A 140,032-nucleotide genomic window follows, 5' to 3' on the forward strand; every position below is an offset into this window, starting at 1 on the left:
CACCGTAAATATAGAACGCCGAGGGAATAAAAAACATTTTCACAACAACATAAGCTATGACCATTGCATTGCACTGTGACCATAAGCATTGCCAAAAGTCCGACTGGTGACGGAGCGCCTTTTCCCGGCAGCGCTCAGTTTGATCTCGCTCGCCTCGCTGTCAGTGTCCACCGCCGGTGCCATTGTCGCTCCCTGACCGAGCCATCGCTGTCAGGCCGCTCGTCGCTCTGCCGTTCCGCTAACGATAACAGCATCATACGATGGGCGTCAGAGGCTCAGTGAGGCTGGCACCGACCCTGCCACAGACTGACGACGGCGCAGGCCGGCTCAATGAAGACAAGTTAGGGTGAACGGGCCACTGTGCCCGATCATAAGGTCGGCAAGTTGAGGCGCTGTCGGCAGAAGAGCACTTGGAGCCGGCCGGGAGCGGACACCACCGCACATTTGGAATCTCTGGACGGGAAGCACGGAAAGTTCAAGATTCCTATGAAGGTCATGAGCGCGTTTCATTTTAACTTAGATGTGCGAGTGTCTAGTGCAGAAATGCGGCCGCGGAAAAGAAAAGTGCATTCTAGCAAGACCATTTATGGTGGTGAGATTGATTTAGCAGATAAATGTCATGTTCAGCTCTGCAAAGACCGCACACCCACACGTAGGCATGTCGACTTTCGTCAGTCATTTCGGCCATTCGTATTTGTTGCATGGTCGTTACTCGTATGTTCGAGAGAAGTTCGTGCATCCGTGTAACGTTCATCCACTCCAGACGTTTTTCTTGTCCACATCTTGTCCCCAGCTCGTATCGGTATACGTCCCACATCGGTCTTCGATCTTGGCTGAGTCGTGTGAACACACTGATGTAGTTCACGAGGAGGGACTCGTCTCAGTACAAAGCACCTCTGTCTCCGCGCCCACAGCTGTTGGGCTCATGCCTGACGCCTCCGTGATCTAGACACTCTGTTGGCTGAGTAAAGGCCGATCGCCCACTGGTGGCAGTTCCTGCTCCTGGAACCACCCGCCACAGTGGGGTCACGACAGGAAGAAAAAACAAAGAAGAACAAAAAAAAAATTGTTGAGACCATGACCGATGGTCCGTCCCCTTCGCTGGCTCGTCTCTGACTGTCCTATATCCCGCGCTCCCCTCGTGCCTCCCGCCCCAGCCCGCCCGCTCCGCTTATCTCTCTCCCTCCCACCGTCCCTCCCTCTCCCTCGCTCTCTCCGGCATCTGTCTGCCCTCGCCCAACGCCTCTTAGCCGGGGGACCGCTAAGTTGCCATTGGGCTCATGCCTGACGCCTCCGTGATCTAGACACTCTGTTGGCTGAGTAAAGGCCGATCGCCCACTGGTGGCAGTTCCTGCTCCTGGAACCACCCGCCAAACCCCGCCAAACGGAGCGACCACGCAATAGGCCACGTAGCTAATTGTAAGCTCCTAAGAGCTTCCACAGCCACTCGTAGTGTTCCCTAGAGATCGGGACCGGAACCATCCGGAGCGGTCTGCCCCCAAGGGCAGGAACCCGAGAGCTGGTCCAGCCCACTGTAAGCTCCCAAGAGCTCACAGCCACTCGCCATGCTCCCTTGAGCTCGCGACAGGAAAACCCCCGTAGCAGTCTGACCCCGGGGCAAGGAACTCCCAAAAGTTTTACAAGCCAACTGCAAGTTCCCAATTGAGCCCCCACGGCCACTTATCATACTCCCTTGAGCTGCGCCAGGCAACGCCCGTAGTGGTCTGCCCCGAGGGCATTAAGCTCTCAAGAGCTCGCGCAGTCAAGTGGAGAGCTCCCGAGAGCTGCCACGGCCACCCGTCATGTTCCCTAGAGCTCGCGCAGGGGAAAACACCCGAAGCGGCCTGTCCTTAAAGGCAGGAAGCTCCCGAGAGCTTGTTTAGCCAACTTTAAGCTCCTAAGAGCTCTCGCAAATCGCAGCCATCCGTGATGCTCTCTTGCGCTCCCTAGAGCTCGTGGCATTAAACATACGTAGCGGTCTGCCCCCTAGGGCAAGATGCTCTCAAGAGCTCGGAGCTCGCATAGCCAACTGTAAGCTCCCAAGAGCTCTCGTCAGCAACCTTAGAGCAATAAGCTCCCGAGAGCTCGCACGGTTACCCGTCATGCTCAATAGAGCTCCCGCTGTGAACACTCTTAGCGGTCTGCCCCCAACGGCAAGAGGCTCCTAAGAGCTCGCACAACCAACTGTAAGCTCCCAGGAGCTCTCGACACGAACCCCATAGAGGCTTCCCCCGAGGGCAATAAGCTCCCAAGAGCTCGCACGGCCATCCGTCGGCTCCCAAGAGCTCGCGACAGTAACACCCGTATCCGTTTGCTCCCAAGGACAATAGGCTCCCGCCGGCTCGAGCAGTCGCTTGTGCTCCTAAAGCTTCCAACAGTAGCGCCTATGCGGTCTGCCCCCCAAGAGCAATAGCTCTGGAGAGTTTGCGCAGCCACCCGTCCGGCTCCAACGAGCTCTAGACATTGGCACCCATAGCGGTGCTCGCGCAGCCATCCTTCAGGCTCCCACTAGCTCTCTACAGTAGCACCCATAGCGGTCTGCCCCCAAGGGCAATGAGCTCCCGAAAGCTCGCACAGTAACCCGTCATGCTTCCTGGAGGTCGCGACATAAAACTATCGTAGCTGCTAGCCCCCAGGGCAAGAAGCTCCAAATAGCTCGCCCGGCCACCGGTCAGGCTCCCAAGAACTCTCGACAACAGTGGCCTTGGCGGTCTGCACCAAGGGCAGTAGTACCCAATAGCTCGCGCAGCTCCCTTCGTCAGGCTCCCGGGAGCTCTCGATATCAGCGCCCAAAACGGTATGTCCCAGGGCAAGAGCACCCAAAAGCTCGCACAGCCACCTGACATGCCCCCAGAGCTCTCGACAGTAAAGTCACTAACGGTGTGCCCCCAAGGGCTATAAGCTCCCAAGAGCTCGCACCGCCAACTATGATCTCCCAAGAGCTCGCACGGCCACCCGTCATGCTCCCAAGAGCTCTGGACAGTAGCGCACATGCAGCCTGCCCTCGCACCGTCAACTATGATCTTCCAAGAGCTCGCAAGCCCCCGTCATGTTCCCCCAGGCTCCCGACAGTAGCATCCACGCGGTCTGCCCCCAAGGGCAATAAGCTCTCCAGAGCTTGCACAGCCCCACGTTGCAGTACAGCCCCAACGCCCGCACCGGTCAGATGACCGTGTAGGTCGCCGGCAGATACAGATAGTCGGACGGGTCGCTCTGGCGCGTCCACACATCCGGAGCTCACACCCGCCGCGGCCCGCGGCCCGGTTGTGAAACGAAAGAATTGCTGGCACGCAGCCCGCCGAAAAAGGCAGCGCGTTACGCCCTCCTCGTCGATCCAGTGCCGGTCCCCGCACCGCCGCGACACGTGCGAACCGTCGCACACTGCCCGCAGATGGCCGAGCCGTTCGCGCCTACCTGCCCCCCCTGCGAGTGACGAGGGAGGGGGTGGCGAGCGCCCCTGTGTGTGCCGCCGCGCCACTCGAGCCGGCCAAGCGCCCGCCCTGTCACCGCGCCCTCCCCCTCCCCCACCAGGGATGGGGGCGCGCAGCTGGGTGGACGCCGCCCCGCGGCGCATCCTCCAATCCAGTAATTAGACCGGGACCCGCGCGTTGGCCGCGCGGTGGACCTTCGGCCCATATCGCGTGCCCCTCCCCGCGCCGGGCGGTCGCGGCGCAGCGGGCGCGGACACGCGGCGGACAGAGAGAACAGGGCGAACAGCAAACATCGGGTAAGATAACCGGACCTCTTACTCCCGCCCAAGGCGAAAAGCACACAGATCTGGGAAGAGAACCGGGCCGCTCCCGGCTACCAAGTACGGCCTTGGGTGTCGCTCCTTGAGGGTCAGGCGCGGCGGCGTCCGGCGAGCGCCAGGGGGCTCCCGACAGTGCCGCACCCAGTAGCTGCGCCTAAGGGCAATAAGCTTCCAAGAGCTCGTAGGGCTGCCGTCGGTCCCACAGGCAAAGCTCCCAAGAGCTCGTACAGCTTCGGTCGCCCCAAGGGCAATAAGCTCCCAAAAGCTCGTACAGCTACCGTCGCCCAAAGGGGAGCAAGCTCGCCCCAAGGGCAATAAGCTCCCAAGAGCTCATACAGCCGTCGCCGCCACTAGGTGCAATAAGCTCCCAAGAGCTCGTACCGCCTCAGTCGCCCCCAAGGGCAATAGGGCTACCATCACCCCCAAGGGCAGCAAGCGCTAAGCTACCAAGAACACGTACAGCTACCGTCGCCCCCAAGGGCAGAAGCTCTCCCCCAAGGGCAATAGCTCCCAAGAGCTCGTACAGCCATCGTCGCCCCAAGGCCAAAGTTCCCAAAAGCTTGCGCGGCCATCGTCACCCCAAGGGCAAAGCTCACATGAGCTCGTACAGCGACCGTCGCCCCCAAGGGCAGCAAGCTCGCTCCCAGGGCAATAAGCTCCCAAGAGCTCGAACGGCCGTCGTCGCCCTCAAAGGCAAGCTTCAAGAGCTCAGACGTGTGCTGAAGCCTTCGAGGGCAGGCATCAAGCTCGCCCCCAAGGGCAATAAGCTACCAAGAGCTCATACAGTCATCCATCGTCGCCCCCAAGGGCACTGAGCTCCTAAGAGCTCATACGGCTACTGTAGCCTTCGAGGGCAGCAAGCTCGCCAGTAAGAGCAAAAAGCTCCTAACAGCCCGTACAGCCAACGTCGCCCCCAAGGGCAAGAAGCTTCCAAGAGCTACCGTCGCCCCAGGGGCAGCAAGCTCGCCCCCAAGGGCGAGGAGCTCCCAAGCGCTCGTGCAGCCATCGTCACCCCAAGGACAATAAGCTCCCAAGAGCTCGTACATCTACTGTCGCCTCAAGGGCAGAAAGCCCGCCTCCAAGGAAAAATAAGCTCCCAAGAGCTCGTACAGCCATCGTCGCTCCCAAGGGCAATAAGCACCCGAAGGCTCGTACGGTTACCGTCGCCCCCAAGGGCAATAAGCTCCCAAGAGCTTGTACAACCATCGTCGCCCCCAAGGGCAAAGCTCCCAAGAGCTTGTGTAGCCTCAGTCGCCCCCAAGGGCAATAAGCTCCCAAGAGCTTGTACAGCCATCGTCGCCCCCAAGGGCAATAAGCTCCCAAGAGCTCGTACGGCTACCGTCGCCCCCAGGGCAGCAAGCTCGTCGCCCCCAAGGGCATTAAGCACCCAAAGGTTTGTACGGTTACCGTCCCCCAAGGGCAATAAGCTCCCAAGAGCTTGTACAGCCTCAGTCGCCCCCAAGGGCAATAAGCTCCCAAGAGCTTGTACAGCCATCGTCGCCCCCAAGGGCAATAAGCTCCCAAGAGCTCGGACGGCTACCGTCGCCCCCAAGGGCAGCAAGCTCGCCCCAAGAGCAATAAGCTCCCAAGTCGCCCCCAAGGGCAATAAGCTCCCAAGAGCTTGTACAGCCATCGTCGCCCCCAAGGGCAATAAGCTCCCAAGAGCTCGTACGGCTACCGTCGCCCCCAAGGGCAGCAAGCTCGCATCCAAGAGGAAGAAGCTCCCAAGAGCTCGTACAACCATCGTCGCCCCCATGGGCAAAGCTCCCAAGAGCCCGTGCAGCCTCAGTCGCCCCCACGAGCAAAGCTCCCGAGAGCTCGTACAGCCTCAGTCGCCCCCAAGGACAATAAGCTCCCAGGAGCTTGTACGGCCGTCGTCGCCCCAAGGGCAATAAGCTCCCAAGAGCTCGTACAACCATCGTCGCCCCCAAGGGCAAAGCTCCCAAGAGCCCGTGCAGCCACAGTCGCCCCCAAGGGCAATAAGCTCCCCAAGAGCTTGTACAGCCATCGTCGCCCCCACGGGCAATAAGCTCCCAAGAGCCCGTGCAGCCTCAGTCGCCCCCAAGGGCAATAAGCTCCTCAAGAGCTTGTACAGCCATCGTCGCCCCAAAGACAATTAACTCCCAAGGGCTGTAACAGCTACCTTCGCCCCCCCCAAGGGGCAGCAAGCTCGCCCCCAAGGGCAATAAGCTCGAGAGCTAGGACAGCTACTGTCGCCTTCAAGGGCAGGAAACTCCCAAGAGCTCCCACGGCCGCCCGTCAGACCCGCGATAGTGGCGCCCGTAGCGGTCTGCCACCCTCCCCCCACCCCCCCCCCCCCCCCCGGTCATCCCGCGGCGCTTGCCCGGTCGCCACCGGCGCTCTGCTCCTTCAGCGCACCCTGCCGAACCTTGTCTAAGCTCGTTCTTATCAACCAGGAAGCAGGGATAGAAGAAATAGCGTTTCTCGTCCCCCGAGCAAGTGATTGTTCAAGCTGTCCAAGCCAGTGTAACCTTTGTTCAACCATCTCCCGAAATGAACATTAGACAAAACGGAATTCCGAAGGTCCAATCCCAGATGACACCACTAATCGGTCCGCGGCGTCGCATTGTATTCTGCCAACAACCAGCGGCCCGCACCACTCGGTCAAACTGACCCTCGACCGCTCACGCGGCTGCTCCTCGCCCGGCAAAGGCGGTCAAGCCACGCAAAGACGCGGGCACGTCAGAGCCCGCGTGGTCCGGAACAGCGACAGCCGATAGGTATCCGTGGTGTGCCTGCGAACCGACGGCGCGCCGCTGCGCGCGCTTTAGGTCTGTAAAAAAACTCAATAAGACATCATCTGGGACCACCACGATCACCCCGTTCCGGAAGGGTCACTGCCCCCTCGACTCTCCCTCAAATCGACATTAGGGCCCCCTAATGAAGTTTAGTGGCTCGACGAGGCGCGAATTGAAGACTCCGCGAGCCGCCTGGTCCGAGGCAGGGTCGGGAGAACACTCTGTGGGGAGGGGGCGAGGACGGGGAGGGAGGGGGAAACGGGACGGAGGGGACAGCCGTCAGTCTGCGGCAGAGGCCGGCGGGGAGCGGAGATGGACCGCGGACAGCGCGTCCCTGTGTGATAGAGCGTGTGCTTTACGTCCTGTGAGTCGGGCTCGTGAGAAGTGTGGGTACGGCGCCTAGAGCACCATCGAGGACGACTCAGTGGAGAAACGGGGCATGGACACCGCTTATCACTACGACCGCGACAGTCACGGCATGGCAGGTGGGTCCGGTACGCCGGCACCAGCGTCCTCCACATGGGTCATGTGTGATATGGCTGGCTGTGTTGACGAGTTACCGGGTACCTGTTATGAGTCGTGTTGTGCGTGTGTTTGTTACACCGGCAGCGGAGGGTGCCGGGCCGTTCCAGGCTGACAACGTCGAGATTGGGCCGGTACACGGCCGACGCCGGGCGAGGGGCGTGCAGGCCGACAGCGCCGACACAGGGCCATGGCGGCCGACAGACCGGGTGCCGGGCCGTTTCAGGCCGACAGCGCCGACACAGGGCCATGGCGGCCGACAGACCGGGTGCCGGGCCGTTTCAGGCCGACAGCGCCGACACAGGGCCAAGGCGGCCGACAGACCGGGTGCCGGGCCGTTTCAGGCCGACAGCGCCGACACAGGGCCATGGCGGCCGACAGACCGGGTGCCGGGCCGTTTCAGGCCGACAGCGCCGACACAGGGCCATGGCGGCCGACAGACCGGGTGCCGGGCCGTTTCAGGCCGACAGCGCCGACACAGGGCCCATTGCGGCCGACCGACCGGGTGCCGGGCCGTTTTCAGGCCGACAGCGCCGACACAGGGCCATGGCGGCCGACAGACCGGGTGCCGGGCCGTTTCAGGCCGACAGCGCCGACACTGGGCCACAGTGGCCGACAGACCGGGTGCCGGGCCTGTTTCAGGCCGACGACGTCGAGATTGGGCCGGTAACGGCCGACGCCGGGCGCCGGGCCGTGCAGGCCGACAGCGCCGACACAGGGCCACCGCGGCCGACAGACCAGGTGCCGGGCCGTTTCAGGCCGACAGCGCCGACACAGGGCCAGGGCGGCCGACAGACCGGGTGCCGGGCCGTTTCAGGCCGACAGCGCCGACACAGGGCCACAGCGGCCGACAGACCGGGTGCCGGGCCGTTTCAGGCCGACAGCGCCGACACAGGGCCCATTGCGGCCGACAGACCGGGTGCCGGGCCGTTTCAGGCCAACAGCGCCGACACTGGGCCGGCTAGCGGCCAACAGCACGGGTGCAAGGCCGTCAGACTGTCAGCGCCGACACGGGTGGTGGTCGACGGGTGCCGGGCCGCCCGCGCGCAGCGGGGCTCGGTGGCGGCGGCGCGGCGGCGCCCGTGCCGGGCCGGCTGCGGTCGAACCGGAGGAGCCGGGATACAGATGGTTTACGACCCTGGGTGGCCGAGGGTGCCGGGCCGCCCGCGCGGCGGGGCTCAGTGACGGCGGCGCGGCGGCGTCCGTGCCGGGCCCGTGCGCGGCGGCGTCCGTGCCGGGCCGGCTGCGGTCGAACCGGCGGAGCCGGGCCACAGATGGTTTACGACCCTGGACCCCTCCCCCTCCCCGTTATGGCAGGCCCGCCCCAGACGGCGGGACACGAATCGAGTATCACTGGTCCGTTGGGAGTATCACGTGTCTGGGGGGAGTATCACTCTTCTGTCTGGTGGGAGTATCACTTATCTCCTGCGCAGTGAGAGGGGACGACGGTGACAAAGAGGCGGGCCGCGAGTGGCGCGTCTGGTGGCGTGATTGCGCGTGTGTGGTAGGATAGCGTGCGTGTGCTGGCATCACGCGGCCTCTATCGTGCACGGTACGGTGGTGAGAGCCAGAGCGGGACGCGGACCATGGACTCCGCGCAACACTACGGACCCGGCACCGTTGGAATGGCAGGTGGGTCCGGTCCGCCGGTATCTGCATCGTAACCACGTGCTGTGTGCAGTGTCGTTGGCTGTGTGTATCGTGTTCGGCGACTGACCTGGGAATGTTAGGTCAGTTCGGTACGAGGCCTGGCAGAGGCCGGTTCGGACAGAGGCCGGTTCGGTGAGGCCGGTGCGGACAGAGGCCGGTTCGTGAGGCCGGTGCGGACAGAGGCCGGTTCGTGAGGCCGGTGCGGACAGAGGCCGGTTCGTGAGGCCGGTGCGGACAGAGGCCGGTTCGTGAGGCCGGTGCGGACAGAGGCCGGTTCGTGAGGCCGGTGCGGACAGAGGCCGGTTCGGTGAGGCCGGTGCGGGCAGAGGCCGGTTCGGTGAGGCCGGTGCAGACAGAGGCCGGTTCGGCGAGGCCGGTTTGGCGACTGACCTGGGAATGTTAGGTCAGTCCGGTGCGAGGCCTGGCAGAGGCGGGTGCGGACAGAGGCCGGTTCGGTGAGGCCGGTGCAGACAGAGGCCGGTTCGGCGAGGCGGTTCGGTGACTGACCTGGGAATGTTAGGTCAGTTCGGTATGAGGCCTGGCAGAGGCCGGTTCGGACTGCGGCCGGTTCGGTGAGGTCGGTGCGGACAGAGGCCGGTTCGGCGACTGACCTGGTAATGTTAGGTCAGTGCGGTACAGGCCTGGCAGAGGCCGGATCGGCGACGGACCTGGGAATGCGAGGTTCGCACGGCGGGCGCCACGACGGGGTCTGAGTGACATGGCTTGGATACGTTAGGTCAGTTCGGTGCGTGACCGGGCAGCGGCCGATTCCGCCCTGACCTGGGAACTTGGGTCGGGCCGGTGGGCGAACGTCATAGGTGACCGCGGGGGTGAGCGGATAATGCCCCGGCTTTGCTTGGTAATGGATCGGTTTGAGGTTGGCCTGGTATAACGTATAGTGGTCTGCCCGGCGAGTGGGTTTGGCGGCATTCTCCCACGACACGGCCAGAGCGGCTCGGCGTCGGACGCTGGTTGCGGCGCCAACGGGCGTCGGTCAACGGGCGCGGCACGCCGCAGACGGCCTGTCACCGTCTCGGGATCCGCTGGTTTATGTCCACAGCTGGTTTATGAGCGCAGGTGTCCTTTTATGGCAAACCGTATCCAGCGCCGTCCTGGGCCGTCGCGAGGCGTGTTATATAACCGTTAATTGGGGGACCGCCGCGCCGGGCCGGCCGATGCGGGGCGGCGGCTAGGCGGGGTCGCCGCCCTCGTTGGGCTCGGACGGTCGGCTAGGAGGAGGAGGGGGTCCCGAGGGGGAGGGGAAGGCGAGACGAGTATGACAGTCCTGAGACACAGGGACCGTCGTGATGGCGAGCGAGTAGCCCGGGTTTCCCTGCCGTGGGTTATATGACCGTTGGGGACCGCCGCGCCGGGCCGGCCGCGGCGCGGCGGCTCGACGGGGTCGCCGCCCTCGTTGGGCTTGGACGGTCGGCCGGGAGGAGGACCCCCCCCCCGCCCCGGGGAGAGAAGGGGAAGGCGGGACGAGTATGACATTGGCGTGCCGGCTTCCGATGACACGCTCACTTACTTCGTGGGACTTGAGACGTGCGGGACTAGCAGTGGCCAGCGCGCGGCAGTATCTGGCAGCAGTGAGACGCTTTCATCTACAGTGGGGGCGGCCAATGGCGGTCGGGATACCCCCCTAATCCAGCGGCTGCGTTCCGGGGCTACGAGCACCGGGGCGGTGGGGCGGAGCCCCGCCGGCAGGCGCTCGACATATCCGCTCTTCGACGGCTGTAAACGCGTTTGGGGTCGTTATTTTCATCGGTCTTGGACCAGCGGTGCGTGTGGGTTGCATGCATGTTAGCGTTTTACAACGGCCTGCGGAGCAACGAATTCCTTTTTCACCGACCCCGCGCGTCAGGCCATGGCCATGCGGCCGAGAGATTTCATGACGCATGATGATCTGGACCGGTACGCGGCGCCCGCGGCCCCAGCGCGGAATGGTGGGAACCCAGGCCCCGGGGGAGGGTTTCGTAATGGCCGAGTGACATGTGTGCGTCATGTTCAACGGAACGCGTGCCGTTTCCCGTGCCCCGAGAACAGGTATCACCCGCCGTGTACCGAGTGTGGTTCTCAGGTCCACCCTACAGGTTACCACGGAGCACCAATCGGCGGTGGCGGTTTTGGCCCGGCATTGGGCCGCGGCCGGGGACCGGTGAGCCGCGGCGGTGTTTTTCCCTAGTGCCCAGGTGAGTGCTACACCTGCCGCGGCGCAAGACGCGTGCCCGCCTACACCGGTATAGGCGTCGAGAGACTTGACCAAGTGTTCCGGGGCTGTCCCAATGTTAACCTAGAAACGCGGAGGTCGTCTTGTACCGCTTTCGCGTCAGCGCTCAGCGGATAGGGTTCAGAGGGGGCCGCCGGTGGAGATTCACCGCGACAACCGCTCCGCCGTGCGGCGCAGCAGGGCCGTGTGTGCTGCGATTACTCGGAAAATCAATAACGGATTCCCTAGGGGGCCTGTTCAGACGCCCGGCTCTTTTAGACCTGTCCCACCCGATGGGAGCTTTGTGGTGTCGGTCGGGGTGACACGGACGACGCGGTCGCCGTCTACGATCACATTCAGGCGATATGTCGCTATATATCGAACTTTTGGGGGTCATAATAGACACCGTCGCCACTGTCCGGTTATCGACTCTGAGTGTGCCAATACACTACAATTGCCTAGCGGTTCCAGTTGGGGCATTTGGTGGTAGATGAGGAGCGCAACCAAAAAGTGGGTGAGTACGGCCAATAACAGCCAAATGGGAATGGGAGCACGGGACAATGGCGATAGAGGAGGAAACACTAATCGACATTAGGGCCCCCTAATGAAGTTTAGTGGCTCGACGAGGCGCGAATTGAAGACTCCGCGAGCCGCCTGGTCCGAGGCAGGGTCGGGAGAACACTCTGTGGGGAGGGGGCGAGGACGGGGAGGGAGGGGGAAACGGGACGGAGGGGACAGCCGTCAGTCTGCGGCAGAGGCCGGCGGGGAGCGGAGATGGACCGCGGACAGCGCGTCCCCCGCCCACCATCCCCACACAGCGGCCCCTCTTCCTTTCTTTTTCTCTCCTTCTCTCGTTTTTTTTTTAACTCCACTCCTGCTTCGTTGTCTTTGTTAGTTGTCCCAGTAATAGGTACCGTCGTCTCACCCAAGGTTGTGGTAGATGAGGAGCGCAACCAAAAAGTGGGTGAGTACGGCCAATAACAGCCAAATGGGAATGGGAGCACGGGACAATGGCGATAGAGGAGGAAACACTAACACCATGTTCCTTTCTCCTTGGCCCTGTCCCACTGCCCGTCCCATGACTCCAGCGGACATTCACCCATGCCCCAGCTGTGAGCCAGGCGGCCGGGCGCCGCCATACGACACCGTGACCGATAAGGCCGGGCTGTTTACTTTATTGGGTCTCCGCTGCCCGGTCCGCCGCGCCGCGGCGCCGGCGGCCCCGTGGACCGCGCGGACAAAGGGAGGGCCATTCCCGTTTTTGAGCGGTATTTCACTCGATGCTGCTACCACGCTGCTATCGCATTTTGCGAGCTGAAGTCACACATGTGACGACATTTTGGCAGGGTTCGAGATACGGATGTACGGATGTCATGGAAACCCAATTAGCACGTGTGATAGCGCACGCTGGCAGCGGCCGTAGACAGGGCCCTGGCCCGGCGCCTAGATCTGGCTGCGTGCGGCGTGCTTCGATGACGTCACCCACCCGGCTCCGCTCGCTCAGCCGGAGCGCAGGGGTTAAGCGCCGCTGCACCGTTGCAGCGCGCAGCGATACCAGGGTGCAGGTGGTTACGGGCCAAACCTGATATCAGCCCTGAAAATGTCACCCGAGGTCACCAAGTCACTGACCGCGTTCGCCCCCAAGGGTACCGCACCGCACCCACCAGCCCCCAAAGGCTTCAAAGACCAACCAGCAGGCCCCTCAGCCGCTGCCACCCTCCATATGCACAGGGACGTCTGACCCCGTCCCGCTCCCCCGCCGCAGTCGGCAGTCGCGCTGGCAACCAGTCACCGAACTGTGACAACAGGAGACCAGGCAAGCGCTAACCCACAGTCTGGGTCCTCACGGAGCGCTCCCACGACCACAGCTGCCGCGGTGGCGCGCTTCAAGCGTCCAAAGCTCTTGACGAAGCAACGAAAAAAAAACGTCCACGACCGTCTCTCCCAAGCCGATATTGCCAGCCTATTCGATTTGTAGCACGAGATGTCGGACAACACCATCCAGATTAGACAGCGCGTGACTCCGCAATGACGCAAGTCGCGCGAATTCTGTCTACACGCTGATTATACATCGACAGCTGACAGCCATGACAATAAGCTCCCAAGAGCTGGAAAGTGGCGCCTTCGCGGTCTGCCCACAAAAGCATCCCTGCTCTCGAGAGCGCAGGTCATTGCGCCCATCAAGCTGTGGCAGCACCCGGCCAGTTACACAACAGCAAACTCGGCCCTTCGCTTACCTGTAGTCAGTGGCATCTACTGACAAACCTCGCGTCATGAGTCGTCACAGGCGGTTGGTTCTCTGCCTCCCAGCTCCTGCGCTGCGCTGAATCGCAAGGCACCGCCCTTCTGAGTACCATGCCACCACTCCCTCTTTCGCCGTCACTATTCATAGCCTCTCTGTCACTCCGAGTGTCACACAACGAGAGAAGCCAAAAAATTGTTGAGACCATGACCGATGGTCCGTCCCCTTCGCTGGCTCGTCTCTGACTGTCCTATATCCCGCGCTCCCCTCGTGCCTCCCGCCCCAGCCCGCCCGCTCCGCTTATCTCTCTCCCTCCCACCGTCCCTCCCTCTCCCTCGCTCTCTCCGGCATCTGTCTGCCCTCGCCCAACGCCTCTTAGCCGGGGGACCGCTAAGTTGCCATTCCACAGTCGGCCCACTGTTTCAGACCAGTTCCGGGACGATAACAACAGTGCCGGAGGACCCTCGGTCCAGTGGTCACGTGACAAATCTGGACCACCAGCAGCGTGACGTGAAGGAATGGTCGAATGAGACAGTAGCATCAATTTCAGTCGAAAAGTATCAACGACTTCTATGGAGTGACGAGTGTATATTATTACATAGACAAAGATAACAGTCGCACTGATGAAACATTGCATGATGACGCTAAGACAGTAGCACAGTGATTCCCACTTGCTCTCTCGGTGTGTGTCACTGTCTGACATCCAGTTCCGGCTGTCCGTTTCTCATTTCAGCTCACATATCAGCCGTCGCTCTGTCGTTGCGCCACGGTCGGCGGAGAGCGCCGGGTCTGTCTGCAGCTGACGGTCCGGCCGGCAGATCTGCCGACGTTCCATATGAATGGGCCGACCACAGCGGCGCTGACGGCCGCCGAAAGACGATGACGGATCGGCGCGACGGTTCGGCCAAACAATGATCCGGCCGCACCGGGCGGCTCGGGGGATGGCGGGCCGAGCGCTCGACCCGGTCGGAAACGCAGAGACGACCGCCGAGCGTCCGACCGGCGTGTGTGCACGTGCGCGCGGCATCAAGGCTGAGGGTTTTTGTCGGCGCTGCTATAGCCCAAGACGAGGGACAAGTTTCGCTGATTCGGCCTGCGTTGATCATAAATCACGGCTATTCTAGTTACGAGGATCGCCACCGCAGCGGAGATATGTGATCGTTTGTATCGTGTGCGGCGGAGATCTGTGATCGGTTGGATCGTCCGACTGCGTGACTCGATCCCTCGGGAAGTTGCGTGTAACGGGCGACCATAAACAGGCTCATTATTCATACTCAGGGGAGATGAATCTGCGGTATTCGGTATTCAGTACGCAAAGTGGGGGGATTTGGAGTCCATCCTTTGCTCCACAACAGAAGCAGTAGTAGACACTTTACACGTAAACAAGGCGTTCTTTAGGGAGTTCCGGCGGGGGTCCCTGAGCAGGGAGAACTATTGGCAGGTGCAGCAACTATTCCGGGTGGAACTGACCTTCGAGCTAGTGACACACTTCCTCCTTCCGCAAAAAGATGTAGCGCAACGTTGCCGAGAAGGAAGTCATGTGTGAATCCTGAACACGAAAACCGTGTGACTTGAATATTAAACACTTGGGTAGACATGTGTGACGTAGGTATGTGCCTAACACTATGCCTTGATTTTGATTCTTGCGTACACTTGCACAGTGACCACAGGTGAGGAGCATTTTTGAACACAGTGTAACATTTATGCAAGACATTCGCACTATATCTCAGCCTCAGCGCTCATTTTTGAAAGTACTTTGTCTGGTACCTTATCACCTTTTACATTTACGATAAATACTGAGCTTCACAAGCACCTCTCCATTTGTGGCTGACAGTGAGCCCCGGCACTGAGTCTCGGCACTGCACACTCAGTTCCACCTCCCGCGCCGTTCGTCCTTTGGTTCCGCTCCGTCTCAGGAATTGGTCGGGACGCCGCCGAGATGCCCCGGAAAGCTGACTGATGGCGGGCGGGCCGCGATCGGACCGATAAACGAGCCACGCGACAAAACACGCCTCCGATCCGTCATCCGTCCGCAAACACGACGATCCTCCGCCCTCCCTCTCTCTCTCTCTCTCTCTCTCTCTCTCTCTCTCTCTCTCTCTCTCTCTCTCTCTCTCTCTCTCTCTCTCTCTCTCTTTCTCTATCCCTTCTCTCTTACCTCAACTTCCTCCCACTGTCTCTCCTAGTTTCACTCCCGCCCACTCTCCTCCGCCTATCTCTATCTCCCTCTCCCGCTCTCTCCCTGTCACGACTCCCCGGCTAACGTGACGTTCAGAACACGGAGCCCAGTCAGTCACGTGACAAGTGATGCGCTGAACGCGGCCAGTCACGTGACAGGTGATTGGCTGCACCGCCGAAACGCTGATGCATTGGCTAATTCATCCGACGTACAGTTGCGTTGGGCTGCGGGGAATGCGTCGCGCTGACGGGGCGCACGTGTGTTTGCGGTGTCCGTAAACTGGCTATCGGACTGGAGACAGGTCTTGTAAGGATAAGCACGAGTACAACACTGAGCATACGGTAAAGCAACGGCACAGCAGGGTAAAATTGCGAAGAAAGCTTAAAGCCCTGCAAGCTATAGAATGCAAATGGAACATCAGTCCTGGGTAAATAGAGTGAATAACCTTATGCTCATGTTATATGTTGCAAATTGATATAATTGAAACTAAATTGATATATTTCGATATTGCACCGTCATCAGAATAAGAATGCAACATATAACATTTGCAACATATAACATGAGCATAAGGTTATTCACTCTATTTACATTATTAATCATGCTCAGAAATACCATAGCTTACCTCCAAGAAATCAGTCCTGGGACCGAGATTCGTCATGCGAGCGATTTGCTGGTTGGAGATCGCGTGGAACAATTTCTACTGGCCATAGAGCGAATTTGATCGACACGATACCGGTGAGCTTGTTTAGATAGGCACTTTGATAAATGAAATCGGGAACAGAGGATAAATACGCTGGAATTGAAACGGGCGTTCAGCAATATTTTGAATAGCTCAATTTAAACCAAAGGAGATATTCAGCAATTTTGCATTCCTTCACATCACTGAGATCATAGGCGGCGGAACGGGGAGGACACCGGGGCACCGTGCCCCCTTTTGATTTTGGCATTTTAACATTAGCCCTATGGGCGTTGCATGGAAAGAATGGGACCAAAAGTCGGCAGTGCCCCCCCCCCCCCCCTTAATGGAAAGTGTTCCGCCGCTACTGACTGAGATTGCCAACCACGTCAGAAAGATTACCTACTGTTTTGAAAACTGCGTTTTAATGTAGTCCAAGAAAAAAATATATAATTATACCAAGCACATTTTGTAACCGATTTCCCTTCGACGAAGCTCTGAGCAGAATTATTACCATTATCACATCTGCCCACATTGTCACTTGTCCTGAGACGTCCCATACTGTCAGCTGTTTACCAAACAAACAAAAAATCAAACAAGCAAACAAACATCGGGGGGACTGGCGCGGCAGACGACCAGGCGGGCCATTGTCAATTAGTGCCGTCATGCCTCCAGTGTGCTGCTCTGTAACCACCTCCCCATCCCCTCCCGGGGCCTGGTGTCCGTTTTTGCCCAATTAGCTTCCCGGTACCAGCAGCGACCGTTACGACGGTCATCTAGAAAACGTCGCCACACATTGCCGGCGACACGGAGAGCGCCATGATGGGTGATGGTCGGCGGCTGGGGCGGCTGGCCTGCCTCTCCCGGGATACGGGAACGGGCGAGGACGGGAACGGTACGGGCGGGGAACGGGTACAGGGACCCGCAGTTGCTACTGTACACATATATTACCAATTTAGAATTGCGCTACTATTTGCTAAGTGCTGGCCATTGGAGAAAGGAAATGTAGCGCAAAGTATGGAGGAATAACACATGTTTGCTCCTAGCACGTATGTTTTGTATAATTTCTCTTACTGCAACAGATATTCTTCCAAAACTACAATCGTGCATTTTTCCGCGCCGGTTGCCTCCCCAGAGCCCGTCCTTGGTATCGCCTATAGCTTCCGTTCCCGCTACGTGAATGAAAGTCACGTGACTACTACAGGTTTGCGCTCAGTACTAACACACCTAGCCCGAGGGCCGGTCCGTAGCGGGGAGGGGTAGAACGCCTGAGCTCCAGCGCAGTGGAGGTGGTGGTGGCCCGTATCATAAAGAGGCATCCGTAAGCAGAACTACAATTGCCGCAGTATAAGATTATGATCAAGTTTTCTTTAAATGTATTGATTGACAAGAAAGTGCAATGTTTATCCGATATAATAAAACGGTGTGCAAGGCCTTGGAAGAACTATAAGACATATTCAGCAACGTATAAATTTCTGATACAGGCCATGACCTTTCACCTTGCCTCCGGGGAGGACCGCTCAGGAAGCCACATACCGAACGAATCGAGGCCTCGCAGCGCGGCGGCAGAGGAGGTGGATAAACCATCGCCAGATCTTTCGATTACTAATGTTTCCAGAAGAAGGGGGGGGTGGAGGGGGGGGGCTATTTTCAAACCACTCACCAATCCTTTCCTTATTAACTTATAGCTTACCGAAAAATGCAACACAATGGTGGCCGTCACGAGATGTAGCGAAGAGTGCCTCAGCCACACCGGTTTTGAGTAAACTTTAAGCATTCGAATTCAGGCCAGCGATCCTGAAGCATTATTTTATTTTTGTCGTGCATAAGCTGGGATGACGTGGTCCCAAGTTAATTGCGAAGAAACGGTTTTAGTTTCAGAACATTTATGAGGCTAGTCGCGCCAAATAGTATACGTTTGTTGTAAAATGTCAAATAGAATGTTGACGTGCTATCCAGATGATGGAATTTATTTGACACAAGAAGTAAAAAAGTGGCATCGTTAGTCATCCTGCATACCTATAAATCGATTCGTCACCTTGGTTCGAGCTTAATAGTTCTTTTCGCGGATGATCGGTTTCGTTTTCTTTTATTTGGGGGGGGGGGCAGTTTATGAGCCAGTAACCACCCTTCCCAGCCCCCAAACAACCATTGTTGACAAATACTGTGATGGCCTAAAAAATGCCTTCAATTGTGTAACGTAGGGAAGAATGAGGTAAGTTGAGCCGCTTTTGTTTTTCGTAAGCTACAGGCTAACTTACTGATCATTTTTTCTGCGTTTACGAGTTGGACGGACAGGGTGGTCATTGCGCATGCAATGGTGGCCAGAAATGTTTCATACCGCTTATTTTTGTACTGAAAGGCTACGTCAAAAATCATCTTGCACGTTGCTCATCTTACCCCATGGGCGGGGTAAGTTGAGACACGTCGTGGGGAAAGTTGAGCATTGATGGAAAAAGCGAACCTCTTCTTTTCCCGGGCGCGGCGAAGAGTGGGCTCTTTTATTTACTCCATGGCATACATACTTATGGCAAAGTTTTTTTTCCTCCATCAAAAAGTGACTGTTTTAACCCGCGCACCGACGGGGGTCTGCGCCAACTTAGTACCGACGGGGGGGGGGGGCGGATGACCGCCCCCCCCTGAGATCTCGAGAACGAAGCAAGATAGCGACAAGCGGTAAACGGCATCGGATACGCACGGTCAAGATCTACAATTTTTACTAAGGTCATTTTCAGGTCAGGTCAAAGATGACGTCACAGGGGTCGAAAAAGTCAAAATGGCGGTGCTAAATATGGAGAGAGTTTTTCTCGAATAACTTTCGAATTAGTCAAGATAGGAACAAACTAAGGGCATCATCGTGATCCTCTCGTCAATCCGCATCGAATGATATATATGTTGACCTCGAAAGGTCAAGGTCAAAGGTTGACCTCAGGTCACGTGACCTCGAGGTCATCATGTATATCATTCGATGCGTCTTGACGAGCTGAACACAATGAGACCATCCACGCGTCTGTATCTTGTTCCTGTACGGAGTTATTGGCCAAAAACCGCTGGTGACCTTTGATGACGTCACATGACCTCACAGCTGCCCAACAGCAAAACAGACCTCAAGGTAGTGAAGGTTGATCGTATATGAAGTCATGTATGGTATATGGGGCCATTCCGACCCGTTTTAGTGGTAAAAACAGGGAGTTGATTTTTCCCCCATTGACTTATAATGGGGAGGTCGCGAAATTGACCTGACCTTAGGTCACCGATATCAAAATTCCGAGATATACAAATTGTAACTACTAATGACCTAATAACATCCTGCGACTTTCAAAGGCCTCCGACATCTACTGTAGCTCTGGCACGGTGACAAAGTTGCAAAAAAGTGACTTGAGGTTGGGTCATTCAAAGTGACCTGGTGACCTGACCTTGAAAGGTAGGAGGTTCAAACTTGCACACCATGTGTAAAATTGATAAGGGAATAGTCATACCAAATTTCGCGGCGCTACGCGCCGCGGTTTTCCCGCTATTCGCGAAAAACCTCAGGGGGGGGCGGATATCCGCCCCCCCCCCGTCGGTGCGCGGGTTAAGCCTTCCAATAACTCGTCAAGTTTTCTATCACGAAAGAAATCATTTTATCCTTCAGATAATCTGCAAATCACTTACAACTTGTGTAATCAACAAAGAAAAACAATTTCCTACCATTTTTATTAAGCAGATACAAGCGCAGCGCAGTTTGGTTTTCGACAGCGGAGACAACAATGGCTTATCCGGCTCATCTTCCCCCAGGTGAAAATGGCTCATCTTGCCCCACCCGTGGCCATTTTCGATTAATGACACCAGCTAAGGAAAATAACCATGCACCGCAGATAACAACCATCTCATTTTAAAGGCAAAACATGTCTTAGTTATCAGGGGCGATACCACATGTTACCGGGTGCTGAGCGTGAGAGCGTTGCCGTCTCACGTGAAAGACTGCAGCATCGTAAGCGAACGGCACATGGAAGCTCAAGTCAATCAGCGCCATAGGAGCTGAGAAACATGGGGTGAATAAACTTGCCCCTTGGCTCATCTATACCTCACTCTCCCCTATTTGGGGCTCGCAACCTTGATTCGTTAAAGTTATTTGTCTGTTCATTATAAAAGCTGTCAAATTTGCCGTATCATTAAACTTTTATTATGTTTGTATTTCACACTTATCTAAAATGAACAATTTTGTCACTGGCTTCTTTTATGAATGGAATTGGATGGTCGCATGAATGAACGAATGAATAGCTCCATTTGAGCATCAGCTGAAATCAATCCTAAAATTTAATCTACCAGTCTGCAACGAAAAGGTTTAAAAACCAGTGCAAGTTAGGTGCAGTTTCTAATCTATGCCGTTTTTTTATTAAGTGTCTCATAGTTCCTTAATCTTGAGCCGCTTCTCTCACGATTCATTTTATGTGTTGCTTACATTGTTCAAGAAGTTATATTATTCGAGCTCGTTGGTCTTAAAAACTGCTATCGAAGTAAATTAAAGTGTTTCGGGCTTCGGCACTTAAAAAGCAATCGATATTTAACCCTCACCTATTTAGGTATTTCTTTTCAGCGTCTTACATGTAGCGGAGGGGCGTAGAAACCCTCAGCCATTCGGCCCTTGATAAAAAGAGCCAGAGCTTCGCTGAAAAATAAAAAAGAGCGTGCTGCTCGTGACGAGCGAAATCCGATGATTTGAGGGTCCTGGTCATCGCTGACGAGAAAAAGCCAATTATTGGTATGTCCTGGTCAATGCTGAGATCCTAGGTCACTAGTTGACCTCCCAGATCAGGTTAATAACCCAAAAGCACGGAAAATTGGGTCCTGCTAGAATTTCTACAAGTGAAATTTGCTGGGACTTGGCTTGCTTCTGACTCCGAATTTGCACTTGCTTTGATCAAAGATGATGTATCAAAGCATTTGGTGTAGGACGGGTCACGCCAGATCACCCATTAGGCGTTCTGCCGGCTATATAGAATGTTAACCAGCACTTACAGCTTTGCAACATATTGCATAGGCACTATAACTGATACCTAAGTATGCCTAGTTTTCAAATGCTAAAATGGGTGCTAAATTTCAAACCAACACTTCCTAAAAACCACAGTAAAAAGGTGTAAGTTTAAGGAAGTTAACCGAGATCATTTCAAGTAAATGACCTTAACCTGAGTTTCACGTGACCTTGGCACCCACAACAATTAATGAGACAAACATTAGATAGTATATTTCACATGTTGTCACGTTGCTAATCACGAAACGACTATGGAAACACACAGAAGATGTGCGCTGACTTTCAATTGCTATTCTGGCCTGACATGATCTTGAGAAAAATAATCACAGGTTAAAGGTAATTTGGTTCAGGGATTTAAAAGTCTCAGACAAGATGCAAAAATGATAAGGGCTATTTAATTTTCCGGGAAGTTGTAAAATTGATTAACTCCAGGGCACCAAGGAATCGTCGCAATCCTTCGCTTTGCCGCGATTTATTGGTGTAAAACAGCGGGCGCGGTCTACTTACCTCTACTTATATGTGTGGTGAGGGCTAATATTCATTTTATCTGTGTTGATGAATGTGCAACAATTTCTATATGAACTGAGACCAGTCCATATGAGTATGTTTTTCTCACGGACAATGACAATATAAAAACAATGCGAATAAAACCAAACGTTTCGGACAACAACGTGTCTTCGTCAGTGGAGAAAAATAAGTGTATAGGTTTAACATCGATGAGAACTAAATGCGACACCGTCTCGGTCTGGCCAGCCGGGTTGCCGATAAAATACACAAATGTTTATAAGCTTCCATGATGTGCTTAAAAAACTGCTGAAAATATATCTTTAAAAATAAAGATAACTACTTCATCGATGTCATCGAAAGAAAACATGTATGCCTAATTACTCATTTCTTGCCACTGACGGAGGCACTTTTTTGTGCGAAACGTCTGGTTTTATTCGTATTGTTATATTGTTATTGTATTGTCATTCCCTGTGAGAAAAAAGGATAACTCTTCAGTTAGTAACCATACCAGCGAAACGGCTTATTGTAACACAATTCACTGTGTATACGAAAACTATAAGTCCCTAAAATAATTCTATTTAGAACTTTTTAAAAGATACAGCTTATACATGGGCATACAATTTTTTCTGCATTAGATACGCTTGGCAGTTTTTGCTGCCACAGGACAAAATAGCGCCGCATTCCTAAACGTTGCGGTGAACTTTCAAAGTTCTCACCCGAACGGAAGACCAAAACAATGCACGTCATGTGCGCTCCGAATTATTGATCGAGAAAGCGAATGTGCTGAGAAATAAACAATTTATCGCGGGGGTGCAAGGGGCGCGCGATGGCGGCCGTGCGGCGGACACCAAAGAAGTCAGTTGCGAAGGTCGTGTGAATAAATGTTACCTTTTTATTATTGATTATTGTAAAGAAATGTGTGATGATCAATGGGAAGAGCTTAGGTGCGACATGAATTTCTCTAAGTATCGCCAATCGTGCGTTTTATTTAAGTGGCAGCAAAAGCTGCCAACCGTATCTTACGTAGTCAAAAATGGAGCAGTTACGTCCTTTTTGCTATGTTATTCGTAAGTGAGCAATAATGTCTGGCTTTATGGCTCATAGTGTAATGCCCCAGTTCTTTGCCTTTCCAAAAATGGTCATTACCGGGGTTTCTGCTATTTATTTTTGTCTGCAGAGCATTGCACACCAACACACTACCAGGCGTGTAATGTATTCCGCCATTGCTGAAGCAGGGACGTTGAACGGAGTGGTGCGGACAAACTGTCATCAGAGGCGCCATCCCTCAAGGGGCGCGCCGTCGCCTAAGGGAAGGTGGTGCCGTGGCTCTATAGATAAACGGAAAGAGGGGCGCCTGCTAGGCCTGTTGGGGCGCCTTTGAGGCCTAACTATGGGGTCGCCCCCGCCCCCCGCCCCCCATGCAAAAGAGGGGCGCCTACGAAGGTCATGGCCATAATGGCGCATCTGCACGAAAGAGAGGCGCCTGCATGCCGAAGGCCCAATGGGGTGCCTCTACGAGAAAGAGGGACACCTGTAAAGTCTATAGGGGTGCATGTAATGTCCATAGGGCACCTTTATGCGAAAGAGGGGCGCATTGCATATGAAAAAGATGCGCATTGCACAAGAAAGAGGGGCGCCTCTGTGACCTATAGGGGCGCCTTTGATGACCAAATGGGCGCTTACATGGGAAAGAGGGGTGCCTATAAAGCTTAAAGGGACGTCCTCCATGTGAAAAAGGGGCGCCTGGGACTTGAGCGCCCTTCCGAACTGTCCGAGGTCGCCGGAAAGTTTGTATATGTCCAGCTCCTGCTGCACTATCCTCCAAAATAATTCGATTGGATTTAGGCCATGACTGTTCCCTAGCCAAGTGTCCTTCCCCCAGATATCGGACAGATGGTCCTGGCACCGCCTAGTTCCGGAAGATCGATGAGATGGAGTACCGCCCAGCATGAAAATGCTGTCCGACCTGCGGGACACCATGCGCCGTTGGAGCACGGGGTAGTGGTCTGTTAATGCCAAATGCACGCTTTTTCAGTATGTTTTCTAGGTGGTAGTCGGGATCGACTTCGTCTTTTGCTAGATCACGTCCAGCTGGTTCAGCTCAGGCCCTGCTAGGACAACGTGATCGTTCGACATACCATTGCGGCGAGAATTTTTCGCAGAAGTCTGTCGGAACTTGGGCCGCGTTTTCAGCCCATGCTCGTTTTGGGGGTCCGTGTGGTGAAACCATTGAAACGGAGACTCGTCGCCGAACTAGACCCCCATCTACATACCTACTCCGTTTCCACTCTTCTACCGGCCAGATTCTCCGTTTCGTGCAAATCTGAGGGCTCTGGGCTTGCTGATTTTCGTTATTTTGGCCGCACCAATAGTCAAGCGCCTTCAGTCCAAGGGCGTTCCTCCCTTATCAATGGACAACATTATCCGAGTGATCATTATGAATAAGACTTCAGATTCTCCGCAGAATGGTCAGACTTCCCAGGTGCTTTCTTCATGACGATCTTGGCGACGGTTGAACTTGAGACGCAGGAGGACCATGCTGATTGGGGCTTATGCGTGACACTACTTGTCCCTAAACTTCTTCCACCAGCGCTTGTTGGTGAAAACGGGGGCTTAGAAGTGTGAGGCAGCGTCCTTCCATGTGTTGCCACTTGCCAGCTTGGAGCATGCCAACAGCGCAACTACGAACCTCTAAACTGTAAAGCTAAACCTTCATGCTTAGACGTTCAGTAAATGCGCCGTTCAATGGTTAAACAATTAGGCCCATGCCAGTGACCCCCATTGGTAAAGGTCAGCTTTTCAGATATTCTCCGCTTCAGAGAAAGACTCAGGGACACAATTCGTTGAAAGGAACGCGATATTTGGGAGCACATTGGAAACACGCCAAGTTGCTTTGAATAAACGGTCGACGGAAGTCATCCAAACCTTCGTCGCATCATATATAAGATTTTGTGGGGAGGGGAAGCGCGTGTGAGCTGAAATAATGAGAGAAAGAACATGATCTCTCAGAACGAGCTGAACTGTTAGCTGAGGTCTGGATTTTGAGTTCATTATTCTTGAGAATTATTGGCTACGGTCGTTATTTGCAGGCTACGGTCGAATGGAAATCCGAACAATTACACATATTCAAGATCATATCTGGTACGTAAATAAAATAGTTCGTGAAAATTGTACATGCGCCAACAGGAGACACTCTGTGGCAAAGGTTGTTGGTATCGAAAGATCATTTCCTCGCAGTTTTGATATGTTTGTGCTTTGAAATGTGACAAACCACTCCATTTTTGACTATGTAAGATACGCTTGGCAGCAAAAGCTGCCAGACCGGAAACGTACACTTCCGGTTTCGTGTTCTGGCTAAAAATGCACATGTATTCTCCTAAAGGGTGCCTGACAAACATATTTTAAAATCGCAGTGAAAGTCGACAAAAAAAGTTTTCGGCTCTAATGGGTTAAGATAATATTAATTTATCTCCACAGAATACGGTAAATTAGTGCTGCTGAAGTTCGCTTTCGAAGCGTCTCCTCCAGACATTCCACAGCTCTCGTGCCATTTTGGATCACGGAACATGGCTGGGCGCAGGACACGTCAGGTGCGAGCTTGGACGGACCACGTGACCACCTCCTCCACTCCCCTCACTCCCGTCCCCTTCCCCAGCAGGGCGTCCGATCTAACCGCGCCCCAGGCAGTCGGCTCGGTCCGACCCTCCCCATGGTCGAGCCACGGCCCGGTGCCGCCTGAGTTTGTGCCGGGTGCAAAACTGGAGCAGTAACTAGCGCCGGAACTAGTAGTCAGCACGACCATCGTCAGATGGCAGGAGTAAATGGAATAAGCGGTTCCAGGTTTCAGAAGGAATGGGGCAGGAAAAAGCGCTGAAAACAATGTTTTGCTGATATAGCCATAAAAAGTTCACTGAATTAGGAGAGCAGCACATCAGTTTAAAGCCCTTCAGATGGTGGTTTTAATAAGCACACAATCATTTCCCAATTCGCCTCCATCGGTGTCACAGGCAAAGAATACGCTGAAATACTAGTGTGTACAGAAGCAACTGCGGGTCCCTGTACGGTAGGAAAGAGAGGATTATGCACCGCCGGCTGATACGGAGATGACAGATAGACGATTTATGATTGGCTATGAATATACAATGTGTTCCAGTGATTGATGTGCAGCTTATCGAAAAACTGTTCCACAGATAACTTACTACCAAGTTGCGTTTGTTCAGATGCTTCATGTGATGTTATCACACGGAGGAGATTGAATGCATGAATCATGCATTTTTAATCTTGCCTATTCAAAATGGGTCAGTTCAGTACTCTTTGTAAGGTCAAAAAAAATTGCAGATTTTTTTTCGTGCCAGACACTTGCCAGACACTAGAAAGTATAATGCCCTCCTAATACGATGTGCAGGTGTTCAAAAACCGCCACTACTGTTAACGCCAGACCCCTTAAGACCCTAATTTTTCGCGATTATTTTTTAATGCGTGGAATAATTTCAACCAAACTCAGGACATGGCCGTTTCAAGACCTGCCGAAACTTTTACAATTTAGATATTTTGTCGCAATTCCAATATTTCAGGCACTTCTCATTGACTCGTAATGTTAAATTTCGAGCAAGATTTTCACCCGGTGTGTAGAGGCTATCACCAGTCAGTCTGTGATACGTTATGACGTCACAGCTAAGCCCCGCCTCTGTGGTCTTGGCCTGCGGCGGTTTCGGGCCGGCGCGCGGTCACTCGCGCTGTGGCGGGAAGCGGGGACGGTCGAGCGGTGCCGAAAGCCGGCGGAGTTGTGCGTAACGTCTTGTCTGACAGTGCCCAAAGAGCGACATGATGACTGAGGAGCCATAAATGCTCATTGCGCATTGCTTGTACAATGCTGATATGTTCGCTGACGTCTGATATTTGTTTTATTTTTCATAAGCTGCAACTGACGGGCAGATGGCATATACCTGACACAAGGCTAGGAAATATTCACCTGTATTTAAAGCCTATGGCGTTGCAGATAATGTGATAATGGGATGTCGGATGTCATCAAGTAGTTGCTGATTTGTACATCGCTATGCAACAATCGAACAACGCAATAATTAATTAATTGCCTTCGCTTCACATCATAAGGCTCGCTCGTATTTCAAACATACCTATATCCTACATCGAAAATCGTATTTGTTAGGAATCTTTAACGTTTGTTCGAAGTATGTGTGAGTAGTAGGTTGAGGAGTGATGGTCCTCTTGGTCCTATATACGAGAGTCAACAAGAGCCTAACATTTACTTGACCGTCTGCTGCAATTGACACATAGCACGTGAAGCGTCAGCGAAATTCATAGTCTTTTACAGATGGCAGGGGTGTCGTTTGTACAGAGGTCGCTGATGGGCACGGGTCAATGCCGCAGTCGTGGGCGGAGCCTAATGTCATATGACGTATGAAAGCCTCTATCCAGGATGGAAAAGCAGTTAACATTACGAGTCAATGACAAGTGCCACAAATATTTAAGTGACAACAAAACGTATTTGAAGAAAAAGTTTCGGCAGGTCTTGAAACAGCTATTTCCTAAATATGGTTGAAATTCTTCCACGCATTAAAAAATAATCGCAAAAAAATAGGGTCTCAAGGGGTCTGGCGTTAACAGTAGCATTTTCAAATCTCTTCCATGATACTCAAACTTGCGCATCTCCTCACGAGTGCACCGTACCGGCGCCTCGTTCGCCGGGCTAAATCGGTCGCGTCACCCCAGTTTCCTCCCTGTGCTGTTCGTCCATGTGTCCGTCACCGCCCGCCAGCTGGATGACGTCACTGTTCACCCCTCCCTCTCTCCTCTCCCTCCCCTCTCTCCCGGGTGAGTGACGTTTTTAACAGCTCGACTTGGTCAGGTGCGCTCCCAAGTGACGGATAAAAACACCCCCTCGCGCGCGACCCGCCCCGCCGTGCGCCCAATTAATCTGAACAAGATGTAACCAGATGCGGCCATGTCGGTCTGATTTTGTGACATGAGGGGCGCGTGGCGTACGGGGTAGAACACGACTGGAGTCATTCCCTGAGCCCCCTCCGCAGCCAGCGGAGCTGAGACCGGAACTCACTGATCACTTCTCCAGACAAATCGGCAGGTTTCCAAGGATGAGAGGAAGTACTCGAAATCGGGGATATTGTTTAATGTTTAACCGGGCTATTGTTGGGCGATAGTCGAACAAACATCCTGGCTCAATATCGTCCAATATCGATTGTCTTCCCATCAAATCATCGCTGAATAATGACTGTGTCCGCCCGCATGGATGTTGGATAGACTACTGATTGCTAAACTGAGCGTACTAATCTGTCCCAAAATAAACAGGAGAGCACAAGCTCTAATAAAAAATTGATGTATTCCATTCAGGAGAGGCCTCTTGCACCAAAGTAGCTAGGCTAGGTAGAATTGAAAACCGATTTCATAATTACCTAGCCTGCGGTGGTAAATTCTTTTGCTCCAGCTCATAACGTAAACCTACAGGTGCTTGGTGGAGTTTATAGGTAAAATATCACGGTAGGTTCTTGAAGTGGGTGTCCAGTGCAACAGCAACCCAGCATTGATGCAAGAGATTTTGGTGCGACAGGCCTCGGTCACAATGCGGTGCCCAATCTCGCTGACATGTTCTCAGCTTAGCGACCCCTCGTTCCCTGTTCGCCGTGCTCCATGAGACCGTGAGTTCCGCGTCGGAGGCGTCACCGCCTGCGTCGGATCCGATGTCGGCCCTGTTTATTGGTTCATGGTGACGCTTGGCCACGTCCGCCTCTTGCGCACCGCGTTCGTCTCTGTCGTGTCTAAGCTGTCTCAGCCACGCCACAGCCGTCTCAGCTGAGTCACCACCGTCTCAGCACCGTCTCAGTCGCGTCTCAGCTGATTCACCGTCGTCTCAGCTGCGTCACCTCCGTCTTAAAGGGACCCTCCCACCTTCAAAAAAGTTTATGAATTGGCATGAAAGTGATGTCGCTCGGTTCAGAAAGAGCGAAAACGAATATCTACCAAATTTCACCGAAAAATATTCACCGGTTTTCAAGATATTAGACTTTTACTTTTGTTTACTTTTTTGGGATCTCCGCTGTTTCTAGCGACTTTATTTTAGGAGTGCGGCGTTTGCGGCAGATGTTGCGCGCAAATAGCATATACCACCGCGTGCTACAAAACGTTTTAGTCAAACATTTAAAAATCGTTAGATATTTGCGCTGACGTCACACATTCAGAGGGGTATTCCTAAGCATTAGCCCCTCTGAATCAAAATGCTGCAATTTTGAAATTCAATATTTCCGATTTAAGGCATTTCTCGATGTTGTGAGTGCCGAAACCGGTAATTGTGAGCCAGGGACCCCATTTTGGCTATCTCAACTCAAATCTAATGTTAAGGTGGGAGGGTCCGCGTCGCCGCCGTCTATACTGCGTCACCACCGTCTCAGCTGCGTCACCACTGTCTCAGCTGCGCCGTAACCACAGGGACGTGCTCGGTGCAATACGGCGCCACGGCGGGGCACTGTGACCGCAGTTGGAGGACCCGGCTGACCAAGAATGGCCCAGCTGCCTCGTAAAGCCGTTAGGTGTAATGCCGCGCGAAGGCGGAGGGAGATGGTCCAGACAGAGGCAGACGGCTGAGACACAGGAGCGGCTGGCTCATCCGTCCGGCGTTCCACCGGCGACACAGTGCGGGACGTGGTCACGGAGAATTAGATGATGGGCGGCACTGAATCAACTTCCAACGAGCTCCCAGCTGTACCGCGAAGTGGCGGGCAGAGTTATGGCTCAGTTAATGGTTTTCAAGGAATGCCAGTCTGATTTAAGCGATTCTGTAAACAACTGGTGGCATGGTATGTTTAACATGCATATTAGCTATTGAGATGTTAATGGAACATTTGATCATCACGGAATCAGATTAAACGTTGAATTGAGAAGGATCAGTTGAAGGCCAAAAAGTCTGAGAAAGCACTAATTCCTGGAAAAGTCTGAAGAACTTCAGACAATTCACATTCAATCAAGCGGAAGTTAAGTTTGTAACTGAACATAGCAAACATCACACTGATGGAAGTGGATTTCGGACTATTTCACTTCCATTGCCAAAGTTGATCGGCGAGTCCCAGTGAAATACTGTTCTGTGACTCTTACCGAGCTAATTGGCATTAAAATGGCTCCGACACTGGAAAAGGGAGAAAATAGACCCATCGAAATTCACATACCTAGCCGATGTATTTAGTTACAAACGAAATCAGCTACTTTTAAACATAATGCTTAGTTTGATGTAATTACGATTATTTAAAATTTTGTCATTCGGGAATACACCCAAGTATTGAAAGCAGCGACTATTCTGCACAGCTTTAAGGACGGATCCTTCTAAAAGTCCAGTCCTATGCTGGAGCTCATAATTCATTCACAGCCACCGTGCGGCGCTTGCTGCGCAAGGTGCCAAGTGGCTGGCGCTCCGCCCGACTAATTTAGGATAGACTGTGCCGCATCACACGGGCTCCGTGCGGCACAGTCTAACGGCCAGAGGCGTCGAGGCGCCGCGGCTCGCTGCAGGACTTTAGAGAGGAGCTATGGTTGCCGGCAAGAAATAGTTGATGTGTTGTTTTTAATGCGACCAGATTGCAATGATCACCATTTGTAGACACCAAAACGTGAAGGGAAATTGAAGCAGAATAGAAGAGCCGAAGACAGAGAGGGAAGGAGTGCAGGAGACGAGTCAGGGCCGACAGCCGGCTCGGAGCCGGCTGGCCGTGATTCGGCAGCCGGTGACAGGCGGCCGGCCGGGCGGACGGCTCGGCCCATTTGTTCGTCTGAGGACGGGCGGCCGATCGCTGCCGCGGCGCATTGTCGCATCCTCTCGGTATTCTCCGTACGGCAGCGGCCGCAGAGCGGCGGGATCCGCGGCGGCCGCGGACGCAGCTGATTCGGCCGGCTTAAAGTCGTGCGGCGCGCCCGCCGGATCGACCGGAGTCGTTGAGATTCCGCGGCCGTCGGCGCCTGGTCAGTGGTTTTTGTGTCGTCCATCACCGGAGACGTCGAAAGGACATCGGACAACCGACAGGACCGGGTCAGCACGGCATCAGAGAGAGAGAGAGAGCTGACAGCCGACCTCTTGGGGTGACAAACCCTCTCCCGGTCCGACGCATCACGATTGGCTGAGTGGTGTGAGCTTTGAGCACTCAAGGTTTCCTGAGAGGATATGAGAGGTCATCTCTGCTCACTGCTTGTAAAGAGGCATAGACATTTGTAGACCCTATTCAGAGACAGAGGCCTATAGAAAAGCTGAACACCGCGCCGGCTCGTTGCAAGGAAGCGTCTCCGCCCTCCGGTGCTATATTCGCACGCCAACTGCGCCCTCCCCTTTCTTGCCGGCGGTAATTGTACTAGCAGTGCTCCCAAACACGGTAACCGATATGGGTAATATTTATACCCGCAGGCGTCACCGCGTGACGGGGGCGTGACGGGTGCGCCACCCGCCGCGCCGGCGCAGAGACAAAAACGACGCGGAATGGCAGAGCCAACACCGCCGACTGGGTGAGGTTTGCCGTGTAACAGGGGTCGTGACCTGACCTCAGAGGTCGAACGGCGGCTCGTGGTGAACGGTGAACGGGTTTCGTAATGTGTGTGCCGAAAAGAAAAGGGAAAGTGTAAACGGTGCTCGTCATTAAAATGCATGTGACGTTTAGACTTGTTTAGTGGACATCACGAAATGCTTTTAGCTGGGTGTTTCCATGGAAGCTTGGGCACATTCCGAAACTCTCGCACCAGGCCCTGCACCGCACATTATGCACACCCAGCAGGGTGGCAAAAACAGTTTCAACGAGATTACGGTGAAATTTTAAAGGACATAATGTTAGACTTCAACCACCCACATCAGCCTTAAATACACTGCACTTCATTTTCTCTCTTGAGCCAATTCAATCGCCCACAAAATTCGCGCTTCACCACGGCACAGATACCCCACTTCTGTCCTAACTAGCAGCTCATCATTTCAATCATCCCCGATGATCGCCCTCAGACCAGTCTGGCTTTGGTTCGGTGTCTGCCTAAGATAACGACACTAATCCATCCATCATATGCACATCGGCTGCGTTTAACTGGTAAACTGGCGCGACATTTTTCACATTAAGCCGTCCCGTTTAGCACTGAGAGTCACGTAACCATTCATCAAGTTGCGGTCATTAATTTCTTAGTGTAGGGAGGACCGCAAACGGTCTTAATCTGTCTCAACGCATCAACTACCGCACTGATTAGCTCTGAAGTTACGGGGTTACACCGCTATCTATTTGTGTAATGGGGTCAGACGTTTGTTATCAAGTCAAAAGTCATATGACTGAGCAAAATTAATCGTACTATTTTTTTTTTTTTTTTTTGAAGACATAACATGTAAGGGATTTCCACATGTTACTTTTAGGTAACTACTAACTAATAATAGGGTTTGTAGAAGTAATGTCAACCACATATGGTTTGAAGTTACTCAAATGCAATTTACAACATCATACGTGCTAATCAACAATTACATTTATGTAGATAACAAGGCATTGTATAAATTAATGCAACGCCATGCTAATTATTTCAATGGCATTGGAAACAGGGATCCTTGAGGTTTTCTTTAAGCTTCCACAAGCGTCTTCTCTTTTGACGAAAAAGTTTGTCCAAGCTACTTGTTTCATGAATATATGATTGACAGGTGCTTGACATATGAGAACATAAATCACCCGCTACCCAAAAATCTACCGAACTGACGACTACCTTCGTGTCAACAAGGCAACAATATCGCCAACATATCCTCATGTTTCCATTTTCCAGCGAGCGGAGGTCCGTTGCTGTGGCTTTGCCCGCGGTCGGCTGCCGCTGTGCCGCTGAAATCAGAGCCCCTCTGGCAGTGGGCCACTGCGCGGCGCAGCGTTTTTCTCCGATCCCGGGTAGCAGAGCCCCAAGGGAGCAGCGGCCCCGCTCCAGACATGACCACCAGCCCGGCATGTTAGTCCAGGTCCAAACAGCGTGAAATTAGCCCAGCCGTGCAGGCCGAGTGCAGAAACAGCGATAACGAGAGATAATTCGACCCAGTCTGGAAATGAATCGGCCGGACTCGGCGTCCAGAAATATAAATTTTCAATTTCTTACAAGTTAACGAAGCATGTCATCAGGATTAAGTGGCAATTAAGAATAAAATATTTTATTCTATTGCACTCAAAATCTTTAAGTTAAAAAATGATCTTCGACAACTTTTCTAGAATTAGCGCAGCGAAGCCTTCAACCGTTCAACGTAAATGTATATAGTGAATAAAGGGCTGCAATCATATGTGTTGCTTGCATAATAATTGTGTAAGAATTACGGGCAATTATAGTTCGTAATTGCAATTGCTCGTGTAGTAACAATGAAATGAGAAAAATAACAAATAAGGTATGGGGTTAGGTACAATAATGGTCTGTTTACACAAAAAAAAAATACATGAGGATACAATAGTCAAGGCATCTTTGGGCAATATCAATAGAAACAACAAATAATTCACAATCGAAAAATGGGCTCGGTGTCACTCACCTTCGTGATCGTCGCCGAGTCCCCTCTGCACGGCCATGGCTGCGGTCCGCCGGTCCTCTATCGCCGCTCCCGTCACTGCCGAGTCCCGCCCGTAATCAGTCCGACACACCTCATTCCGTATATCACAGCCAGTCCCGGTCGGGCGCGCGCGTCCGGTGCCTCGCGCGCCGCGCCTGCCGCCGCACTCTCAGCGACCCCCACTGCCGCGAACACCCCGCTGGAGCCGCGCATGCGCCCTGCACCGTCCGCGCGGCTGCACATCTGGTTCCTCGCGCGCGGCGCCAAGAGCACGCACCGCTGCCGGCGGCCAGCGCCTGCCGCCGGCAGTGTCCGAATGTGAGGGCGGTTTTCAGAATTTGGTCGAGCGGTAGAGGGTGTCGTCGTTTGGCGAGCGGGGCACCTGGTAGTGCCCGACGTCGAGCTCGCGCGGCTGGCCAGCCGAGAAGGAGCGCGGAAAGGTCATGATGCGCTGCTGCTCGGGCTCCAGGTAGTCGGCGTGCTTGTAGGGCGGCGGTGCGCCCGACTGCTCGATGAACAGCTGTCGTTCGTTGTCAGTGGCAGTCGAGATGGAACTGTTACCCACAGAGTCGGCGAACGAGACTGAGGGAAGCGAGATAAACGGTCACGGAAATGTGTCACTTATATGTGTCATCGTCATAACAAGTTGGGACAGTTGGAGTGCTTTCATATTTGCATTCGTCGATGGTTTGGATGGCCACGAAATTGCCCGTTATGGTAATATCATTGATAGCGACAGAACTTCGTGATTTACGAGTTAAGATGAAATTCATGATTCATAGGCTGACAAACGAAGCAGAGCGGAGCGGGGAGACCTGCAATCTTATGAATGTTTGAAGCAAAATGATCGGCGCCTGCACTACAAAACCGACCACCGTCATTCCACTCCTGAGTCTTCCCCCGCGCCACTGACCTCTGTTGCAGCGGTCTGAGGTGAAGCTGCGTGGCACCGTGCTGATGGTGCTGACCCGACAGGGGTGCGTCACGGCCACCTCATCCACCTCCTGCAGCACGTCCTCGTCGTCCGTCAGCATGCCGCCGCGGCTGTCCAGCCTCCCCAGAGAGCCCGTCGAGTAGCTGTACATGTTGGCCACGCCGCTGCCCGTCGATGACGAGTGCATCCGGTACATAGGTCCTGCGGCGCGCCGGCGGGAGGGGGACACGTCAGGGAAGGCGAGGAGAGGCCCTGTTGCGTGTGTGGTTTCATTTGTGTTTTATGGTTACGATTCCCATTTCATTCATGCGAAATTGGAGAGTGGTATTTGGAACGTCGTAGCCACCAGGGAGTGGTTTCAGTTGACAAGTCAGAGGTGCATTTCAGTTCATAATTCATTGGCGCAGTTTACGTAAAAAGCGGTGCATTTGACGTTGCAGCTCGTTTTCTAGTTTTACTAACCTCCATCGGCTCTCCGTTTCTTGTAGGAGCGGCAGGACTTCCAGAAGATGCAGATGGCCGTGATGACGAGGATGACGGTGATGATGGTGCCGAACACGACGCCCATCACCAACGGCATACTGCTGGTGACCAATGACGTCATTGGAGTCACAGTCAGCATCACAGTCCAACGGGAGGACATCGTCTCGACACTCCTTTGAGGTCATTAGATGAATACAGAATCCGCAAAACAATATCATGTTCACGAAGTGAAGTCAGGTCAAAAAGGACGACAAATATTGCACACTACCGCAGAAGTAAAAAAAAAAATGAAATACTCTGATTTAGATTCTTTTAAATCACTCCTCATCTCTGCATTGCATAACCATGATCAATTAGAACGAGTCCTCATCTCGTCTCTCTGAGCACCGAGTTATCGAGGTCCAGCGACCGTGGCCAGTGCGGGGACCCGGCCTTCTTGGGAAGACGTGTCTGAGGACGCAGCCAGCTCTAACGAGCGGACCGTTCGACCGCAGCTAACAAGCCGGTCGCCGGGCCCGCCGGCACGCGGCTCCAGCGAGGGAAGCACCTCTTCAGTGGAGTGGTCCGTCTGCATTGGAAGGAACCGGCGAAAAACCTCCTCGGAGCTTGACAGAAGTTCGGCTCCATTAAAGGTGAGGGTGTGGTTCCCAGAAGGATGTCGAGCTAACACGGCGGGAATAAATGAGATGTGGCATGAATAAGTGTTGTCTGAGTGCTGTAGAGATAAGGGAGTGGGTATACATATGATTTTAAGGCACGCAGTTTAAGGAAGAGCAAAGGGTTGCTGAGTCCTTTTTCTGCGTCGTCTACCAATGCTTAATCTCAGGCAGCTTTTGCCAAATTGTCAGGGAACTCAGATTTGTTTTTCAATAGAAAACACAATTCTAAAGAATAGTGTTTTAACTATTGACAACAAACCTTCGGTTATCCCAGTTTACATAGTAATATTGCTGTGCGTTCCTGCATGACACGTTTACGTAAGAAAACAGCTCTAAGAAGAGTGGGTCACCACAACCGTAAATCAGCTTACATCAGGGGCTACATCACAACTCCTCTCCGCCACATAAAGAGCTTGCCGTACATTCGCACCGAGTCACAACAGTGGCCGACGTCATGTCACAACACTGAGCTCATATCCGCAGTATTTCAGAGGCCTTACGTCAGGGCATGTCCTCTCTTAAATGAATGCAGTGTGAATTTTCAAAAGTTGATGTCAGTCTATATGGAACTCGGAAGGTTTCGGCTCACCAGAAAATAAATCATTGACCTTTTGAGCTTAAAGATAACCTATTTGCACGAAAAATCAGCCTACACTATACAGTGAACAGTTAGCAACACAGCCATTTTTAACACTTTGGTCTGTGCAGAAATATACGTCGCTGGTATGAAAAGCCATACAGCAACTGCTGAAGCTTACGAGACGAGGTCATAACGCTCACTCAACCGCAATTCATATGGACGTTGGCTCGATATGTTCATCTGTAGTGTGATTCAGGCCAGCCCATAACCTCTTTTCTTGGTGGTGTCATAACTGAGGAGGCGTAATAAATTTTGTCATTCATGCATTTATATCCTTACATCTTCACTGATGGTGTCTGGTTGAATGATAACAAACGCCCATATCGTTTCATTCACTGTTCAAGGCAAGATCATGATGTGATGAGTGGTTGCAGTGTGTGACTTGATCAATGCTCGTCCGGCAAACGAAAGAATCTTGCCAGCGTTATTTGCTCCAGGCCAAAGTATCGCTCTTAAAAGCCACCGCTGCTGTTGGAAGTTGGAGCAATTGTTTTAAAAGAGATCAGTAAAACCAGAGCTTTGAGGAGCTGTGAAGTGCCTAAATCCCAGCTGAGTTGAAAGCGGTGTCTGGATTTTAATCACAGCTGTACTTCATAGAAGAGTGTCGGTTCTTAGTGCTGGAAGCCACCGTGACCCTGCACCATTACGGAGGAATCGTCCCTGTTTCTACGACTTGCTCCGCCGGCCGGGGCGATTTGGCAGTGGCTGCGCTCTCTGTCACTCCCGCGAGAGAAAGAGGAAAAGAACAGGAAACGATGGGAGCGCTCGGCGTCCCGCCAGCTCCCGTCTCTCACTCGGCGCTCTCTGTCCGCCCTGCGGCGCCCCTCTCTCCCCCTCTCCCCGTCTGCTGAACATTGCCCCGCGCCGCACAGAAATACCCACACACACACGCGCGCGCTGCGAATGAATTACAACTGCGAGCGAGCTGGTCTGGAACGGTGCCCGATGTGTTGGGTTGTGGAGAGTTTGTGTGATTTCTCTGCCGAGGATGGGACAGGACGCACTTTGCACAGCTTGTGCTGGCCGGTGACGCTGTATTTGTAGAGGTGATGGATGGGTAAAACATGGGATTATAAGTTAGCTATGTGTGTGCAACACGGCTTATGCTTGATGGGACAAACTGCTCACTGATGAGAGATCGAAAAAGGAAGAGAAAGAGAAAGAGGGAGTGAGAGAGAGAGAGAAAGAGAGAGAGAGAGAAAGAGAGAGAAGGGGGAGTGAGAGAGAGAGAGAAAGAGAGAGAGAGGGAGGGAGAGAGAGAGAGGGAGAGAGAGAGAGAGAGAGAGAGAGAGAGAGAGAGAGAGAGAGAGAGAGAGAGAGAGAGAGAGAGAGAGAGAGAGAGAGAGAGAGAGAGAGAGAGACTCCTGGTCCTATGTGAGTACACCCGAAGTTCACCAATCGGAACCGCATCCACCGTCCTATTTCCAGACTCTCTCTCTCTCTCTCTCTCTCTCTCTCTCTCTCTCTCTCTCTCTCTCTCTCTCTCTCTCTCTCTCTCTCTCTCTCTCTCTCTCTCTCTCTCTCTCTCTCTCTCTCTCTCTCTCTCTCTCTCTCCATAACGATCATCCCAACCCCGTTCATCTCTCCGTCTTTGCTTCCATCTTTCATGGCTTGACGCTCGTTTCCGAGCGCTTTTTTCGCCATTTGTATGTCTCTCCCGCGGCAATTTGGGCGCGCTGTTTGCGCGCGCTCGGTCGCTAAATCGGCCCGGAAGGACGCCCGCTCCCGCGTTGACGGCTCGTCTATTCCATCGATCCGTCTGTCCGTCTGGCACTCATCGTCTTCGGTTACGTCTATTCGCACATTTCGTGTGGTTGTGCCTGGCTCCGGCACATGTCAGACTCAAATGGGAAGTCACGCCAGTAGCAACAGTTTGTTATCCCTGTTTGGTTAAGGCAAATGGAACTGTGTCATTATTACTGATGGCATACCTTATGGTGATTTCTAGCTGCAGAGACACGCCCATTCCGGGACTAAATTTATTAAAAAAGAAATCGGATTCATGCTGAATTTGTCAGGGTAGATGCATCCTTGAAACAAGCTGAAAAATAAACATAAAAATTAAATAAACAAACTTGGAAATAAACGTTCGCTTTGGTAGGTACTTACCTACTAAAAACAAAGATAACAGATCTGTTACCTTTGCTGCACACAGTGCTGCCGAGGTTTTAATATCAACATCAATAAGGTGTCTAACAGACTCTGATAGCAAATCATGTCATTCATTCATTCATCTATGTATAGCTTTGTTCAGAACAAGTGATTCAGATGCTCCCCGGTGTCCGGTTGTTACAGTGTGCCGTATCGTTCGACTCACTTGTCGCTGTAGGTGGAGGGGTCGGCCTCGTCCCTGGTGGTGCAGCAGTAGCGGTACGTGGACGTGCCGCAACAGAACACGGCGTCCTCCTCCAGCTTCGGGCACGGGAAGCCGTTGTTCCATTTGCCGAAGCTGTCCACGTAGCCCGAGCAGAAGGCGTCCCGACTCAGAACTGCAGACACAGGAACACCGAGCCGTATGAAATTAAACTGCGACTCTCGCAATAAGCTCGGCAATATCATTCTTGTTTGGATATTGCAGCACAGTTATCTAACGTGGGCTGCTGTGTTTCCTACAGCGATGCTTTGTTTTCTATTTGCTTGAAAAATGAAATCAGGAGACGTTATTCAAGTCGGGAAAGTGCGTGTCGGTCGCGAATCGCGATATACAGTTGTTCATTTTGAGCTTGGCTATTTGCTGTGACCATAGACACCTACACAAGTGTGTTTTGGTGCTTCGATAAAGATGCTCAAGAGCAACGATTTATTTTCTCTGAACTTTGCAGTCGATCAACCTCAGAAGATCACAGACAAAGCCAGTAGCCCCAGAAGCCAGAAGTGCTACACACCATATCAACAGCAGTAACCCCGGGCATCATAGCCGTCATATCTCATCGCTCCCGCCCACCTATATCTCCATACTCGCCGAGTGGCGCCCCGGCAACTACATCTCTCTCGCAGCTGAGCCGCACAATAAACATCATTTATACCGGCGAGACGCCGCCGGTGACGATAATCCGCCCCCATTGGCCGCTATTGAGTGCGCCGTGAGGACGGCCGGCCGGCTCGGCCCGTCTTTATCGGCCGGCTCCGGCTCCCCCGCCGGAGCCGTCCGCCTGCTGATGACTGAGAGGGGAGCCGCCGACGGAAGCCCCGCTCCCCGGCAGGTGAAGAATGACTCCGTTCAGGGCGGCTGTATGACGACAATTTGTCATCGTCGACCCTGATACGATCAATGATGAGGGCGAGACGGCCGGCCAGCGCTGTGGCAGCCTCGACCGCAGCGTCAGATGAAGGGCCGACATCTCATAGTTCTGTCAGAGGCGCCGCTACGCGTCACCATTACTGAGAGTGCCTGCCGGGTAGACTGTTCCGCATGACACCTGCGCCCGGAACAACGCGTCGGTATGGTAAAGGCAGAGCAGTTGCCTTGTAATAGAAAGGTCTAGAGATTTGAGGTGAAGGGCCTGACACTAATTGGGTATGGTTTGATGATTTTCTAACAAATGGTTCTCGGAGGATTATGGGAGCCATTGCGACCATTATTATATCATGGCAGGACATCGATCACCCGAAATAGCAACAGCTGAACCTGACAGAAATGGCCGGCTATTCTGGGCTTCAAACAAAAGTTTGACAGAAATACCTCTCGTAAATGCTGTTTGAGATGCTCGTCCAAATCCAGATCTCCTCTCGTTGCAGTAATCCATCAGCACCACGCCGGCATATGCTATAGAGTCAAAGTCATCTGTTTCCACCCCCATTATCATACAGCACTGATGACATAAAGGCGTTTGCGACGACAAGAAATATAGACGTCAATCGGGCAAAGTCTCATCTCAAAATGAAAATCAGTAAGGATGAAATGGATAGGTATCATTTAAAAATTTTGACAAAACGGTTTGCGATTACATCACTATCTTTGACAGCTGAATTCATCAGGCGAAAATACAGTCACCTCAGTCAAAGGCATCAATTCCAAGAGATGCAATATTCAGCAACAATAACACAGAGAGCATTTTCACCATTCCACCTACCCCTGATCTGATACCATTCACCAACGCTTATTCGCGGCAGGCGGCACTCGGGCAGTTCGAATCGAATTCCTGACCCCGGCCAGCAGACTGACTATAAACATATCCGGTTCGCTAGCCGCAGCGCCGTGACAGAATGATCGATCTGCTCCCCTCTCCCCGCCGCCCCGCCCCGGGCGTCCGTCACTGTCACGCGCTTCTGGCTGGCACCGGCTCAGCAGCCGACCGACGGACGGCGCGCATACTTAATTCACGAGCTGACGGTGCGTGACGATTGACGTCACGTCGTCGCCACGACGCAGCGTCACAAATCGTCACAGACAGGCGAGCGAACCGTGACCTGATGACCCGACCCACGCCGGGTCGATCATCGGCTGACCGTCAACTGGAGTCATGATATGCTGGAGTCATGAAACACAACTGTATGATTGTGCATGACTATTATATTACAGAAGTACCCCCACGTTTGTATGCTTTGGTGTGGTTGGATGCTGCTTCGTATCACCCGGAGACAACAGGCCGAGAGTGGTTCTCGATTCAGTCCCTAGAATCTAGATGGCAGCATAGGTTAGCGCCTGAAGGTAGGCTGTGCCGCAAAGCTCAATAACAGCCATGAGAGTCGGGAGCGAGACACCGAGTAGCATCTTCGGAGAAAGAAGCTCCTTCGGAAAGGAAGAAGAATGACAAGAAAATTCCACACTTTCATAGACACAAACTGTGTGGTGGGCGAGAAAAATAGTTGATCCTGTGTTTATCATCCTGCATAAAACCTCGAGCTAAAGGAATTCTAAAAAAAAAAACAACGTGGCAACGCATGCGGCAATGAATATGATTCTTAATGATACATGCCACCATAAAAATTCAACCTAACTTTAGTTTGTGAAATAACAAGTAGGTGAACAATCTCGTCTAACGACTACATGCATCACACCAAAATTCATCCATATTGCTTTCTGAGGGCAATACATATACTCAACTCAAAGTCATGTGGCGTTAATACGGATTCATAACATTACCACGTAAAGCTGAGTGCTAGCCCAAATCCAGCACCCTCCCCCGCCTCCCCAAAGCTCCCGCCGTCCCGGAAGGTAGCTCGTTACGCCGCCAGCGCCGCCACATAATCTGCGGCCAATTAAGATTTCGCGCCACGATTGGCGCCGTTCACAAATTAGGCGCGCATCGCGCTGCCGAGTTAACGAGACGAAGGCACGGCGGGTGGAGGGGGCGGGGATGGGGATGGGTGGGTGGGGGCGTCAGCCAGCGCGGCCGACTGGCTCGTTGCAAGCGAGTTATGCGGATGCGTGGCCAAACCGCGAAGCTGTTATCAGTCACGGCAACATCATCGCATGGTATCTTATCAAAGGTATGTGATAAATATTTCGACGGATGACAAATCACAGCTAGACGTTTGAGTGACCAAATATGGAGATATCTGAGAGAAAATGTCGCATACATAAGGCAAATTTCAAAAGTTGCTGGTGGTTCTTCGATAGTGGCTGACGAAGCAGCGCCGGTCAGCAAAATGTCGTATCAACCACCCATCATCAAAGCCGTGTTTTGTCCACGAAGCAGTACAGATAGATAGGGAGATTTATCAGCGAGATAAAATGATTCCGTGGAAATATTGCCAGCCTGAAACTCAAAGTAAAAATACGGACGTCAACAGGCTAGCTGCCTTTCAAGCACAACATGTCAGCTAACCGTCAACAGTTTTCAGGGTTGTTGTGTTTCTTTCTGATGTTCACCATTTTTCTCTATCTTATTGTTTGAGCGTCAAATATGTGTCGCTGGCAGCTCATATAGTTCCCCGCTTCGTATAGTCAACAGAACCAACAAAAGAGCTGCTGTCCGTCTTCCAAACTGTCAGTGGACGAGTATCACAAAGAACAGCGACCGCCGCTGCAGCCATGCGGCAGAGCGGAATTCTGCAGACATTAAACACAGAGACTGAAGACCATGTCACTGCCGCGGTCCCACAAGGGCTCTTCTATGGTCTCTCAAAGTACCATGACGCAGTTTCTCCATACAACTACACGCCAAAAAGATAGCGCAGATAGCCGATAAGAGACATTTACCAGGTTAGACGACGGGTCATATAAATACCGGAAACAACCGATCACATATGAAGCATCATCTTGACTAAGATTGATGCCCACTGATCTCCAATTCATCTCTGACCCCCGTTTGAAGTGACACCAGCCTGCCACTCCGCTGAGATTCGCTTGTTATACGCCGTCTCTCCACTACTGGACACATGCCACAGCGGCAGACAGATGGACGGACAGCGGCGAACGATATCAGACGGACCGGAAAGATTTTGGGCTAGCGGAGCAACGAACGGTCGGACAGCCGGATGGACGGACGGATGGACGGACAGACGGGTGGACGGACGGATGGACGGACGGACGGACGGACCGAAAATCGAAAGAACAAGCGGCCAGTCTACTACTGGACGTTGGGCAGATGGCAACCGGACAGAGAACAGATAGATGGGCAGACGGTCGGACAAACAGCTTGGTAGTAGGACATGCGGACAGACGGACAGCCCTACAAACAGCTTGGTAGTCAGACTTAGGACAGACTGACGTACAGACGGGCAGACGGACGTAAAGACGGACAGACGAACATTCGGACAGACGGACGGACGAACAACTGCTCCGGTCAGGCGGACAGACAGCTGACGGTCGGTCGGACGGACGGACAGACAGCCCGGCATTCCTCGGTTGAGGGGTGTCAGGAGGCGGTGCTGGTCCGCCAGGCCCCACTCCACCCGCCGCCAGGCAGTCTGGCTCTGTGACCTCTTCCGACCGTGGCTGGAGCCCGGGTTGGCGCCAGAGCACACACAGGTGTTCTCTGAGAACCGGGCACGGTCGGCGAGCCTACGGCGCACGGCGAGAAGTGCCGTAAAGCCGACCGGGAAGGTTGCCAAGGCGCCGGTTACACGGGAAAAGTGGATGCAGAGAAGAGGAACGTAAGTTTGATTTAGTTTAGTTATCTCACTATGGTTTTGTTGCATATTGTCTATGACACATTTTGACAAGATCCCTTAGATGACGTTCTCTAAGGCATGTTAGTCTGCCATTTAACTGGGCTAACTATTGTAGTCTCTGGCTTCGTGGCAAACAGAGGAACATTTTTAATGTCGCACTGACATGTGATGAACTGCGTTACCGTCACCATTTGCACTGTCGCTGTGATAAAGTGCGCACGATGCGCCTGTCGCCGCCGACTCGGGCCACGATAGATGTCATGTTTTCTCTGGCGAGTATGGCAGGAGTTCGCGGAAGGCTGCGAGCCGGCTGCGGCGGCTGCGACGAGAGCTGGCGAGAGACACACGTAAAACATGCCTCACATGAGCCGGGCCAGCCGCCAAACAGCCCCGAACAACACACACACGGGGAGGGGAGGGGGTAGCAGTCTAGCAGAGGTCATCGAACTGAGCACACAGTTGTTTGGCAAATCTGCTATAAATGGAAACTGATATCGATTAATATTGATAAATATTTATGTAAGTGTGGCTAGGTACATTAAAACATGGAATGTGAGTGGGAATAAAAATACGGGTATAAACTAGGGAAAAACACACCTCGGAGTCCCGTGCTGTGAAATTAAGCATTAAATGCTTAAGGAAACGATTTAGCTTTTTCGAATTCATCGTCCCGGTTTGAGCACTGACCCTAGATAATGCCGAGGGAAGGGCGTATGTTGCTCAGATACACAACACAATTTCGTTACGACCTATATAAAATGTAAAAATGGGGAGAGCATGAACTACTCGGAATCATGCATATCGGATAACATAGCCGGATAGCCGGTTATACACTGAAATCCCTGTCTGTCTACCAATGGAAAATGGCCCCAGTCTACGTAAGGTGACCAGAATTATCACACCCGTTCCGGCTCAGTAGCTATTACCTACTTATGAGTCTATAACCAATTAGAACAATTTCAATGAGAGGATATCCCAGGCAGCGAAATCGATGTTTTAGAACCGAGCTGAGCATGGTTGCTGCTCCGAGCATGGCAGATCTGACAGACCCTTGGGAGTCTGTGCTGTCAGAAGTGCGATTCGCAATGCGTTGAGAGTTGACGAAGCAGGCATACTGATGAGGTCAAATGAAGGTCACCGAAATTATGCTCGCTTCTATCTCGAAATCTGACAACTGTTTGACCAAGTATCGCTTCCCGAGAACTGATGACAGTTAGTGTAGCCTGAGATTGATGACAACTGGTTTTGACGTTGAGTGAATTCGAATAAATTCATAGGAAGATAAATGATGACCTGCTTGTGCTCTTGATTTTAAATTGTTGAGTTTACGATTACAATCGAACATAAAAATGCCAATCTAACCGACTTTTAGAAAACAGACAATGTTTTCAATCAATGCCTTCTGCTGCACAATTCCATGCTGCATACGAACGAGCATAGCAGAGTCCTCCTGTTACAAATGATACCTACTTATTGGGCTTAAAATCATCGCCTGAACTGTTGGTCTATTATATTATAGTGACTGCCCATGCTAGCTCCTACATACTAGCCGCAACCCCTCATTGCACCGGACCATCGAGCCAGCTCATCCACCAGGCTCAGCACGCATCCAGCCACATGCTCCTCCTCTCCCGTCAGTATGACCTCAGTGGCGCCGACAGGGCGCTGAAGGGGGCTGTCGCGGCCCGCTAGACCGCCCCTGATCACCCCGACAGGGGTGGAAAGGTTGACGAGGCAGACCTTGGATGGTTCCCCAGAGGGAGACCGATTCAGCGCCCGTTCACAATGGTCAGACAAGGCACGGCTTTCCTCTCCGCAGAACCGGTGCGTCATCGTTTGAGGGGACGTTCTGCGGCGGAAACGCCTGTTGTTCGGGGCCACTTGACCGAAAAATCGCCAAAATTCATGTTTGGCGATAACTGACAGTTTACCGAGTCACTGGCGCGAGATAATAATGAATGTTGTGCACCGATGGGGAGCTGAATTAGTTTTTCTACCCTGTTGCACTTCAGAATCGCTCTAATGAAGCGATGCCTATTGGAGCGCAAGCTGTTCTCCGCTTTATAATGAAGTCGTGGGTACAAAATGCGTAAAATGTCGCCTTTGGGAGACGTGTGGTAATACCGGAAAGTCCCCTAATGTTCAACAGCTGTCACCATTCGTTCTTTGTGCGGCCAGCGGGTCCGTAACTGGCCGCTTTCGCTCGCAGTCGGCGTTATCCAATAACTCGACACCAGCTATACCCGCAGCTCCACCGTGAAACGCAGCGCAAACGGGCGGTCATTTGAACGGCGCACTGACCGGGAATAGCCCGGGGCAGTGCAGTGACCGGCTGCTGGCCACGGCAGTGCGCTGACCGGAACATCGACCCCTGATCTCCCTTTATACGTTTCTCCCTCTGCACCGACACAGGCAGAACTGGCGGCCGTGTGCTGTTTTGGAGGCAAACAAAGCGCGTCAGTAATTGAGAGGGTTCGGTCGGGGAGGCTGGTGGTCGGAGCGGCGCTCCACTAAATTGGCCGCCGGCCCTCCGTCCCAGAGGGCACTCAGAGACAGGAGGGGCTTCCGGTCAGCACGGTGCTCCGGAAGGCTCCTCCGCTTCAGCTGAGTGACTTCACAGCCATTTGTTCACTTGAGATTCCTGATTCTGTCTTCTTACCGTAAGCGTTTACACTTGCAAAAGTTGAAAGCATCGTGGATGGATATGAATTTTGGATGGTCATCAATACACTCTCGACTCATGCTATATCAGATGACCAAAACCCCAGACAGAGACGAGGTTCAGAAAAGGCTTTCAAAGGTACAGCATATCATAGCTCTCGTTCTAAATTCGGCTGAATTTTATTAAATTAACGATGGATCAGGCTCAGAATGACTCCACTCCGAGACTGAATGGGCTGATTTTCCGGCTGATCGCCTCCGAGAAATGGTCCGCGGCTGCCGCCTCTGACAGCCGCCGCACGTTCAGAGGCCTATGTAGAGCAGACGGGACACGGGCAATAGCCCCATGGAGGCACCGGCAATAGCCCCATGGAGGCACCGGCAATAGCCCCGCGGTGACCGGAAACCAATCTCTGACCGATCAGACCGCAGCCGACGACATCCGGAGAAAGACCTGACATGATTTTCTCAGAATCACCAACTGGCTGCCTCAGTTGCCTTTCTTTCAAAGACCGGAGCGACAAGAGTAATTGGCAGTAGGAATGTGACCTTCGGACTTTGAGAACAAGCAACAGAAGTTTCTAAGGCGGATAAGAGGACTGAGCAGCCATTATGCTTCAACTCCTGACATAATGTCTGCAATTACGATCAGTGATCATGCTAACCACTTATTCATTCACGCATACCGCCAGCCATCCAGCGGGCAACATAACCCAAGCCTCCGACACCACAATGTCTCGTTGTCTCGGGTCATTACGCTGTGTCGGTGCACGTGCCACGTCAGCACGTGCCACGTGGGCACGCACGCGGACGGACGTCAGCACGTCTGATAATTAGCGTGACGCTCGGCGCGGGCCGGACAGGGGCGTGAGCGCGACGTAAGAGCGCCCCGGGGAGGGGGACACCGGCGGGCCCCGGGGAGTGGCGGGAGGAGCAGGACAGCGACTGCAGTGACTAAGGGCAGGGATGGGTGGGAAAAGCGGGGCGTGTGTGCTAGTAGTGCTGTAGTCACCGTCTGGGTGATGTCACGTGATGACATAAGTGCGAAATTTGAGATAATAACGGCACGTTTCTATGCATGCAGTATTTATACGTGTTTACAAACATGATATTTCGTTCTTTCATCAATTTTCGTCACTCTTCCTTTCTATCACTTTTCATCAACAAGCGTATCCAATTTTATGCCAAGATTGTCGGCCATTATGCCCCTATTTCATGTAGCAAAACTAATCCTGTGAAAGAACAATGTGCCATTGAAAAATAGCCTATCCCTGTAATACACGCAAACTTACTCGTCTTCTGATTCAGACGCCGCAAAGCCACAGACGTAACCACAACATAAGTCACCTGAACTAGCGGTGAGGGTCATGACACACCTCCGAGAGGGGGTGGGGAGCGTTAACAACCACTGGCCACCGACCGGTGCTGGCACACTCTACCAGGCACGTGCCAGGGAGGGGGGGGGGGGGTCGGGGCGGGCGGCACACCCCATCATCACGCCGGGCCAAGTTTACACTATCAGTCGGACACAGGTGTGGGCTTGTGAGTCTGAGCCTGGCTGGCCGACTCATGTCACCTGTCGGACCGACAGGGGAGGGTTGATCCCAAGGGCATGTTTATCACGAGGCTCGTTAGACGGGTCATGTTTGAAGAGGGGCTCGAGACTCGGAGCTGCTGGTGCGGTCTTGGACTGCCAAGCTGGAGCTTAGGTGGCATTCCACCACGGACGGGACGATTGAAGGCAGAGGACATTCACATTTGGATGAGAGAAGCATCTCAGCCAGTAGGTATTGAATGTTTAAAAAAAAAAGATAGAAATATTCGTTTATTAGCTATTAACGGCCTTACCGTCTAAAATTTTAGGTCCGAGTGGAAATGAGAGTGGACACATTTCAAGTCATAACATAAATATATTTACGGCCCTGAATCCTCACGAGACATGTCGATAGGGCTATAATGGTTTACTCATAAAGCCATCTGTATGACACTAACTCGCTGTCGAAGGTGACGTTCGGCTGCAGATCTCAGGCAGCGAGCCAAGCCAAACGGTGGTCCGGATCGAACGGCAGCTATGGAAACAGTTCAGAGCGTTTGCCGAGCGGTCGGTGGGCAAAGATCTCCCACCTGAACATCCTACCTATGCATTTTTTTTTCATTGTCCTACTTACACAACTTCATCCGATCCCCGACGACTGTTGCATATACGACCACAAATCAATTCGAAGAAAAGAAGGGGATGTAACTAATAGAGATAATAATTACGAATAATTAGAGCTCGAATGCTTCCTTTCAACAACTCTACTCCCTGGTAAATTATCCCGCGCCCCACTGGGGGGGGGGGCTATTTATAGCCCCCCTCCCGTTTTTCTGCAATAACTTCCAAACCGCTTGACGGATCGACGCCAAACTTTCAGGACCTTCGGCTGCATCAATTCGACACCTTGTGTCAAAATTTGAACTTTGTAGCTACCATAGGTCAGCCGGAAATGACGTCAGAGTGACGTCATGTTCGTCCGATTTCGACGCAAAACATTGAACCACGGCAATCGCTCCCAAGAGCTCAGTTTTTAAGCTAGATCCAATTTCTTTGCATGAAAGGACTAAGAATTGACCGCGCTATCAAACTGCTATCTCGGATTTTCAAAATTTTGAAAATTTAAATTTTTTTATATAATAATATTCAAAATTTATATTTTTATATTTTTTTTTTCAAAAAGTTTTTGACTTTTCGAAAAAACCGGTATATATGTGACAGAACGCATAATGTTGACTAACTCTAGCAAGTTTTAGCTAAATATCTTCAAAAATGGCCAAGTTATACGCATTATTGCAAAAAATTCACAATTATTAATTTTTCAAATCAATTTTTCAGTACGTATTTGACATCGTACACCAATATAAATGGCACCATCGTGTTCCTGAGCTCAAACTGCATCCATTAGACACCTTTTTTGTTGAAAAATGTAAACTTCAAAATTTGACATTTTTTGACCTGAAAGTGACCTGACCTAAGCGAAATTCGACTCCAAATGACCTCGAATGACACAGACGACATCAAATTCGAAATCTATGGCCTAAATGGACCATAAAACATGTGTCACGTGACCGACGCATAATATAATATTTTCGTGACCTGTGATGACCTGACCCTGACCTGAAAATCAAAGTACAAGTTTGTTACCCTCAAAGTATCTAGAGCATCTCTTCACGAGTGTGGAAACCAAAAATGAGCCTGATCTGACTTGTAAGACGGCGGCCAGAGCCCAAAATGTGAACAAGCCAAAATGCTAATAATTTTTACTTTGACCTGACCTGTGACGTCATCGGTGACCTCGAGGTCAATGAAATTAGGTTTCGCTCGACAGTTTTTCCGGGGCTATCAGACGCCGTTTGAATTTTGACGATCGGCCCAGTAGTTTTGGAGTTAGGAGGGGGGCTATGAATAGCCCCCCCCCCCCCAGTAGGGCGTGTTATACACAGACCCCAGTGGGGCGCGGGTTATATAGGAAACTCCCCTTCATCAATAAATACTTCGTTCACTCATACCTTAGTTTTAAACCTTTTTAAAATCAAGTGGCCCGGTCACTGAGGGTCACTACATATAATATTTAGCGTAATCTAGTGGCATTTACTGACCGAGCCCAAAATTCAACACGGGCGGAAAACATACGGTATAAGAAGAATTCGGCAGTTGGTTAGATCACAAGCGAGACAGGAGAGACGGGAACGATAGACCTCGATTGTATTTAGGTTTTTATGCACTTAGGCTAACGTATAAAGGGGTCGATCAGACCTCCCCCAACCGTTCGGCCTCTGATCGAGCCCTAGACATTCGCGAAAAAAGTGCATTGCTTGTGACGAGAAACAAAAGCCTATAGGTACCTACTGCCAAATTTTAAGGTCTTAAGTCATTGGCTGGCCTTCCAGGTCAGGTCAATGACCCAAATGTCGGAAAATTGGTAACTGCTAGAACTTTTTGAACTTAGTTTATTCTAATTTGTTCCTCGGGCATTTTAAAGTCCTCATTCTGAGCCTCGCAGCCGTTCCTTCAGTAATTATGCATTTGTGCATTGGGGGAAGTCGGGTCAGGTCAGGTCAACCGTCAGGCTGCCCACAACCATCAACCGTCAGGCATCTGGGTAGGTAGGTAGATGTTAGCCACGGCTGGCAGCTTCGAAACACATTGCATGGTTACCAAAACTAGTTAAACGTTCGAATGGGCGTTTAATTCGAAATTTGGTCCAAAAACTATACAAAAGTTGTACCTGAAAGTCAAAAGTATCACCTTAGCTCATCAAAGTCAATGACCTGGACCTGAACTTTGTGACTCTTAACACCCTCAATAACGGCCATGGAGCAAACATTTCAAATGTTGGCACGTTTTCGATCACAAGCAGTCCGAAAACGAACGGATAATCTGCGCTGACATACGCTGAATCGGCGTTTTGGCTTGACATGGTCTAAAAAGAGGTCATAGGTCAAAACTCATTTGGGTCATCAGGGGTATGAGCGTTTATGTGAAGGTGTAAAAGTAGGTAATTGCCACGAAAACACTGAAGGCTTTGTTGCGATCTGATGCTTTTTACGCGAGTTATTCGTGAACACAGAGGGGGTCTATCACTAGACCCCTTGTGCGATGGGTCACGTTAAAACGGTCGGGTCAATTCAGAATGGAGAGGACTGAACAATGGTCACTGGATACTGGTTAGAGGAAACCGTTGCACTGGATATCGCCAGATAATTTTCATTGGATGACCTCAACAGGACTAACACATACTACCGAAACATGAATGGATTCAGCAAATATGTCAAAGCATTAACCACCCACCACCTCAAATGCCAACACGACACACCGCCCACCAACGAGTCCCCCCTCCCCCTCCCCCCGCCCACCATTCGAGCACAGTCACCCCGTTTCCATGGAGACATCCGACTACTCACCCTCGTGGTCCTCTCCGAGCTGCATTTGGATGGACATGGTCGCCAGCTGAGTCTCCGCCCCTCTGCCGCCGCCGGGTCGCTCCGTAGAGGTCACAGAGGTCACGCGCGGGTCGTGTGCCTCCGGGCAGGTCAGCGCGCGAGGTCAGCTCTCGCCTGCGGCAGTCCCGGGCGACAGGAGACAACAGACTCCGCCGCGCCGCGACCGTCGCTCTCGCGTCGCCGGCGGCGCACGCGCGCGTCGAGACCGACGCAGGCCGGCGCGCCGACGATTGATTCGACGGGGAGAGGGTGCTCGGGCGGCTCTCTCTGCCGTCGGAGAGCGGCGCCGACGAGGGTTCGGCACGGGGCCGGTCAGGCCAGCTGCGGGCGCGGCGGCCCCACCGGCTCGGAACGCAGCCAAATCGTTTGATGTGAACACGGAAAGAGATCCGCGGAAATCTGATAGTTCCTCCTGGTAACAACGCTGGCGCTGTTTTGATTTGCAAAGTCAGCTCGGCGAGAGAAAAGTAAAAATAGGACGAAGTGGCAGCAACATTTACTTTCGCGTTTTCAAACAGTCCTTGCCTTGGATTTGGAATTGCTGATTTTATCACTTAAAAGTACAATATCTAAACTATATAGATTACTCTTTCTCTAAAGGTAGATATACATATTCAAGAAACAGACACATTCGATAGTCGTAATAGGCCATCGGTACGTCATTTGCACTTTTGCATCGTGCTGCTCGACACCAAACATCACGAATATATATTTGGGTGTTTTGTTGTTCGTAAGCACCCTTTTCTCCGCGCGTCCCGCCGTTTCCGGTTCGATTTCACTGCTTTTTCCGTTTCCACCCGATCGTCCTTTCCCGTCCGTTCCAATCAACTGCTGTTTGACACGCTACTCCGCATCCGTCCACTGTATATCGTAGTTCCTCCGGCGGCCCAGTCATGCCCTCAGGCTGTCACTTGAGGCCCCGTCTTCACTGATCGACGCCGCTGCAGATCAAGGTTGCACGCGAACCAAGACTTTCGGGTAAAAAGTGTGACGTCTGTGTTGCAGGCAATGCAGCTGATCATGTCTGTCGGTGAATACAGACCATAATTGACAGAGTGCAGGCCCTTCCCGGCCGGCCGACAGCCACAAATACCAGTAAAGCCGACAACACCCGCCGTGGAGGCTGAGAAACAGACCGTTAATGGATAACTCGGGCAAAGAGTGAGATGAAATCGACCGCAGACCGCAGACTGACAATTCACGGGTAAACACTCAGTAGGGACGAGGAAGATAAACAATGGGATCCACCAGTCACCACCTTATTCCTAATGCGTCCTTCAGAGACAATCTCGTGATCAGGAAGTCCACTTAGCGGTAGAACAGATAAGCTTCTTTGCAGTATCGCTGTGAGTCACAGCATTAGCGTCACGCAGAAAGGCGCTGCTCCCGTTAGCCCGGCGGATGCTACCGACAAAACACGCCTGTTGTGTGTTTGTGTTTATTTGTGGGACACTGGACACACGCCTGACGCGAATGGAGATTCCCATGCCCCGCTGAGGCATAGCCCGCCAGTTCGACTGAGAGCCGCGCCCGGCCCGGCCTCAGCCGCCAGCACTGAGAGGCTATGTACAAAAAAATACACACCGCAATGACGGATTCGCCGCGACGGCCTCGTGTTACAAATGCGGAATGCTTATTGGTTAGGTACATAATCAGCGACAAAAAATACACGGACCATAAAACTATCAAAACACAGACAACAGTATGTAGGCAAAAGGCTTCCAATACCTATCGGAACATCCAATAGAACACAAGAGCGCTCAACAGAACTGTCCACAACCATACTTGTATGGAATCACAACGCAGGTAAAGCAGTGACGATTATGCCGGGTTCGCGGGCCGATGTGCCTCGAGTTCGGACGGTTCTGCTGGAATGTAGGAGTCGCAAATCCGTATGTGGACAGACGCTATCTCGGAGAGTTCCACAGCTCACCGCCTGTTGTCCACTGACAGTGCAGGGCTACCCCGCAGTCCTAGACCATCTCTGGCGGAGCCGGTCGGCCTGGCCCTCCCTCCCTCTCCCATCAGGCAGGTGCGGGCACACGAGCACTCAGTGAGCGACCAAAGAACGGGCGACAGCCGCCGCGGCCGCCGACACGACGTACCGGTGAGCACACAACAACAATCCATTAAAATAGATTCCATCAAACGTGCAACATGCGCCGGCGATGCGCTGACACGCGTCAGGCGCTGAGTCCGGCGGACTTTTCCAAACATGTTTGCCACGGTGGGTGCCGCCAAGGCCTCGTGCGGGGCGCCCAGGGGACCGGACAGTCAGAGACACCGTTGTTCGAGCCACACAGGCGTTAGAGGACAGGAATCACTGTGGGCTGGCCTCAAACTATGCCAGTGACCCGCTGAGAAGCACAGAACACACCTCGCTGGGGTAAGGCGCTTGTTCAGGCTGCCGGACAACGGCGAAGCTGGTCGAAAAATGGTCACCACCAGCGGTCTACAGCGATGAAAGGCGACATCCTACACACACCAGACTGGACTAGACAGACGGACACGCGGACAGACAACAATCACAGCGCCTGCCCGGAGCGGCGGGCGGCCAACCCCGGGCAGCAGCGGCCAAAGGCACCGTCGGACGGCACATGATCCAAGACAGCGACAACAGCGGGCGGCTCCGGCCGCCGGCCCCAAGACAAGCACCACACGTCGCCGGCAGACGGCAGAAAATTGATCAAATATAGACGCCTTCATATCGTCCGGCAAGAAACCTTCAAAGACATCCAGAAAATACACGTCACTCTCGGTTCCAATTCGTTCGAGCGCATGGAACATTCTTTGATCGGCAATCTTCGATCATTTGATCAGAATCACAAACCGCGCGCAATATACTCTAGCATCTTCTCAACAGCAGCAGAAGTCTCAACTTCAGGAAAGCAGCACAACTCTGACGGTTTCAACAACTTGCAGTCAGCTGGGAGTACTAGCCAGTCAACTGGCTCCATGTCTCGAGCACTCTCACCTCGCGCGAGCTCTCTCACGCTTGAGCGGCACGTGTCGCGCCCATCACAGTCTCTAGTTACCACTCACTAATCTAACCGGGTGCTGTATAGCACCGTCAGCCGGCCGACAACTCGTCCTAACTCAACACTACACGTCTCTATCACTCACAACAATCAGTCGCACGGACGGAACACATAAGCCACTGGAATGTTCGGTTGCCTTCAATCACATCGGGACCACCATTATCGCATCGTACCCGCTTCCTGCATCAGCCTCACTCCTCTCAGCAATCGCCGAGAGTTGTCACTCTGTGTGGGCACCCCCTATCGGCCCAACTGTCGATGTCAGCCTTCCTTCTCCGCCGCTGGCGCCGCCTAGCGGCCGGCGGGGATGGCCTCCTCGCGGTAGCCGTTTCCCACCTGCACCACGCATTTGATGATGACCGTGTCTCGACGCAGGTAGTGGCTGCGCACGCGACTCAGCTGCATGAACTGCTGGAATCCCCAGCCCTTGATGTTGCGGTCGTCGCGGGGCCGCTCGAACGCCTCCAGGCCGGGTTTAGTGAGCATCACCTCGGTGAAGTTGTGCCGCAGAGAGTTGTCCGACTGGTCAATCTGGAGGGCGGAGGAGATACGTGGTGTTAGCGGTCACCCCGTCACGGAAGTCACATTATGGGAGAGACGTGAGGAAAAGACATGACGACATGTCACAGAAACATCACATATAATCGTATCACGTCACACTATACACATGCCCGCACAACTAGCACGCAACGGTCACGTAACATAAACCCACGGAGCAGCCACACTTACATATTGTAGTGGCCACATATCCAACAGGAAATGGTAAGTCAAAGGAGAGGGACACATGAACACATCCGACATTATAATTTTGCCGACGCGGAAGCAATCCACCGATAGGGTCTGAGTGTACTGTGAGTAAGAGTCAGTCCCAGGCACCGCACTGTTACGGAGACCGCCACTGATTCACCCCACGACAGCTGTGCGGCTGTACCCGCCCACTGAAAGGCCAATACGTTTCAATACCCCCCCCCCCCAAAAAAAAAAAATACTCAGTGGTTAAAATAAACTCCAATTATAAAAATAATAAGATCTAAAAACCTGTTACTCTCAACACCACAAACCAACGACCCTCCCCTGTGCTCACTAGTGATTCGATGTAGAGAGCCTCGTTCTTACCCCACAAAAGACCCCGCTCTCACTACTCACCAATGAGATAATGAGACCCATTCTCTCACCACTCAACAGTGAGATAGCCAGTCCCCACTGAGACAAAATGAATCCCAGCTCTCACAATTGAAACGAGTCTTAATTTCATCACTCACCAGCGAGACGATGAACCGTCCAGAGAAGGGCCACTCGAGGATATCGTCGTTCTCGCCGCGCCGCATGTGTATGAAGAGCGCCAGGTAGCACTCGCCGTCCCGCACGTACAGGTTGGCGCGCAGACACAGCTTGTAGCCGAACGGAGACGTGTAGAAACTGGGCGAATGGACCACCTGAGACGGGAGGGGGAGTGGCGGGACGTTAGCGGGGTGGTAGGAGACACAGGGTAACACGTGGTAGCGAGACGGGCAATACTGTTGGTGATTGAACCATAGGCAGCGCTAAGTAAGAGGCATTACTGAGGCGGTAAGGACTCGAAGGATTATAGGCGATAGATCTGCAGGATATAGACAAGAAAGAAGCACAACGGGAGCGACAGGCGAATAACTACTATCGTTACCATCTAAATATGCCTCATCAACAATCACCATTCTACTATAACCATGTCATATCTACCTTCCTTTCTGTTTTTCCAATCTTGCCTTTTAAAAATTGCGTCCCATCTAGCATCCCCCATCATACCCTAGTTCACTCTCGTCCCGTCACAAACTCATGCCACAAAAGCCACATGCCACCTATCTCCCACTGGTCGCGCATTTCCCGTCTGCTCCCTCCACGCACCTTGGCGTTGTTGTCGGTCATCTCGCGGATCTCGGCGGCAAAGTTGTGGAAGCGCCAGACGAACGTGCCGTTGCAGTACCTGCCGAGCATCTCGTGCGGCGCCTGCGTGGCGCGCCGCAGTGCCTCCTTCAACTCCTTGATCTGGGTGCGCTGGTTCTGAATCTGAATGGCGTGCTCGCGAGAGCGCTGCTCCAGACGGACGTGCTTCTCGCAGATGTCCTAGCGTGGGACAAAGAGGCTCGTTAGAGCGGGCTGATGGGGCAGGGTGTGCTGACGGGGCAGGGCGGGTTCTGTTCTGCGTGTTGACGGGTTACATGACAGACTCATTGTTTCATACGCCCTTTAGTCTGGCTAAGGTAACAAGTAAGCGATTTATTAACCTGGCGTTTACGGGCAATTTCGACGTTACTAGGATACTATCCAATATCCATTTAGTTGACCCTTACGAAAAGAAATCGTTGACGCTCACCTTGATGACTTTTTCTGGTGAGGCGGACTTTTTGCCGAGGTCCCACTTGCTGAAGTCCATCTGCAGCCTTTGTTCGAGCTCGCTGGTGCCGCGTGCTCCCTCCACCGGTACCGAGGGCACGGAGACAGATCGGTGGTGGCTGGGGGACAGGTCAGGGGTCAGGGCAGGTCAGTCAGTGTCAGTGCCGCGGGCACCCTCCACCGGTACGGAGGGCACGGAGACAGACCGGTGGTGACTGGGGGAGAGGAAGTCAGGGGTCAGGGCTACATGGGGCTAGAGGGACGCTTAAGGTCTGATAGATAACGGAGTAAACAGAATAAACCAATAACTCTTCACGAAGAAAACAGGACGCGTTCAGCTTCTACCACTGAGCAATCACGAAGCCGTCCTATAAAAATATGATCATTTTGTGTAAGTCAATTTTCATTAAACAAACTGTATGTATGAGGAATCTTGCCGAAATATTCTTCTCCTCTCCGCATTGCATGGCACCGGCTATAACCTAATCAGCCCGCATACCCCGCCCGTCTACTCACGGCGCCGCGGTGGCGCAGGCGCCCTCCTGCATGGAGCTGCAGCTCCACTGGCGCTGCATCTCGCTGGCACAGCTGGTGGAGCTGCCCTGCCGGTTCAGACTCGGAGACGCCAGCGGGGAGGTGAGGGCGCCCACGGCCCGGCCCAGGTCCGACATGAAGCCGGACACGTTCTTGTAGGAGGCCACCAGAAGCTGAGGGGCGGAGGCAGCGCACGGGCGTCAGAGCTGGGCGTTGTATTGTGGCAGAACAGGGTGTATACAGCAGAACAGGCTTGTCTAAGCTGTGTGCGCATATTAGGCATCGTGATAATCGTTTGAATTACTCGTACATTGTATTGCTTCTATCTTTCCCACTCACCTACATCCCTTCAGTTTCCCAACATGATTTGGATTTAAGGGTGGTGCAACGACACAGTTATTTCACGCTCATTTCTACCGCTTCCCGCAGCTCCATAATCACTAATCGCCCACCAGCTACCACACATTCGACCCTTCCTTACGTACACCCCGCCCATCCCTTACCCATCCCTCCCTCTCCCCTCTCCACCCCCTCACCTTCATGTGGTTCTGGGTGTTCTCCTGCAGGTGGATGGGCAGATCGGCGCGCACCATACGCTCCTTACAGCCCACCTCGTGGAAGGTGCACGGCACCACCGTGCGAGGGCACTCCTCGGCCAAGTGGTGCTGCATCTCCTGGCGCGGGGTGACGGTCTGACACGACTCGCACGTCAGCGCCACCAGAGGGCACGTGGTCAGGTGCGACTGCCGGCGGACAGTAGACAGCAGCGTCAGACAAGAGGTAGTGTCAGACAGGAACAGGGACAGAGGCAGGGGCAAGGACAGGGGCGGGGCAGGGGCAGGGGCAGGGGTGGGGGCAGGGGCAGCAGCGTCAGACGGCGGGTCGGGGCAGAAGCAGGCAGGAATACATCGCCATCTCAACCAGCTTCGCACCCAAAATAGGCGCATTTCTCTAGTGTGTCCACTCTCTAGTGGGCGGGGCTGAAAGTTATCGGCTACAACTATCAACCACATTATTTGGCTCGCCTGAGGTTATGCTATTAATGCTACCGATTAGCTGTGCTTAGGGTGTTGACCACAGCCTCAGACACCTGCTCGACAGTGTAGTGGTCAGGTTAAGAACACTGACCTTTTGCTGGTTGAGTTGGAACTGTTCATTGCACAGTGAGCAGTGGTCGGGTTTATAACACCGACCTTTTGCTGGTTCAGTTGGAACTGTTCAATGCACAGTGAGCAGTGGTCGGTTTTATAGCACTGACCTTTTGCTGGTTCAGCTGGAACTGTTCGTTGCACAGTGAGCAGTGGTCGGTTTTATAGCACTGACCTTTTGCTGGTTCAGTTGGAACTGTTCGTTGCACAGTGAGCAGTTGACCAGCCGTAGTATACTGACAGTGGTCGGTTTTATAACACTGACCTTTTGCTGGTTGAGTTGGAACTGTTCGTTGCACAGTGAGCAGTTGACCAGCCGTCGCAGGCAGCTGCTCTGGCAGTGGTCGGCGATCTCCCTCTTCATGGTGCGCATCGAGCACCGGTTCGGGCAGGGCACGATCTGGGGACAGACAGGGGGCAGGTCATAATTGGCCGTGGCATCTGGTCAGACTAGAGGGGCAGCAGGGTGAACGGTGGAATACCGACACAAAGCGGAGATATCGAGATACGAAAGATAAATACCCCAATGACAGTCTTATACAGCCCGGAGCGATGAAGATAGCTAAAAAGCTAAGCATGACTTAAAAAGTTTGCGTTGACGATAGCACAGCAAGCAACCTTTTTGTCATCACGTCCACCTTTAAGCCGACAATTTATCAGAACGTTATTTCCACAAAACTGAGCCGTGGGCAAAACACATTCCTTTTATGTTCATAGCTCATCTTACTCAATTCTTCATTTTTCTTTCTCCCTCACCTGGTACTCGCACTCTGTCAGGTGTCTGTCGACGTTAGCCAGCTCCACCAGAGTCGGACAGCCGCTCTTGCTGTTGGGACAGTGGACGCGCAGCTGTAGGATCTCGCGGCGCGTGTAGTTGTCCGGGTAGATGTCATTCTCTGTCAGCGGCTGGTTGTCCTGAGGGCACTGCTCGCGCTCCCGTCTGTCGGACAAGTGAAACATGGGACGGGTCAGGGTAGGGTTGAGGGATGGCGGGTGGTGTAAAATGGTCGGCGGAGACTGTTAAAAGGGGAGCCAGTCCCTTGTCCCGTTTACGATGAGCAATCAGACATCGTTCATAATGGCCCCGTCGTCGAATAAAACGCCACAGATATCGTATGAGCATTTGACTCAACATAAATACGAGTAACCTTCGCTGTCCCGCTCAGATCATCGCAGTGTCACCTAAAACATAAGCCACAACACTATGCTCCACATACATTACGCTGATTTTCTAAAGTGTGACCAAGTGTCTCCCGTGTGAAAAACGACAGCCCTGCGGAGCCGGCCGGGCGGTAGCCACAGCCGGGTTCCAGTTCCCAGCCGGCCGCCCGTCAGCCATCACCAGGCCGATTAGTGAAGGTCGCGGCAGTTACACAGTCACGGATATTACACCTGACGCCAAGGCCAGGCAGCGGCGGCGGCGGCGGCGGCCGTAAAACAAATGCAGCCCATGCCGAGGCAAACACGCCTCGATATCGTGATGGTCGGCGGATCACAGCACGAGACACACTGATAAAAACAGAGTAGTCCATGGCGTAACAGGTAAATAAGAGACACCTGTGAACGGTGCTTGTATAATGAACATCAACTGTCGCTGTAGATTGTGGATGGCAATTTCTCTCATTCGACGGCAATTTTCCACATCCTTTTACATGTCCGCATGGGGGCAGAGCTAACACGGCGCTAGAGTAGGCACAGATTCACGAAGAGATGACGGGCACATGGCGTTAAAACCAGTTGCACGAGCGTGCGCTGGAACCGCATAGCTCGTGAAGTTCCATACCGGTTCAAGAGCTACAAAATGGATACAGGTACCCTCTATGAGTTCAAAAATGGTATTGTTAGTTTTATGGAAAAGAAGGCCTGTTAAACGATTTGCTAGGTGCCATGGCAACAATAAAGCAAAAACCCATGACTGAAAAGGGGAAAAAAACGCAGAAACGCGACAACCAACGAGCAATAGCCAGTAACTATATGTGCACTGGTCATCCTCCAGTCTTCTACGTGTATGTTATTGATTTGATTCTATCCCTAATTCGCTCAGCCTCCGTGTAGCCATTCCACTTCTGCCATGACCGGCCGCCCAGCCACAAAGCCTCTCGTTTTCAGGTATTCTGAGCAGCCAGCCCCTCGTGCCCACGGAATCCACCCACTTTCCCGTGCTCACATAGTCCGCCCAGCCAGAACAGCTCTCGTGCTCACGTATTTCGCCGTGAGCCCCCCCCCCCCCCCCACTGCCACTCCACGCGGTCGTCCTAATCTGATAACGGCTCAGCGAGCGCGGCATTCCATAAGGAGGAGGCAGCTCACCTGGGAGGTTATGCCTCTACGGTGCCGAGAAAATTCACCGAAACTCGGCACATAGCGGGCTGGGTGATGGCAATACGAGAAATGCCGATGTCGTGTGGACATGTGTTATCGGATAAAAAAGACCTTGAATAAGTGCGCAGTCTTCAAGGTCACGTGAAATAGTAACGCAGTAATATGCACTCGTATGCAGTCAACGTTCATGTTAATGATATTCACCGATTCTGTGGCCAGTCCGATCTCCAAACAAGTGTTGCGTAACACCCTATGTGATGCCACTCACGGGACCCCGACAGTAACACTGGACGGGTTTCCCGCAGTATGCGACCAACACACAGTGGCGTGGCGTGCCGAGAATACGCGGAGCGACACTGAAAGATTCACCGGGTAGGACCACACAGGTGGCATGGCCAACTCCATGGCGTGGTGGCGAGACAGATTTGTGCGATAAAGTACAGGTGGGGCTGCAGCCGGTTCCTAAATGAACCCGCTGCTGCCTGTCACCAACAACAGGAATAACTGTCATAGTCGGTGTGAGTCGTGAGGTTGCAAGGCTCCGTTAGGTCCTAACTCAGAAGGACATAAATGGCCATCGGTTAATGATACCACACTATAGCACGACTTATCAGAAAGGAAAGGCCTATTCGGTTCACAATAATTCAGTATTCGGTAGTTCCATTCTTAGCGCTGCAAATTAATTATGTAGCTTCACGCGAACGTGCCACAGCAGCAAACAACTATCCTGTTGGTCCTAGATGATATTGAGATTAATCGAGAAACCAATAGGCAAACATAGGGGCATGTCAGCGAGTTCAGCTCAATTTATATCACGTCAGTTTTACATGAGCATGCTGGCTCATGTTATCCAGCTGCATGATAATCCGGCCTTTCCTTTCTATCAGCAGTTCCATCTCGGCATCCTGCTGGCCTCTATTCAATTGGCACGAACGCCATCCGCCCGGTGCCTCCTCATTCCTGGTATTCGGGATTAGCATACCGGCGGCGATGTCTAGCGGTCCGCTCCACCACCCAGCTGGATCTAGTGAACTGTTTTTGGAGCTCCTGCCAGAAGACCAACGCTGGGACCCTCAGTTTCCAGCCTCAGTACGAAGTGACTGTCGGCCGTATCAACTCGAGCGGATGAACCATTATACATAGACGAAACTCAACCCCAGCGGCAGCCCACAACATCCGTTACCCACTCTGCAGCGAGACTGTCGCTCCTCCCCAGCAGGAAGTCCCCGTCTTATCAGCTCTGCGGTGGCGTAACTCTCAGCCGCCCCCGACCCGCCGCCGCCGCTACCAACCCTACCAGCCCCCACTCTCCCCCACAGCTGCCTGTATACCAATCGAACCGACCCCGGGCCTCTGGACCGGCGCTCGGGGACCAGCGGACTATCCCCGCGCGCCGCCCAGCGCCGCGAGACCAGCGGCAGCGGGCCAGCCCAGCACCGCCTCACGGGCGGACCACCCTATAACTCACCTGAGCCAGGCCAGGATGCAGGGCCCGCAGAACTTGTGGCCGCACGACGTCTGAACGCAGTCCCGCTGGCACATCAGACAGATGGGGCACTCGTACTTGGCCTCCAGCGGCGGGTCGAACTCGAAGTCGTACCCCGCCTGCGGCGTACGGTCGTCCGGGCGGGGTCAGGTTACATGGTGGGGAACGGTGAGGGGCTGACAGACAGTGCGCGATGGGACATACAGGGCTGAAGTTCAAGCATGTACAGATTTTCATGGAATATGAATTATGAAATCAAGTAAAAGAACAAGCCAAGCTAATAAATATACATGAATCAGGTAGCCTATTTTATTCTAATATTCTAAAACAACTTAACAGCTTTTCACAGAAACAACACATCTAGGCTCCTTCCCAATGCTGTGATAATGAGATAGCACCATGGAGTGAAACTCACAATATTTGTGGAGGACATCCAGCTGGTGTCATCTGGGTCACTGTGGCTGAGCTGAAGAACAGGCTCCTCTAGGGACCCCATGACTGTAGAGTGTAGATGGTGGAAACACTGCAAGGTAAGGTACAGCATAAAACATTGTGCTGCCCCTTTCCCATATTAGATATAATGTGTAGAGACAAGGCTACCACTTCATAGGACTAGTGGCCTTCTCAATTATTGCAGATATCATCTGCAGATAAGTGAGCAAGACACATGTCTCCTTTCCTTGGTTTTTGATCTTCAGAACAAAGTATTATACACTGATCTAATGTGTACAGCTCACTACCCAGCTATTCAGTCAGGCTAAGGCTTGGTAAAACCATGAACAAGGTAGCACCAAGCTGTGAAGAAGATTTGAAATTTGGAAGTCCATATTGTCCTTCACTCATCCATCCATACCAATACTCCACTGTGGAGTCATATGGACTATGGAGTCTCCAAGTCCATATGAAATGAAAAGCATTAAGTTGAAAAACAAATAATATATGCGCATGGACTACCCAGTGTCAATACAATATAAAGTAAATTGAAGTGAGTTAAGCTTCTTGCATGGCAAAAAGGTAGTTGGATCTTTGACTAAGGCTTCTGGGGTACGTTCTAAGGCACGTCAGAATAGCTAGTGACATTTGAGCTAGTGACTTTTGAACTAGTACAAAACAGCTAGTGCCTCAAAACAGCTAGTGACAAAACAGCTAGCGTCAAAATAGCTAGTGAAGCAAAATAGCTAGTGCTTAGAAACAGCTAGTGAGAAAACAGCTAGCGTCAAAGTAGCTAGTGAAGCATAAAGAGCTAGTGCCTCAAGACAGCTAGTGACGAAATAGCTATCGTCAAAATAGCAATTTCGTTGGACCTCTGTTCCCTTCCCATTCACTTCGCTTCAAAAATGCAAGATATCTATGACTGTAAAGATGTATTTCCCGCGATATGCCATCTCTTGTGAGCTTTGAGGGTGTACCATGTCGAAAAGGTATGTACCTACCGATGATAAGTGTATTTAGAAGCGTTGATAATGTCAATATTGACTACCGCAAAAAGTACCTAAATGCGGCTAGCTTAGCCATTTTCGAAGATAGGTATCGGGCTAAAACTTTTGACAGTGGGTCATCGGTATGTGTTCAATCACATGTGTTCCGTTGCTTCCTTTTTTACTTGAGCGCAAATGTAAGTTTTGAAGACCATCACAGTAGCAAACGCTTCTAAAGGTGGAAAGTGGGCAAAATATCCTGAATTTGTTGTGCTGCATGGGAAGTAGTGTTGATGAGAAAAGGGGTTTTTGTTCCAGATTATTGTGGGTGCAGAATACATTGTCTGCACCCACTGGAGAATTATTGTGGGTGCAACTGCACCCACTGCACCCATGGTTCCTATGCTTATGACTAGCTATAATGAAGCACTAGCTATTTTGCTCTACTAGCTATATTGACGCTAGCTGTTTAGTCACTAGCTGATTTAATGCACTAGCTATTTTGCATTACTAGCTATTTTGGCGCTAGCTGTGTTGTCACTAGCTGTTTTAAAGCACTAGCTCTTTTGTACTAGCTCAAAAGTCACTAGCTCAATAGTCACTAGCTGTTTTGACGTGGACCCGGCTTCTGTCACTCTGTGCCCCAAATTGAAATAAGACAGCACTAGCAGTGAAACCCAGCACAAGAACTAAAACTTTTACTTATACTTTAACTTTTACTAGGACCATTTACTAGTCAAAATGTAGGCACCTTATCTCGCCTTGCCAAAAACCAGCCCAAAGCGTAACATTTAAACTCTGATTGAGATGCAAAACAAAGGTAAATCAACTGAAGGATGCACAATAAGCAACAAACAATTGATTTCAGGCTTTTATATATTTCATGAGACTCAGATGACATTCCAAAATCCAAAAATATAGTTGAATTTCCTATCAAAGTCCAAGCATTAAACACCGACTGCTGCTAGAACAGAAATGGAAAAAGGAAAAACAATGGTTTACCTAATTCATTTCTTACTTATGGTTTTCAAAGTATCAAATACAATAAGCGAAATATTTTTTTTTTTCAAAATAACAAAATGAGCAATTACCTACCAATAACCCCCTGCCCTCCACTCCAAAGTCCAAGGTGGTTGATGTGCGTCACCGACTTGCCTTGCCCTTCGAAGATTTCCCACGGAGTATGTGCCAAGGATAGCTTAAAATGAAAAACTAAAATACAGCTATGAAATAATAATAAAAATGACGTCATTAACCGTGATGTCTTGCACCAACAGCTTTTGTTGCCCAATTTTAAGATTTTTTGCACCAAAAAATAAAAAATAAGGGCGTTTAACTGATTATTAAGGTGAAAAATGCTCTTTTATTACATAAGCTGCAGAAAAACTTGTAGCACCGAAAAACTCATTGTAGCTGTTCTTTTGAGCGTTGTTTATTTTGACCATTTTGACGCAATTTTGACGTACAAAATTAATTTTGATGAATTACTGCCATAATTACTGCATGGGGTTGTTTTTATTTTTCTTTGGGTTTTGTGTCATAGAGAGGCCTGCTGGTTGTGGGTATGTAGTTTTCTATTTTTCTCGTGCCTAATACATCAATTTATATGGCTTTGGGTCACAAAGAAATCGTTCAATCTCAATCTTTTGGATGGTGTTTTGTTTTTGGATAGTATTATATTATACCTAAATATAATGGTAATGAAATTGATCATTGACATTAGCATGGCACAACTGTATTTTTTAGCAATAAAAAGACCAAAATACAGTGGCATTTCCACATCATCTCTATGACCATGTGTAGTAACATTGCCCATTGGATCCAGATTACGAGCTGATACCAAGTTCCCAACTATCTATAGGGCAGCCATACATGGACATGCCGTGGGCTTACATCCAGAATATCGACCACATCTGCTAACAGTTCTTACTAAGAACAGCTGTACGCTGATGACCTCAAGTTTGGGCGCTCTAAAATCTCAGATAATCAAGAATATCAAGCATTGCTTTAGCAGCACTGTTCTCTGCACTGCTAACCAAAATGGAGAGAATGACCACTTGCTGAGTGCATACAGGAGGCAATCATATGCTCATGGAAACTGGGCTATGGTGTACTCAGTAATAGTATGGTCTGTGTGGTGTCCCAGCCAGCAAAATTGGTCTGGGCTGTAGCTGGTTTTACTCTGGCTAGCTCCGGTAATTACACCGGCCGAAGTACGGCCAATGTCTGGAGCTTAACTGGAGCCAACACACGATCCTGGAGCTCGCCCGGCGGGCCCGCACATTAGCCGTGCCGTACCTCAACTGTGCTTCAGCCACAGTAAGCCAGAGCAGCTACGATGCAGCCGGACCTGGCCGTAGCACGCCGTGGCAGAGAGCCGGTCTTGAGCATGACTCGGCAGTCTGAAACCATGCCTACCAACTCCGGAGCGCTACGGCAAAGACTGGCCAACCGGAATTGGGATAGAGCCATATCGGCCCAAACCCCTGTTCCGAAGGTCCGGAAGGTGTTCCGTTTACACTGGCCCAAATCTGGCATGTCGGAGTTGCCGGGGCAAAACGGACCTGAGCCAAACCAAATTGCTGGCTGAGGTATGGTCCCATACGGTAAACAAAGCTCTCGATAGGTATACCCTGTCATCCCTGATGCAAAGCTGCATCGTTCGGATTGAGTGAAGTAGGTACGGTTCTCCAGTAAAAGTCTTGTTGGTTTTGCTTTTTCGGACATATCTGGTCCTATATAATGTTCAAATGCATAAGTATCAACCCGAATTATGTGTATGCACATTTACCACGAGACTGTGAAATTGCATCGTTGTATGCCAAATACTTTCCGAGATATTCACCAAAAACCTCATTTTCTGCCGTTTGGGGTATTCTGGCCGCAATCTTCCTGGGATCGCCTATGGCATCAGTAGAGCCATCTAACGAGAGGAACGAGGAAACACAGAATCATGAATGAATCGAGCGCGTAGTAAACGGTGTATGAAAGGGAGACTCGGCAGAGGCTATCCGGGTGGCCGGCGCGCGACGCGCCCTTAGGCATCGGCCGACCCTTCGGACCGCGTGGGGTCAGAGGTCGCGCTCGGGAAGTCTCGGCTCTGGGTTTTAGCGCTGTGCAGTCAGGAAGGGAGGGGAGGATAGCGCTAGCCCGACTGACTAGTATCTCGGCTGATTCGTGTGGGGTGGAACGGATCACAGAACAGGATGGTGGCTAGTGGTGGATGATGGGATGGTGGTTAGGTTAGTGCGTACTGCGTAGAACGTAGCTGAACATGCTTTTTTCATGGCAAACAACATGCAGCATAATGTGCGGGATTATGCCAGAACTCATACAAAAAGGAACTAATATTTCGGCCGAGGGAGTGGATGAGTGCCGTGACAAAGCATGACAATGCTGCCAAAATCGGGATACTTGTTTGCTCCCATTTTTTTTTATTAAGTTTTAACCCTAACATGCAGCGCTTGATCCGAACTTAGAGGTCCCCGACTGACCTTGGACCTTAAAATCGCACCGTCCGGTGCGCCACCTTTTCTTCAGGGGTGCTCTTCTTAGTTGTATCTGTTCTTACCAATAACTAAAGCAAATCGAATGTATAATAAAAAAGGCATACCTCCAACACAGTTTAATTCACATCCGCTCGTGTGCATACTTGTTTTTACCTATACCTTCTCGCATCATAATATATCACTTCAGTACTTAACCTTCAACGGAATTTTGGGTTTTCTGCATATACCCCGGCCGAGGGGGGGGGGGGGGCGATTACGACCCCTCTCCGTCTTTTTGCCCCTAATTGAGCTAGCGCCTTGCGGATACAACTGAGCGCGTGCGTCGTATGAGATGCAGCAACTGGTACCCGAGTTGAATGTCTCAGGTCCACCGATAAACTCTGAGGTCAGTATAAGTGCTCCAAGTCGCGGGGTCGGTTTTTGGTAAACAACTTCACCTTAAGTGGTTACAGAGCCAAGAGTTTTGCATGCACAAACGCGTCGAATAGTTTACGCTTTGTTTTTGTTGAGGTCAATTTAAGGTGTTTACCTCAGGTCATGTCAGGGCAGAGCCACTCAGGCCACGAGGCTGACTCAAGGAGGTCATATCGCTTCTTCGATGCGGTAGGTCCTTACATCTAGTCCACTGGTGGCTTCCCGACTCGCTAGCTCAATTTGATCGGGACTTTTTGGTGAAATCTCCTGTGACCTTAGTGACGTCATAAATGAAGTCGCCTAACTTTAAGAATGGAAAAGTGAATGCTGGGGCTTGCAAAAATTGTATAAAATAGCGAATTCATGCGATTGAGACAGCTTTAGATGGCTCCCGGCGCCAAAATAACAGTTGATTAATAATCGTGAGGTTGCGTGACCGACCTGACTTCAGGTGACTCTTAAGAAAAATACGAGATAGCTGCATACAAGTTGTGAGGCCTCTGGGAGATAGTACTATAGATCATATAAGCTTCATTCCCCGTTGAAAAGTCCCCTGGCACGAAGGGTGCTGCGACGTCGCGACATTTTGGGGCCTTACAGAGGTTCACTTTTGACGCCATTGGTCAACGGCCTGACCTTAACCTTCGCACTTGTAGGAGGGTGTCGAACAGACCTCCTACGCTCAGTTTTTCGCAAATAACTCGCGCAAAAAGCGGCTGATTGCGGCGAAACTTTCAGTACCCTCGAGTTATTCAATATTACGCCTACCCTATAATTTGCATGACCCTGACTCAAAAAACCTTTGACTTGTGACCTGTTTTCCGAGACCATGTTTGGCCGGAATCGCGTTTTGGCGTATTTCGAGTAGAACGCTTTTTATTGTCTTTTTGTGGCTTTAAGCGATCAAACATGTGAAAGGATGTTGATCGCATGAATTCTAGTGGGTATCAAGGTCATGTGAAGATCAGTCAGGTCACTGACCTTTGATGACCTTTGTTCACTCTTTCGAGTTCTACATGTTTCTAGGGTAGATTTTGGAGTTGATTTCGCATTTAGAAACCGTTTGAACATTTAAGAAGTAGTTTTGGTTCACTCGTAGCATGTGACCTGACCTGACCTGACCCGACCTGGCCTAAATGCACGAAAACATCATCTGTGATCAAAACTAACTTGAATTTCGTGATCAGCACCCCGCAAAACCCTATAACAGCTTCACTTTACAAAGCTCTAACAGGTCCCGATTCCCCGACTTTTGAGTTATATTGACCTGTCAACCAATGACCTAGGACCTTAACCCTCGCCGGCACAGGCCATTTTGGGTTCTTCGACGGCACAAGGGGGGGGGGGGTTGCTACGGACCCCCCCCCCTCGCGTTTGGCCCCTGATCGAGCTAAAGCTTCGCGGAAAAAAAAACGAGCGTGTTGCCCGTCACGAGAGAAAGCCGATGATACCCAATTTTAAGGTCCTAGGTCATCGGGTGACCTTCCAGGTCAGGTCAATGACCCAAAAACCGGGAAAATCGGGACCTGTTAGAAAGTCGTAAAGTGTGGCTGCTATGTGGTTTTCCGGGGTGCTGATCACGAATATCGTATTAGTTTTGATCAGAAATGATGTCTTTAAGCATTTAGACCAGGTCGGGTCAGGTCAGGTCAGGTCAACCGGTAGAGGTTGTGACGGGTATTCGTAATACGTGTCAACCGCCTCTGACAGCTTCGTAACATGTTACGAAGGCACCAAAACTACTTCGTAAATGTTCAAATGGTTGCTAAATTCGAATTCAGCTCCAAAAAACTAGCCTAGAAGCATGTAAAGCTCGAAAAAGTGAACCGAGGTCACCCGAGGTCACCAAAGGTCAATGACCTGACCTAACCTTCAGCTGACCTTGAAACCCACCCTAATGTATGGGAGCAACATCAAATCACATGTTTGAACGTTTGAAACCACGAAAAGCTTGCAACCGCGCGGCTAATGCGAGCCGACATACGACGAATCGCGATTCCGGCCAAACATGGTCTCGGAAAAGAGGTCACAGGTCAAAGGTCATTTGGGTCAGGGTCAAAAAATTTTCAGGGTAGGTGTAAAATTGAACAATGCGAGGGTACTAAAAGTTTCGTTGCGATCGGCCGCTTTTTACGCGAGTTATTCGCGAAAAACCTTAGGGGGGGTGCATCAACCCCCCCCCCCTGTGCCGGCGAGGGTTAAAATTGGGTATCATCGGCCTCCTCTCGTCACGGGCAACACGCTCTTTTTCCGCGAAGCTCTAGCTCGGTTAGGGGCTGAACGGCAAAGGGGTCCAACGGACCCTCCTCCCCCTCTTTACGATAGACGCTGGCAAAACACCAATATGGGCGAGGGTGAAAATACAGCTGCTGTCATAAAAATTCAGCTTGAATCAAAGGTGAGGCTTGCCAAATTTCAGCCCTCGCAGCTATCAACAAAAATAAACATGTGGAGGCGGCAACCGCCTCCCCCCTCTCCTCTCGGCCACTGCCAGCGAGGTTTTAAGCGTATCATACACGTCACAAAGCATCATATCAAGAGGACACGCCCCAGCAGTCATATGCACTGAACACAAACTTATTACCCACGCTAGTGTATCGGCACCATAGCACATGGTCGAGACTGTCGTCAGCCACGGCCTCGCACTCGACCAACCCTCTGAGCCCGTTGACTGCGGGTGACCTTGACATGTCAAGCCTGATCGGCGGCCGGCCGCTGTCGTGCGGTCGTTACACACGGAGGGGAGGGAGACACAAAGCTCTACGTTAAAGCTGACCTCTGACCTTTCCCTGCGCCCTGGTCACTGACCCCGCTCCATGTCGCTGGGCGGTGGCATGGCGGTGGAAACCGGTTCTAGCCTCTACACATGCCACCATTCTAACCCTCCCCTCCCCACGCTACTACGCGGCGTGGAGTACGCTCGTGCGTAACTGGGCGGAGCAAGGGGTCACGCGATACAGGGGCGGAACTGGTTGCCCTCCCGCTCGCCGAGCGACCAACGACTAATACCCTGGAGAACCGTACATCGGCAAGAACAGTCTCCCACTAGAAACCTTCCGGGACTTCATTGCCAGGGGGACGTCAACTCACTAAGCTCCACCGAAGTGCTCGTGCAGACCATACCTTAAGGGTTGTTTGGAGCAGTTTTTTCAATGACTTGGACACTCCTATCAGTGTCAAAAAGCTATACTGAAAACTAAATAGATCCCAGCGAACTTCTAACATGACACCTTTTGTTTCAGGATTTACCAATCAATGCATTATGTCTATCGTAAGAAACGCGAAGATTATTAATCATGATTTCTTGCAGCATTGTTTGACATTGTTCCCTGGATCAATGTCTCTTGCATTCGCCTATGGATCAGGCGTCTTCTCACAGAAAAATAACGCCAAGGTAATGTTTCTTTAGGTTATTATATCAGGATTATCAGTTGGAATTTCTTGCCACATTTAACCTTCGCCGGACCTATTGGGCTCTACATACGCGCCGGCGGAGGGGGGTACGACCCCCTCGCCGTTTCGCCCGGCCTGGTGGAGCTAGCGCGTCGTGGAAAAAAAAAAACGAGCGTGTGCGCCGTTACGAGACGCAGAGATTGCTAGGTACCCGATTTTAAGGTAAAAGGTTCTAGGTCAACCGGTGATCTCTGTGGTCAGGGCAAGTACCCTAAGGTACGGTTCCGTTTTTGATGAATAACTTCGCAAAAAAACGGCCGCAGAGCCGCGATTTTGGCAGCATTGTGTTCGTTTCGCTTAGGCGCGTGGAATGATATACTTTTTGTTTGGGTGAGGTCAACTTGGGTGTTGACCTAGGGTCACGGTCAGCTCAGCGCCCTCAGGTCACGAAATTGGTCGAATGAGGTCATGTCGCATATCATTCGATTCGGCAGGTCTTCCCGAGTCCATTGGTGGCTTTCCCGACTCGCTGGCTCATTTTAATCGGGAGTTATTGACGAAAATCTAATATGACCCTAATGACGTCAGAAATGACGTCATACAAGGTCAACATTGCAAAAGTGACGCATCGAACCTTGCAAGGAATTAATAAAATCACGCCGTGTCCTTGGGATAGTTGGAGGTCGTTCCCGGCGCCAGAATAGCAGTTTTCATTTTCCCCATTGACTTATAGGTAATGGTGAGGTCACGAAAATGACCTGACCTCATATGACCTTTAGGAAAAATACGAGATATACAAGGTGTGAGGCTCCTGATGGAAACAAGGTCCTGCAAGTTTCATTTCCCTGTTAAAGCTCCTCTGGCAGTGAGGGTCTTGCGAAGTTGCGACATCTGAAGACCGTGCAGAGGTTCACTTATGATGTCATAGGTCAGTGACCTGACCTCACCCGAAAATGCGGTTGGTGTTAAAAGATCCGGCTTGAATCAAAGGTCAGGTATGCCAAGTTTCAGCTCTCTATCGCCGGCGTGTTCGGAGCTACCGCGAAAAAAAAAAACTGGGGGGAGATGGCACCCGCCCTCCTCCTCGGCCGGCGAGGGTTAAAATGCTTTGAATGGCTAGCTCAGTTGCGTTCTGTGATGGCTGTTTTCACATGCTTCGCATGTTTGGGATATTTGGTATATTTTCGATTAGTACGTATGCTTTCTCTGCTTCAGTCAGGCCAGATGGTGGACTTTATATTCGCCGTGGACGACCCACAAGGCTGGCATGAGGCCAACATTGCCAAGAACCCGCGCCACTACTCGTTCCTGAAGTACCTGGGCAGCGGCACCGTCTCCTCCTGGCAGAAGGACTACGGCGCCAAAGTGTACTTCAATACCCTGGTGCCAGTCGAGAATGGGGTAAAGCTCTGGTAATTCATTCTATTCATTCAATGGTGATCAACGTTGTGTGTTGTGTGGTGTTTGATAGTTTGATTTTAAACGTAACTTTACGAATATGAACAAGCAGCAATAACAGTTTTGCAACTCGGAAGCTGTCCGTTGTTCCATTTTGAGTGTTACTGTTCTTGGGTACAATTGTAAGCGAGGCCAAGACTTCCACACAGCGGCCTCCGAGTCTAACCAGTCTCTTCCTCTGCCTGTGCCGCGTTTCAGACCATCAAGTACGGCGTAATCTCGACAGCGGCTCTGCTGTCGGACCTGCTCGACTGGGACACACTGTACGTGGCCGGGCGGCTGCATAAGCCGTGCCGCATCCTCCGGCCGCCCGCCTGTGAGTCCCGGGGTGTTGGACTACTACTGTGGTGACGTTAGTGCTGTTCAACCTTTTTCATCTAATGGTGGTGATGGCAATGAATCGCGGCTTTCTTTACGTGACCAGCCTTATTCAAGCATGTAGTTTTCGTGTGGTTTGTTCGTGTGTTTTTGTGTGGTTTGGTGTGGTTTTCGTGTAGTTTGTAGTTTTCGTGTGGTAGTGTGTCTGGTACCGTTCTGATCAGCTAGGGCGGTTAGTAAAACGCTTGGTGAACTGATAATAGTCGTCAGTACGCTTTTGTTTCGATAATCATGCAAAGACCCCGTTTTTTTACACTTTTTATATAGTTCCAAATTGCATTGGTTTAATCCATCTCATAGCGTTCAAAACTACATTCCACCTGGCGAGCGGCTTCCATTCCACCCGTCTCTGCGACACACCTTCCCACCTCACCACCTGCCTCCGTCTCCCGCAGCCGACGACCTGTCTACGGCGTTACGGCTGAACCTGCAGTCAGCTCTACACACGGCGCTGCTACTGCTGCCCAGCCACTTCAGCGAGCGGGAGCTCTACACCAAGATCGCCTCACTCTCCTACATAGGTGGGTAACCGAGTCTACGCCAAGATCGCCGCGCTCTCCTACATAGGTGGGTAACCGAGCTCTACACCAAGATCGCCTCACTCTCCTACATAGGTGGGTAACCGAGTCTACACCAAGATCGCCGCGCTCTCCTACATAGGTGGGTAACCGAGCTCTACACCAAGATCGCTGCGCTCTCCTATATAGGTAAACGAGCTGCGTAAACGGATCATGGCGCTCTCCCACATTGGTAACCGAGCGGATCGTACATTATTATATCCTTGGAATGCCTACACACAAATAGATATTACACCTAATTGCTACCTACTTTTTGCAAGGTGGACGCAAAGATTGCGCGTTGAACGTTGGTGGCTGGTTAACATGCAAATAGTCACTTCGCGAAGTTCTGAATATCGAGTTTATTATGTCTAGGGATTATTCTGTTCTGACACCGTTAGGTGCAGTGTGTATTTCTAGTCCGGGTGGCAAAACACGATTCAATATGGTGATAATTGATAATGATACTATTCTTTTCACACATTTCTCTCTCCCCGGCCGCTGCAGGCGACTTCCGAATGTGGGTGGGCGAGGACAAGAACAAGGTCTCCAACATCGTGGACGGCCAGCTGCAGGAGTTCTCGGAGCTGTACGCGCCGGCGCGCGAGTCGCTCTCCGAGTTTATGGAGGTGACGAACGGCTCGGGACGGCAGGACGTGTCCCCAGCGGCGCGCTTCTACCACCTCTCGATGCTGCCGCGCGAACTGCAGGTGAGGGATACGGAAGGGAGGAGGGGCACTGAAGGGAAAAATGGGGAGTGATGGGCGCGAAAGGACTCGTAGGTGCAATGATATGGGCTACGTTTGTGTTATGAAGTCTACGATGTACGATGTACATATGTTGCGAAACAGTGGAGATGTGGTCGGTCACGATCGCCAATTTCCGCTCTGAGATATGCCTTTTTTTTGCTTGCCATTAGGATAAGATTGTGGACAGCTGTAGCCATGTCGCCTAATGGCTGCCTCCTCCCCTCACACCCCACCATTCACCTGCCGCCCAGCAGACATGTGTTACGCGCCGCTGGAACCGCGACGGCCGCCACCGGGACGTGGAGGACGTGCTGCGGGCAGCCGCCTGCGACATCTACTCCAACGGCGTCATCGTAGGAGGTGCGTGCTAAGTCGGCTCTGCTGACACAGCGGGGGTAGGGCGACGGGGTGTCTGCTGGCTGTTTATGTAGATGACGCGTGTCGTGGAGTCGATAGGAGCAAGGGCATTTGGTAACAGTGATTTGGCCTGTTACCGTAACTTTCTCCAATATTGCAACTTCCTTCTCTGAAAGCTTGATTTTCTATCACCTGTGTTACTTATGCTTATTCTTAATTAGGCATTTAAATTATGTTAAGGGGTTTTCCATTTTGTGGTCGATCTCAATGATCGCCTACACTTCCCATCTCTGCCCGAGGCATCACCCAATACGATCCCTTTTTCAGGTCTGGGCGACATCACTCGCATGAGGAACATCTCTCAGAGCATCAAGGGCATCTTCACCGCCGGGCTGATCAAGTCGGTCCGCTACAGCGCCCGAAAACTGACCAAGATGTTCCGCAGCATGCGGCGGTGACGTCACTGGAGCTCGGCCGCAGTGGACCGTGACGTCACTGGTGGACCGGTGACGAACGCTAGTCACGCGTGATCAGTGTAGTCCGTGTATTGTGCAGCCTGTGCCGATGTACCCGGCGCTATTTTAGGCGCTTGGGTAAAGCCCGGTGCAGCTGGTGTTGTTGCTCAGGCATTTGGACGAGTGACATGTTCATGGTGTGTTACGTGTTGGTATGATACCTGACAGGCGAATGAGATGCAGAACTTTTCTTTCGATGCGGGATGCCTCCATAATAATATTCCCGTTAGATGTAGAGTCTGACTCGGTCGGAAGCTACGAACTGTACTCGATCTTTGTGCCAATGGCGTCATTCGGCAGCCGGGGAGAGCATGACGTGCCCAATGATTTGAGCAGTGCAATATAGCTGTGCTCTAAACGAGGACGGATCTTGTCGAGTATGACATCAGTTCGGTCTCCGTTTTTTTTTTTTCTTTGTTCTCTTCTGTCGTTTGTTATACCTAATATTACACAACGCGTGGACACGTGATCTGTATTCTTTATTTTGATTTGCAACTTCGAAACCTATGGCCTAACGATTGAAATTCGATAGCAACCCAGCCAGCATTTTGATGTAGATTTGTTTGAGGTTACTAGTCTTACCTACTTCAAGTTCCGGTTTTTATTGTCACTTGATAGCCATCATGAATTTCTGACTGTCGTCAATTTGACAGACGTGGTATCAACATAAATGACCTTGAGACTTATTGGCTTTTCTGCGCCAAATAAACTTTCGGCGGTGTGTAGCCATGGATTAGGTATTCCTGGATCGGACACTCCGCCGATTTTCCGACCACCCGGCGGCGGCGGCGGATTTCCCGACGGCGAGGGCGCTGGCGTCATTTTAGCATTGCGGGCTATGGGCGGAGCGTGCCTTTTTGTATACTTTTGTCGTTTATTACTTACCTATAACCGATTTTGATAAAAAAAATTGTGAACCAGGTAGAACAGGTATTGAGGAATGTCATGGAAATATTCTTTTCCCAGTTTTGATTTAAGAAGTTGCTTAAATTCTGCTGACAAGTGAGGGTTCGTGATTACAGCCGAAGAGCCAATGTTGGAATAAAGTTAAGTTTTATGCGATAACATGAAAATAAGTTAATATTTGTATTGAATCATCAATAGGAACTTGTTCGACTGCCGAGGAACGATGATATTTGATGATAAATTGCATCGGCAAGTCAAGAATACCGGCTCAGTTTATGGGCATCAGGTAATGATTCCGTATGTGATAGTGACTAAATGGAGCCATAATAATGATAAGAAAGGACTAGAAATTATGTTTAAAGTGTCTGAAATTGTGTCTTATGAGCTAAAGTTCGCTAATTTCGCCCTCCATTACCGCGTTTTTAGCACGCAAGCCGGTGCGGCGGCCGCCGGCGCACTCGCCGCCGATGTTTCGGAGCTCCGCCACCAGAGCGGCCGCTTGGTCGCCGGCGCTAGTGTTGGGGAATAGGGAGTGTCCTATCCAGGAATACTTCATCCTTGACTTCATCCATGGTGTAGCGCTGGAATAGGTATATAGGGCCTTGGCTGGAATATACAGGAAGAAATATTTTTAATTTATGACTGAATAAAAATTGTTGTTTGTGGAAAGTAGGTAATGTTTTTAGTTCTGTCAGGGTACCTAGTGGGAGTAATACATCCCGTGCTTCATTGCTTCATAAGGTAGCATGCTTATTGGTGACTGCTGAGTGGAAAATTTGATTTGCATCATGGGCTGGAAATTGGAATGGAGAATAAGATTTGCATTTTGGTATCAGATGTTTGAATAATTGAATGGTGCTGTGTCATATGTGTTTTGTGGATAAGGCGTAGCATCTGTCCAATAATCTGTAACCTGTTTCGTTCACAATGCTTTCTGACCCACATCAACATCACCGGTCAGTGGTCACAGATGCTGACGTCGAATTCAAGTGGTCTATTCGTTAGACCAATGAGAGGCTAAGCCACGCCAGCAATAACTTCATTATATGGGGAAAACTGACAGCACGCTGATATATAAACAGCGACTGAACAGGGCCCATGTCGCACTACTAGAAGGTTTCCTAATTCCTATCAAATTATGTCATTATTATAGGAATCAAGTGAAATTTGTTCTGGTGATGAGTCACTTTCTGACCAAGAGTGCTATGCTGCTAACTTATGCAAAACGCCCATGCAACAGCTTTTTTAACTTAGCTGTCACCTCTCTGCCCCACTGTAGTTGATTTCAGACCGCGAGCACCCCTCCTCCAGTCGCCATGACGCGTCACGGAAAGAACTGCACGGCCGGCATGGTGTACACCTACGCCGAGCGCCAAAAGGATGCCCGCCAGTCGGGCTACGGCACCGACAAGATCCGCACCAGCAAGGACTCTGTGAAGGAGTTTGACTGCTGTTGCCTGACTCTGCAGCCGTGTCGCAACCCCGTCATCACGTAAGGCAAGGGGTGAAGCTCAGCCAAGGGGGCGGGGCATGCCAGAGGGCTGTAAATGATTAGACATGCTTCTTATATTTTTGGAGATGATGTGAACTGCGGTCTTCTTTGTAGCCTAATGAATGAGGTCTTGTATGTTATAACTTTGTGGCAGCGAGTTTGCGGCCTGGGAGCTCCATGTCGTTTGGCCCTCGTTTCTAAGTTAATATTCAGCCATCTGCGTGGGGGAGGGCCTCGCTATACCGGGGAGTACCGTGTCACCATCTACCTGGGATAAGTTTAACTTTCAATTAAAATTATCACCGGTGATCCGGGCGCGGGTGGTTTATTCGTGTTGTCATCAGGTGTTCTTGTTGCTTGAATGGTATTTTCGCTTTCTTATTGTGTATTGATGAAGCTGCTATTCCGTGCTGTTTTTATTTTTCCAATAGTGGGAATATATTGTCTGTTAATTCCGATACTTCATTTTCTCTCTCTTTCTCTAGACCTGATGGCTGGTTGTTTGACAAAGAGGCCATTTTGGAGTATATTATCTCCAAGAAGAATGAAATCAGTCGCAAAATGAAACAGTATGAAAAAGAAAAGAAACAAGAGGAGGTAAGAAATCAAGAGTCCGTTTACAGTGTGTCACCTAATTCTACCTATTATCTGATATCTCCGTACGATTTATAGCCAGGTAGCTAGGCCTTGGGTGTAGTGCCGTTAGGCCAACTATTGATTAAATGCAATATTATCTGCCGTTACCCGACTTACCGTGACCCGACCTGTCGTGACCAAACTGCCGTGACCTGACGTGCCGTGACGGGCCTACCGTTACTCGATCTCTCGTGTCTGATCTACCTACCATGACCCCGCCCTAGTGTCCCAAAATTATGTTGTGGCTTGCTTGCCAGGGAGGGTAATCCTCACCAAAAAAGGACGATGAGAGTGAAAAATTGCCGGTCAGATAAGGCAAAAAAAAGGAAAAAGTATCAGCAGTATTACTTCATTGTATTCATTCATTACTTCATTGTATTACTTCATTACTTCATTGTTACGGAGCGAGCGAAGCGAGCGGAGTCTTACGTAGAATAACGGAAATTTCTGAGTATGAGCGGCCGGCCGGCCGGCCGGCCGGCCGTGCGGACGCTTTTGCGAGGCTTATATCTCAGCAACCACTTGACCGATTTACATGCGGTAATTTTTGTAGGGTAGCTTCATTCCTTCTACCAAGTATTAGACTATCCTCGATGCATGTGGGTGACCCCTTATGCACGTGCCACGTGCAAAACGAAGAGGTGTCAGTTTTGCAATTGTTGCAATATCTCGGTAACTACTTGGCCGATTGCGCTCAAAGTTGGCATGTAGGTAGGCACCCACTAGGCACTGCATATCCATGTGCCAGAGTTGGGGTGCTGCTGCACGTGCGCACGTGCAGGGGTCGTTTCCAGATCTCGAGAACGGCTGGACCGATGCCGCTCAAATTTGGTACACGGTTAGGGACCAGTTAGTAGGGTGCCGTGCACAAGTCAGTTGGGGCCCATTTTGCACGTGCGCACGTGCAGGGTGCCGCTTCCAGATCTCGAGAACGGCTGGGCCGATTGTGCTCAAATTTGGCACATCGCTAGAGACCGGTCAGTAGGGTGCCGTGCACAAGTCAGTTGGAGGTACCCCTCGAAATTTCGCCCGTGCAAGACTCACCCCCTCGCTCGCTCCGTTAGTCGCCCCAAAAGGCGCTATACTGGTATTACTTCATTACTTCATTGTATCTTCATTGTAGCAGTATTGTAAAATACCGTTCTCGCCTGAGGCGCCACTGGCAACAGCAACTGTACGTTCATTTTAGCACATAGCTCTGCGCGAGTGCTGAAACAGGCCCGAATGATTGTTTGTGTGACATTTGGTTGTCTTGCCACTGCACTGACTGAAATCATCAGTATTTAAGAGTATGGACCCAGAGTCTGAAATAAAGCTTATCTATCTATCTATCTATCTATCTACTTCATACACGATGGTGATTGGTATTTAGTGGTGTAGTGTTATAGGGTGTAAGGCGACCATCCACTCAGATGTTTTTCTTGGGAAACTTGGGGAGGGATAGCTCTTCAAGATTGGAGGTGGGTGTAAAATGATTCTCCCGACCTGCCCTGACCCGATCTGTCCTGACCCGATCTGCTGTGATCAGACTCCTGTGACCCGAACTCTGACTCGACCTGCTGTAACCGCTCTGCCGTCTGTCAGCTGGAGCTGGAGGAGCTGGCGGCCGCCGAGCAGCGCTCAGAACTGAGGAAGTTCGAGGGCCAGGAGTCGAGCATCATCAGCAAACGCAGCGGAGCCGGGGCAGGTCAGTCCGGAGTGGGAGCCGTGGCGGGTCAGTCCAGAGCGGGGCCGGGTGGGCAGTCCGGAGTGGGGCTGGGTGGGCAGTCCGGAGTGGGGCTGGGTGGGCAGTCCGGAGGGGAGCCGGGGCAGGTCAGTCCGGAGTGGGGCCGGGTGGGCAGTCCGGAGTGGGAGCCGTGGCATGTCAGTCCGGAGTGGGGCCGGGGCAGGTCAGTCCGGAGTGGGGCCGGGTGGGCAGTCCGGAGTGGGGCCGGGGCAGGTCAGTCCGGAGTGGGGCCGGGGCAGGTCAGTCCGGAGTGGGGCCGGGTGGGCAGTCCGGAGTGGGAGCCGTGGCATGTCAGTCCGGAGTGGGGCCGGGGCAGGTCAGTCCGGAGTGGGGCCGGGTGGGCAGTCCGGAGTGGGGCCGGGGCAGGTCAGTCCGGAGTGGGGCCGGGGCAGGTCAGTCCGGAGTGGGGCCGGGTGGGCAGTCCGGAGTGGGGCCGGGACCAATGTTGGAAATAAGGCCCTTTGTTGGTCCCAGTGGGGTCCAAAAGATTTTTTCTCCTCTACAATTTTTTACTCCGGCACCTGAAATTTTCTACAAGTAAGGTAAAATTTACAGACGGACGTCTGTGAATTTTCCAGGCTTTGTGATAAAAACTGCTATTATTACACCTAGAATATGCAGAAATAGCATTGAGAGTAACACAATTAATCAGCTTTCACATTTCGTTGGCCAAACATATGATTTTACTGTTGGTTGTTGTAAAAGCTGGCTGGTTCTCCGGAATGATTTTATCCTCCGGGACCAGGATCAAAAACGACTATGCCAACATTGGCCGGGACAGGTCAGTCCGGAGGGGAGCCGGGGTAGGTCAGTCCGGAGTGGGGCCGGGGCAGGTCAGTCCGGAGTGGGGCCGGGTGGGCAGTCCGGAGTGGGGCCGGGGGAGGGCAGTGCGGCGCCCCGCCGAGACAGACCATCGGGGCGTGTCTAAATGTATCTCGTACAAACCAGTATTGGCGTCACTCACGGGTCACGCTCACGAGTACCACCATTCAACGGGCATCATTCAGAGCACAGCTGATTTAGGCCTGTCACCCTGCCACGGGCTAATTTGCATATAAAATTTTGCTGATAAACTAATCTCGCTAGTACAGTAAGGCTGGGGAGATAATTGCTCCTTTTGTAACCGATCATTCTGAGCGATCGACTCGATCGTATTTTGGTGTGACAAAATCGGATGATTACATGTTATTTACAGCGAGTCATTGCATATGTCTAGTCCGAAAAAGTATGCTAGCATTTCTTTGAAATAGATACGGGGTAAATAGTCGCTTACAGGCCCGGGTGTCCGCTAAGCAGAGCTTTTACGCAGCACCACGGACCCACCCTGATCACTTCGCCTGCGCCCGATTCACCGGCATGAATTGGACCGAACTTTGGTGTACCGCGATAGATGGCGGCACGGTCCTGCCGAGTCCTATGCGGCCTTCTCGCGCCAGGTAGCATATGAAGCTCGTTGTCCCAGGAGCTTCATATAGCTACGCAGTCCGCTCAGGATGCTGATTTTCAATCTCGATGTTTCAATCACGGAGTCCACCTATCCGTGCTTCTATCCTCAGGATACTGAAATCCTTCTCCTCCACGCCACAACCCCACTCCGGGCTGGACAGGCAACTTTATCTCATGCGGGCTGCTCCCTTGGAGCGGCACCGCTGCTCCTGAGGGAGCGCACCCCGTAGCCGGGTGCAGTGAGTGCCTTGGGGCTGGGTGGCCTGTCCTCTGGACGGGCTCAGCCCCGGCGACTCACTAGGGTGCCTGCCCAGACCAATGTCTCCCCCTAAATCCTATCATCCTTCCGGCTCTGCAATGGTCTTGTCGACCGAAAGGGCCTAACCCAACAAAACAAAAACAAAAATCACGGAGTCTAAAGACATGTGCACTGAAAGATCACTTTGGTCAGTTGTGTCCAATCCAACCCGTTGCTATTTTTGGAAGCCTCCGTATTCCACAACCACTCGACAGCAGACCTGCGATCTTATGCATTAGCCGCCGCATTTTTATGTCACGTTAGCATTTTTATTATTTCCTGGCTTGATGATATTGTATGTTTTGGTTGTCATTCGTCTGCATAAAACTGTTTTATCTGTTGTGTGCAGTTTGTTTTAAATTTAAAAAGTGGTGCTGTGGAATTACTGTCTCCACTTTTTTAGATGACACCAAAGTTGGCTGTTTAATTGCTATCTCTGTTGACTGGGCAGAGGTCGCCCGTTCCAATCACCTTGGACATTGTGGGACATTGACCAGTGACGGAGGTTTCCCAGCCGTCTGTGTCAGTGACGTTCGCTGAACCGAGCGCGCGCCGGAAAATCTGACCGACTTGTTTAAAAACGACGACTGTGTTTGCCTTGGTGACGCTTGGTGGCCAGAGTCTGGTTTGGAGCGAGTGAGCTGACTTTTGCAGTAGCTGTATGGTTGGGCTCTTACTGACGGCCAATTATTTGATAGATTAGACAACTAGGTAGCGGACTTTGTTAGCTGTTCAATCAAAAGCATATGCAATATGCAATATGCATGTCGCGTGTATGGCGTTTATTGGTGATGCTCGTTGGGGCATGCACTTTCAACCACGATTATCAACTTGACCTATTTCCTTTCAAGAATTTTTCATATTGATACTCTATTTATCATCTTAGCATTTGTATTCCTGAGATTGTAGAACATAAACCTCGCTATTCAATGTAAATGATAGATGTGGGGCATGACGAATGGGCTTTTGTAAGACACACAACTCTGACTATGGATGTTATGGTTACAACGGACACTATAAACATTTGACATGTATTGTGTGGTGATGGAATTCTAACGGTTTCGACGTGCGCGTGTGTTTCCATCCTCTCAGGTAATGTTTGAAGCAGTTTGTTTGATTGCCAAAGCGGATCGCCATCGTCCGACCACGATAAATAAAAATCTCGTGTGACGCATGTTTGTCTCTATTAGTCTGTAAATTGCGTAGTTATCAATGTTAAATCTGTTGAAAGTTGTAGTTCTTCTTTTCAATGCTCTTTTACACGCTTGCTTTGAAAAAGTTTTCCCCTTTGTAGTCTAAAGTAGGTACAGCCCTCTGCAAACTGCGTGGTAAGTATTTTTTTTTCGACAAAATCGAGAATAACGCGGATACTATGCTATCGGTCACTCGGAAATCGTAACAGCAAGACGTGCGAGACTCCGCACCCTGGATTGGCATTACCATCGCATTCATTTTCCATCCAGTTTAGCAACAATACCCAAAAGTTTATATTTACCCCCAAAACAAGCTTTTGCATTTTGTTGCCACACAAGGCATATACATACTTTGTTTGGCAATAGACCTAATCGAAGGAGTGGAGCATGGCGCCTCCATTTGCAGTGAGTTCCGACATACTGATAACATAGTCCTTGAGTTATTACCGGTTTTGTCGAAAAAGAATACCTTCCACGCAGTCTGCTGAGGGCTGCACGTTTACCACGCCTTTGACATTATTGAAAGGCGATCATTACCTATTTGCCTGAATAGCACAGCTCATATTTAACTTCTGTTACTCTAGTAGAGTCCATGTTCTTATATTGCTCATAGGCATAGTATGGGCAGTAGGCCGGTCACCCTTTAGGTCCCAGCGAGGCGGCTCCTTGTCCATAGATAGGCTTAGTCATTAGTCATTATAGTCAGCACTCAGCAGCCCCTTTACCACGGGCGCCACCCCCGCAGGTCCCAGCGAGGCCGGCTCCGTGTCCAACATGACCACGGACAAGGCGCGCAAGCTGCCCTCCTTCTGGATCCCTAGCCTCACGCCGGCCGCCAAGAAATCCACCATCAAGAAGCCCGACAAGACCATCTTCTGTCCGATGAGCGGTAAGCCGCTGAGGGTCAAGGACCTGATTCCCGTCGTGTTCACACCGGTCTCCGACCCGGACGACAAGGCGGCGCTCATCTCCAAACGCAACCGGTTCATGTGCCGCGTGACACACGACATCCTGGGCAACACCGTGCCGGCGGCCGTCCTCAAACCCACGTGAGTTGCCGGGGACCAGGGTGTGAGTGGCTGTGGGGTGCGATATATTTTTTTTTTGTTACTCGGCGATTATCCTCGTGTTTTTTTTTTTGTTATTTTAGGGGGGGGGGCTTATACTCTAGTACGTTAATTCGAATTCAGTCTGTTTATAGTTCAATTGCATTTGTGAATATGTTCTGGGGCTCTTTGGAGGGGGTCTGTTTGGAACTAGTCTGGTAAATATTTACATTCTTGCAGAATCGTGATAGGGAATTTTGAGTAGGTCTGCAAGAGTTCGGTTATAAGATGCTGTGAAGTTTTTTTTTTTTCAATGAGGGTTTTTTCTTCTGATGACGAATCAATGTGCGTCTCCCGGAGGTGTATTAGGTAGATAAAGATAAGTGTATAGACCGCTGCAGCTCCTCGCAGCAGTGCCCCTTTATTACCCCGTTATCCCCTCCGTTCTGCCACAGCGGAGGCGTGGTTACTAATGATGGTAAAGTGTTCTCCGTTATTACCCCTTTATTCCCTCCTCTCCCCCCACAGCGGAGACGTGGTGACGATTGGTTGTTCTCCGTTATTACCCCGTTGCCACTTCATTCTCCCACAGTGGAGGCGTGGTGATGGTAAAGTGATCTTTGTTATTACCCCGTTATTACCCCGTTACCCCATCTCCCCCCACAGCGGCGACGTGGTCACGATGGAGTGCGTGGAGAAACTGATCAGGAAGGACATGCGCCACCCGGTGACGGGCGTGCCGCTGGCAGAGTCCGACATCATTCCCCTACAGATGGGCGGCACTGGCTTCTCCGGTACCAACGACCAGCTGGCCGCCAAGGGCGCCCGGCCCGTGGCGCAAGTGTGAGCTGGTCTGAGGCGGTGCTATGGGGCGCATGGTCTGTGGTGCTCAGCTCAGGTCTGAGGTAGCCCATGACGTGGGTCTGAGCTGGCCTGGAGCGTCACTAGTCTGAGGCGACCCGTGGTTTGTGGTGCAGGTCTGAAGTGGATAGGGGTGCAGACCTGGTTCAGCTTGAAGTTCGTGGCACAGGTTGCCAGAGTTTGAGCAGCCTGCTAGCCTGAGTGGATTCGTGGCACTGCGGGTCGGGGCCGTGATGCGGCTCCGAGTCGAGGTCTGTGTTGGTGGGTGGCACCGTGCGCGCTCTGTGTATGCAAGGGTGCTGTGTCGGATGGAGCACGATAAGTCGACGGACTCTGACTGATAGTGAATGTGCCTGAACACCGTTTCTTGTGGCCTCGTCTGATCATCATCATCAGCGGAGGATGATATAAATCCTGACCTGACCATGAATTATTAAGCCGATCTCCACACCCTTTTGCTCTTACTACTTGAAAGGTGGCTTACGCCTTACAGTAGGGTGGATGGCGATTTGTTGTCGCTACAAACAAGACAGTGTTTTGATGTGTTGTTGGCAGGGCTGGTGTGGGAGGGAGAATGGTATGTCATGCTTCGAAAAGTTCTTTGAATTGCCTGGTGGCACCGAAAGTAGCTGTACGAATGAAAATGAAATTTGCTTTTACTTGCTGCAATGCATTGATGTTATGCAAGTCCATTGCTGATTTCGTGCACTCTTTTCAACCGAGATGTCGTTAAGCGTCGAATGTAAGGTCAACCAGTGTGTATATTTTGTTCTCTTAACTTATATGAGTACAAGATCGAAACGATGCGCGACAGTTTCCATGTGTGCTCTGGCCGACAGGTCCTTGAGTGAATTATGTGTGTAATGTAATGTCATTGTTAGCATCATTGTGCTGTGCAAATGAATACACCGAGAAGTGGCCGAGAAGTGGTCGCATTTTAACTTCTTGGCGGTGGATAAGTTTTTGGGGTGCATCAGTTTGCTGGAGACTTGGGTTGTCTGTCTCTTTTTGTCGACGTCAATGATTCGTACTTGTATTCAGGTGATCCACATCAGCCACTTTTCAATTGGTCAATTGAGACCTGGAAGTCATAACGAATGTCTGACGCCCACAAACTATAGGCGGTTCGATCCTGTTTGTGAGCTTTTAAAGTTAGATGACAGTTCTGCGTGTATTTCTGAGCACATTCCACACATCTCTGGAAGAAAAACAAAACGACTCGCTGCGGCCGGCTGGAAATCCCACTCGCTCCAGTTGCCGTTTTTTGTCGGAGCCGTCCAGCGGCCATCGCCCGCTCCTCGCCGCCGTGTCGCAAGCTGTATACGAACACCGGGTCACATTTGGGCCGAAATCGGTCGGTCGGCTGCCCAGTGTTTATTCTCGGACCGCGGCGGTGACCGTCTGCCGTCCCCGGCTCGGGCCCCCGTCCGACCGGCCAGGCACGGAGCGATCGGTAAACACAGGCCGACGGTGGGCAACTGGGCGCGTGGGGCGACCGGCGGCCGATCACGGGTACTCGTCCGAGTGCGGCATGTGCTCGTGGATCCAGGGCAGCAGCTTTTGGACGTCGGCGTACACTCCCGGGATGCCGTCCTTGCCGCAGCCGATACCCCTGCAGAGCGGGAGACAAGGGTCAGAGCACGGCCGCTACGCAACGGCAACACAGGGATGGCAGCTGTCTGAGGGTGCCGCAGAACCCATTAGTGGAAAACCTTGGGTGGCGAAATTTCGACATTGAAAACAGATGACAAGGTTGGCATATGTTTCGTCCATCCTCACATCTGTGATTGCTGAGGCATCATCATTACACAACGGTCTCATAGGCCTTTGATTTGATTGAGCATGGGGAGAAAAGCCGTTAGCCTGAATGGATCATCATCCTGTTCCTCTTTCCTCTCAATGTCGGCTTAGCGCTTCAGTGATTCCTTGATACTCACCAGGCAACAATGCCGACCTGGACGAACTTGTCCTCCCCGGGGAATTCTGAGGGGATCCGGCAGACGAGTGGGGAGCCGCCGTCGCCCTTGCACGTGTCTACGTGAGGCTCTCCGCCGGCGCATGTGAACGTATCGTGGAGCTTGAACCACTTTCCGAGGCGCGTGGTGCGCAGAGCCTCCTGGCAGGCGTCGTGACCCACCACGCGCAGCGGCACCTCCTTCAGGATGTTGGTGTACTGGCTGTTCTCTGCGGGTGGACAAAAAGAACGGCACGTTCAGAGTCGAAAATGAGGGAACGTTGATGCTCTAACTAGGTCCTAGGAGCTGCTTGCGGTAGACATTGAGAGTGCAAGGTGACCTGATGCAGAATGTAAAGTCTCCTTAAGACTTCGTGCGATCTGGTATTTCTATCGCCGCAATAGTTTCTATCGCCGTCTATCTAATAGTTTTATCGCCGTCTATCTAATAGTTTTCTATCTAATAGTTTCTTTCTATCGCCGCAATAGTTTACTCATACTGTCGTCTAAGAGGCTGAAGTTGAAGCACACATGAACTGCTGGACAATAGACCAAAACAATGTGCGACCAAACATGCGTCTCGATATGTCTAGTGCGCTGCTCTTGTAACTCGATAACTTTGTAAGCTGAAGTTTGAAAGAGTTCAGTGAATGGCTGCCCTAGTCGGGGGCCTTTGAGACATGATTCACACCACTCACCCCAGGGTCGCCCCTCCCCATCCCCCCGCCGCCTGGCATGTGCACTGTGCAGGCTGGGCTTGTTGCTAGCCAGACCGACGGACTGTAGATGTCTCAAAGTATACATTGAACTGAGAGGCGATAAGGTTTGCACATCGATGTATACTTTAGAGGCTGTCCTCGAGAGTGTTTTGAGTGCCTCAGCGTCTGACAAGACCCTCCGTTTGGAAAACCGTCTCGCTGACTGCTTTTGATTTTCTACAAAATAGTTGCAATCGATCTTAAGTGTCTTTTTAACTTGAAGAAAACGTCCTCTGGGAAAATATTTTACTGTCTAACGCTGCCACTTCAGCGCACAGAAGTAAGACACCCTCATCCGAAAGTCCTGGAGTTGACACCGGGAACCGGATGTGCTGAGCTGGCACCCTGATCTGGATATCCCGGGGCTAGACGCGCTGACCCATAGTCCCGCAGTTTAACATCCTGACACGGATATCCCGAAGTCCCCGAGGCGGTCGACTCACCGAAGGACTCCTTGCCCCATCCGGTGGCCACACACTCGTCCAGGTGGATGTCCACGCTGAACTGGGGGTCCGGCAGGCAGATGGTGTTGATGTGCTGCTGCACCTCGACGCCGTGGACCAGCTGCAGCAGCGCCACGTCGTTGTACAGCGTGGCTGCGTTGAAGCCCTCGTGCTGGATCACGCTAGCCACCTCGATGTCGATGTGAGGGTACAGCTCGTCATCGTTGCACGTGTCCCACTCTCCGGCGCGCACGATCAGACGCTCACCCTTCAGCCTGGAGATGCCGGGGCGGGTGGGGCGTTGTCAGAACGGGCTGAGGGTGGGGCGATATTTATAGGGGTGTGACATTGTGGACGTTTCGTATGGCTCAACTGCTGATGCAGTTGTTAGTTACAGATGTCAGAAAGCATTGGCCCAGGCCAAGAACCTTGCTTTGGTCAACAACACCACGAAATTCTTTGGAAACGAACTCAAAATCAACCGATTCTTCAACTTCAACATCACCACGTTGGCACCATTCTCAGCACATGTTGTACGGCCATCGTTCACGAAGGTGCTTACTCACTTGTTGACGCAGTGGGCGCCAGTGAGGACGACGTCCTCCCTGATGAGGGAGCCGCCGCACACGTATTCGTCGGGTCCGTTGGCGATCGAGCGGATAATGGCCACCATCCACGGGAACCTGCCCAGACCAGAAGCCTGCGGGCGTCGAGAAGGGGAACGTTTGGGCCTGCTTGCAAAGCTGGTACAATGTGATAATGTGTGCTGTGTGATTCGACCATGAACTCGGACTCCGTATGCGTTTGGTAACAGATTGCCTAACAGGTCATCATTTCATTAAAAAAACGAATCTTGCCAAGCTTAGACACACGCACAGATGCTCATTTACTCATATCAACAAAGTGTGACGTAACAATCGAAGAAAAGGACACAAGAAAGCATCAGACGTCTTATCCCGTTGTCCTAATTTCTTTTAACCGTCTGTTTTGCAACGCAGGATATTCTGAATGTATGGCAGATGCAATGTAAACCTCAAATTTCGGACCCAACGGAACTTTGCCCTCAAGCGTTCACACCGGTCAGCGTTGTCTTACCTCTCCGCCGACGACGCGCCTGTCGAGCGGGATGGGGGAGCGGTCGCCGCAGCCGCTCGGGAACCAGCCGATCTGTTCGTTCTCGCGGTGCTTGCAGCACGTCTCTGTCTCCTTGCACTTGGAGGCGTACGCCCTCGTCTTCTTCGTCTTGCTGAAGGAGCGGATGTCGATGAGGCCGGCGCCAGCCGTATTGATGTAGCCCTCGTCGTCACACAGGTAGTCTGGCACGCACGTGCAGAACCGCTCGTCGATGTGCGTGATCTTGCCGCTGCCGCTGAGGTGGACGCCCTCGCCGCCCCCGTAGGCGGCCGCCTCGCCCTGGCCGCTGACGTCCACACTGATGCCGCCCTCCGTACCGACGGCGCTGGTGCTAGTGCTGTCACCGGTCGCGGTCGCCTGGCTTCCCTCGCCCGAGGCAGAAGAGGCAGCACCGCCTTCGCTGGCCGCGGAGGAAGCAGCGCTTCCCTCACCAGCAGCAGAAGAAGCAGCGCTTCCCTCGCCAGCAGCAGAAGAGGCGGCGCTTCCCTCACCGGCGGCAGATGAGGCAGCGCTTCCCTCACCAGCAGCTGAAGAAGCGGCGCTTCCCTCACCGGCTGCGGCCGAGGAGGCAGCACCGCCTCCGCCCGCGGCGGACGAGGCTGCGGCACCTCCGCTAGCTGCGGACGCCGAGGCAGCGCCACCGGACGCCGACGCGGAGGCGGCGGAGCTCACGGACGCCACGACGCCGTCACCCTGACCAACAATCAGCTCCTCGGCCTTGTGTGACTCGTCGCCTCCCGCGGCCGCGGAAGCGCTGCTCGCTGCGGCACCAGTGGACACCTCACCGGCCTCAACAACCTTACCAGCAGGGGTGAGCTGCACGCGGCCGGCGCCCACGCAGACGAGACCCTTGGCGGCCGCGTCGGTGACGATAATCCTGGGCGCGCGGCTCTTGGCGAGTGCCGACGACTCTGCGGCCGAGTGTTTGGTGATCTTGATGACCGTGTGCTGCAGCGTGAAGGTGGTCGTCTCCTGTGCGCTGCTGTTGGCCAGGAAGATGGCGTACTTGGCAATGTCGGTGGGAATGTCTGGCGGGGAGACCGAGCTGGCCAGGGCGGCCAGGGAGGCCAGCAGCACCCACCGCATCATGGCGGACCTGGCGACACGGGCCAGTGGGTGGTTATAGAGCGGTGCGGTCCGGCCGGGGGAGCGCAGTGATTGGAAGTGTGCGAGAGACGGTGGGCAGTGCCGAACAGACGGTTGGTGGTGTCCGATAGTCGGTCGGCAGTGGCCGGCGGTCAGTCGATAGTGTCTGATCTATGGTTGACTGTTGATTATTTGAAGCGGACAAATTGATTCGTATATATTGTAAGTTTGACGACGTTTTCTGCAATATCTTCTAAACTGCTTAACGCATCAGTACGAAACTTGCAGTACCTTCAGCGGCATCAATTTGACACCTTGTGTTCAAATTTCAACTATCATTTTTAACTTTCATTTAACTACCATAGCTCGGCTGGAAATGACGTCAGAGTGACGTCATGTCGGCTGATTTTGATGCAAAGCATTGAACTACGGTAATCGCTCTCAAAAGCTCAGTTTTTAAGCTAGACCCGATTTCTTTGCATGATTGGACTGAGAATATAAGTGGCTATCATACTGCTATCTCGGATTTTCAAAATTTTGAAAAAGTTTCAGAGAATATAGATGCACAATAAAAAGACAAACATTTTTCGAATTTTCAAAAACAGTTTTTGACTTATCGAAAAAGCGGAATATATGTGAAAGTACATCCACTGATAAACTACTGTAGAAAGTTGTAGCCCAATGTCTTCAAAAATAGCGAGTTATACGCATTATAGTCAAAACTTCACAATGTTACATTTTTCAAATGCATTATTCAGAACGTTTTTGACATTGCATAGTAATAAAAATAGCGCCATCGTGTTCCTGCACTCAAACTGCATAGACACCTTTTTTTGTTGAAGAATTTCATTTAATTTGACCTTTTTAACCGAATAATGACCTAACCTCAGCTAATTGCTGCTGAAAAATGACATCAAATGACTCAGACGACACTCTTTTCGAAACCTATCAGTGAAATGGACGATATAACATGCTTCACGTGACCGATACACGTTATAAAATTTCCGTGACCTATGATGACCTGGCTCTGACCTAAAAATTGGAAGGTAAAGTTTGGTACCCTCAGAGTACCTAAGGCATATATCGAGGAGTGAGTAAACCAAAAATGAGCCTGATGGGACTTGTGAGCCGGCGGCCAGAGCCTAAATTGTGAACTAGCCAAAATGCTGATAATTTTTATTTTGACCTGACCTGTGACGTCATCGGTGACCTCGATGTCAATGAAAATAGGCTTCCTTCGACACAGTTTTTCCAGGGCTATCAGACGCCGTTTGAGTTTTGACGATCGGCCTAATAGTTCCGGTGATAGGAGGGGGGACTCTGTAGAGCTCCCCCCCCCCAGTCACTCGCGTTATGGAAAATACCCCAGTCACACGCGGGATAAGATCAATATGTGTTCAAAGCTGATGAAAATAGAATTTTCCAGCCAGTGAAAATTCTGATGACCGAGGATGATATTTCCTTAGATTATTTCAAAATCATGTGTTATTTTCGTAAATTGAACCTGTCATCTTTTAATTTGAGTCGAAAGGGGCGAATTTGAAGGCAACCTAATAATATATTCAAATAAGAGTGCAGTGAAACGTCGTTTAGTGTGACGTACAGCCTGTAATCTATGAAATGACTTCCGTTGTCAAACCCTCCATAAAACGATGAAAAATTATTCCTCCAAGTTTTCTTTTTAACTTGTGGACAATTACCTAACGGATTGTGTGTGGCATAAGTAACAACTGCATAACAGACGATAAAGCGACGTCTACATAACTATTTATTATAACGGCTATATAACTACAATAACGTCTATAACTTGTATATAACCATATTTTAACCTGAAAATCGCAAAGTGCTGCTGGATAGGACAATGACATTTTTGACGGCGTGGTCGTTAGCTCAGTGGCGGATCCAGGGGGGGGGGGCAAAATGGGCATTTGCCCCCCCCCCCCCCCAACGGCATGATTTTAACATTACGCCTATGGACGATGCATGGAAAGAATCGATAAATTGTTATGGTTTGCCCCCCCCCAAAAAAAACTCTGAGCTGGATCCGCCTCTGCGTTAGCTTACATTTTGTCGATTTTCGACGTAATCGCTTTCAGGAACGAGTGGTTTTATTGAAGTTATGGAATATTGCTGGCTCCCCAATAATTTTTTTTTTTTCGTTTCTCTATTTTCACCAAAGCTTTAATACCACCATTTCGTCCCACTGCCGATCTAACACAACGGTCGTCACTTGTATAAGTTCTGGCATGATCCCGACTCGCTCCTTACCTGTTTCTCTGTATGTGTGAGACGCTGAGAGGGCGTGACAGCAGCCCCAGTGCACGGGGCCTGTCGCGATGTCCGCGCTGGGTAGCCGGACGCGCCCTTATATCGGCTCCAGCTGTGTTTACGGCCCAGTGGCCGGTGTCTGCCCGCCACCGGCTGCTCTTTGGATCCAGTGTGAGACTGTGTATGGGTGGGGAGGGGAGGGGGGTGCGTGAGATCTCCGAAATGACGCTGAAGTGGGTGGGACGCAGATCGTAGGATGTGATTGTTTTTTGCTAGCTTGATCATTACTGTACGGCCGTTCTTCCATGTAAAACGTGCATTTCAATGCTCAAGTGGAGTTGTGCTAAAATGATCGTTATAAGTCTAGACGTAGAATTGGTAGTGAACTTTGACGGGTCGTACGGAGTGGAGAGTACACAAACTTTTTGCCACTAGTGTGTGGCCTTCTCAAGGAGAGTCCCGTGACTTTTGTTAATAAAACATGCAAAAATTAGCTCCGGAATGGAGACTTTGGTTGTGCAGCAATGTCATACAGTATCGAGGTGATTGAGTCTCAATAAAAAAACAAACAACCTTATTTAATTTCAAAGAGTCGTGGAAAGTTATTAAAAAGTGTTTGGGTTCAGTCATAAACAAATGTATGGTGTACTAGGTGTAGAGACGCCTTGACCAGTGCCTATCACTAAATGCTGAGCTTTGCTGATTACTTTGGGCGAGGGAAAATGTCCACTGAAGCGGATTGGAAGCGGATTGGAGGAGCGAATGTCGGTAACGCACTTCAGGCGACAAATTAATTGGGGTGGGCATGACGGGGCTGTTCCTGACATTGCTTTCTCGCAGTTTAAACTAAAACGAGCAAAATAACTACTATTTTTGGTCAAACATTTTAGTCGAGTGTCCAATGTCCACTGTTTCAAAAAGCCGAAAAATGGAAGGAACACTTTTGTGGTCCGCCCGATAGCTCACATGTCGTAGAGCACTGTGGGAGGGTGACTAGAGTATGTTCACGCCATGCCTCCTAATTCTCACGACGGGAAAAAAGGGGAATTTCTCTACACAGGACGGCCAGGATCAGAATCCTCGTTGCAGCAAGCTCTGCTGGGCAGAGGCCGCAGACGTTCACTTCATCACTCGCTCATTGAAAATCGTTGGAATAAATAAATAAAAGAAACAATAGGGTTGGGACCTATCTGCATGCTCTGTATGTTTTGGTAAAATAAAAAAGCTCAGAATTTTTAATGATTTAATTTAAAATCACTTTAAAAAATGTAAAAACATGACCTTATTTCCTCGATAATTGCCAAAACTAATGCTGTACAAATATATACTTTATTTGAAAGATGTAATATTTCGACCACAGGTCTTTTTCAAACAGTTTCAAATTAGAAAAGATAGCATTTCCATTTGCCGCATTTCCAACTGCCTTTCAACAAAAATTTATGGTTGAATCGTGCCCACTAGCTCACTCGCACCACTCATGAAATATTTGGCTAGCAAAAATAGCATCACATAGGTCACCTATTTTTCAAAATACATAGTTTCAGCCGTACGAGATAAGTAAGTATTAACATACCGACTGACCATAACACAAAACATCCTACAGGCCTTCGCCATTATTTCTCACAATTTCGTCCAAAGTCACCCAGCTGTCTACAAGGCATAACAGATGCAGCATGCCAGCAACTATCATATGCTGTCCAGTGTCCAGGCTTTTACACATTTACGTGTCTATCCGTCCAGTATTCACATAACACCGTAACACCAGAATGGAATACAAAGAAAGCAAAGATGGGCATAATTGGCATAATCGCATTAACATACCTATAGCGTTCAATGCCATAACATATAGCGTTCGATGCCCATAATCAAAAACACACATAGTCTGCACCCTCCCCCCTCCCTCCCACACACACACAAACACTATCTAGCTTTGAACGCGTGAACATACGCAGTACCTAGTGCACAGTACATATACAGTACACATTTACACATACATCGGCGTTGTTCCTAGCATTGTTTACCTTACAAAATAGGCCAAGACGATACATTACTGTTGAGTTCCGGACGGTTCTTTCTTATCAGCAGCGATTCAGCTATTTTACGGTCTGGATGGTCTTTAGACTTGTACAAGTCTAAAGACCATCCAGACCGTAAAATAGCTGAATCGCTGCTGATAAGAAAGAACCGTCCGGAACTCAACAGTAATGTATCGTCTTGGCCTATTTTGTAAGGTAAACAATGCTAGGAACAACGCCGATGTATGTGTAAATGTGTACTGTATATGTACTGTGCACTAGGTACTGCGTATGTTCACGCGTTCAAAGCTAGATAGTGTTTGTGTGTGTGTGGGAGGGAGGGGGGAGGGTGCAGACTATGTGTGTTTTTGATTATGGGCATCGAACGCTATATGTTATGGCATTGAACGCTATAGGTATGTTAATGCGATTATGCCAATTATGCCCATCTTTGCTTTCTTTGTATTCCATTCTGGTGTTACGGTGTTATGTGAATACTGGACGGATAGACACGTAAATGTGTAAAAGCCTGGACACTGGACAGCATATGATAGTTGCTGGCATGCTGCATCTGTTATGCCTTGTAGACAGCTGGGTGACTTTGGACGAAATTGTGAGAAATAATGGCGAAGGCCTGTAGGATGTTTTGTGTTATGGTCAGTCGGTATGTTAATACTTACTTATCTCGTACGGCTGAAACTATGTATTTTGAAAAATAGGTGACCTATGTGATGCTATTTTTGCTAGCCAAATATTTCATGAGTGGTGCGAGTGAGCTAGTGGGCACGATTCAACCATAAATTTTTGTTGAAAGGCAGTTGGAAATGCGGCAAATGGAAATGCTATCTTTTCTAATTTGAAACTGTTTGAAAAAGACCTGTGGTCGAAATATTACATCTTTCAAATAAAGTATATATTTGTACAGCATTAGTTTTGGCAATTATCGAGGAAATAAGGTCATGTTTTTACATTTTTTACATTTTCTACTATTATTGAACATGTTCCTCGCACAAGCACTAACCTCATTAAAATCACTTTGTTAAAAAAATGCCTAGTTAGTTCAGAAATTAGTTATTTGTGGCTGAAAACAACTTGCTTCTGATTGGTCGGGCTAATCATGACGTCACATGTAGGTATATAACTGTCTGTATATTTGGCGCAGTTGAGACATACATTTTCTATGTGTTTTCCTATGGTAAATCGGAGTGATTGGTCGTGTTTTCAGTGTCTCTTTATTTTGCGCTGGTATTGTGTGGCTAAGAAGTTTTATCAAGGATGGCATATACTAAAATGTTCCTTTAATAATGGAGCCTCAATATCTGTGAGTTTTATTGGCAAGCGAAAACTGATTTCGCTGTTATTTTATCTGGAAATTACTCATTTTTTTAGGTCAATATTCAAAATATTTTACGGGAACAAGTTGGCACTTAACTTGATTTTTGCACTCAAATCGCGTGCGATTCAACTGTATTGGAACTTGCAAAGAAGCTTGGTGATTAATTAATTGTGTTGTTATGGCACTGTTTGCAAAGCATGGATAATGAAACTCTGCCAAAGACTTAGCTACATAGCAATGCCTCAAGTAATACGCAGGAGGGACAGAATTCAGAGTCCGATCGAGAAGAATCGGTGCAAATGCTACGAAGACCAGGCAGCTCTGATACAATAGCTAGTCGTCTCACTACTCTCACTCCATTAGACCAGCTGATTCCTGACAGCACCGACTCGGATGCAAAGATGGAGCTCATCTTCCAAGCCAGAAACCAGTTCTTTGATGGAAGATGTGATGCTGCCTCTGTCTCTGCTTTGTTGGCCACTTTGGACGGGGCGGAGCTCCGCTCCTTGCGTGAGCGGCTATTCGCCTGTCATCCAGAAATAGTTCCTTCGTTTGCTGGCCGTTCCCTGATTAGGTGCAATACAGGGAGCTGTAATCAGGGAAGTAACTTTCCATATGAAAGGGGTGCAGGTGCACCCCCGTCCCCCATCCACTAGAAGTGCACCCCCATAGGCTAAGCGGCGCCCCACACGCCGCCCCACACGATTAGCTCTATGTAGAGCAGATGGCGAGGGTGATTTCTCGGCTACATTCCATCTCGGCGTCGTGATGCTTGTGGGCTTGGAAAGCGTCCAGTCGTATGTGGGGTAGTGTAGGGGTAGGGTTGAGTTCAATAAGGTCCTTACATTTGAAAGGTTTCAACAACCCGCAATCAGCACAACATACCACAAGTTAAATAAAAAACTACCAAACTCCGCCCAACTAATATTAATAAACATTACAGCCAAACCAATGGCCATAAAAAATATATCTCAAATCCTAACAGTTATCGCGGGTGATGGCGCCATGAGTTGCTATTATCCAAAACAGATGCAAATAAACATGCTTGTATGTCCTATGTATGTTTGTTTTAAAAACGTTGCAGCGGCGCTGGGAACTGCAGTCTTAGATCTGGGTATGTTTGGCATCTGCAACTCTTCATATACACATTAAAGGGACCCTCCCACCTTCAAAAAAGTTTATGAATTGGCATGAAACTGATGTCGCTCGGTTCACAAAGAGCGAAAACGAATATCTACCAAATTTCACCGAAAAATATTCACCGGTTTTCAAGGTATTAGACTTTTACTTTTGTTTACTTTTTTGGGATCTCCGCTGTTTCTAGCGACTTTATTTTAGAAGTGCGGCGTTTGCGGCAGATGTTGCGCGCAAATAGCATATACCACCGCGTGCTACAAAACGTTTTAGTCAAACATTTAAAAATCGTTAGATATCTGCGCTGACGTCACACATTCAGAGGGGTATTCCTAAGCATTAGCCCCTCTGAATCAAAATGCTGCAATTTTGAAATTCAATATTTCCGATTTAAGGCATTTCTCGATGTTGTGAGTGCCGAAACCGGTAATTGTGAGCCAGGGACCCCATTTTGGCTATCTCAACTCAAATCTAATGTTAAGGTGGGAGGGTCCCTTTAACCCTATTTCGGACGGGGAGACCTTTCAGGATTTTCTTGTACAATTGCCAAACGCCGCGAGACATTCAGCTCATATTTGGTGACTTTTCCTAAATGCTCATTGCGCACATCTCAGCAAAAAAAAAAAAAATGCCGGGTCAGGTCAGGTCAGGTAACCAGAGCGGGTTTGTTGACCCCACCTCAGAAAAGTTTGCAAACACGTCAGAGCTTGAGTTTTTCACGAAGTTATTTCCTCTCATCAAGTCTTCAAAACAGTACCTGCAGTATGTGTCGTTTGTATATCTCAGAATGTTTTATCTGTGACCTGAGGTTAGGTCAGAGTCGTGACCTTTACATTGCAAGCCTATGGAAAAGTATTGAAATGCGACCTGCACCTCGAGTAAACGAGTCAAAACCACCCAATTCTTTAAGAATTATGACAAATTATCTTATCTGTAATGATCCAGGTGCCATTTACTGACAGGGACACCGGAGAGGGTTATCTGAGCCGAGATCATGTGAGGTGATATCTACCATACATCAATGCTCACAATACTTACAATATTGACAATGCTTTTGCTTACAACACTGACAATACTTACGATGAGACCAGCAAGCACTCTGCCGTTACAGTTCTAACTTCTGTTTCGAAAAACGACGTTACACACATTCGCTGCCAGCATAATATGTATTGTTTGACAGTAACAAAATACAATTGACATCTGAACACCAAACGGACCGCCATCCACTCAAATTTTATAACCCTGACCGGTCAGGGGCGAATGGAGGTCATTTCCTGGGCATTACACTCAGCCCTTGCACAAAATATCTCACCTCACAGTGATCATTACAACAATAGCACCGACTTGATAGTGGATTTCAAAGTACTTGCATCAGCTCTTCCTGCTATTGCAGGTGATCATCTCCTCAGGGTAATGTTGTTCGGGACATGAACGAAGATCGTTTTCGGAGTTTCATAAGTGCTACTGCAACAGCCTGGCACAAAACAGGACTTGTTCGCTCTTCTCTGCACTTTGCCCTTCAGTATATCACAAAAGAATTGTTTAGAATCCATCTTACGCTTCTTTCGCAGTCTCCCTTGCCACCGTAGGGCGTAGATAGATTGCTGTTGCTGGTAAGTTAAGGCACGGTAGATAGAAATTACCTCGGTTCTCAACGCCTTAAGTTATTTTCATAAAAAGAACAATTAAATGATCAATAAGATGACAGGAATGTAAACATTTTAATCGTAAAGTAGTCCAAATATTGGAATGAGCTTTTGCTTTTCAGCATCCTCCGATTCATCATCTTTATCATTTGAAAATTCGAGGTAGGGGAGAGTGGGGCAAAGCGGCCACCCGGGGCAAAGCGGCCATCCATCGTTTTAGCCCTCCACAGCTGGCGTCAGTTCCAATTTATGATTTCCAATTATACTTCTCTTTGCGGTCGTTCGAATGAGCCAGACCGGGGTTTCAGGCCCATCGCCATTGTTCTGTGAAACACGGAAAAGCATTTCTTGCCAGGTTACCAATTATGTTTACAATTTTTAAATGTTATTTTATTCCATAACCATTTGGAATTTTTATAAGCGTTTTTGTCCATGCATTGCGTGGTTATCGTACATGCCTTCTACCAATTTTAATGCTTTTTACCCCACTAATAGCTGAGCTGGAATATTTTTGTCTCGGACGGTATGCGCGGGGCAAAGCGGCCGGGGCAAAGTGGCCAGCCCCCAATTGGCCATAAGTTGTTTCCATCTGGATAAAAACATTATTTATATTCAAATGTGTCGTCATGCATTCATCTTGGCCACTTTTCGGTTACATGAGTTACCAAATTATGCAATTAAATGTTTTTCCAAGAAAATTATTTCTTTGTTAGCAATAGGTGGGAGGATAACAAAGTAAACATCCATCTTCCCTTAAACCTTGTCACCATCAAATACCCTAGTCGTGCATGAGGCAACTATTCTGTTTCTCACATCGGGACTTGAGAAGTCGCCAGTGGCCGCTTTGCCTCAGGGATGGGGCAAAGTGGCCAATATGCTATAGGTTTAAAGTTTTGTCAATATCTCCCATATGTGAACGCCTTTGGAAATGAAACGCAGTTGGAATAAAAGACAATTTAATAGGGATCACATTGGTATAGAAAGAATCTTTCCAAGTTTAAAAATCAAGCGTCGGCATCGTTAGAAACGTTAGGGTGGCCGCTTTGCCCCACTCTCCCCTACATAAAATGTTTATCACGCGCTCATGTGGGAATATAGTACACGGCAGACACATCAATTTTTGACACTGAACATTTCATCCGTAAATGTTTTAGCATAATTATAAGTTAAAAACAGCGCGAATGGCAGAGTGAAGCAAACAACATCTTTCACCCATTGATATAACATGTAATCTGTGGTGCGCCAGATGCGCCATTATTTGTCAACCGCAGAAGGTGACATGTGACGTAACAGCATCAAGAGCATCTTTTTTCAAGAACTTTTCAAAATAAGTTTCCTATCTTTCTTCCCCCATTTCTCTCAGCTTATTGATTTTACGAGGCAATGGTATGCACCATAAATTCTGTGAAAATAGTTTGATCATTTTCATGCATTCTTAAAAAATCGAGTTCCCAACCCCATTTTCCGAATTTCGGTAAACTTTGGTTTTGAATAGGTAATCTGTGCTTTGTAACGGTTGTCTTATGTCAACGTTTCTTCGTTTTTATTTATATCAGGCAGCTTTTGCCAAATTGTCAGGGAACTCACATTTATTTTTCAATAGAAAAACACAATTCTAACGAATAGTGTTTTAACTATTGACAACAAACCTTCGGCTATGTTCATGACAAACTACTAGGTTCTAAGCATAAAACACATATAATAATGTTTTTTTCCATTATAGACTGGGAATTTCGATAATCCTTCCGATCGTTCTTCAGCACAGATTCACCCAGGCGGCGTCTCCGCGCGTTCTTGAAGCTCTGCAGCGGTTCTGCAGGCCATAATATTTACTCTGTTGAGTGACTGTGACGTTCGGCTTGCTTCTGCTGAACTGGACGCAGGGATTTCAGATCGTACGAAATCCGTGTACGAGTATGTATGTTAGTCTCGTGCGTAGGCGCTGTTTTCACTCATTATAAAACATGTGAACGTAAAGGAATGGAAAAATAGGAGCGCTAATATGGTACAAAGAGGTATCGACTAAAGGGTATATTGAAGGGTAAATTATTGGAAATAATTATCTTTATCAGCTGTCGTCGTTCTCATCGTTTACTGTCGTTTCAAAACCACCGTGTTTGCTACCTGCTGGTGCTTATTCCAACTCCTTAGTCGTAAGATTCTGTAGATTTGGTCGCGATGTCTAGATCGATATCATCGGACTTAAAACTGTGACTATAGGTATTTATCGATTTTTCGTATATCGTTCAGAGCTGCTGCGAGGAGCATAATTTATGTAGGAAGTATCATAAGAATATATGACCTTCTCGGAAAATGACAAAATGAATGAAAATGATTATTTATTGATGAATTGATGATATTTCCTATATTTATCGATTGTTGAAGTTTAATCCAAAATCGCTATTAAAGGGCTTAAGTATTGTATAGTAAGTCTACGGTTTTCGTTTGAATGCTTGAATAAAACGGTAGTATTGACAAATAAGGATTTTTGCCTAAACTGCAGAATTGATGTGTCAAAGGAAGGGTTTTTATAGTTTTTGCCAGGCGCTATAGATATAAGTTTTTTTTTTAAACTTTTGTGGCTGCTTCATTTGAAAGTTGTTATACCTTATCGGTAAAAGCTGATTCTTCCTCTTATAGGAGGGGGTATCGAAAAGTTCTGATCATCACCATGAATTAGATGTGATAGAAATTTGATCTTTTTACATGATGTTCATTATTCCTTTACAAGTCACCACACACGACCGCAAACTTATTGCATCGTTTCTTGAGATGCCTCAGGCGGTCATTGTAGGACCTTCGCCTTGTCCCGTAAATCACTGCTCCACCTCATCAATGAGGTCATTTCTGGCCTTTAATCACCGGCCATACTGTGGATTCTTCATCTCCTGTAACAATCAAGAGTCAGTTAATACCCGGTCAGGTGAATTTCTTAGATGCGGTAGGATTTAATGTCCACATGATGTTGTTTCTTCAATCGCAGCTCAGGACGAATGGGCGGGGGCGCTGTCGGTGCGGATAAAACATCTTTCTTGGGCTTTTTTGCGGCGATTCTGTTTGAGGCCATCTCGCAACTTCTTCAAAAGTGTGCAGTAGTGCTTGCCTATCATTATCCGGCCATCATCAAGACGGTCGGTAATGACTATCCTACGCCAGATCCAGAACACTGATAGCATTGACCTTCCATATCGGCTTCTGCATCTTCGCCTATTATGAAGGACAGATGTGCCGTGCTTAAACTTCTTGATCATCTTTTTGTCTCTGGATCATACACATAGACCCAGCATTCGTCACAAGTCATTAAATGATCGAAGATGTCTTCAATTTCCTAAAAAAAACCTAGTTTTCATTTCGAAAGGCCAAGACGCATTTTTCTCTTGAACAAAGTAGACACACGAACTTCTAAGCGGGCTGACTCCTTTATCGTCTGTCGTTTTTCGCCGATAATATTTTCAGGCACTGCCAGCATTGAGACCTTACTGTTGCACAATCATCTGAAAGGTCACACGACGATCTGTAAGGATGAGGTCCTCCACTTCCTTCACAGTCACCACTTTGTCAGTCACTGGTAGTCACTCACTTCTTGACTCCCCTGCAAGGGTCATGCAACCAAGTTGAAAATTATTTCTTCATTTTCGGTAGGTGCATTAGATGGGCTTTCTAAGCTATAAACTAATTTCACGTTCTTGATGTATTTTCTCAGTGTGATACCGTTTCAAATGCATTAGTTGGATGACGGTTCGGTCCTCAAAGGGCCCAATACTCATCTTTTTTACTTCTAAGTCTCTCCTACATAAGATAAAACCACTTCTCAGGATTCTCTTTGCGGGAACATTGTTCTTAAGAACCAAATATAATACCAACCAAAAATCATCAAAATCGGTCTATATCTTCTATGTGATGATCAGAACTTTTCGATACCCCCTCGTATCTTCCTCCTTTAAAAGATAATCTTCGAATTATCTAATCCTCATTTGAACTTGTTCCGAAGTGACTCAGAACGGTTCACTGTCCAGTGTCCATGTTGCAATTGTGCACAATGCACATACCGCCAATTCAGTTGGATACGTAGTGCACCAAACCCCTATCTTTGCTTTAGTTCAACCTGCCAAAAGTGTACCTAGTCCTTTTTGGATTTTTGATAATTGGATGCTTTTTCTTCCATACGCCATACGCCTCAGTCAATGACAGCTCTGCTCTGTTTGTGTACTGATGATAACCCATCTGTCCGGTCGCTGCTATAAATATTGCACTGGACAGCCCGACCCACGGAACACGTCTGCTGGTCAATGTGTATATGTTTCACGTAAATAGGCAGGCGGCCTCAGTGTTTCACCGCCTAGAATTCAATTCAACCGCACCATGATGCGATGTCCGATTTGGTTGCTGGGAAGTGGGCAAACACTATACCCTGGCTCCCTGGTCAGTGGCACGCACTACGTAGGCATAAAGTGGCCTCTAATCACAATTTGGTTCCACAAGTAGTATCTATTTGTAGAAACGCGGATAACTACATTATTATTTTGATATAAAATGTATTCAATCCATTTATTGTTTATTTAAGTATTCAAACATCGGGGAAAAAAGTTAGGCCCCACAATAGAATGGAGTGCCACGAACGGCGGCACAGCCAACGAACCAAACCTACCATCCAGTCCATAGCAACTGTAACAGAAAACTGAAAAAAAAAACGGACAGAGATGTGTTGAAACGTGAAGCTATGACAGCACATTCACTGTGAATTATTCCCAGGTACTTAGCACAAAACTGTGGCAGAAATAAAAGCGGCTCAGAGACATCTCGCGTCATTCTTACACCCGGCAGTAAACACTTAGCTGTTCCCGGTACACATTTTCGTGTCGTGTGTACACTGAAAGCGTGATGCTCGAATTGAGAGGCCGATGCAGCATACACCGTCTAAGTAACTGCATGAGGGATCCTATTGTTGGCGGCTTTGTATAGCAGGTTTAACAGAGGCTGGCGTCATTCATCCGATATTGATATGCCGACATTTCTTGAGGACGTGTCTTCATTCTTGCTGACAAGCCAGTACGTCTCCATCGTTCCTTTTCCCTGCAGCACAAAAACGGTTTATATGAATGAGAGTCTGCTCTCAGTCCAGCTGGTATTACCACACACTAGACTTCGCTCTCACACGTTCGGATCTACTATTTTGTAGGTCTGGTGACTCCACACCGCAGTTTACGAGAGGCGTGTGTTTTATCTGAAAGTGCTTTAAAATGCTATTGGCGTTAGCCAAATATATGAAAGGACGTGTCGTAGCCACGTCCATAACTTACAAAGTTACAATGTTAACATTTCTAACGTCCATTAAAAACGAAGCGTTATATCAGATTACCTCCACCTGGATGTGACCCCTGAACTCGATCTGGTACCCTCCCATTCGCTGCAGGAGGTCACATGTTCTCTGCGTCAGGTGGATCTTCATCGCTGAAAAGGGTTGTTAGTGTTAGCATGGGATCTGGTTAGCTTCATATCGGATTTTGTAGAAAGGGAATCTTCAAATTGGGGACGAGCAGCCATCCTCCACGTCATTGACACGTCAAACATTGGTGTGGGGATCAGTCGATTTAACGCGCACGAGTAAAGTTATTACTGCACGAGAGCAGTGAATAAAATCAATGGTTTGGGAGAATGGGAGCAGTGAGTGCGAGGGTTGAGTGGATTGGTAGCTGAACTGGTTGTCATTTTTATTGGTGAGCAATATAGCACTTTTTATATACTTCCACACCTTTTATCTCACAAGCTATTTCGGCCCTATTTTCAGTTTAATTATGTCGGATCTTGATTTGCGCTTAATACCAGAGTTTAGTGGTGATTCTAAAACATCTGTAACTGAGTGGATAGAAAAAGTGGAGCTAGTATGCAGGCTGAGAGGGATTCACGAGCTTGAGGAAGTTATACCTCTTCGACTGACGGGGGGAGCATTTGCGGTGTATCAGCAGATCCCTGAAGGAGATAAAGAAGATGTCGTTAAAGTAAAGGAGGCACTCACAGCAGCATTTGCGCACGATTCGTTCGTGGCCTACGAGAAGTTCGTCTCGCGGAAGCTTTTACCATCGGAGACACCGGATGTCTTTCTTGCTGAGCTGAAACGTCTGTCCGCATTGTTTGGCGGAATCAGTGAGCGCGGGTTAGTATGTGCGTTCATCTCTGGTCTCCCGGCATCAGTGCGACAGGTTCTACGTACCGGCTGTCGCATAGAGTCTATGCGAATTGATGATCTGCTGGTGCGTGCTCGTGCTGTCTTGGCGGACACGAATGCGTTCGCTGTCAAGGCGCAGTCCTATGCAGCAATCACATCACCGCCACCAGTCGTAGCCGACGAATGCTGCGGTGGAGTTGGAGCGCGATATGAGAGACGCTGCTTCAACTGCAATGGAGCAAACCATCTCGCCAGAGACTGTCTCCTCAAGAGGACGGGCACAGAGAAGCGCACCAATGTCAAGTGCTTCAGGTGTGGTGGTCCGCACTTCCGCCGCCAGTGTCCGGAAAACGCCGTGGGAGAGCAGTCAGCGCCAGCCTTCTCTCCGACTGTCCAAAAATAGAGGCGCTGCCTTGCACAGAAGTGTCGGTTGATGGTACTCGAGTTCTTGCACTGGTTGATTCTGGGTGCAGTCTGTGCATCTGTCACGAGTCTGTTTGTCGGCAGTGGCGGAGAAGAAACATATACCTGAAGGCAATAAATGGTCAGATGATGCGGTGTGCTGGAGAAGGCACGGTGCGGATTCGAGTGCCCGAGGTAACCGAGGTCGAAGTTCATGCTCTCGTAGTAAAGGATAAGCCTCTGGGATTTCATTTCATTTTGGGCATGAACGCGATCACTGCAATGGGAGGGGTGCAGATCAGCAGTTCAGACGCTGTCAGGTTTGGACCAGCAGCGGTGGTGGATGATGCTGTGGGTGCAGCAGTAAGTGAGGAGACAAGTTCAGATTCTGTCAGGTTTGAATCAGCAGCTGTGGTGGGTGACACCTACTCGTTGTCTGTGGGTGCAACAGCGAGTGAAGAGAAGAGATCTGAGTCAGAACAAAAGGAACAACAGTCTGAGCCAGCCGCAGGAAAGGATCTTGCTGCTCCGTCAGGCGTGATGCCGGTTGTTTTTCACGAAAGAACCGTATACTCACCTGAATCATTGTGTATCGACGAGAAAGACTACAGGATTGTTTTTGATTCGGGCACAAAGACTTGGATGGTTGAGTGGAAGTGGACGGAGCGAGGAGAGCCAGACACACTGAAAAACAGAGTCGCGTCTTATACTGTGCCGGAAGATCGTCGGGCTGAGTATGAAGAGGAGCTACAAAGATGGGTGGATAAAGACTGGCTCATTCCGTACGATCAGACAGAGCACGGGCAACCAGCGGGACTGATACCGCTGATGGCAGTGCTGCAGGAGCGCAAGAAAAAAGTGAGGCCCGTATTGGATTATCGAGAGCTGAATGAACATCTAGATACTCACACGGCTGATGCAGACGTATGCACTGAGAAAATGAGACAATGGCGGAAAATGGGAGTCAATGTCGCGGCTGTGGATTTGAAATCAGCCTATCTGCAAATTCATGTTCATCCGTCCCTGTGGAAGTATCAGACCGTGATATTCAGGGGCAAGAGATGGGCTCTATCGCGACTCGGGTTTGGAATGAACATATCACCGTCAGTGATGAAGTCGGTGCTGAGCACGGTCCTGTCACTCGATCCAGAGGTGAAGAAGGGGACCAGCAGCTACGTGGACGACATTCTCGTGAATGAGGATGTTGTGTCGGCAGACAGCGTCTGTGAACATCTTTCAAAGTTCGGCCTCGTGGCAAAGGAGCCAGAGCGCGCGCGTGATGGAGCCAAGCTCCTGGGTCTGTCTGTCCACGGAGAAGGCGGCGAGCTACAGTGGAGGAGAGGAGATGACAGCCATGACGTCCCCGACGAGCTAACGCGGCGCTCTGTGTTCTCCCTGTGTGGAAAGCTCGTGGGACACTTCCCGGTCTGCAGCTGGCTGAGACCAGCGGTGGCGTTCATCAAGCGCCGAGCGAACTCAGTGACGGAGAGCTGGGATGATCAGGTTCGCTGTGAGCACGTGCGAAACTTCCTGGTGGAGGTCACAGAGAGAGTGCGGCAATCGGATCCGGTTCGTGGCCGCTGGGACGTTTGCGGCGATGATGAAGCCCATCTATGGGTGGATGCCAGCTCAGTAGCCATCGGTGTGGCGCTGGAAGTTGGCGGTTCAGTCATTGAAGATGGTGCGTGGCTTCGTACCAGTGACGTGACGCACATCAATATGGCGGAACTTGACGCGGTCGTGAAAGGCCTTAACTTGGCACTGGCTTGGGGCTTTCAAAAGATCACCCTCTACACGGATTCTGCAACTGTGCATCGGTGGATTTCGGACGGCCTCAGTGGTAAAACAAGACTCCGAACGAAGGCAGCAAGCGAAATGCTGATTCGACGCCGAGTGGAGATAGTTACGTCGCTTGTGAAGGAATACCAGTTGCAGCTGTCAGTTGAACTGGTGCAATCTGAAGCGAACAAAGCTGATGTCCTGACGCGCGTACCACACCGCTGGCTTCGAGCCCTGGCAGAAGGAGAAGATGAGGCGCCTCCTGCATGCGGACTGGCTGTCGAGACCGGTACGGATGCCATAGGCTACCTGGTCGCTCGTGTGCATCACGAATGGGGCCATCCAGGCATTCGTCGCACGCATTACTTTGCACGCCTTGAAAATTCGAACGTCACCAGAAAAGAGGTGCAGAAGGTCGTCGCAGACTGTCAAATTTGTCGGTCTATCGACCCCGCCCCCGTAAAGTGGAGGTCAGGCAAACTTGAGGTGGACACAACGTGGTCAAGATTGGCGATTGACGTAACGCACGTCCACGGGCGACCCTATCTCACGGCGGTGGACTGTGGACCAAGCCGGTTCGCAATATGGCAGCCACTGAGTGCAGAGACGGCCGAGGCTGTTGCAGAGCAGCTTGATGTGCTGTTTGTGGATCGAGGCCCACCGGCTGAGGTGCTGGTAGACAATGCGACAGCCTTTCGCAGTCGATGCTTCGCTCAGTTCGCATCACAATGGGGCGTCACAGTGCGATACCGCTGTGCATATGTTCCATCTGGAAATGGAATAGTGGAAAGAAACCATCGCACGGTCAAAGTCATCGCTGCTAGAAAAGGATGCAGTGTTTTGGAGGCGGTTGACATTTATAACGCAACCCCACGGCACCTGAACGACGCCCAGTCCACTCCTGCTGGTATCTTGAGCAACTGCGTCCAGTGGGATGCGGGCATGATGGCACCACGGACACCAAACACAGCAGAGAGCCCATACGAAGTTGGTGAGTGTGTGTGGGTCAAGCCACCGCAGGTCCGCTGTGACACGCGATATGAACAGGGTGTTGTGACAAACATCATATCTGAGCAGGCGGTAGAAGTGGATGGTATACCTCGACACATCAGAGACCTGAGACCACGAGTGGCAGAAGGGGATCCCGGAAACCTTCAGAACACCAGTCAGGTTACAGCCCGGCACGTGCAAGATTCCAGTGAAGATGAAGAGCCATTAGTTCTCCGGTTCGGTTGTCCAAGCCAGACCGACGGCTCTGTTGCAGTAGAACCAACTGGAGATGGGGTACAGACAGAAGGTCAACCACTGAGACGCTCTGCGCGATTACGAAGGGAACCCCAACGACTGATGTACTCGTAACAGCGTGTTGTGAACGAGAGTGTGATGTTGAAACTGACTGTGTTAACTTATTGATCTCGCTTGTGTCTTTGAGATCAGGGGGAGTCAGGGGAGGTCAATTGTGACTTTGATGTCAGGGGGGAGTGTGGGGATCAGTCGATTTAACGCGCACGAGTAAAGTTATTACTGCACGAGAGCAGTGAATAAAATCAATGGTTTGGGAGAATGGGAGCAGTGAGTGCGAGGGTTGAGTGGATTGGTAGCTGAACTGGTTGTCATTTTTATTGGTGAGCAATATAGCACTTTTTATATACTTCCACACCTTTTATCTCACAATTGGCAAACTACATGTAACTGACATATAAGTGAACCGGTTATTTCGAACTAGGTTTATTGTTAGTACCTAGACTGTTTTGCACTCGCAAAAATTATGTCTTCGGTGGGAGTTGAACTCACGCAGGCCGTTCTGCTCCATTCTGGCGGCCGTGTTGACCGTGTCTCCGAAAAGGCAGTAGCGAGGCATCTTGGTGCCGACCACTCCTGTCGGTCGCCGGAAGTTCCAAAATCAAATAACTTTGTATTTCTTATTTTCTATTACAATGTGATTTTTATTCAAAGCTTATTTCAGTCTTTTTGCATACCTACCTAATGCTTTAATTTTACCTAATTATCACATCACGAGCATTGATTAACCCTATTCCTGGCGGGCTCCGCCGGGACAAGAAACTGGCGGGGGGGCCGATTCGGCCCCCCCCCCTGAGATCTCGAGAACGAAGCAAGATAGCGACAAACGGTAAACGGCATCGGATACGCACGGTCAAGATCTACAATTTTTACAAAGGTCATTTTCAGGTCAGGTCAAAGATGACGTCACAGGGGTCGAAAAAGTCAAAATGGCGGCGCTAGATATGGAGAGAGTTTTTCTCGAATAACTTTCGAATTAGTCAAGATAGGAACAAACTAAGGGCATCATCGTGATCCTCTCGTCAATCCGCATCGAATGATATATATGTTGACCTCGCAAGGTCAAGGTCAAAGGTTGACCTCAGGTCACGTGACCTCGAGGTCATCATGTATATCATTCGATGCGTCTTGACGAGCTGAACACAATGAGACCATCCACGCGTCTGTATCTTGTTCCTGTACGGAGTTATTGGCCAAAAACCTTTGGTGACCTTTGATGACGTCACATGACCTCACAGCTGCCCAACAGCAAAACAGACCTCAAGGTAGTGAAGGTTGATCGTATATGAAGTCATGTATGGTATATGGGGCCATTCCGACCCGTTTTAGTGGTAAAAACGGAGTTGATTTTTCCCCCATTGACTTATAATGGGGAGGTCGCGAAACTGACCTGACCTTAGGTCACCGATATCAAAATTCCGAGATATACAAATTGCACATACTGGTACCCTAACTAAAGCCTGAAGAGAAGAAATTGATCGGTCAAAAACTCTAGCTCTGGCGTGATTGCAAACTTTTCTGAGGTAGGGTCACCAAACCGCCTCTGGTGACCTGACCTGAGGTCAGATCAACTCAAAATTTTCAGACATGTTGCGTAGAAGCCTTTTAGGAAAAGTCAGAAAATTTGAGCTTGCTAGCTCAACGCGTTTGGGAGAAATAACCAAAAAACCTCAGGGGGGGGGGCTCCTGAGGCCCCCCCCCCCGCCAGGAATAGGGTTAAGTTCCTAGCTAAAATTGAGCGTATCAACAGCTAAAAATGCTATCCGTTTGTATTGTTTAATTTACTATTCGTGCTTTCTTATTGAGAAAGATTCTTTAACAGACGGTCGATGACTCGTTCTCCGTGTATACCTGCCACGCAGGGCCCGGTGTTGATCCCCAGCCGAATGTGCAGCGGGTGGTCCGGGAGGTGCGGCACCTCAAACCGACGTGACGTGGCCAGCAGCTCCAGCGCCAGGTCAGCCACCTCAGTCACGTGACGGTCACCTGAGGGAACAGAGGTCACAGGTCATGTGAAGGTCGTTAGGGGCGTCAGAAGTTGAGTCAAAGTCACTTTGATGGTCATAATTCGAGGACTTTAATCGGCAGTCCATCCAGTGGCGTGTTTGATGAAAGAGACATCTCACGATCGCTGTAATTTAGCTGTGGTAGTTTTGCACCGCCTGTGCTGGCTGTTCCGCGCTCAACCACTTTTGGATAGACTGACTCCAATGTCCCACTTCGAGGACAGACTGGAAAGGAACGCGCGTCTGGTCGCTGCATCGGTGATCACTGCTCAGTGAGCATTCGAAGTGGCGGCAATTATGTCTATTCGTGTTTAGTGCTGAGCCGCGTACCGTTTTTGTGCGGCAGGCCGGAGGCGCACATGTAGACCGTCTCCACCGCCTCCACCTTGTACACGTCAAACCTGTCGATGCGGTTGTCAAACGTCTTGAACAGCCGGTTCAGGAAGGCCATCACCTGAAAACAGAACGGGAGCTGTCGTACCCTGTGCAATTAATTGTGAAACCCCTTTTGCTGCCGTCAACGTCTTACATTTTTTTACAAGGCTAGTCTGCATAGTTTTGGGCTGAACTGCTCATCGCAGGATAGTGAGCAATGAACATTTTGCTCCGCCGTAGCCGTGTCCTCCGCAACTACGCAAGCGGGCATTTTTATGAAAAGCTGGTATGTACCACAATTCAAGTAATATCTTTAACATTTCATGCACACACATGCATGCATGCATGCACACCGCCGCCGACCTGGATGGGGGTGCTCTGCGCGGCGATGCTGGAGAAGTCGACGATGTCGCTGAAGAGCACGGTGACGGCCTGGAAGGACTCTGCCGACACCTTGTGCATGCTCTTCAGCTGGAGCGCCACCGAGGAGGGCAGCATCTGGCAGAGCAGGCGGTCCGCGCGGCGACGCTCCCGGCGCATCTCTGCAGTCTTGGCCGCCAGAGACTCGGTGAATATCTGTTGAGAAACGGTACAGAGACTGTGATTTGTGAATACCTTTTCAGAAACAGTCAAACCGACAATATGAGCATCTGGGCGCAAATAGTTATAGCGATTCTGAGCTGTAGGCGAATGGCCACCTGTTTACTAAAAACTGAACGCAAGCAAAAAAAGTAACTTTGTAAAATACGATTCTCAGGTACCAGTCTTATTACAGCGACGCCATGAGAGGTACTCACAAATACGAGTATTTGTTTTCTCTGCGATATTCCTGAATATTTTTGCTCCTCTTCAAAAAGATTATTTTTCCGTAATGCATCCGTTTACTTTCAGCCGGCTCACCTCCATTTCAGTCGCGGCCTTGCGCGTCATCAGGATGCCAATCAGCGAGAGGATGACGACGAACCCCAGCAGGCCAGCTGTCCACATCTGCTGCCGCTTGGAGACCAGCACTTCGTCACTGGTCAGAGATCTGGAGCAGGGCAGACATAGGATTATGGCAGACATAGGGCTTAGCTGCTACAGCCTCGAGACCAGCACCTCATCACTAGTCCGAGACCTGCGGCATATATGTACATGCACACTGTAAAAAAAATCTTACAAGCCCCTTGTAGGAAAACCGCTGGCGCAAAAATGAGCATGCAGCGACGTGTAAGAATCGCCTCATATTTAGCTAGTAAGAGGGTACAAGCTTGTTTCGTTAGTAAATGACAAGCCCACGCCTCATAAACCGAGCACCCCCTTGTCAGCCCCTCGTTTCGTTATTCGGTACCTCGTTTGAAAACGAGGGCAAAACCAGCAGATCGGTACGCCGATTAGGCTCCTTAGCAGGACTCGCCTGGTAACCCAACCAGCTAGCGCCTGCTATTGCTGCCCAGTAGTAATACTAGCTCAATTGCGTCACCCCCCCCCCCCCCTCCTTCTCCCCAGCCGCCCCTCCGACTAGTGGACGACCCGGCCAACGACAGCCACGACAGCGTGCCAGCCACGTTACAAAAAAAACATACACAAAAATAACGTTTATTACTTATTAGCATACGATACAAAATATCTAAATATATACATATTACAATATCATAGCGGAGTGTTGCAAAAGCTGATTCGAGTCACCACCAATAACATTCACAAAATAATACGGTTGCATGAGACACGATCGGGCACCTCCACGGGCTTTGACGCAACGGCACTTACAACAGGCGAGTGAGCAAGTTGATCCTGCCATGTCAGGTACATTGTGCACTGTGCAGTCCATCAAATATTTGCCATACTTTGCAGATTCAAGCAAGTTTTTTTTTCTGGGCGAGGCTTACCAACAGAAATATCGCTGGCTTCCGGTATACCTTCATGCCTCAGTCTCCCACAACTTAAAGCAACTCTGCAAACAGAAAAGAAAATTAACTGCTGATTTTAAAATATCAGTGAGGATGGCTTTATTATCTACATCAACTGACTTTTGTATAAGATAAATCAATGTGAGGCAATATGTGTAGCTTACACATTTGGAAAAAAAGGCTAGACAGCAACTGAAAGAAAGTCCGTCTTCCAACAGTCGGAATTCAAACGAAACAGTGGCCCACAACGGTCAAGGGGTGAATTCTATGACGCAACATGTGTTCAGAATATTACAAAATAAATAAAATGTCCCCCATTGCTACGTAAATATCATACAATATAACGTACCTTCGAAATATCCCAGCCCGAGAACTTCACAACGCACCGTGCCACAACACAACCGCACCAACCGCCGGCAGCCGCAGAACTGAACAATGGCGGCCGGAAATGACGGCCCCGCGCCGGAAGTGAAGGACGCGTTTTAGAAGCAGTCTCAGATTCGTCGCTGCTCACCGTAGCAGGGACTTATGAGGCACTACCGAATCAAAGTCGTTTCGCCTCATTCCGCAACACGAAAACCCTACCAGGACTAGTCCGATGATAGTTTCCGACTAGGTGGCGTGTGCGCAGGATTACATTTAAAGCACGTGCAGGGCGGTGCCTCATTAGCCGACATAATAATAATATGACACGATAATGAAACACGCATGTAACTAGCATGCAACAAGCTTCTGGCGGATTTAATTATGAGACTATGCATAGTTTTCCGACACAGCGCGAAATCTGTTGATAAGCAGGAACAGTGGCGTACGCACATACAGGACATTCCGTGCATGCCCTGTCCCTTTGGCTCATCGTCCCCGGCGCCCTCAGTGACTGGCGCCCCTCTGTCCAGTGTTGGCGCTCCTCCAGTCGATAGCGGCGCGCTTCTAGTTGATGGCGAAGCCCCTCTGTCCAGTATTGGCGCTCCTCTGGTGATAGTGGCGCCCTCCTAGACGATATGATGGGCCGGTGGCGCCCCTTTGTCCAGTATTGGCGCCCCTCCAATCGATAGCGTCGCGCTCCTAGATGATGGTGGGTGGCGCCCCTCTGTCCAGTATGTCAGTTATGTTCGTTCCGCACGTGTACGAACATAACTGACACATTCAAGTTTCAGATATGTGGCGCCCTCCTTGTTGTTGGCGCCCTCCTTGATTGGCGCCCTCTCGTCCAATGCCCTGGTCCTTCGCAAATTCCTGGGTACGCCACTGAGCAGGAAGGGGTGTTAGGGAAGCATTTAAGTTATTAGGTTACCGTTTGTAACCAATTGTTTCACGAGGCCACTCTTTAACTAACAACCCTCAGGCTGATAATGTCCCTATATATAACAGCAAGGTACAATGGACGACCGTGTAACCCACCCCTTGTCATAGAATTGGCTCGTGACATTTTTTTACAGTGTACGCTTTGTTGACGGGAGACTAATTTGCGAAGAAGTTTGATGATTTTTCCGCCTTTTTTCTACGAACATTATTCACTTTTATGGTAACGTGCTTTGACTTCACATGAAAGTCGTTTATTTACGCAAGTCTTCGAAAGCAATTGGGCTATCGAATGGTTGACATATTTAGTGCATCGACGGACAAGTTGCCTTACTCGATGTTCTCCTTGAGCTGCAGTTGCACTTGCTGCAGTCGGTTCAGCAGGCGGCTGTTGTTGTGGAAGAAATCTGTGGCGCTGACATTCAGGGACGCTCGAGGCACGTCGTTGATTATGCCGTCCCTCCTGCGGCAAAACACGTTCGTTCGTATGTGTTGATTCACTTATAAGCAAAAGAGAGTACACCTACTGTGCGTAACTAATGAGGTTCATGCTATTGATAGGTACTGCATAGTGCAACAGAGTTCGCAATTTCACGTGGTTTGCCTTATCTCTGTAGGCAAAACCCATATTTTAGCGATTCCATATTCACCTTTCAATGAGCTATTCAATAAAGCTTTGGGTTTACGAAGACGGGTGAGTTTTATTCTCGACCATTGCCCGCAGTTCCGCAGTTCACTCACACGACCATGAAGGTGCCCATGCCGTCGCCCTCCTCAAGGATGTCACTCATGTCGTCGGCGATGCCGGAGGCGAACGTGCGCGTGTTGCCGATGTACTCCCAGAACAGAGTGTCGGAGAGGGCCGTCTGGGTGACTAGCAGCGGCGACGTGCCGGCGGAGAGGTACCGCAGTCCCAGTGTCAGCAGCAGACCCAGGTGCTCCACGGCGCGCATAATGTTAATGTACGCCAGAAACGGGCTACTGTGGGGTGGAGAGGAAGGATGATTCAGTGACCGGTGACGGATGAAGGGTATCTGCTATTTGTGTAACTGGATATTCCCCGAATTCTGCTATCCAATTCTGATATTCCTTTCTCATGTGCCCAGAGGATTTGTGATCAAATGACGCATGATAATCCTATACAATCCTCTTTGGCTTTTCCTGAAATACAAAACATGACGAGTTTCAGCTCATTTGCTTGATCTGTAACCAGCCTATTCCTAAGAATCAAAGCATTACACCCCTAATCTGAACATACTAAAATGATTGACCCGAGTATAGGAGCTGAATTATCTGACAGGAGCGAAGTTTTATATTTCGGCTCCAGGCCTGGGCATATCCAAAGCTGACGTCTATGCATGGGTGGAGAATGTTTGAAAAAGTTACCCCGGCCGGCGACCGATAGTCATGGAAAAGACGGCATGCTCAAATAGTATTTGTAAACGGTTATCAACAAACACCCCTTTTCTGTTGATTGAAATAATGGATATTGTGATTGCTGAATGATGAACATTTAAACAGTTATTTCTCAGTTATTCAAGGTCAGGCCAACAGGTTACATCAAGTGACCTCGCCTCAACTTTCACAATGGTGCTGGGGGGCGGGGGCGTTTCTAGCCTAGTCCCCAGTCGCTTTTACGTTTGTAGGTGAAACCGCGGCAAGCATTTGCGTGAAACTCAGTTAAGGCAGTTATAAATTATAAATTCAGTTATAATAAATCAGTTTCGCATAGTGGTTCTGAATTTCTCTCCCAAGTAACCTAGGGTGAGGCTCGATTTTGCTAGATATTAGATAACCATGTTTTAACACGCGCAGTGGAAGGGTTGCGAGTACTACGCCCAGTGGAAGGGAGGGGCGGATGTCGCCCCCCCCCTAAGATCTCAGCTCCCACTGGAGCTAGAAAGACGAAATTTGAAGGGTAGGCGGGGGCCCAGGGGAACTCTGTTTTGTGTGAATTTCATGACCCTAGGTCAATATCTTCAAGGTCAAATGAGGTCAAAAGTGGTCAAATCTGCCATATTAGCGACTTTTTTTGCGTTTACACGCCGATAACTCAATAAGTTACCGGCCGATTTTCTTTTTTCTTTCACTATACGAAAGAACATACATTTGTTAGTATGTATGGCGAATTTCTTGTTAATCCAACAATAAATATGGCAGTTAGAAGCCTGCTAAGCGTAAGATGTCGCCGGCTGAAGCGGGATCGGCGGACGCGGGAAACGCGGCAATCACAATTTTGTGTTTACACACTCATAACTCAAGTTGTTACCGGCCGATTTTCAAAATTCTTTGACCATAAGATTGCCTGTACATTTCTTAGTCTTCTCATAAAATTTGACGCGAATCGAATATAATCAGCGGTAAGGAGCGCGATGTAAAGACGGAACCGTCCCGCCCCGGCACAGTCTACAATTCAGGCGGCGCGTAACGGCTAGCGCCGGCCGCCGCGCCGCCGCGGCGGCAGGATGTTTGACTTTACACCGCTATTACTAGAAAATTTGTGACCCGATTTTTTATATTTCTTGCACGAGAAGATCCGCAGTTCAATTCTGGACAGGTAGCCAAAATTTCACATTAATATCATGTTTGTGGCGTGAGTTATTGGCGAAAAACAGGAGGGGTGGGCGAAATCCGCCCCTCCCCTCCACTGCGCGTAACAGTCTGCGTTCATAGATCATTTGCAGAGCTTGGGTATTTCCTAAAAAGACGAAAGTTTCCTTTTTTCTTACAAAAATGTTAAATTTGACCGTTGTGGCCCTCTTGAAGCCAAGCGATTGGTTTTCACTTGCACCTGAAATGTCACTCGCGAAGGAGTCTTAAAATAGCTATCAAATGTTTTGTTTGCAGTGTTCTAGCTCCTCTAGATCACGAGCTATGAGAAAAGTTGTGAAAGCACGCCATGAAAGGGAAAATTTGACTTTTAATGTCCTGGAAATCAGATGGAATAGTAACCTTTTGCTCATAACTAAAGTAAGCTAAAAACAAATCCAAAATATATTTTCGGTGCTGGACCTTCTTCAGTGGAAACTTACTTATCATGATTTAAAATGTGTCACTCTTTCGTGTTTTTGTCATTCCACTGAAGAAGGTCCAGCACCGAAAATATATTTTGGATTTGTTTTTAGCTTACTTTAGTTATGAGCAAAAGTTTACTATTCCATCTGATTTCCATTATAATCATAATCATGCTAAAAAAAACGTTTCACATCATTCAATTTTTGATGTCCTGTGGTGATTTATTTTTGTGTTGGCCTAAAATATGACGAAATTTCTCTTATTATGTTTAGCGTTCTTTCAAACGGCGCTGCCACTCCTCGACACGCAGCCCAGCAGCGGAGTTTGAAAGGGCGTATAACGCCTACTCTACCTCTCGCCTCAGCGTTTTCGATAGGGCTACCACCCTGGCGTGGTTCAAGTTGGGGGGCCTTGAGCCCCCGCAGCTCTTCTACTTCTTCAATGCTACCTATTTTGCCTATTCGATATGACCCTAGACCTATTTTCTTGTGTGATGTTATTGTAACGTGGTCTTACGATAACGACCCTTGAATATCGTTTTATTTTGCATGTTTGATCAAACTTGTGGGGCTCTGCGTTGACAATATTTTGTCAAAAAGTCCCAAAATCAAAATAAATAGATCTTTAAAAACTTAGAAGAGGTAGATAAGAGTAAAGAGAGACACTTTTGTAGGTAGAACTAAGCTTTTTCTCGTTTGGAGACAGTTTTTAGGAATTACAAGAGTGAAAAAGTTACCCCGGCCGCGTCGGGGCTGGCTGAAAGGTACCCCGGCCACGGCCGGGGTGGCCGGGGTAGGTTCTCCACCCATGCGTCTATGGCTGATCTTTAATCTCACCTGACGTCTCCGGAGCTAAGTTTTCGGTCGGAGATGTGTCGTACCAACACGCGCAGGAGCAGAGCCGTGGTGCGGTTGTACCAGAGCATCTCTGAGCGGGACGGGGTGCGACCTTCCAGAGCCATCCGTCTACAGGGAAGGGAGTCGTCAGAAACGACGAGGGTTGAGGGCTACTCTGTGTTTTAAGAAAATTATGCTGATGTGAACTATTTCACAATGCGCAGCACACATTGAACATCATGAACTTCCATGCCATACGCGTTGCTCTCGTTCCTAGCATTTTTACGCTCAAGCATTGCTACATATTTTTATACCTAATGCAAATTTTCGAATTATATTGACGTGGGTGTTTCTACACATGATACGCCTGTATAACTTCCACCTGACCTGATGTCTCCGAGGTAGGTCTGGAAGCGGCCCTTGGAGGCGAACATGCGGTCCTGCCACTGCAGGCCTGCCTCTCCGGCGATCGCACTCCAGTCGACCAGTTTATCCAGCGCCAGGTCGGTGCGGTCAAACACCTGCCTCAGACTGTGTTCGCGGTCGTACACAGCAAAACCGTCCTCTGGGAGAGAGAGAGAGAGAGAGAGAGAGAGAGAGAGAGAGAGAGAGAGAGAGAGAGAGAGAGAGAGAGAGAGAGAGAGAGAGAGAGAGAGAGAGAGAGAGAGAGAGAGAGAGAGAGAGAGAGAGAGAGAGAGAGAGAGAGAGAGAGAGAGAGAGAGAGAGAGAGAGAGAGAGAGAGAGAGAGAGAGACGAATTCGAGATTATTATATATTTATCATGTACCAGTTACCAGCACTCTAATCTTCAATACCCAAAAGGCTGCATCTTATGTAGAAATGTGTCAAATGTGATGTCACCAGTAAATCTCAAGACACTTATCGGCAGACACTTATCGGCACGGCAGTGTTCCCGGGCATTGCATTACGGAAATGTAGGTAACGCGTTACGTTGTGTCATTTCTGTTAATATTATTCATTAAAATAACAACTTAAAACAAAACAAAAAATGACGATTATCCAGCATCTCTGTATAGTTCAAGCATGCTATACGTTTTACCGGCGCTCTATGTCCTGTTGTAGGTTTTACCGACGGTCTATGCCCCCGTTGTATGTTTTACCGGCGGCCCATTTTACACGTTATACGTGTAACCGTCGGTCCATAGGTCATGTTACACGTTGTACGTTTCACCATCTGTCTATGCCCCTGTTGTACGTTTTACCGGCGTTCCACGTCCCGGAGACGTTGATGCCGAACACGTGATAGGCCATCTCGGAGCGTTCCGTCTGCATGGAGGCCAGCAGCAGCCCGACATCTGTGGTCTCCTCGATCTGTCGGGGTTACGAAGACAGTGTCACACAATATTTGCGAGGAATTCGGTGACACACTGTCATATACAGAGTTTATGAGCTCTCCGTCAGCCTATCTGTCTCCACCGTGCCAGTCAGGCCTCTGACATCTGCCTCTGTCGCTTGATTGAATGCCTGTATGTGCGAGGCGGACCATTCTCCTCTCCCACCGCACGATTGAGGCGGACCATTTGCCTCTGCCGGTAGTTTCAATGGATCACACAGTACGGTCGAGTCAAGTGCGTCATTTGTCTGCGGGGTAGATGTGATGCCTTTGACGGTAGCTATCACGTCTTATAGTTCGAGTTAAACGGACCAGTTGCCTCTTTCGCTCGATGTTATTTCTCGCCGTGCAGGTCAGACGTACAATTTGCCTCTACCGGCAGTTATAATGCTAGTTGTTATGTCTCACCTTGCGAGTCAGGTGGACCATTATCCTCAGAAGAATTGTATCTCACCGTGCGAGTCAGGCGGATCATCTGCCTCTGTCGGTAGATGGCCGATCCCAGGATGTAGCAGTTTTGCACGATCAGTGCCATCACCGGGATAAAGTGCAACACCAACATCTGTCAAAATATCAACAGTCACATTTCAGACTGAGCAATGTTTTGGTTGATATCGATGCCAAATTGTCTAGAAACGTAGCATTCGCTCTTCTGGGAGGACAGTCTTCCCTCCCTCTCCTGTATTTATGCAATATATTGTAATCGTTTGGGGTAACATGGACCGTCCTAATAGTCTCTAACCTGGACCACGTAGAACCGGCGTCCCTGGCGTGTGTTGGGGTTGAACGTGCATCCCCGGTACATCTCGAAGCTGTACTGAGACTCGGTGATGGATGTGGTGCTGAACGACTTCCTGCTGCGCGTGGACATTGTGTCCGACTCTGCGGGGAGGGGGAGACAAGCGTAACATACATTCTGATATTAGTGCTGGAGACAGATGTAAATATTTTGTACTTATGCTGTGCCTTTGCTACTGGTTTAGGCACTGCATCAACAAATTTTGTCTCGAATTTAAAATACGCGATTGAAACACTCGCTAGTGAAAGGATTTTCATGTATATTCCCCCTATACTATTTTAGCCGCTATGTAGCTATGTCGACGGTTTGACGTCGCTTTTTGACAGCATTACTTGATAATTTATGAACCCATTTTGGGATACAGTCTCTCTAACCCCACCCACGGGTACCCGCTCTCGAGCTCTCACCCCTATGTACGCGACCTGTATGGCTGTTAGGCGTCAGCCGGTGCTGATCGGGCGCTCTCTCCATGCTGCTGCCGCCGCTGGTGCCCTCCTCCTTCTCCGGCACTCCTCTGCTCCGGACGTGACGGACCCTAGGCCTGCACTGGGACGACCCCCGGGGCTCCTCAGAGGCAAGGAGGGATTCATCACGGCGGTCGCGAGCTTAGCAGCCGGCTCAGAGCTCTGCCCTTCATCCGGCGCTCCGTGCGCGGCTCGTGACCGTCTGGTCACGTGAGCGAGTAATGAGACTGGCATCGAGCTGGATCGACAATTCCACGGAGGGTAAGCTGTGGCCGTGCCGCCGGTCAGTGGCAAAAGAGGTGGATGATTAAAATGTTCCATAAATTGTCAATAATATGTCGCTTTATATGTAATGACGTGATGTTCTATTCAAGTGCCTACCGATTGATGCAGTCCTCTTTTAGAGAACATCACTCAGTGTCACCTAAACGACGGCTGCTGTTCGCCATTCGGAGGTGCACCCAATGTATTTCCGATTTCGCTCATAGATGGCGCCAGTGGTAAGCGCCTGCAGTTATGCTGTACCGCAGCGCCGAGAAGTATGCGCTAACGGCCCTGCCGCTCGCTGAAAGCGGGCAAAAGGTGTAGTGCTCAACTGTGGCTTAGAAGACAAAAGACGAAAACGTTTCAAAACACTATCGAACAAGGACAGCAAGCTACGTAAGCCTTATAAGTTATGAGCAAATTATAGAAATAATCTAAATCGGTGACGGTGACCCATTATTTCCCCAAGACCTAACACATATAGTGTGCGGCAGTGTGTTATGTATGTGTAGATTGGTACCCACTTATTTAGCATTTTCAAAAGGTATAATGCATTTTCAAAAGGTGTATTTTTACCACTTTGGTTGAATGTTGGATACCTATAGCGGCATTTATGTATGGTTTGTGCGATTTTATATCGTAATTCACAAAGAGCAAAGATTTCGGGCGAGCATCGGATATCGACACATTTTCCGAGACTTATTTGTCAGTTGCGCGTTTGCTTCCCAGTCCCATCGCCTCGCCTCCATTTGTCTTTGCGTCGTTTCGTGCTGTACAGGGTGGGGCAGCATAATCGGGAATGCTTTTTGGGCTCTGGTCATGAGTAGGCATGGCATTATTTTGATAAATTATATCATGGCAATGAAACGCCCAAAAGTTGTGCATCATCTGACATGACTACATCCATGAGCATGCAACTTCCTGGAAAAGAGCAGCAAAATAGTTCGACGGTGCTCCAAGTGCTTTGCGCGCGCCCATAGACACTAATGTTAAACGAGTAAAACAAGAACATTTTGTTTAAAACAATGCCATTCCACGTAAAGGTTGCTGGACAGGTCAACGTGTTATCACGGACGATAAGGATTGTGTGGGGATACTTAGGACAAAAAGTTAACGTAATCGTCGTAAAATAACTCTTAGCAGAGGACATACAAGATGACTCACTTGAATATAAGGAAGAAGCTCTTGAGCATATTAAAAAGAAACAATGTTCAAAACTTCAGCGACCAAAAATCTTATCACCGACTGGAATACGATAAAAAAGAATGGCATGCCATATAGGGGATTGTATCGAGAATATTGCAGCGGTCATGCAAAGTAAACATCCTGTTGAGGTGATGGACCTATGGGTGGTCTTCAAGGGAGGTGCACGTGGTGCACCCTACTTCATCGAGCCCGGATAAAACGAGCACCTCTGGTAAATACATCCACACTCTGGCAGACTCACGTGGAGTCGTCGGAAGAGAGGATCACTGACGGTCCAGATCACGTCTTACGAGGACTCTGTCCGTGCTGGTACTGCAGTGAGGACGACATGTTATTGTGTAGGGCACCTCCACCTGAGATGAACCAAAAACTTCTGGTCCTTCAACTCCGCCGATTTAAATCCGACCAAATTCTTTATATGGAGCGTTTTTTGGTAGAAGTTTAATGAACAACTTATCATCAGTAAAAACGGTCTTCAGTGCAAGGTACGAAGCTGATGGGCGATCATGGACAAGCAGGAGGCTGCACGTGCATGCGCGTGCTTTTGGACCCGCCTTGAGAAGGTCATCGACGCGAAGGGCGGTCAAATAGGATGAGGGATAGGTAAAAGGTGACCGATTGATGGGATGTTGTTAAAATAGTGCTTGGAGCTATATTTTTAAATTCATGACCAAATAATCCCGTTTGATATTTATTCCCGATTATGCTGCCCCACCCTGTATGTCACGTGACTGAAGAATGTCTGAGCGTGCAATGCCGCCCTGATCAACCCTGATCTAATACTCAGTCACAGGATGTAATCACACAACACGCACAGGGGATAGATAGAGGAAATGAAACGGTGGCCTCGTTAAAGTCATAGCCCTTACGATACCACTCCTAAATGTTATATGCTCGTCGGTAGCAAGAGGTTAACCCTCGCCCGCACATGGGGGGTGGTTGCCACCCCCCAGGCAGTCTTTCTGCTCTGCACTCAACATTTTTAGAGCTAGAAGGCTGATTTTTCGTATAGCTGCTCGTCTATTCTTTCTTGATGTCCACTGAAAATTTCAAGTTTCTGTGATTTTTGGTTTCGGAGATATGACCTTGTTTTTCAGGTCATGTCATGACCCAAATGGCCAATTCTCAACATCTTGCGTTTGCCATGGGCCTTGTGAGCTTTTGACACCCTGATTTCGGCCTTTTTTGCCAGTCTTACCTCCCACCTATCATGGAACATGTTGTTCGACGATGTACAGGGGTCAAGGTCAGGGTCAAGGTCAACCTAGGTCATCTAAGATAATTGCGTTTTAGGCAAGCTGAATTTTCTTTTTGTGGAGTTTTTTAACTGCATTTTTGGTAAAAGCTTCTCAGATCATGATTTCATGTGATATGGACCCAAAAACAATCGGTGCACACATCAGTATACACACAGACACACACAGACATACAAACACATATAACTGACCTTGACCTAACTTGACCTGAAATGACCTCAGCACCAAAATTCTGGTCGGATAGTGTGACAAAGAGGTTCTAGCTGGCTTGGCACCAGAAAACAGCATCGTCATCGGTATTTGATAAGCAGCGCACATGATATCCAACGGTGACCCAAAACAGCAACATTTTTTAGTTTGACCTGACCTGGAAGGTCAATGACTGACCTGAGAAGGTAAAACTGGGTATCATTGGATTCGTTTCTTCCCAAAGAATCTTTTTGGTCTTTACTGCTAAGCTCTATCTCCAACAGGAACGAAATGGCGCGGGGGGGGGGGCAACCCCCCCCCCCCCATGTGCGTTCTAGGATGGGAAAATGGCATGTGCGGGCGAGGGTTAACGCTCAAAACTAAAACAACTGTTTGTGAAGTGGAAATATATTTCACTGTGAGTCAATCTGATGACGTTCATAGGACATTTCATAGACACTTTTCAAACGGACCGTTTCGTGCGCGCAAGACGCAATGGATAACGTATTCGATATAACGCATAGCCAAATTGATAGGTAATGAGTTAAAGTTCATGCGGCTCAACACATTAAACCACACGGTACAAAGCCCCTTCTTCTAGGGACGCAGACCTTCGGTATCGATGGAATTCATCCAATAAGCAGCTTCCTCCCTCGGAACCTTTCCGAACACAGCATTAATTTTCAGAGTGAGACGTTCTCTGGGAGGCAGCTTCATCTTTCTCGTCCCTTGGCTGACCTTCTTGTGACCTCGTCTGCCTTTCGGACCGATGATGGGGGCAAGATAGTGTCGCCTTCCCTTGGAAGCGACGGCGTTCTCCGCTCGGATAACCCAGGCCCACCGAGATGTCACCTGTTCCAGGGGAGGCAGTCGAATCAGCAGCTTCTCCCCGGGCTTCTGGATCCACTTCAGATTATTTTTGCTGCCTCCGAGCAGAGTGAGTTTCCCAACGGACGGCTTCAGCCTCAGACTCCCCAGCTTCAGGCTCCTGTCGGTGGGCCACTTGAGGAGCAGGACGTAGACGTAGCTGTCTCGCTGTGTGTACCACACTCCTGGCGTGCTGGAGTCGTTCTGGTGCACCCACGGTCGGGAGCTGTAGATGGCCTCGCCGTTGATGCCGAGCCACTCGCCCATCTGCCGGAGCCGCTCCTCGAAGATGGGCACGATGCGTCCGTCGTGCGTGGGCCCGACGTTGAGCAGCAGGTTGCCGCCGCAGCTGACCGTTTCCACCAGCTCGGCGGTCAGCTCCTCCGTGGAGCGGATGTCAGAGAGCGACACATCGCGCCGGAACCCCCACGAGCCGCGGTCCACCGTCAGACAGTTCTCCCACTTGCGCTTCTGCAGCACGCCCGGGTTGTAATGGTCCCGGCAGGTGATGAAGTCACCGTGCGCGCAGCCGGCATCCTTGCCCCAGCGATCGTTGACGACCACGCGGTCCTTGATGGGTGAGTCGTTGTATAGCCAGGCAATGAACTCCTTGCTGCCCCAGTAGTCCGAGTTGGTTGCCTCGATGCTGCCGTCCGACCAGATTACGTCTGGTCTGTAGCGTCTCACCAGTTCGTACAGCTCAGGGATCGTCTTGGCAGCCGGAAACGTCACCTGCGTGAAGTTGCTCGCCTGGTCCGACAGCCAGAACGGATTGAAGAATTCGAACAGCGAGTGGTAGACGCCGAAGTGGATGTCAGTGTTGTTACGGACGGCATCGGCCAGGTCCTGGACAAGATCACGTCTCGGGCCGACGTCCTTGGCGTTCCAGTTCCAGGCGTACTTGCTTGGCCACAGCGTGAAGCCTTCGTGATGCTTGGTGGTGAGCACGACGTACTTTGCTCCCGCCGCCTTGAATAGCTTCGCCCACTGCGCAGGGTCGAAGAACTCAGCCGTAAACTTCGGCGCGAAGTCGGCGTACGTGAACCCGGGCCGGAAGTTCCTCTTCATGAAGTTCACGTGCGCCGGATCGCCGTCATGCCACTGTTTCCAGAACCAGGCGTCACCGAAGCTGGGCACCGAGTAGACGCCCCAGTGGAGGAAGATGCCGAACTTGGCCTCATCGTACCACTGTGGGAGTGGCCGGGTGTCCAGAGACGCCCAGGTGGGCTGGTAGCGACCCTGGACAACATCCGGCACCAGCCAGCTCACCGCCAGCACCAGCAGCGCCCACAGCATGGTGACTGACCGCAACACCGTCGGGGACGGTTAGTGGCTGACCGCTGGTGCTGCGACACCGGTGCCGGTCACTAACGATGCGCCGTGGTGCGATGGATCACGTCACACAAGCACTCAAACTTCCACTTGCACGTTTAGCATCGGACACAGCCCGTGTCTCTGAATTCACTGCTTCGCACCCAGCAATGCCACCAGTATTGAGCGCTGCAGCACCCTGCAGCCGGCCGTCTATCTGCACAGTGCAAACCCCTGTGACCGTGTGCACACAGTCCATGAAACTGCGCACCACCCGACGCCCGGAGCCGGGGTGACGGCCAACAAAGCAGGCCAGCCGGTCTGATCGACGAGCCCGGTGCAGTGGTGCCATGGGATCAATACCGTGTTTGTAGTGTACACAGGAGCGGGACCGTTTGTAATGTGTCGTGTCGATTTTAACCAGATACGAATAGTCACTTATTATAGTAAGAATGCGCTATTGATATGTGCTGTATAACGGCAACAGACGGACACTGAATATGTTTTTATAAGCATTTATTTCTCTCCACATTCGTACCTATACGCTCACCTGTATACTCGATACGCCTATGACAAAGCCTCAAATTTTACTGGCGCTAGCTGCATGTTAACTTATGCATATTTCAATAGAATTCATTCACCGCAACAATAACACTTGTGCTAACATACCACCGTTCAATTGACGGTCAAACTCGTGACCGTACTGCGCTCAGAGTTCAACTGCCGCTCTCAATTTCGACCTGACGCCATGCCAACCGGCGCGATACGATACCCAACCCACCGAGTTTATGGCCCGGCGGGGCCCGACTGTGTACCGAGTGTCCGTTCGCCGTGTGGGACCGGTGTTGCCACACTGTATCAGCGCTATCTACCGCTCATCGGCTTATCTCAAGTCAAGGAGGGTGTTGACAAAGGAGGCCCCTCGCCACGGTCTACAACAGTCACTAGTCAGCGCGTGTCAAGTCATTTGTCAGAAGAGACGGTCCGGTTTCATCCGACCGGGACCCCGCCTCCCGCAAGGAGCCGTGCTCCCCACCCGCCAGGAGCTGCACTTCCCCTTCCACCTGGCGCCGTCGGTCGATGCCGTTGTGTTTTGTGGCGCGGCGTCGCGGTGGTCCGTCGCCGTGCCTGGAGGGAGGGCTGAGGGGTGTCGCCAGTCGGGGCCGGTGTGGGTGTCGCGTGGCCGCTACTGTTGGTGAGGTGTTCAACGGGAACGGTTGTGCCAGGGCCGAGCTGGGCTGGATGTGACGTGAACACGCGACTCACGGGTGTAGTGACGAAGGGAAGTGCAGAAAGTGAATTGGAAAGGTGAAGTGGCCGGATAATCGAGTCAGTTGTATGAAGAAAAATCGAACTCGTGGAAGGCTCAGCATTGTGTTACTCTCCTGACTGTCTTCAGTGCCAAACTATCTTCCGACCATGTGGCCCTTTCTGGCCACCCTCTCACTCTATCTGACGCTGCTCTCTCCCGCCTCGTCTCTGCTCTATCCCCGCGCGTCCGAGTCCCGTGACCTGGTTTCTCTGGACGGCATCTGGCAGTTCAGGGTCTCTCCGCCGGGAGACCCAAACGCCGGCTTCCGCGAGGCCTGGTACTCGGCGCGCCTGTCCGAGAGCGGCACCACCATCCCGATGCCGGTGCCCTGCAGCTTCAACGACATCACTGCCGACGACGAGATCCGCAACTACATCGGCTGGGCGTGGTACGACCGCGAGCTGTACGTGCCGTCCGGCTGGTCGGACCGGCGCGTCGTGCTCAGGTTCGGCAGCGTCAACTACAACGCCGTGGTCTGGGTGAACGGCCACTCGGCCGGCTCCCACGAGGGCGGCCACCTGCCGTTCGAACTCGAGGTGACGTCTCTGCTGAAGATGGGAGCTGCCAATTGGCTGACAGTGGCGGTGAACAACACACTGGACCTGGAGACCATCCCCCAGGGCAAGATCACCTTCAAGGATGACACAACACGCTACCCGGAGGGCTACTTCGAGCAGTCGTACAACTTCGAGTACTTCCATTACGCAGGCATCCACCGCTCCGTCCAGTTGTTCACCACGCCGCTGGCTGTCCACATCCAGGACATCACCATCACGACCAATTTCTCCACGGACTCCAGCGGACTTTGGACCGCCTACGTCAGCTACGAGGTCGATGTGGTGAGGTCAGCGAAGGCCTCGGCCAGGTCGAGCCTGGTCAAAATCCGGGACCAGCGCGGACGAGCGGTGCACTTCAAAAGCCTTCCACTTTTGCCAAAGAACGGCCGAATCCGAGGGATGGTCACTATCCCCAACGCTACCCTCTGGTGGCCCGTGGGGATGGGAGAGACCCCCGGGTTCCAGTACACACTCGAGGTCGTCGAAACCGCTGACACTGCCACCAGACGCGGCGGCTCGGAGATGGACGTCTACCGTCAGCTGTTCGGTGTGCGGACGGTAACCTGGGACTCGGACCGGCTCTACGTCAACAACCGTCCGTTCTACTTCCGTGGCTTCGGCAAACACGAGGACGCCAACATCGTGGGCCGAGGTCTGAGCCTGCCCCTCATCATGCGCGACATCAACCTGATCGTCTGGAGCGGCGCCAACTCGTTCCGCACCTCCCACTACCCGTACGCCGAGGAGCTGCTCGACCAAACCGACGCCGCTGGCATCGTCGTCATCGACGAAAGCCCCGCCATCGGCCTGGAGGGCTTCGGCGCGACGCTGCTCGCCAAGCACAAGCGTGTGATGGAGGAGCTGGTGGCCCGCGACAAGAACCGACCCTCGGTGCTGGTCTGGTCGCTGGGGAACGAGCCTCAGTCGGCCGAGGAGGCCGCCGGGCCATACTTCAAGGCCGTGTACGATCATACTCGGGCTCTCGACCCGACCCGGGCCATCACCACGGTGGTGTCTGTCGGCGCCGACAAGGACCAGGCGTCGGCATCGATGGACCTCGTCCTCATCAACCGCTACTTTGGCTGGTACTCGGACAGTGGCCGGGCCGAGGTCATCGAGCGACAGATGCTGACCGAAGCCGCTGCCTGGCGCCGGACGTTCGGGAAACCCCTGGTCGTCTCAGAATACGGAGCCGGCAGCGTGGAGGGTCTCCGCGACCTCCCCGCCTTCATCTGGACGGAGGACTACCAGGCCGAGTTTCTGCGCCAGTACCACAAGGCGTTCGACAAGCTCATCAGCACGGAGACGTGGTTCGCTGGAGAGATGGTGTGGAACTTTGCCGACTTCGCCGTGCCCCGAGAGTACATCCGGCCGCAGTTCTGCATGAAGGGGATGTTCACCAGGGAGCGGAAGCCCAAGCTGGCCGCTTACGTCCTGCGGGATCGCTACACCCGGCTGGCGGAGCGAGAGGCGGCTAGGTGGACCCCGAAGGTCTGATGTGCTTACTTGACAGCCTCCAGTGCCGTGTTTTGAAACATGGGCCTCGTTTCATAAAAGGAATTACTTACGGCGTTCCGTCAATTATGCCAGATTTGGCGTATTTGATGCCAATTCGGTTTCATAAAGCCGGAGACCGGAGTAATTCACGCCATCGAAAGTACGGAGCTTCATTTACGGCAAATGCTCGATTCCGGACCAATTGATGCCATTTGGGTTTCATAAAACGACGTAATTAACGCCAAATATTTTATCAAGCTCTTGATATCAGTGGTGTAAACTACGCACAAAAATGTTGCGTGATTTTGAATTAATGTGAAGATTTGAAGCTAATTTTTAATATATTTTATAATGTTGAGCCCGGTGAGGAAGAAAGAACAGCCAAAATGAGAAAAAGAAACTGCATATCTTCTGTACCAGTCGCATTTGTGGCCACTATCGGAATTTTGTTTATTCGCCGCGCCGCGCCACTTTCGTAGTTAGGCACTTCTGCTTAGCTGGCTTTCTGCTGTTTTAAATATTTTGTTTTAATACTAAGGATGGTCATCAATATCAATTTTGTTTTTTCATACATAATTTTTAAGATTTAAATTCAACATAATTGTTTTATAAATTCTCGTAAAAAAATAAGTGTTGACATGAAATTGTAATTTGTAGGACGCTTGATAAATTACGGTAACTACGCAAATGTGCTTAGTTACGGAGGTGTAAACAATTCCAGTTGTGGCTTTGTGAAACGGATTTATTTGCGCTCCGTAGTTTGAAAGGGTGTGAATTACGGAAAGGTGTAAGTTACGGCAGAGTTTTATGAAACGAGGCCATGGAGAGATTGTTGCGCTGCGTGACGATGGCTTGATGTTACGATTCGTGTCGCGCGCGGTTCGGTTCTTCTTACATGTGCTGCATGTGAAATAGTTGTCTTTGCTGAAAAAAAGGTTAAAAAATTAAGGTTCAAGGGTTTTGCTTTTATGATACAAAGTGCGTAGAAACGAGGAAGTGTTAACGGGTGTGAAAAAATAAATTACGTTCCATTGTCTTTTATCCTAGGTGTTAATCTCTTCTCAACACTCATTCCCATCCCTGCTGTAACGAAGGATCGAAGGCAACTTATCGCAGTTTCGAAATCTACTTACAGATTGCAGAACAAGACCACAAGCACTTTATTCGATAATGGATAAATACAGCAGCACACACGACAACAAGACAATACCGTGATATGATGGCAGGCACAGTGTACGACAATCAAGCATAACGCGGCGGTCGGCGCCACCGAAAACCTGTGAGATGGAAACAAGACAATGTTGCATAGGGGCGCCTCAGGCGCACCGGCAGCGTTGCCATGACAACATGTCAGCTGTTGTCAACCAAACAGCGGTCTGTTCGCCAACAAGGCAGATCCACCGCTTACTGCGCCCCTGGGGACAGTACAGCTTAAACGCAGCAATATCACAGAGCAGGAGTCGGGCGGCCCCGGGCAGCGGCGGGGCCGGGGGCGGGGGCGGCCGGTGCCCGGAGCACGCCACGACTCTGAGAGCGCCACGCGGGCAGAACTGGCCTCCAGATCTCCTACAGACGGTCAGCCGAGACGGCCGGGGTCCGGGCGGAAGACGGGTCCTCGCAGAGCTCACCCGGCATCCTGGGGTCATATTGCACGTGCAGAGCGGGCGCGCGCTCGTCCTTCTACCTACCCACACACACATAGTCACTGAAACGGTACCTGAACACACCATCCGACGCCCCAACATATCACAAGGGCACAGTACGCGCTCCCGGGATAAAAACGAACGCGAGATTAACGGCGAGATGATAAACCTGAACACGCAGCATTGCACTGGCGGTCTCCGCATCTCCACCTGCTCTTCGCGACTGACTCTCTTCATGACTGACTCTCACATGACTGGCCGAGAGGTAGAGGACTGGCCGGCGGGAGGACCGGGGGCAGAGTGGGGCTGAGGGGGCTACTTGGGGTCGGCGCGCCGGTTCTGCGCCCGGTCCAGCCGGAGGAACTCCTCTTGGAGATAGCGCAGTGTCTTCATCAGTGACTCCTTCTCCTCGCGGAGGCCCTGCGCCTCGTCCTCTGCCTCCCGACACCTGAGTGGGCAGAATGTGGAAAGAGTCACGCATCACTCCAGCATAGACAGAGGGATAGGGTCACACGCCAACCCAACCTCCCGAGAGCTTGAACCCCGTCCTCTCGACACCTGAACGGACATATGGCACTACCAAAAGACACCTGAACAGACGGGGAAGGAGAGCGGCTCAGATAGAGAGGGGGTGGTCACTGGTCCGACAAGGCCACAGTGACAGGGGATGGCTCCATGTTAGAAGGTGGGCGGTGCGCACCAAAACACAATATATGCCGCCATGTTTACCCGACGAACATCTGAATCAGCACACACTTAACCTTCGGAAATGGTCGTCGACATTAACAAACTATTCCACTTCGGGCAGCACTGATGACCTTCTCATTTCAAATGACGTTTTTCACCCTCGGTACGTTTTTATCACGGTGACCAGGCAGAGGTCCCGCTCCCCCATCTCCTTCTCACGTCACCCACCTGGTCTCCATCAGCGACAGGTACTGTAGCCGCTCCTCGGCGCCCCGCCGCTGTTCCAGTTGGTTCTCCAGCAGCTGACAGCGCTGTCTCAGGCGGGCCAGCTCACTGACCACCGCCGGCGGACAGCCACCTCCTCCTCCTCCCCCGCCGGGGTTGTTGAACGAGCTGGTGACGTCGACTCGAGAGGCGGAGGTGCTGGCGTCACCGGGCCGACATGGGTTGCCTGTGGGAGGAGCGGGGAGGGGAGGGTGGTTAGCGATGGGAAGTTTGGTGGGGTCAGAGTAGGGGATGAGCTCATCAGAAGGCGGATGTGACAAAAGGCGCTCATGTTACAAGCACGGTCAACTCCCAGCACGTGAGGAATATGATAGCTTCGTGGGCGAATGAAATTTGGTTGACATTTATCGGTATTTAGGCATAACGAAGTTTAACGATCGGTATAATCGGTATGACGGCATTTCCCAAAGCAGCACATAAGTAGGACCCAAGACACACCAGTGAACTGCGCCAGCCCAGCTGTGACCTAAACTGACGCGGACAGTGACACCCTCTGACCAAACCAGTGACCTCTACTAACCGGATTGGTCCGCCGCCGCGGTCTGGTGCACGGTGAACACGCCCTCCTTGTCCCTGGTGACCCTCAGCGAGGGGATGGACAGGTCGAGCGGCACCACGCCCGGGCTGGTGATGTTGTTCGGGGGCCGGTCCTCGGTGAGACGAACCTTCAGACGCTCAAGGTGCAGCTGAGGGGGGCGAAAGGGATGTCAGTGAGCCACAGTCGACAGCATTTGGGGTGCAGCTGGGGGAGGAATGAATGCCCACACAACTACACAAATGCTGTACGCATGCTATGCGAGACACTCAAATAGCTACGCATGTTCAGCAGACATTGATCGAGCCTGGATGAAAATGAAGCTCAAATTGCAAACCACATAGGTAGTCGTGGCTCGGCCTCGTGGGAACACCACCTTAATCCTAACAATTCAGCCCATCCTCTCACACACCATCAGTAGCTGATTTCCGCCTCATAGCTGACCTCCATTGGCAGCGGCACGCACAGGATCTCGTCCTATAACTAACATCCACGGGAAGGATCTCGTCCTATAACTAGCTTCCACGGGCAGGATCTCATATAACTAGCTTCCACGGGCAGGATCTTGCCATATAACTAACCCCGTCTGCAGCGGTACGGGCAGGATCTCGTCCTATCACGGGCAGGACAAGGACCTCCTATAACTAACCTCCATCGGCATCAGCACGGGCAGGATCTCGTCCTACAGCTGACCTCACTAGGCACGGGCAGGATCTTGTCCTCAACTAACCTCTATCGGCAGCGGCACAGGCAGGATCTCGTCCTATAACTAACTTCACTAGTCACTAGGCACGGGCAGGATCTTGTCCTACAACTCACCTCCATAGGCAGCGGAGCCGGCAGGATCTCGTCCTCGATGAAGTCGGTCAGGTTGGCGACGGTGCTCATCATCAGGCCCAGGTCCAGGTCGCTGGCCCGCACCTCCAGTTCGCTCTTCACCTGTTCCCGGACGTTGATCTGCCGCACACATGTGAGTGCGGTTAGCGATCACACACGGTGCAGCGTATCAATTAAGCATCTGTCACAGGCCCGACCACGCTACGGTCTTAGGATGTAAGATTGCAGGGCAAGTTTAACCCGCGCGGGGCTGGGGTCTCCAGCCGAACGCGCGGGGCTGGGGGGGTAAATTTTACCCCCCCTGTTATCTCCCGAACTAATGGTCCGATTTGGAAAATTCAAACGCCAATCGAAAGCTCTCATCACGAACTACTAAAAACATGTACTTAATTTAAAGTTTGAGGTCAAGGTCAAGGTCAGGTCAAGGGTACAAATTGCAAGTTTCTACAGTATCGGCCTTGCACCGTAGTTGCCGAAGAATGGAGTCATGGACTGAGACTGATCGCCCAAAACGTGTTCTTAGGCTACCAAGACAATATTCGTTGCATACAATATCATTCAGAGGTCAAGGTCAAGGTCAGGTCAGGTCAGGTCAGGTCACCAAAAAACAAAGTATAGAAAAGGGCATGTGCGACACATGTTTTATGGGTCATTTTACTCATAGAATTCAATTGGCACACTCAATAAGTGATATGGACCTCCTCTGGATGAATTTCAGGTCGAGGTCAGGTCAAGGTCAGGTCAAGTGAGGTCAAATTTTGAAGTTGGTTGTTAAGGCCTAAAAAGGTGTCAATCTGATGCAGTTTTTCACGGCGAATCGAATGGTGCTATTTTTGTTTCCGTACGAGGTCTAGAACTTCCAAAAAAGTCATTTTTCAAAAATTTTGTGTGTCGTGACGTCATAAAATTTTTGAATAACTCCCACATTTTTGAACCGATTCTTCTAAAATTTGGTATGTAGGTGCACATAGACCACTTCTCTGACATATATTCCGGTTTTTTCGATAGACTCAAAATTTTGGATTTTATAATGATTTTCCCAAAAAAGTCAGTTTTTTGAAAAAAATTAGGCCAAAATCCAAAATTTTCAAAAAACCGAGATAGCCATTTGATAGACAAAGTAAAATTACTTATAACCTTTTTTGTTACGTCTTGATTCCTTTAAAAATGAAGATGTAAGCGGCGTTTGAACTTTTGCCGTTTTTGAGGCGAAAATGGCGAACATGACGTCACTAAAACGTCAATTTCTCAAAAATTTTCCGACGGATTTCGCTCAAATTTTCAGGGAACGTGTCAAATTGATGTAAGAAAAGGTACTGAAAGTTTGGCGGCGCTGCGCGCCGCCGTTTTTGAGATATCGCAAAAATTCGCGAGGGGGGGTAAAATTTACCCCCCCAGCCCCACGCGGGTTAATATTCACTATCCACCCAGTCGCGGCCGGACAAAGCTACACCATGTCATATACTGCAGCAGAATAACCAGTGAATGAGTTTTTATACTTAGGTAATCGATTACTTTTATAGCACAAATTTATGAAAACCCATGCAGATCTAATCCACCGGCGCATTGTACTGTATATTCTGAATCACGCGGCTATCAGTAAGTGGTTAAGAATTAATATTGTTAAGAGCTCAGACATCCCTCTACTCCCCACACCGGGCCCTTGCGTCTCTGACCTTGTGGTGTCTCTGTCCGGCCACCGGTACAAACGTGCTGTCCATCCTCATACGGATGTTACACGGCTCGGTGGCCACGTCCAGTCCCTGCCAGCCCTTGGTGCGCAGCTGGAACTTGGCCTGCGGGAGAGGGTAGAGTGAAGTGGGACGTACAGAGACGGAACCGGGCTGCCAAGGGACCCGGCGGCAAATACATCGACTGAATGTCTCACAATGTCCAAAGAGCTTTGACTTCGATAGCAAAACAGTTACCGTGACTCGTACAGCGGGTAATCCAAAGTATAACGTTTTTTTTTTTTTGCAGATCACGGCTACCGAGTTATGAGCCACGAGTTTATTAGAGTGCGAATTACTGGAGAGCAGGCTACCACAACGAATGCCATATCTATTATGATCAGCCCCTCTTGTCACTTGATCCCCGCAGAGTAAAAAGAGGGACCTGGAGGGACGGCCAGGGATGTCTACCCCTACTACCGGAGCCGTCAGTGCGTCCCCCTCACCTGGAATTCGTCCCAGCCGATGGCGGCGCACTGTTCGGCAGACAGATGTCGCAGCAGCACCTTCACCGAGCTATCGAAACCGGCGCCCTGCTGCACAAACTCCACACGGCCCAGGCGCAGTGTCAGAGCCGAGATCTGCCGAAGGGAGAGGGAGCGGTCAGCACAAGGGACTGGTCAGACTGTTGACAGTTTCCAACCGGACCAGATCAGACCATCTTCAGTCCCCATACTTCCACAAGAAAAATATCAGACCAATCACAGCCGACTTATTGGGAAGCTAGAGTAAAAGAGACTTCAGAAAAAAAAACATGCAACAACCTGACGACAGTTTTCCAGTAAATGAAACGCAGGCCCTCGTTTCGTGCTGCGACCTACCAGTGCATACGACCGCTGGAGTCGATGGGAGTCAGTTCACTCACCACATCCCGTTTCCGCATTGCCGAGGAGAGCGACACCTCGCTATGGGTGTCCTCGGTGACTTCGCTGGCGATCTCGACCGAGGGAACCCGCTTCAGCGCCCCCTCGACCACAAACAGCGGGTCCACCGACTCTGTGGGGGAGCTAGGGCGTTAAGTAAAGGAAACTCAAGTGACACATAAAAACGAGAGGCAGCAATAATATCGTACAATTCTGCCAGTGACAGTTAAGGTTCGACTAATTTACGGTGCTCCCGACTAATTTACAGCTACCGAGGAATGACAAAATTCACAGAACTCTTCTGCAAGTTCACACATCACACGATCACATCTCCCAAATCCACGACACCCTTCCGACCACTGTCCCGCCATAACTGACCTGATCCAGCCCGATCCATCTCCAAGTTGAGCAGCACGTAGCTATCGGAGTCAGAGCTCATATCAGACATCACAGACATCGTGTCGCTCTGATCGTCGGGGCTCTTCAGCGCCGAGTCGATGGACGAGAGGAAGCTGTTGAAGCCCTTCTTCACCTGACTGAAGCCGGCGCCGAGATCGGAGAGCTGACCTACCGGTGAGCTGCCGGCCGCCACGCTCGCCTGACTGATGAGGGTCATCGGCACGGTGCGGTTCCGCGGCGGCGTGGCGTTGGGCGTGCCCGTCGTCGGTCGTACGTGGTTGGTCGAGTTGTGTGAATTGTGACCGGTGTGGTTGGCTGACGGGGAGGTCCCCAGGACCCCGGCGGCGGCCGGGGAGGGCGCGGACAGCGGCGGCTCGTCGGGCGGGAGGGTGATGGAACCGGTCACCTCAGTCAGCGAGTCGACCCGCATCTGCATCAGCGACGCCTCCTGGAAGCTGGTGACGCTAGACGAGTCGGGGAACACGGACAGGTCTCCGCCCGACGAGTCCTTGCTGGAGAGCAGGCAGGGCATCAGCAGGCTGACGTCGACCTGCGGCAGGGCGCCGCTGACGCAGACGCTGCCGGAGCCGGCGGCGCCCAGCAGCCGCTCGGCGTCCATCGTCAGAAAGGCCGACATCTCCGTCAGCCGCTCCAGCTGGCGCAGCAGGAACAGGTACTGGAAGTGGTTCAGCTGCACCGACACCAGGCTCGGCACGTGCAGCAGCGCGCTCTGTTCGGCCACGCGGCCCTCGCGCGCGCTGGCCACCTTGTTACGGTTCTGGTACACCCAGACCGACACAGGGATGGCGTCCACCAGCGGCACAGGCCGGTGGCGCACTGCCGAGGTGCCGTAAAAGTCGGCCCAGAACGGGTCCATGTGCAGGAAGAGAACGTCACGCGGCTCCTCCCAGAGCAGGTCGGAGGGCAGGCCGTGGCGGAAGTCGGCCACCGAGGCCACCACGTCGGCCGGACACGGCTGCACGTGGTCCTTCCCTGCGGGGAGGGAGAGAGCTGGTCAGAAGGCGCCGCGAATAGTGTAAAGTAATCTTGGGCGCCGCGGTGTGGAGACGGGTGCAGTAGTCAATTTAGCAAGCGCTAGATGTCAGGACCATCGTGGAGCGCACGTAAGAGCAGAGCTATGATGAAGGTCCCGGCAACAGCCCGGAACAACTGCAGACACACGACAAGCAGGAACAGGATGTAAACAGTGGTACAATCACATTAGAATCAAGTGTTTGTTGACGCTTCTTGGGAACTTGTTGGGAGCCAGACGGCGTAAACAGGTTAAACTAACTTGGGCCGTATGAGCGAGCTAAACAAATACACGAGGCGCTGTGTTCTTATCGCTTTATTGCAGACGATGGAACATGGGAAACACCAGTTTGACAGAAGTTTCTTTCCGTTAAAAATACCGTAGAATATCAGAGTAGGTTACAGCTAGGGCCATTTGGAATTGACACTGACGAGCAAAGTTGAGAGGCCAAACCAAGTTAATATTCACTTTCCAGCCACGTTATTACGCTTATATTTTCCCACGCCGACCGTTAATATGAAGCCGGGCCTATGAATAACTAACGATCAAAGTTGGTTTTATTTCATCGCCGGCGCTCCATCAAAAGCGATAGTGGTGAACTAATCTCCGCTCCTTTTCAGCGCCGCTCGCGCATCACACTGGGTGTCTATCATGATAGTGAATAGGTGGAAAGCCGACAGGCTAGGTCCGGCTAGCCTGGCGTCCTCGGGTGTCTTGACAGGTGGCCGGCTAGGGCTGAGCGTTTTAGGACAGAAGGCCCCGTGAACGGCACGACAGAGAGGATCAGACAGGCTCAGTGTGAGGCAAGCTCACGGGAAAGCTATCGCTGATGGAATGCTTGCGGCATCATGACACGACAAGGAATCCAGCGTGGCAAACATAAAACGAATGTAGCGAAAACATATGGCAGGGCATTGAGGAAAAATGTGGTTCAACAGAGGGCGGTTGGAAAACTGTGGGCAAACATTGACACATCGTTCGTGTGTCGCTCAGCGTGATATCACCAACCTAGGACCACCTCACCAAAATACCACCACTCGGCTGACCAACCAGCGGTGTAAGTTCCGTTAGTGACAGTGACGCTAGTGCTCCTTACCTAACGTGTGCTGCACCAGCCGGTCGGGCACCATCTGGAAGTCGGAGTCTCGCGCCGGGAACTCTGAACCGAAAGCCATCTCGCCCGCCTGTAGCCGCTCCAGGCAGGTGGTCAGACCGGCCAGAGACCTGAGTGGAACGAACACGGAACTGTAAAAGCGTGAGCGAACTCAGGGCGACTCACTGAGGGCAGCTCAAGCCTCAAACAGGTAAAAATATACCTGTTTATAAAAATATATAAGTGATTGGAATTACAGTGCTGGGTGTAAAATTCACAACAAGACAACCAATACCATAGCGAGGTTCTAGGCGAAACGCAACCCCGAAATACAAAAAAAAAAAAAAAAAATCTTGTCAGTCCTGTGGCCTCTTATTACCCGCCCTGGCGCGGTGGGGTCCGCCCCTTTCCCCTTTACCCACCCCGGCGCGGTGGGATCTGGTGACCGGTAGTTGCAGATCAGCAGTCGCGTGGTCTGCATGTGCAGCGTGCTGGGCCGGTCCCTCTGCAGCGGGTAGTCCTGCGCCGTCTCCAGCACCAATCTCGGCATGATGGCCTCCAGCCGCAGGTCCAGGTAGGGCGGCGACGCAGAGCCGCCCGAGGCCGACAGCGACTTGGTGAGGTTGCAGGCGAACGCGTTCAGCCAGAGAACGGTGACCGGGTCGACAATCACCTGCACCGGGTTCACGTGCACCATCGCCTTCGGGGGCGGCACTGAGAACAGACACGGACGCATGTCAGACGGAGGAATCGACACTAGGCGCAGGGTGAAATCATACGGAATCATACGGAAATCATACAGACGAGGAATCAACACCAGGCGCAGCGAAATGAAATCATGTGAATGGTCAGGTCTAGTGGAGGAATGGGGGTGGAACGAAAAGACCGGAACGTGCGAAATTAAAGGGTCGAGAAGTAAAAACGGATTTAGGGAACAAAACAAACCACGTAGTCCATGGTGTACACTTTGCATAATGCATATATTTGATATTTGTTTGGCGTCGTTCATGACATCTAACAGAATTACTGGACTGATCGCGATTTCGAACGACCTCATTAGAGTTAAGTACAACGATTGAACTGATCGTATTATCGAGACGGTGCGGTGCTCACTGCATCATGGTTCCAGAACCGCTTTAGGTGTGTATTCACAATTCTTCTATTCCATGTGGACTGCATGGGTCACCATGATGCTAATTCTGAATATAGTGCTTAACGACCCCTCAAAAATTAACATTTAAATTAAGACACATGTCAGGATTCCATACGTCCGTGAAGTTAGCGTCGTATTCCGCGACGGATTCAGCGTCGAGTCCGAATTTCAACTAAACCCAACCTATCTGATGCAGTTTGGGACGCTGATTCCGAATATCGTATTCATTTCAAAATTCAAGGTCATCTTCAAGGTCAAATCACGAATTGAAATTGAGACCCCGATTTTTCCTACACCGATCGTCCGATCCGATTTCTGAAGGTCGCATTCGAAAGCTAGGGTCAGAATCTCGAATTCCCTAATATATACCTTATTGAAAATATTTGACCTTCAAGGTCAAATCACGGATTGAAATTTTGAGTCCCCCTATTTTTTCTACACCGATCGTCTAATCCAATTTCTGATGGCCGCATTCGATAGCTAGGGTCAGAATCTCGAGTTCCCTAATATATACCTTATTAAAAATATTTGACCTTAAAGGTCAAATCACGGATTGAAATTTTGAGTCCCCCTATTTTTTCTACACCGATCGTCCGATCCAATTTCTGATGGTCGCATTCGATAGTTAGGGTCAGAATCTCGAGTTCCCTAATATATACCTTATTAAAAATATTTGACCTTAAAGGTCAAATCACGGATTGAAATTTTGAGTCCCCCTATTTTTTCTACACCGATCGTCCAATCCAATTTCTGATGGTCGTATTCGATAGCGAGGGTCAGAATCTCGAGTTCCCTAATATATACCTTATTAAAAATATTTGACCTTAAAGGTAAAAAAACGGATTGAAATTTTGAGTCCCCCTATTTTTTCTACACCGATCGTCCAATCCAATTTCTGATGGTCGCATTCGATAGCTAGGGTAAGAATCTCGAGTTCCCTAATATATACCTTATTAAAAATATTTGACCTTAAAGGTCAAATCACGGATTGAAATTTTAAGTCCCCCTATTTTTTCTACACCGATCGTCCGATCCAATTTCTGATGGTCGCATTCGATAGCTAGGGTCAGAATCTCGAGTTCCATAATATATACCTTATTAAAAATATTTGACCTTAAAGGTCAAATCACGGATATTCGACCTTAAAGGTCACATCACGGATTGAAATTTTGAGTCCCCCGATTTTTTCTACACCGATCGTCCGATCCAATTTCTGAAGGTCGCATTCGATAGCTAGGGTCAGAATCTCGAGTTCCTTCATATATACCTTATTAAAAATATTTGACCTTAAAGGTCAAATCACGGATTGAATTTTTGAGTCCCCCAATTTTTTCAACACCGATCGTCCGATCCGATTTCTGATGGTCGCATTCGATAGCTAGGGTCAAAATCTCGAGTTCCCTAATATATACCTTATTAAAAATATTTGACCTTAAAGGCCAAATCACGGATTGAAATTTTGAGTCCCCCTATTTTTTCTACACCGATCGTCCGATCCAATTTCTGATGGTCGCATTCGATAGTTAGGGTCAGAATCTCGAGTTCCCTAATATATACCTTATTAAAAATATTTGACCTTAAAGGTCAAATCACGGATTGAAATTTTGAGTCCCCCTATTTTTTCTACACCGATCGTCCAATCCAATTTCTGATGGTCGTATTCGATAGCAAGGGTCAGAATCTCGCGTTCCCTTATATATACCTTATTAAAAATATTTGACCTTAAAGGTCAAATCACGGATTGAAATTTTGAGTCCCCCTATTTTTTCTACACCGATCGTCCAATCCAATTTCTGATGGTCGCATTCGATAGCTAGGGTAAGAATCTCGAGTTCCCTAATATATACCTTATTAAAAATATTTGACCTTAAAGGTCGGATCGGATCGGATTGAAATTTTAGATCCCCCTATTTTTTCTACACCGATCGTCCGATCCAATTTCTGATGGTCGCATTCGCTAGCTAGGGTCAAAATTTCGAGTTCCCTTATATATACCTTATTAAAAATATTTGACCTTAAAGGTCAAATCACGGATATTCGACCTTAAAGGTCACATCACGGATTGAAATTTTGAGTCCCCCGATTTTTTCTACACCGATCGTCCGATCCGATTTCTGATGGTCGCATTCGATA

At 50.5% G+C, this 140,032-nt stretch overlaps 10 protein-coding genes across 16 annotated transcripts; 3 read left to right on the forward strand and 7 right to left on the reverse strand.

Moving 5' to 3' along the window:
• Positions 1-31,162: 31,162 nt before the first annotated feature.
• Positions 31,163-50,804, reverse strand: LOC122373614 (protein shisa-like-2B). Of its 2 annotated transcripts, none has more exons than XM_043351863.1 (5): positions 50,429-50,804; positions 38,085-38,256; positions 34,448-34,569; positions 33,965-34,186; positions 31,163-33,633 (listed from the first exon to the last, which is right to left on the reverse strand). In XM_043351863.1, the coding sequence occupies exons 1-5, from the start codon at positions 50,463-50,465 to the stop codon at positions 33,383-33,385; spliced, it is 804 nt and encodes a 267-aa protein (XP_043207798.1). In that variant the 5' UTR covers positions 50,466-50,804; the 3' UTR covers positions 31,163-33,382. The 2 variants fall into 2 exon arrangements, with proteins under 2 accessions (XP_043207798.1, XP_043207799.1); XM_043351864.1 differs by having other exon boundaries at positions 31,804-33,633; positions 34,448-34,566.
• A 1,087-nt stretch (positions 50,805-51,891) lies between these two features.
• Positions 51,892-63,971, reverse strand: LOC122373613 (TNF receptor-associated factor 6-like). Of its 2 annotated transcripts, none has more exons than XM_043351861.1 (11): positions 63,878-63,971; positions 61,784-61,891; positions 61,351-61,487; positions 58,317-58,500; positions 57,826-57,960; positions 56,949-57,155; positions 56,395-56,585; positions 55,859-55,997; positions 55,390-55,608; positions 54,768-54,941; positions 51,892-54,036 (listed from the first exon to the last, which is right to left on the reverse strand). In XM_043351861.1, exons 2-11 carry the CDS (start codon positions 61,862-61,864, stop codon positions 53,797-53,799), a joined length of 1,707 nt encoding a protein of 568 aa, XP_043207796.1. In that variant the 5' UTR covers positions 61,865-61,891; positions 63,878-63,971; the 3' UTR covers positions 51,892-53,796. The 2 variants fall into 2 exon arrangements, with proteins under 2 accessions (XP_043207796.1, XP_043207795.1); XM_043351860.1 differs by having other exon boundaries at positions 63,882-63,962.
• A 240-nt stretch (positions 63,972-64,211) lies between these two features.
• On the forward strand, positions 64,212-74,477 carry LOC122373608 (phosphatidate cytidylyltransferase, mitochondrial-like). Its single transcript, XM_043351852.1, has 8 exons — positions 64,212-64,348; positions 69,952-70,103; positions 71,318-71,503; positions 71,759-71,876; positions 72,334-72,459; positions 73,003-73,205; positions 73,499-73,604; positions 73,929-74,477. Exons 2-8 carry the CDS (start codon positions 69,972-69,974, stop codon positions 74,057-74,059), a joined length of 1,002 nt encoding a protein of 333 aa, XP_043207787.1. The 5' UTR covers positions 64,212-64,348; positions 69,952-69,971; the 3' UTR covers positions 74,060-74,477.
• A 557-nt stretch (positions 74,478-75,034) lies between these two features.
• LOC122373609 (nitric oxide synthase-interacting protein-like) lies at positions 75,035-84,646 on the forward strand. 5 transcript variants are annotated; one of them, XM_043351853.1, is made up of 6 exons: positions 75,035-75,308; positions 76,302-76,514; positions 77,000-77,111; positions 78,735-78,837; positions 82,559-82,862; positions 83,526-84,646. In XM_043351853.1, exons 2-6 carry the CDS (start codon positions 76,339-76,341, stop codon positions 83,704-83,706), a joined length of 876 nt encoding a protein of 291 aa, XP_043207788.1. In that variant the 5' UTR covers positions 75,035-75,308; positions 76,302-76,338; the 3' UTR covers positions 83,707-84,646. The 5 variants fall into 5 exon arrangements, with proteins under 5 accessions (XP_043207788.1, XP_043207789.1, XP_043207792.1 ...); XM_043351854.1 differs by lacking the exon at positions 75,035-75,308 and adding an exon at positions 75,511-75,691; XM_043351857.1 differs by lacking the exon at positions 75,035-75,308 and adding an exon at positions 75,511-75,595.
• A 231-nt stretch (positions 84,647-84,877) lies between these two features.
• Positions 84,878-91,534, reverse strand: LOC122373607 (phenoloxidase-activating factor 2-like). Its single transcript, XM_043351851.1, has 6 exons — positions 91,364-91,534; positions 87,971-89,105; positions 87,442-87,575; positions 86,876-87,150; positions 85,658-85,904; positions 84,878-85,332 (listed from the first exon to the last, which is right to left on the reverse strand). The coding sequence occupies exons 2-6, from the start codon at positions 89,096-89,098 to the stop codon at positions 85,227-85,229; spliced, it is 1,890 nt and encodes a 629-aa protein (XP_043207786.1). The 5' UTR covers positions 89,099-89,105; positions 91,364-91,534; the 3' UTR covers positions 84,878-85,226.
• A 10,481-nt stretch (positions 91,535-102,015) lies between these two features.
• Positions 102,016-110,547, reverse strand: LOC122373610 (atrial natriuretic peptide receptor 2-like). The gene is made up of 7 exons (XM_043351858.1): positions 110,425-110,547; positions 109,888-110,100; positions 109,480-109,603; positions 108,995-109,129; positions 107,636-107,719; positions 102,854-102,945; positions 102,016-102,567 (listed from the first exon to the last, which is right to left on the reverse strand). The coding sequence occupies exons 1-7, from the start codon at positions 110,509-110,511 to the stop codon at positions 102,478-102,480; spliced, it is 825 nt and encodes a 274-aa protein (XP_043207793.1). The 5' UTR covers positions 110,512-110,547; the 3' UTR covers positions 102,016-102,477.
• Positions 110,548-113,045: 2,498 nt separating this feature from the next.
• Positions 113,046-116,691, reverse strand: LOC122373603. Its single transcript, XM_043351848.1, has 3 exons — positions 116,567-116,691; positions 113,457-113,696; positions 113,046-113,178 (listed from the first exon to the last, which is right to left on the reverse strand). The coding sequence occupies exons 1-3, from the start codon at positions 116,689-116,691 to the stop codon at positions 113,046-113,048; spliced, it is 498 nt and encodes a 165-aa protein (XP_043207783.1).
• A 5,798-nt stretch (positions 116,692-122,489) lies between these two features.
• LOC122373605 (alpha-L-fucosidase-like) lies at positions 122,490-128,075 on the reverse strand. The gene is made up of 2 exons (XM_043351850.1): positions 128,059-128,075; positions 122,490-124,596 (listed from the first exon to the last, which is right to left on the reverse strand). The coding sequence occupies exon 2, from the start codon at positions 124,258-124,260 to the stop codon at positions 122,695-122,697; it is 1,566 nt and encodes a 521-aa protein (XP_043207785.1). The 5' UTR covers positions 124,261-124,596; positions 128,059-128,075; the 3' UTR covers positions 122,490-122,694.
• Positions 125,064-128,589, forward strand: LOC122373604 (beta-glucuronidase-like). The gene has a single exon (XM_043351849.1). It carries the CDS (start codon positions 125,695-125,697, stop codon positions 127,639-127,641), a length of 1,947 nt encoding a protein of 648 aa, XP_043207784.1. The 5' UTR covers positions 125,064-125,694; the 3' UTR covers positions 127,642-128,589.
• A 197-nt stretch (positions 128,590-128,786) lies between these two features.
• On the reverse strand, positions 128,787-137,482 carry LOC122373612. The gene is made up of 10 exons (XM_043351859.1): positions 137,169-137,482; positions 136,750-136,877; positions 134,600-135,613; positions 134,224-134,354; positions 133,805-133,939; positions 133,305-133,424; positions 131,611-131,748; positions 130,777-130,942; positions 130,200-130,422; positions 128,787-129,732 (listed from the first exon to the last, which is right to left on the reverse strand). The coding sequence occupies exons 1-10, from the start codon at positions 137,480-137,482 to the stop codon at positions 129,600-129,602; spliced, it is 2,502 nt and encodes an 833-aa protein (XP_043207794.1). The 3' UTR covers positions 128,787-129,599.
• Between the last annotated feature and the right edge of the window lie 2,550 nt (positions 137,483-140,032).

The sequence above is a fragment of the Amphibalanus amphitrite genome, unplaced genomic scaffold, assembly GCF_019059575.1.
Source record: "Amphibalanus amphitrite isolate SeventyFive unplaced genomic scaffold, NRLGWU_Aamphi_draft 001521F_arrow, whole genome shotgun sequence".
Taxonomy (NCBI): domain Eukaryota; kingdom Metazoa; phylum Arthropoda; class Thecostraca; order Balanomorpha; family Balanidae; genus Amphibalanus; species Amphibalanus amphitrite.

What these genes read in the sequence shown, in the direction of transcription:
- LOC122373610 (XM_043351858.1), bottom strand. Translation starts at nt 110,511, where the DNA reads ATGTGGACAGCTGGCCTGCTGGGGTTCGTCGTCATCCTCTCGCTGATT. An exon ending in AGGCCGCGACTGAAATGGAG is followed by an intron (nt 110,101 to 110,424) that starts GTGAGCCGGCTG and finishes GTTTCTCAACAG; the next exon opens with ATATTCACCGAGTCTCTGGC. An exon ending in GGGGTCACATCCAGGTGGAG is followed by an intron (nt 102,568 to 102,853) that starts GTAATCTGATAT and finishes TTTGTGCTGCAG; the next exon opens with GGAAAAGGAACGATGGAGAC.
- LOC122373605 (XM_043351850.1), bottom strand. Translation starts at nt 124,260, where the DNA reads ATGCTGTGGGCGCTGCTGGTGCTGGCGGTGAGCTGGCTGGTGCCGGAT.
- LOC122373603 (XM_043351848.1), bottom strand. Translation starts at nt 116,691, where the DNA reads ATGGCTCTGGAAGGTCGCACCCCGTCCCGCTCAGAGATGCTCTGGTAC. An exon ending in CTTAGCTCCGGAGACGTCAG is followed by an intron (nt 113,697 to 116,566) that starts GTGAGATTAAAG and finishes TCCACCCCACAG; the next exon opens with TAGCCCGTTTCTGGCGTACA. An exon ending in ATGGGCACCTTCATGGTCGT is followed by an intron (nt 113,179 to 113,456) that starts GTGAGTGAACTG and finishes GTTTTGCCGCAG; the next exon opens with GAGGGACGGCATAATCAACG.
- LOC122373613 (XM_043351861.1), bottom strand. Translation starts at nt 61,864, where the DNA reads ATGGGGTCCCTAGAGGAGCCTGTTCTTCAGCTCAGCCACAGTGACCCA. An exon ending in TCCAACTCAACCAGCAAAAG is followed by an intron (nt 57,156 to 57,825) that starts GTCAGTGTTATA and finishes GTCCGCCGGCAG; the next exon opens with TCGCACCTGACCACGTGCCC. An exon ending in GACGGTTCATCGTCTCGCTG is followed by an intron (nt 54,037 to 54,767) that starts GTGAGTGATGAA and finishes TCCGCCCTCCAG; the next exon opens with ATTGACCAGTCGGACAACTC.
- LOC122373608 (XM_043351852.1), top strand. Translation starts at nt 69,972, where the DNA reads ATGTCTATCGTAAGAAACGCGAAGATTATTAATCATGATTTCTTGCAG. An exon ending in CATCCTCCGGCCGCCCGCCT is followed by an intron (nt 71,877 to 72,333) that starts GTGAGTCCCGGG and finishes CGTCTCCCGCAG; the next exon opens with CCGACGACCTGTCTACGGCG. An exon ending in CGCCTCACTCTCCTACATAG is followed by an intron (nt 72,460 to 73,002) that starts GTGGGTAACCGA and finishes CGGCCGCTGCAG; the next exon opens with GCGACTTCCGAATGTGGGTG.
- LOC122373609 (XM_043351853.1), top strand. Translation starts at nt 76,339, where the DNA reads ATGACGCGTCACGGAAAGAACTGCACGGCCGGCATGGTGTACACCTAC. An exon ending in AAGAAAAGAAACAAGAGGAG is followed by an intron (nt 77,112 to 78,734) that starts GTAAGAAATCAA and finishes GCCGTCTGTCAG; the next exon opens with CTGGAGCTGGAGGAGCTGGC. An exon ending in ACGCAGCGGAGCCGGGGCAG is followed by an intron (nt 78,838 to 82,558) that starts GTCAGTCCGGAG and finishes CCACCCCCGCAG; the next exon opens with GTCCCAGCGAGGCCGGCTCC.
- LOC122373612 (XM_043351859.1), bottom strand. Translation starts at nt 137,482, where the DNA reads ATGCGTCCGTGTCTGTTCTCAGTGCCGCCCCCGAAGGCGATGGTGCAC. An exon ending in GCTGGTGCAGCACACGTTAG is followed by an intron (nt 135,614 to 136,749) that starts GTAAGGAGCACT and finishes CCCTCCCCGCAG; the next exon opens with GGAAGGACCACGTGCAGCCG. An exon ending in CCGGACAGAGACACCACAAG is followed by an intron (nt 131,749 to 133,304) that starts GTCAGAGACGCA and finishes TGTGTGCGGCAG; the next exon opens with ATCAACGTCCGGGAACAGGT.
- LOC122373614 (XM_043351863.1), bottom strand. Translation starts at nt 50,465, where the DNA reads ATGTCCATCCAAATGCAGCTCGGAGAGGACCACGAGG. An exon ending in GCTCGGAGAGGACCACGAGG is followed by an intron (nt 38,257 to 50,428) that starts GTGAGTAGTCGG and finishes CTGTGTCTGCAG; the next exon opens with TTCTGAGTCGGGACGCCTTC. An exon ending in CTCAGACCGCTGCAACAGAG is followed by an intron (nt 33,634 to 33,964) that starts GTCAGTGGCGCG and finishes CGCTTCCCTCAG; the next exon opens with TCTCGTTCGCCGACTCTGTG.
- LOC122373604 (XM_043351849.1), top strand. Translation starts at nt 125,695, where the DNA reads ATGTGGCCCTTTCTGGCCACCCTCTCACTCTATCTGACGCTGCTCTCT.
- LOC122373607 (XM_043351851.1), bottom strand. Translation starts at nt 89,098, where the DNA reads ATGATGCGGTGGGTGCTGCTGGCCTCCCTGGCCGCCCTGGCCAGCTCG. An exon ending in GGCGCCCACTGCGTCAACAA is followed by an intron (nt 87,151 to 87,441) that starts GTGAGTAAGCAC and finishes CGGCATCTCCAG; the next exon opens with GCTGAAGGGTGAGCGTCTGA. An exon ending in CAGGTCGGCATTGTTGCCTG is followed by an intron (nt 85,333 to 85,657) that starts GTGAGTATCAAG and finishes CCCGCTCTGCAG; the next exon opens with GGGTATCGGCTGCGGCAAGG.